Below are 114,445 nucleotides of genomic sequence, written 5' to 3' on the forward strand. Positions count from 1 at the left end.
CCTAACCCTAACCCTAACCCTAACCCTAACCCTAACCCTAATTTCGATATATATATTAGCGATACGTAGGCAATACGGTATATATATAACGTAGCGCTCTCGGTATCGCTAGTTATAGCTAATTAGCCCGTCGTAATTTAGAGCTTAGTACGTAGGAGGTACCCTATCTAAGAAATAACTTGACCGGTAGACGTAACGATACGACAAGCGGTTTAATCGAGAAGATACCGACAGGATAAAGTTAGTAGGTATATAGAGAGATTTATATACGTGTTTCGATATATATATCGGCGATACGTAGGCGATACGGTATATATACGACGTAGCGCTCTCGGTGTCGCTAGTTATAGCTAATTAGCCCGTCGCGATTAGGATCCTACCCGCGTACCGGGCGCCGTAACCCTAACCCTATCTCTACCTATAGTACTATTTGCTATCTATAGCGTATAGCCTATAGCGAGCTGTCGGAACTCCTTATATATAGAAGCTTCGAAGAGGTAACCCAGATTAGCCGATATCTCTAAATAGTAGTAACGAGCTAGTCGATCGGTAGGATAAGAGAGATAATATACAGAGGTTAACCCGAGTCTAGGCCTATATTAGAACACTAAACTAAGAACGTTAATAGCATTGTAGGTATCCTAAATAATGACAGTCTATAACACAAACCCGCCAACTCTCGTCTAGTATGCGCCCTTCAAACCAAGCGACCACGACTAAGTCTCCCTCCCGCTATCATCGCCGTCATTCTATATATCTAACAGAACCAGAAACACTATCTACGAATCCCACCCACCTCCTCATCACACCATCCCTCCAAATTCCCTAGTCTCGCTCATCCAAAACTCCCATCACATCAACCCCTTACGGCCCACCATGCAGCTCATTACTCCTAACACAAACCCCCAAGACCCTCACTACGAAATTCACCCCAATTATCCCCTCGTGCCTGTTGACCCACTCCGCGACCTGTTTCCCATGCGTCACCTCTTGAAACAGCTCCTCGCTCCCGTGTCTGCTATCGAACCAGCCCCGACACCTCTCCGCCATCGTGTCGCCTAACCACTCATCCTCTCCGTTCTCCATCCTCTCGATGACATGCGCCGGCATGCGTAGCTGGAAGAAAGACCAGACGACGTAGGCGAGTTGCTCGGTAAAGAAAAATTCGTAGCCGGTTGCGGAGAGGAGGGTCTTGTTGATGTAGAATGCGATAGAATCTGGGAGGCGTCCGCGGGTGGGGATGAGGGTGTCAGCGCGGCCGGAGGTGAGGGAGTTGAGCATGCGGTGGACGGTGCGCATGTGGTGCATTGTCCAGGGAAAGCGGTCGTGGACAATGCCGTAGCGTTCGCGGAGTTGGGCGCGGAGGGAGGGAGGGAAGTGGGCGTCGAGGCTTTCGGGCTTGGGGACAGGTTGCGGTGGAGCAGGATCGATGACTGGGGCAACGGGGTGGGTTATGGCGGACCAGAAGGTGGAGGTGAGGCGGGAGAAAATGCCGGTCTGGGTTGAGGTTGCGGTCGTCGTAGTGGGTCTCTTTGCGACGAGGATCCCCGTGTTTGGAGAGTCTTCCGGTTTGAGTTGTTGTGTCTGCTGTCGAGGTGGTGGAGGCTGATCGAAGAGAGGAGGGTAGTGCCGAGTCGGTGCGAGGAGAGAAGAAGTTCGAGAGTCGTTGAAGTTCACCATGACCTTGCCTGGCGACTCGAGATTGAGACGCTCTTCGTAGCTTCCGCTTGGTCCATGAACATCGGTTTCTTCCTCTCCCGATTCCTCCTCAAGAGCGTCCTCCTCTTGCTGTACATATGGCTGCTTGCCCTTGTTTCTTGGTTGGGAATCCTGCCCGGCATCTGACATCTCCATATTTTGACTGTTGCTGTGCTCTCGTGCATAGTCTTGGATATATTGCAGGTGGGTCCGATTACTAATAGCTCTCGCTTCTTGCAACAGTTGCTGCTGGTCGCTCGTCTTGCCCTCGAAGCTGTCTGCGGCGGCGTCTTCTTGGCGATCCTTCTTGAAGAAGCCAGAGCGAGGTCTGCCACGCCATGGTGGCATGTCATGCGAGACATCGGGCCTCGGTCCCTGCTTCTCAGCTGCAGATGGACTGCCGTGCATCTTACTGCTTCGCAACAGGCTTTTCCTAAGAGGACTGCTGAGCGATTTCGAAGAGCTTTCTGCGACGCTGCTGCTGTGGTTGACGGCGCTGTCCACACGGCGTGCTTGAGGTTGATTCGGCCTTTGAAGCGAATATGAGCTACCAGCTTGTTGTCTCGAGTCGCCAAGTGCTGGTCTTCTTAGTGGTGCCATTGCAGGCTTCACTGGACTGTTAGTGCCATCTAGATTGAGCAACTCAGTCAAGTTCATGCTTGGCTGACGAGGCGGCCTTCCTCGCCTCTTCGGTGGTTCCTGTACAGTGTAAACTTTGGGCAGATTCATTGCGAAGAAGTTGCCAGTGTCTTCACCATTGGGACTAACGCTGTCGTCGGACATGATCTCATCTTCCTGCTCTGCTTCGGCCTCCAGTGGTTGTGCCTCTTTGTCAACGACATCAGAGCCGTGCACCCTGGTCGCTTCAGCATCTGGCTCGAAGTCACTTGTTTCTTGGTCTTGTTGGTCGTGCTCCGCCGGTTGCGCAACATCGACCTGCTCTGCCTCGTCGTCCTCGCTGTCGGTGTCTGGTGGCGTGAGCACGCCGCTGCCGTCGGGAGAGTCCTTTCGATCTTCCGCCCGCTCAACATCGTCCACAACAGGCTGATGGGCGGGAGAGTCGATGTATTCGAAGTCCATCCCAGAAGAACGTCGCCAGGTCCGCGGTATCTTAGGCCGCGCTGGCTTCAACGGCTCATCGGCGAACAGATCTTCGAGTTGTGGCTCCCGATCTTGTGGCGGTGGGGCGACATGTGTTGGATCGTGCTGCGATCTTCGGCTATCTCGCATGCTCACTTTCACTTCACGAGATGCTTCAGTCTGCCACAGATCGTCCTCATCATCAGCATTGTCAGCTGGCTGGTCTCCTTCGTCCACCATGTCTTCGTCAACATCGTCATCATCATGTACATCATCGTCAACCACTACTACGTTCTCTTGAGGTGCGGACTGTATCTTGCGACTGACAGATTCCCGTTCTCGCTGCCACTGTTCTTCGTTGCTAGCTTTCCTCGTTTGCTGTTGTGACAAAGGAGACTGCTTCATCGCAGAAGAGAGCACACTTCTCGCAGGTCCAAGTGACTTCCCACTCATTGAATCATAAGGCGTCGTGGCAGATTGTCCGAGACGAGACCTAGCCATCTCGGATTTCTTCGACAAGTCCGGATACTGTGGTTTCGGCGGCGAAGAAGCCATATATGAGACCATTACCGCAGACTTTTCGCCGTCGGGCATACTCCTCATAGAATTCGACAGACCATGTTCCCTCGTAGCCTGCAAAGAGTCCACTGAGATCATGCTGAAGTCCTCGTTCATAGAAACAGTCTTGTCGCCTGGTGGATCGCATCTCGGCACAGCATCGGACATGCCCACTGCAGCCTGCAATGCCGCATCCAGCTCTTCTCGTGCATAGCTCAGCCGCTGATATCGAGCAGAGCCAGGAGTACCACTCAATTGCGCCAATCTTCCAGAGGCTCGTCCTGCAGGCGAATGCGATCTCTGCTGGACTGCCTCTGTTACCTCCGGTGTCGCCTTCACCTCTGGCGGCGGTCTCGCAGGTCTCGCATCCCGTATCGGCGTGCCTTTGCGTTTCCTGGCTGGCTTCTTCGTCTCGGCGGGTGTTCCCTTCCTCGGCGATGTGCGCTTCGTGGGACTACTCGATCTCTTGCTAGTCTCGTCCTTCGGCGGCACAGTTGTCGTTCGTGTCATGCGCTTGCCCGGACTGCCATCTCTTGGCTCGGCCTCCACCGTCACCTTGATGCGCCACGGACTCGCATCTCCAGCTCCCGGCGTGTCGAGGACGACGGACTTGGTGGGTGTCGCAGTAATTCGAGGTCGTCCAACTTTGCGCGGCGACAGCGATCGCTTCACGCTGCTCTGTCGCTTGATCGGCGAGTGTCTTACGAGTGGTGAAGTGGGCAGGTCGAGAGGATCCGGCGACGAGTCTCTGCTGGATGGCATTTGGGATGTTCTGATGTGGCTGAGTCGTGCCATGATCGTGTCCAGAGTGTGAGTTCCTTCGTCGCGTGTATCCAACGTCAACGGCGCAATATGTCCAACATCTCTTCCACCACGGTCATCAACGATTCATTCTTGACGCGTTGTGATGATAAAGATAGCGGCAGTTGAAGTACCGACGCGCTGGTTGGCGCCACGTGAATCCGTCCCGCCTCGCCCGCCGTTGCCACGGAAACGACACGCGAGGCTCCTCCACCTTCGATACCACTTCTTGACCACAATCCTCACATATGGAACGTCGACGATGGCTCCATAGCATACATAACTTGTACCTCTCTGGCTTCTCACTCTTGGGGTCGCCATGGGCATCCATGGGTAGGCACATCCTCATACCCCGACCGCCACCACTGCCACCACTGACACAGTCGCATAGCATCTTCAAAGAGATCGGGCCTGGGCAGCGAGTGTCACTGGTCAAACTCTCCTCCGACCACTTGATCGCCCACAATCGACCCTTCCGACTTGCGATCGATATCTCCATCTGGCTCTTCCAAATCCTCGCCTCGAAGGGTGGCTCCAATCCTGCCTTGCGAACATTCTACTACCGCCTACTGCGACTACTATCTCTCAACATCCACCCACTCTTCGTCTTCGATGGACCGTACAAGCCGACGTTCAAGCGAAACAAGAAGGTCGGCGGGCCTGGGGTACGAGTCGCATCGGTGCCAGAATTCTTGGCCAAGCAGCTGTTGAAACAGTTTGGCTTCCCGTGGCACATCGCACCAGGAGAGGCAGAGGCGGAATGCGCACTGCTGCAACGAGAGGGCATAGTGGATGCAGTGCTGAGTGAAGATGTTGACACCCTCATGTTTGGAAGTGGAGTGACGCTGAAGAATTGGAGCTCGGAGGGAACAAGCAAAGTGCCCACACATGTCAATGTCTACCGAGCAGAAGAGACGAAAGAGAAGAGTGGCATGGACAGGGAGGGCATGATCTTGGTCGCGCTCATGAGCGGCGGAGACTACATCACAGAAGGCATACCGGGATGCGGACCAAAGCTGGCATGCGATGCAGCAAGAGCAGGCTTTGGGAAGGACTTGTGTGAAGTGGCGAGGATGAAGGACAAAGAAGGCTTGAACGCTTGGAGAGAGCGACTACAACACCAGATCTTCACAAACGAGGCAAAGTACTTCTCCAGGAAGAACTCGAAACTGGTCATACCAGACGAGTTTCCCAACCAGGAAGTGCTCGGCTACTACACGCACCCGTGTATCTCAACACCGGAGAAGCTGGAGCGAGTACGGGACAGCCTGCAATGGGATCAGTCCATCGATTTTGCTGCATTGCGATCCTTCGCTGCAGATGCGTTCGACTGGAGATGCTTGGGGGGAGCGAAGAAATTCATCCGCAACCTAGCTCCAGCCATGCTTGTGCGCGAGATGCGACTGCAGAGCGATGGCGTCCAGGTCAGCCAGGAAGCTCAAGCAGTGCGGGAGAAAGACTTCATCATCGCGATCCATGGCAAGCGAATCCACAAAACGACGGACGCAGAAGTGGAGTATCGCATGTCATTCATCCCGATGAGTCTCGTGCCCATCGATCTCACTATCGAAGACAAGGACGACGACTTCATACCAGCTGGCGGCGTTGAAGACCCAAGCGATGTCGAGAGCGAATTCGCGCCGATACCTAACAGCACGGCGGACGAGGATGACGCTCCAACATCTCCTACGAAGAAGCGCGTTGCGAGACCTTACGAGCCTGATCAGCCCGAGAAGATCTGGATGATGCACAGCTTTCTGGAGCTGGGATGTCCATTGACTGTCGAAGACTACGAAGCAAGTCTGCGAGATCCGAAGGAACTCTTCAAGGCGCGGCGGAAAGCACGAGCCGCTACCGCTGGTGATACGAATATGCATGCCAAGAAGACGACCAGGAAGAAGAAGACTGTCGATTCTGCACAACTGCCAATGGCTGCTTTCACCACGGTGACGAAGTCCTCGCAGCAGGAAGTGGTGATCGTAAGCTCACAAGAAGATCGAGCGCCGTTGCAAGCGAGCAAGACTGGTGCTAACGCTCGCGCCAAGAAGACGAAGCTGGATCCACGAGACGATGAAGACGATACAGATGATGTGATCGACAAAGTTTCTGGCTTCAAAAGGCCTTCACAGTTGTCGCCTAGCTTGATGAAGCAGTTCGACCCTCTCGAGGATGACGACGAGACACCCAAAGCAAGTCGACTGGCAGACCCACCAATCGACAAAACTCGTATCTTCGCGCCATTTGCCAGTAAGGCGTTGGCGCAAGCCAAAGCCAAGACGACCACCAAAGCCAGATCCAAGCAGCAGGCAGATCCACAGAAGACTCCACGGCACCTTAAGAGGTCCTCGGACGAGGTGATCTCGCCAGCAATGAGCCAAAGGACCATCAACTCATACTTCTCACCAACGCCCAGAAAGCAATTAAACTTTATCGACCTCATCTCTCCAGCACCTGTCACAGCATCACCACCTCGCGCCACAACTCCAACCCCGCCGCGCACTACGGCTCAGCTAGGCACTGACCTGCTCGACCTTGCGGAGAATGCATCCTGGTCACCTGGAAAGCTGCCGGGCTCGGTGACGAAGCGGAGGAAGAAAGCGCCCCTGAAGCGGCATCTGACTGCGCCTGTGCAAGGGAGGGATGATGATCTGCTTTTGCCAACGGCTACTTCGAGGCCGGGTACGCCGGATCTGCTCGATGTCGGTATTGGGCAGGCGGGAACGCGGCATGACACGATAGAAGCTCTGGATCTGACGGAGTCCTCACCGGCCAGGACGACGAGACCGCCAAAGAATGCCGCTCGTGCAGACTCCCACTCGATGCCTCGGCCAAGCGAAGAACCCCCAGTACGCCTCTCTCCAGAGAGGTCTTCAGCACCACCCGCAACCATACCACCACTCAACCCACCAGCCTCCAAACCTACCAAGGCCAAGGCCAAAGCCACCTCATCGCGAGCATCCTCTTCGAGATCCTCAACGAACCCAGATCCCGTGATACGTCGCTCCCCTCGCCAACAAGAAGCGAAGAAGAAACGCATCCAACTCCGCGAAAGTCTCCAAGGTTCCTGGAAAGAAGTCGACGTCGAAGCTGTGGATCTGACGGAAGATGGTAGTGGGTGGAGTCAGAGTCAGGGGAGGACGAAGATAAAGGGGTGGAGGAAGAGTGGGGTTGAGGTTTTGGATTTGACGGGGGCTTGAAGGGAGGGTCGGTTGTGGGGGAGGGTTGTGACGGGTGTGGGGTTTGTGAGGGTTGTTTTTATGATTGATGACAGGACTTAGCGATGGCGTTGGTGTGGGATGGGACGAAATGATGATAGCACGTATTGGTTACAAAGTTTGACCATGTTCTCTTTGAACCATTTTAATGGTCACCTGGACCGACTCACAACTCTTGCTTGGCATGATTACTTACCAGCCAGGGATTCTTCCTTCTTAGCTACACTTATCTATGTGCTCCAAGCCAGCAGCCTGGTCCCTGAGGCGTCGTTTTGATGTGAGACTAACTCACTCGTGTGTCAACTTTCCCAGGCAAAAGTAAAGAGCTAGATGGTAGTAACCTGCATGGCAACCTTCGCTCGGCCGAGATCGCGGGGACCAGCGAGGTCTTCGAGGCGAGCTAGCCGAAGTGTGAGTTCGATCGTGTGTTGCCGATGTGTAGAGATGGTGTATACGGCGGAGATTGCATGCTGAGATCGATCCTAAGCTTGAGCTGAGACCTTCAGGTGTGCGAGAGGGATGAGGCTCTGATGTCCATGTTCGCTCCATGCTGAGTGATGATTTAGACGATAGATATGTATAACAGGCGGATCTCATCGTCTTAGATATTCTGCCGGTTCCGCCTTTCTATACTTTCGTGCGTGCGTCCCGCAATGCGGTATGTAGTGTGGTATGAGCCGCATAGGCGTTGCAAGGCTCGTGGGCCGGGAACATGGCATTCAAGTCATCGTTCTACCGAAAAGGGAAGAATCGAAGGAAGTTAGAACGTGCAAAAAAGATTGCAGGAAATCTAGCCTAGCACTGGCATGGTCTGATCTAGGAAAGGGATCGCATCCCCATCCACATCCACATCCTCTGTTTGCACGAGCTCTCTCGGTGGGAATATGGTTCCTGTGGTCCCGAAGCAGTACTGGTTCTACGGCATCGAATGCCGAGACGGGCTGGCTGGTGGTGGACATTCCTAAACGAGTAATTCTCGACCTCATCTTGCTGCTTGCGTTAACCTTGGCTCTTCAGCTTGGAGGTGTGGTGTCTAATTGTTGCCGATCTTGATTGTAGTGGTGTCGATGCCCTGTTGAAGGGGTTGGTTAGTCGAAGGATGGAATTTCGTGACTATGGTGGATGGATGGACTGGAACTTACCAGCGTGATATAACCCAGAACACCATTCTTAAAATCCACGCCAACAAGCGGCTCGACGTCTAGGTCCGTCGCTGCGCCAGCTGCCACGAAAAATCAGCAAAGGATCCCGTCCTCATCCCTACAAACAGTAATTGGTGTTGACTCACTCGCGCCAGCATCCTGCCAGATGTCATCAATATCGTTAGTAAACCGCTCAACCTCCACATGGGAGGCGTAAGGCTCAACCGCCATAATCTCCTTGGTAACATCCTCCGGGAAGAAGATCTGGCCCTTCTCAACGACGCGGCTGCCGGCGTTGAGGGTGCCGTTCTTGGTGATGTTCCAGTTTGTGTGGACTTGGGCGTGGATGTGGAGGGTTCGCTCGACCTTGATTATGTCAGTCTGAGCGATCAAGACGGAAGCTGCGGTCTTTGGGTATAGGACTGCTTACATAGAACCCTGGGAAGGTGGTGCTAAACGAGGCGACACCGTTGGAGTTGGTTGGCCACATGCCGCGAAGGAAGGTGGTGTTGGAGTTGGCGAGGAAGGCGAAGTTCTCGATGCTGTCGTAGGGGGGGTTCGGTGGTGTTTACGCCCTTTTGCTTGAGAAGGTCGCCGAAGGGGATGTTGGGGTTGTATTCGAAGCTGCTGTAGGAGCCGGTTGCGTTGCAGTGCTGTCTTGTGGTCAGTAACGATGAATGTCAAATGTGTTGATATACTGACCCAGATGCTGATCATAGCGTACTCGAGCGGCTCACAGGTGTTGACATCGATCAAGCCAATCTCAAGCTCGAGTGGGACACCAGCTTGGTCTTCGGCGACGTTCTGGCGTAGCAGCTCGAATGGTGGGTACCAGTATGGTCCTGGAGTGAAGATGTAAGTACCTAATCCCACGCGAGAACGGTCATCGGAGCTGATGTCAATCACATACCTTGGTCAACTTCGGGTCTAAGGATGCAAGTGTCGTCCTTGAGGAAGTTGTACTTTGGTGCGTCCGCGTGGATGGTGTAGTCTGTGATCTCCCTCTTGCGCTGGAGGTGACGCTTCCGCTTCATGGCACCGACTTGTGCGGCACATTTTGAGGCTTTCTCAGACCGTTCGGACAGCAGCTTCGCGTTTGGCACAGGGTGTGGACCTGGGTGAGCTGATAGAGACTGTCAGTCGTGGACAAGGCTGTGTTGTCGCGCTGTGTGTTTACCGTGAACGAGTGCGGCGCCGAGCACGCATGCCGCGGCGATGATGGATGTCTGAACCATTTTGATTGTTCAAGAACGACTGAAATGTGCTGAAGACTATAGTGACGGTCTGGTACTCAAAGGAACAAGAGGTACTGTCGTTCCAGGACATCTATATCAATCAAGCTTACAGTCTCCAACCACGCCATTGGCTAGATAGGGCCCTGTTGTACAGCCCTCCTGACGACCAACTAGGGAGATAGCATTAACGAAAAACTCCTCTAGCCGTGAAGAAAGTGGACCGTGTCCGGTGATCTCGACGTTCTCGTCCAACACAGCGGGCACTTTCCGTACACATTGACCACCATGACTGAGGCGATGTGACTTCGACGTGCCTTGGACGGAGTGCCGATCGAGGATTATGCTAGAGCTTGACGAGGCTTGGAAGTTCGCCCTAGTTCTAGCCGTACAAGAAGGGTCTTGGAGACTAGTCTCCGGGAGTAGAGGACATTACGTTGCCCCTGCTCCACATCGTGGTGTTTCTGCGTCTTTAGCGGGTAATGTAAGTGTAGTGGTGCTTGGGTGACGAACGCTCGTAACTCACCACTTTGCAGTACCCCAGTTGGCTAGAGGCCTCCGCCAGTCAGCGACGCTCTGATTGAGCTTTACCATCACCACTCTACGTTGCACCTTGAAGAGCCTACGGCATTATCTTGTTCAGGTACTGAAGCCGCAACGAGTAGAGAGAGAGAGATCTACCACGAGGCAGGGGTTGAGACCCCACTGATATGCGCTCTCTGAGAGGCAACGAGGAGGTGCAGAACAGCCATCCAGGTCGCTGAAATCGTTGACACTTGGTAGAGGATTGAACAGCCATTGCAAGTCAGGCAGCGACCTGAGCTTCGGGAAGTGGCGAGGACGCTCGTGTTGCCTGCCGAGAGCGCTCACCAAAGCGGCGCATGCAAAAGCGAAGCTACCACGGTAGCGTTATTTGCCAAGAATGCTTGGTGTTGCGAAACACGGCGTAGGATCCACCGTGGTTCACGAGCCGCATAGAGTCCTACCGCGCTTCGACGAGGCTGCATTCAGCCTGATAGTTTTGCTGCAGATTGACAGAGTTAACGCATGCTTGCACGGTCTCCGCTTACAAACCGTCTCTGTGATTGATGCCACTGTGTGTAGGCCCTCATGGAGCAGACGATCATGCTTTCGGACCTGACCGAGGGAAACTGTCATGGCCAGCAAACTGAGACACTGTAGGGAACAAGGCGTCATCTTGCCCAGCTTTCGCATCGTTCGCATTCATGTCCTGACCTTCTAGAAGGAGAGTCGTACCGAAGGTGAAATGAGACAGCACTGGTCAAAGATTGAGTCCTTGCTTCTGTAGTTAGGGTTGCAACACTATTGGAGGTCCGCTTGCCGATGCCCCGATTGTGACAGGAGCACAACAACAGGTGGCCGTTGGGCCAATGACTTCGCTTCAGAGGGTCATGACACGAGTCCGACTACTCCAGATAGACATGGTGGCAAGAGTCCGGCTTCCTTCAGATGGACACGATGACAAGAGCCCGGCTGCCTCGAGCGTCAGGTGTATAGCACCGACCTTCGTAAAGCCTCGCGTTCCAGGCAGAGGTTGATGCCAAGAGCGGCCGCTTCAATCCGAGGGTCAGCCATAGTGGTGGAGCGAGTAGTAGTGCGTTGATGGCGTTGGTGATGTTTCTGATGAAGGTGGAGTCGTCCACGAGAAATGTAGGCGATGGTTCGGCACTTCTCGGGTGCGCGGGCCGAGACGGCGGACACCGGCTGAGTCAGTCAATTGAAAAGCAATGACTTGTCCTTCTGTTGAGATGACACTAGAGACACCGACGCCAAGAGCGCGTTTCATCGTATGACATCTCTCTCTTTTGGGGCATTCAGCCATGAGCTCGAGAGTCACATCTCCATTGGGAGCGGGTCGATTCAGTGTGCAGAGCACATCGCTCGCTGCTCAACATCGTCCAAAGCATCTGTCCTTGCCACACCTTCGAATGCGCCATGATTGACCGCCAGAGAGTCAAGTCTCGTCACACCAGCTTCCTTCGCCAGAATCGTTTTTGAGGCGGACTTCATCAACCAGATCGTGGCGTTGAGATGAGCCTGGCCAACGATGTCTTCGAAACTCATTGGGTGTACCGCCGTGCGAAGCTGCTCGGGTTCGTTCTTCTGGGTGCGCATGAGCATCTGCGTGCAAGGGATCAGCACGGAGCTCAGATGCTTGAGGACGTCTTCCAGCCACCGATATGAAGTGGCAACTGCCATACAAGCTTACAACTAAGGTTGTCTGTGCTGCTCAGATGCGGGGAATGTCGGATCGAATCCTTCGAAAGTCGCAAATGCGCTGGAGGATCCATGTGACTCAAGTCTTCGATGTCCATCAATAACTCCATTCAGCATCTGATGTGAGCGATCGTGTGTGCGATATTGACACATTTGTTTGCTCCATGGGCACGTCGATTCGACAGCGATCGTCTCCCTGCTACTGCCCATCATGGCCCTCTCGGACTACCCAAGGGCAGTTCTTACTGCGTGCCTCGCCCTGCTGCCACTCCTGGGATACAAGATATATCAAGACTACATCAAAGATGACAAGAACGCAATCAAAGCGAAGCAGCTCGGCGACACACTCCGAGCACAGCTTGGACGAGAATGCCGCTTTCGTCTCGACAACGACACTTCTGCGACAATAACACTGCCCGACTATCGCAAACTCGGCTGCGCTGAATATGGTCAACCAGATGGCAAGCCCATCATCATGCTTCACGGCCTACCAGGTTCTCGTCTTGAGATGGCATGGCAAGACGAGTATGCGAAGAAGATTGGAGCCAGAATCATCGGCGTAGACCGACCTGGAGTTGGCTGGAGCTCACCACATCCCGGCCGTACGCATCTGAGCTTTGCGCAAGATATCAAATGTCTCACCGATGCCCTGCAGCTGGACCAGTACGCGGTCATCGGAACATCAGGCGGTGGACCTTATGTTATGGCTTGTGCAGCATATCTTCCAGCCAACAGGCTCAAGGCCATAGCCAATGTCACGGGCATGGGCGACATACAGAGATACAAATCCACGGGTATGGGCTGGCCGAACTGGCTTGGCTACAGATACATCATTCACTGGGCGCCTTGGTTCTTCCGTTGGCACTCTTCCCGATACCTTTGGCCAAAAGACCGTTTGCATCTCAGCGAGGAAGAAAAGCTCAGAAAATGGATTGATGAGATCGCGACCCCCAGCGCCAACCCGAAAGACTTGGATGCCTGGGCAGCTTCAGCTGGTGTTGACCTTTTGCGCCTTGCCATGACTGCTGGTCAGGAGTATTTCCAAGATGGCTTTGATACGCTGATACAAGATGCCACCCTGCTTGGGTCGAAGTGGGACTTTCGAGTTGAGGACATCCGACCAGATCTGCCGATGCATCTGTGGTTTGGCAAGCAGGATAAAAATGTCTCCGTGTACCATGGCGTCGAGATCGCAAAGCGTTTTCGCGGAAAAGCGAGGCTGCATTATCTGGATGAGACGCATCTAAGCCTGCAGGTGAGATACTTCAATCAGATCTTGGATGACCTGGTTGCGGAGTTTTGAAGTATGATAGCATGATTTAAACCAGTAAATCTTCACTCCTTCTGAGGGCGGCACGTCGGGCCCGGACTTGAATACCTCTTCGCCTGACGCACAACACTAGCGGTCAGCCACGAGCTAGCTGGATCTGATCTTGTGCTCTCATGCAGTGCAGATCGCTACTCAATGCAGCGTATTGCACTAGCCTTTCCCGGGCAATGCAGTATTACCTGTTCGCAATGCAGCTGCATGAATGAAGCTTGGGCTCTGCAACATTCCCGCATCAAGCGGTGTCTTGACACTTCTGTCCGTTGTTGTTGGGTCAACTGTGGAGATCTACCCACTAGAGCTCTCCGCATGCATACGACGGCACCATGCACGGCGTTCTTGTGCATGCGAACACAGCATCGACAAACTTTCCTGCTTCACAGTTTTGGTATTGAATGATTTGACTGGCTGAAGCGACTTCGAGCGACAATTCCTGGCGGCCCGCAGCATGGTGTCCCCGCCGATGGTGGAGAACAAGATGTACGGGGCGATGCAGTATGTCTATAGTGCCAAACTCAGTTGGAGCTGCACATGTCAAAGCTCAAGCTATCAGCAATGGCTGCGTTCCTGATGCTGTATATAACTCTTCTCTGGTGCTCCCGCGTCTGTATATCCAAGGTCAATCAGCACAATGAGACTCATCTCCACCCTCTGCGTCCTCGCCGTGTGCGCCCTTTCGACACAAGCACAAAGCAATACCACAGTCGGAAATGCGACTGATGTAAGCAGCTACGATGAATCGAATTAGGATTGAGAAAGGACTCCTACTGACGAACACCCACTGCAGCCAGACCTGAACACAGCCCGCTGCACCGATTTCTGCGCCGGCACAAACGCAACCGACGACCTCAACACCTACATCTGCGGCGACCCACGCCTAGGTCCCGTCCGCCTCCCCTCCGCCCTCCCCCTCGACGGCATCGTAGGCGGCGAAAGCACATACCACCGCTTCGGCGGCGCCTGTCCCGGCGAATTCCTCGCACAATGGACCAACGCCACAACCGGCAGCTTCGTCTACCCGCCCTTCGACGGCTACACCCTCACCACAACCGGGGAACCCGGGATCCTGAACATCTCCCTCGCCGTCGGCACGCTGGTTGATCGGTTCGGGAGTGAGTTTGGCGCGTACACGTCTCCAGCGGGACTGCCGTATGCGCAGCGGTCGCTGCCGCCGTGGAATTTGAATGCCGCGCCGGGGGCGATGTATCCGTATAATTATCAGGTGTATGTGGTTACGAGGCGGTTCAATGTGCAGAGTGGGCCGATTGCTGGGTGGTTTGGACAGCAGGGGCTTGGGTTGCAGTTTTTGATGCCGAAGGCCGTTGGGGAGTTGGTCGATTCGGGGTATCTTACGAGGTTGAATCAGACTGCGGATCCGCTGTGGTGATCGGAAGAGGTTGTAGCCGGGACGGAATGTGGTCCCGATGGGACAGAGAAGAAAAGAATGCAGCGTGGACTGTTCGCCGCGAGCGCCTCGCGTAACCTACGATGGTCCTCACATCCCACTGGTACGCCGGCTGGTTCAAGTAGCGATGTTCGTAGCGAAGATGACGATGCGCTTGTAGGCAAATGCTGGAGCTACAGTCTTTGGAAGCAATGCTACTTACAACTTCTCTCAAGCATCGCACAAGAGCTCACTCATGATTACCGTACAGGACCTTGAAAATTCACATACACTGACAACCTGTGACTGCATCTACACCCCTCTCCCCGGTCTCCAGCTTGCAGCACTATTACTCGCCCCAGGGTCCGCACTTCGCTCCCTTCGCCGTCCCCGATTCCTCGCCGCCTTCTTCGGCATCGCGGGCATCTTCTGCTCCATCTCCAGCCCCTCCATTAGATCTTCATTAGTAGCCTTCCTCTTCGCTCCAGAAGCTGGTGGTCGGCCAAAGTCATTAGGGGTCAGTGGTGACCAAGCCGGCGGCATAAGCGAAGAGCTCTTGCCCTGTTGCTGTGCCTCTTGCCTCCTTTGCTGGTCAAGTTTGTGCCTGGCCTGGATGTGTGTCACTTGCTCTGCAGCTCTTGCTCTCTTCCGCTTCTGCTCCGCCAACTTCCATGCGGCTCTGGCTGCACGTTTTCGCTCGGCTTTCTCTTCTTCTGAGGGGTCGTCTTGGGGAGGGAACAGCATTGGTAAGCTTTCTAGCCCTCCATCTAGTTCATCAACGCTGTCTGCTTGCTCTGCGGTCGTGGGTGCTAAGACAGGTGGCGAGGGAGGTGGCGCGATCTGGTTGTAGAAGTTGGGGTCATTGCGAGCTTCGTCGTAGAGCATACTTCGTAGCGGATACCCTTCTCTTTTGTAGAAGAGTCGGAAGCCGAGATCTTCTGGTGGGCTTTCTCGCAGTCGATTAACTTCTGCTTTGCGAGGACTGAGAGTGTCCATGAGGATTTCATTGTAGATATCTTCGAAGCTGGGACGTTCGTGGGGCAGGTATCGGAGACAGTCCATGACCAGACCTCTCAGTTGAGTGCTATACTTGTTGACTGCGCCCACGCGGAAGGGAGTTGGATCTTGCGTTTCCTGCCAGTCTCGCTTGCCCTCGTCCATCGAATGATCTCCGTTCTCCATTTGCATCAAACTCCAGATCTGTAAGCCGACCGCCCAGACATTCGTCCGAGACGTCAGCCTGGCTGGGTACCGATGCGGTGGTCCAAGGCCCTCAAGATAACCCATTGCAGGCTGTCGTACCTCTGGCGGCGAGAAGCGGTAATCGCTCAAAAGTCCTTGCCCACGGCCACTACACTCTCCGTTCGCGTATAGTACCGACAAGCCCCAGTCTCCTAGCTTCGTTGTCGGGTAGCCTCTCCACTGGAAACCTTGGTTCCCGCTAAGAAAGATGTTGTCAGGCTTGATGTCACGATGTACTATCAGGGGCCAGGTTCCTTGGGGGACGTCTCGCTTGTGTACGGCTCCCCGTTCCATCAGTAGGCCTACTTGGGTCAGGCACCAAAGCGCGTGCCAGCAGAAAGCTTCCGGGACTTCAGCATCATTGATTTGCTGCACCGTCGTAGCTACTCCGTACCGTAGTTGATAGTCCTTGATCAAACTGCTCAGAGTGCCCTGTGGACAGTACTCTGTGTATATTCTGACCTTTCGAATCCTTTCGTCCTGACGCCAGCTTCGTACCATCACCACATTGTTTCCGCCCGGCAGATGTTGTAATTTGAGAGGTGCAAAAACCTCATTAGGTATTTTATAGCTCCTGCCCACGTCCTGGTAGTGCGGCGACTCTGTGTCCTTCATCGCAACACGGTCAATGATCCGTCCGCTCTCGTCCTGTTTCAGCCAGATTTGTGGCGCTCCATAGGCTCCAGCACCAAGAACTGGACCGGGGACCCAGCTCTTATTCAGCAGTCCATGAGCCTTGCGGTACTCGTCATCGTTGTTGTAGCTGTTGCTTGCCATGTTGGATGCTTGGGGGTCGAAAGTGCATCATCCTCGGGGCCAGAAAATCTCGAGGATTCGCGTTCGTGAAGTTGTGCATTGTCATTTGGTGAACAAAGGGAAGTTGACAAAAGTGACCGGATCGGGATGAAAGTACTGCTTCTTTGTTCCCACCATGGCTACCACATGGAGGAAAGTCTTCATTGACCCAATTATCGCTCGCCATCGGACGCCTTTCGAGCTGTTCGAGGTCCGTCACTCTCGTCAAGCTCATCGCCTGCCTTCCTCTTTCCACCAGATCCAGAAGACGGCTGTGAGTTACCCACAGAGCCGCGAGCAACTTGTCCACCCGACGGCTTGTCTACTGTTGGCGTCTTCGGTGGGAGATTCGCGACCGCGCCCTGGGGACCACCAAGATCATCACTGCTATCGGAATCGCTTGAATCACTCTCTCCATCGTTCCGCTTTGGCTTTGGCTCCGGCTTCGGCGGCAGAGGGAAAGTGTCGTCCTTCGGCCACTTCTCATCATTCTCAGCCTCTGTCGCCAAGCTGAGACCCAAGGCATACCTCTCCCTCTCCAGCAGCAAGCTATGCTTGCCCCACAACGCATTCCCAGCCCGTGCATGCCGCAACTCGTCCGCAGTAGTCTTCCTCTCATCACTCCGTCGCTTCCGAATCTGCTTCAACAGATCTCTGAACGAGATGCGCTCCTCTGGTAAATACTCCACACACTGCCTTACCAGCTTCAGCAAATGCGGACTATAGTACTGCACCTGCTGTGGCGTGAATGCTCTCGGCCCGCGTGGTCGACTCCACTCGTCATCTTCAAGAAAGTCATCATCGCCGCGACACTTCTTTATCAAGCCCCAGATCTGCATGCCCACGCCCCAGACGTTCGTCGCAGATGAGAAGGCAGGGGGAGTCTTTGCGCCTTCCAGTTTTGGGTTTCGCTCTTCTGGTGCTGAGTGTTGGGAAGGGTTTGTGTATCGTTTTCGCATCTCTTCGAGCGCGGAGCGCTTGTCGTAGCTACCGACATCGACCGTCATGGTACCCAGTGGAGCAGGCTGCTCGGAAAACGTCAAGGCCGCACCGAAATCGCCAACTTTAGCTTGTGGATAACCACGGAAAGCATCCTGTGAGGCGTTGCCGAGCATAATATTGATGGCCTTGAAGTCGCGATGAACTATAAGCTCCCAGTTCCTGGATAGCGGGTTGTCAGACTCCAGATCTCCTGTCTCCATGAGCATGCCAGCTTGCGCGAGACTCTCGAATACCGCCCACACGAAAGCTTCGGGCAGATATGCTGTTGGCTCATCTCGCGGTTTGACCCTATTGTGTTGACAATAGCGCTTGATCAACGACCATAGAGTACCATAGGGACAATACTCCATGAAGATGCGAACACGCTTGCCATCATTGTCGGGGCGATAGTTGCGAATTGCGACCACAGATGAGCTGCCTTTCAGCGCTCGCAGTCGGTACATGGCCACCACTTCCACGTCCATATTCTCAGTCTGGTGGGTGCTTGCAGTGTCGGTATCTTTGATAGCTACGCGATCCACAATGCTGCCGTTGGAGTCTTGCCTGAAGGAAGCTGTTACCTTGCCGAATTTGCCTTCGCCGAGGACTGGGCCACCGATCCAGCCTTTCGATAGATCCAATTCTGCGCGCAAGAGTCTTGCCCTCTTAAGTTGCTCTTCATCGTCTTCGACCGCTTGCTCGTTTCTCGCGTTGCGATCTTGCTCTTCCCAGTCCACTCGCGCGGCATCGTCGTCTTCATCGTCAGCATCTGGCAAGTCTTGCTGGGCTTGTTCAACTCCATCCAGTAAGATTTGACGAGTATCCCTGTCCGCTTGCCGCTCTGCCCGAAGTCTTGTCAAGTAGGCGACAGTGTGTTCAGGTTCGGCGTGGCCACCTCGGGCCGTTATCAAAGCTCCAACATTGGTAAGGACTGCGTCCAGGAGAGATATCTTCTCCTGTTGGCCAGAAATGTAACCATCAACAGCCGTCACATCGTCAGCAGCAGGAGGGCCGACAGGTTCTAGAGCTGCTTCAAAGGCTGCGACGCTGGCTCGCCAATTCTGTATAGCAGTGAACATCGCAGGCCGATCATCTTCTGATATGTTCAGCCATGCTTTTGGTGTCTTCGCCGTCGCTAATATTGAGCGTTAGTGCACAAGTTCCCAAACGTAGCCTCGCACTTGGAACTTACGCGGTCCGCCCTTGCGGCCTTTACGTGCCCGATAGGTCTCCATTTCGAGGTCCCACCATGCTTGTTTCGCATCGGCTTCGTCGTACGGCACCGCTGCTGGCACTGCAGGCACTGAGGCTGTATTGATGGTCAGCATGTGTTTTTTTCTACATCCCAGCCTGGCAAGATCGAGTTGTATCACGCAACAATTCAAGAGTAAGACTCACCAGCATAATTATCGTCATTGCCAGCTGGCTCTTCAGAGGTAGCACGGTCCACCCCATCTTGCGGCTCGCCATTGCCTTCACCGCCAGTATCGTCCAGCTGCTCGGGATGAGCTTTGCCGTCATCTTCGTCTTCATCTGCATCTGGATCCCGCAAGTTTGGCTGTCCAGGAGGAGCATCAGGTCCGGCCCCGTCGTCATTGTTGTCCTCATCCTCTTCGTCATCCTCACTGCTTGATTCTTCTCGAGGCTTTCCGCGTTCCTCACTGTCCGAATCTTTTTCCGCATCGTCACCCCCATCTTCCCGATTCAATTTTCTTGATGTATCTTCATTCTGATCCTCATCGTCCTTCGTCGGCTTCTGGGAACCTTGATCCTCGTCCTCTCCGTCTGTCGTCTGTTCTTGAGAATCTGCAAGTCCATCGTCCTCATTCGTCTGCTTCTGAGAGTCTTCATCTTCGCCCTGCCCATCGTCGGTTTGCTCTGGAAGATCTTCGCTCTCATCTTCCCCCTCACTCGCCCGCTGCTGAGAGCTTCGCTCATTATCGCCCTCGTCAGCAGACTCTTGCCCATTCTTAACACCGGTAAGACTCGAGACGTCGATCTCCTCATCACCACCAGGCACAACATCAGATTCCTCCTCATCATTTGGCAGAGTTTTCAACTTCTTCCTCGGCGTCTCCCTTTCCTGCTTCTCTTCCTCCTCGTCCTCCTCGTTCTCACCATCCTCCCTTCCCCTCTTCCCAGCCTTCCCATAATCCTCCCCCCTCCCAAGCATCCAATGTTCCTCCGATCCCTCACTCTCCTCCTCCTCCTCACTCTCGCTCTCCTCCTCGCGCGCCCTGTCGCTCGAAGTGGGTGTATAAGTTTCCGAACCTTGTGGCTTCCCCTCCTTCCTCAGCGGCGAAGGAGGCGTACCTGGAAAATCCACATCACCAGCCGCCTCCGTCTTAAGCATACTCCGCAACGCATACCGCTCTTTCCCATCGACATTAAGTCCATACCTCTTCCACAGGAACTGGTCCTTTCCAGCGTTACGAAGGTCATGGAAAACATTAGCTTTAGGCTCGTCGTCGTCGTCGCTGGCTCGGATGTGTTCGAGGATTTGGGTGAAAGTGGGTCTGTTCTCGGGGAGGTACTCCAGACATTGATAGACCAAGTCGAGGAGCGTCTCGCTATACTCTCCCGCAATCTCCTCGTCGAAATCCCTCGGCTTCTGCGCCTCATCCTCTGTGTAATCGCAATCATGCTGATCCTCCCCCGATATCAGAGCCCACATCAAATGCCCCACCGCCCAAACATTCACTTGCCCGGAGTACCTCTGGAATCTATCCGGGTCCTGCTGCCCCTCGAGCTTATCCTTATGCTCCTCCGGCGCATCGGTATTGACATACTTCTCGTCGCTGCCCTCCTGCTGGGGGTTGCGGCTCGTCGTGATATGATCATCACCATGGCGTAGGACTAGCGCTTTGCCGAAATCCGCCAGTTTGGGGACGCCTGGATAGCCTCGGAACGTATTGGAGCTCTTGCAGCCGAGGAGGACGTTGTGGGATGTGATGTCTTTGTGGACGATGAGGTCCCACTCCGAATCCGACTCAGCGTCAAGGGAGCCTTGTTGCATTAGGAGCCCTGCGGTGGCGAGGGACTCCAAGAGGGTCCAGAGCCATGGCTCGGGGATGTATGTATCCCTATCGCGTGCAAGGCCATGGTTCTCACGCCATTGCTTATGCGCTTTCGCAACGCTCTGTACCGTACCAAAGGGGCAGAACTCGAGATATAGATGCATTCGATGTTTGTTTCGTCGAAGCTTAGGTCGCACGATCTCGACTATCCGCCAATTCCTCAGCCTCACAACGGTCTCTTTGGCGCCCTCTAGATCGTTGAGACGGCGCATAGCGAGAATTTCGTTAGGAACAGTCTTGGTGGCTCCAGATTTTTGCTCCCAATATGGCCACATGCTCTCCTCGACGTCGGAGTTCTTGAAAACGAAGCGATCGATGATGCGGCCTTTGCGATTTTGCTTCAGGTAGAGGCAGCAGTCCTGGGCGAAAGCACCAGAGCCAATATTGGGGCCTGAGACCCAGGAGGTCCCGAGATCCTCTTGGAGTCGTTCTCTTGCATCGTCGGTCTCACTTTTGTTTCTTGTTCGAGTGGGGAGGCCCTCTCGCGAGAGTCTTTTTGGTGCCATGGCTGCGAGAATGCCTCACGGCTCTACTAGCTGGAGGTTTAGCTGTTGACATTATGGAGGTGTTCCGCGGCTGCAGTGGCTTTGTGTTGAACTCGAGATTTCCGAACAAAGACACCATGTCGTGCTGACCGCTTGTGGAAGTCTTCATGGTTTTCTTTGTTCCAGTGACGCTGTCGAGGAAATGAGCAGTGATATTGCCTTCAAGTCATCGTGATACATGAGCTTCAGAACATCAGGTACTCCACGAAGATCGCGTCCCCAATTGAAGCAGTAAACGCACTGCCTGGGCGACAATTCACCAGGAAAATATCCCATGGAGTGCACGGGCCACTTTGATCTGCCTGTCGACGCCACAAGAGCTTCGCTATCCGGATGGCGGGCTTCATCTCGTGTGCGCACTGGTACGGGTCGTTCACGTCTTCACCGGAAAGAATGCAGAGCTTCTGCTCGGAAACGCTCTTCGCAACTGTCATCCTCGTCGCTTATTCCGTGCACCTTCCTTGTCTTGGGCAGAATTTGAGCTCTGCCAACCATGTGTCACTGCAAACCCATACCTAGACCCTCTCGCATCAGCCAACAGTCGATCACGTACTTGTCATGCTCATCACCGTCAGGGTATCATTCACATCTACCAACCACAACCTCAAACTACCACCTACCACCCTACTCCGGCCGTATCCTCCCCCTCCTCTTCTTCATCTCCTCGACCCTCCTCTGGTCCTCCTCAAACCCTCTCACCAAATCCTTCGCATGCGCCTTCCTCTTCTCCCGCACCTGGAATCTATAAAAGTCGTCCTTAATCCTACTCTTTTCCCGCCTCTTGAACTCCGCTTCCTTCGCCTTGACCTCTTCTTCACGGGCAGGACCAGATCTGCCGCCTCTTGTGACAGTGATGAAACCGTCTGCGTCGGGCTCTGAGCGTTGTTTGGCGAGGGCTCGGGCGCGCGCTTCTTCTTGGGCGGAGAAGGCGGTCATGAAGGAGTCGACGCTTTGTTGGAGGAGGGCGTGGTCTGGGTATCGGAGGTGGTGGTGGGAGAGGTAGCGGGCGTGGCCCAGTGGTGCGGATTTGCTGGAGATGCCGGCGCCCCATGTGATGTCTCTCTTGCTCTTGGTTGCGCGCTTGGCTTCCTTGAGGGCGAGTTGTGCGCTGGCTTGGTCCACGAATGTGACTATCGCTGTCGCACCACTTCGATGTATATCCCGTTCCCATGTCTCTGGTAGCAGTCCGACCTCTGCCTCTGTCGTGGCCTCATTCTCGTCGATGCCTCGCTTGCGCTTCTTGCTTTGTGTTGGCGCGACTGGTGCGCTGATTCCCCTCCCGACTCGTGCGCCCTCGAACGCGACATTCTCGATGCGTGCTCCACCCAGCTGATCCGCGAACAGACTCCGGATATGAGTCTCTGTCGCATCGCTCGGGACGTTTACAAGGAAGACCTCTCGAGGCGTATCATCTGTCGATACTTTCGGTGCATTTGCGCGGAGGTAGAGGTAGTGTGTCGCTTCCTTGGGGTACGAGGGTTGGGGGGGGAGGCGGAGCGGGAGGATCACAAAGTCGTGGACCGTCGGGGGAATCTTCTGGCCTGCCATGGGGACCATCATGTGCTAGCGACTGCGATCAAGGTCGAGATGTTGGACTTGGACAAATTCAAAGTGAAGCTCCGCCCGGACGAGGGCCGAACCCGAGACCGAGGTCCGCACCAACACGCGGTGGTGGTCTCTTGCACCGACGTGATCCATTGATAAGACAATCAGCTGATTCCCGTCTTCTCTACGCAACGAGGACATCAGGGACACATACGGCACCATCTTCATGGCACAAAGAGCGTGCTGTTGACAAGGCAGGCCCCGGGTTCATTGCCAGTGACACATGAGTCTACAGGCGGGCATTCCAAACGACACCGACCAACGATCCGAAAGACGTACTGAAATGGTGAGCTTCGCCGCAATGCCTCGTGAGCGTGAGATGCGGCACGGTAATGCACAGTCCTACATTGCAACTGCTCGAAAGCGACCTCCACTGATCTACAATTCTACTCTCCCAAGATGCGTGTCGCACTGATTCTGGCGCACGCGGTGCTCGTAATCTGCAGCTCGCAAGACCGTGACCGCCGTGGCGCACCGGAGCAGCCAAAGGACGTCAAGTACGTCAAATCACCCAATGGAGCCGGCATCGGATACAAAGCAACCACCGGTGTATGCGAGACCACGCCTGGTGTCAAGTCGTACAGTGGCTATATCGACGTCAAGCCCGACGTCCACATGTTCTTCTGGCTCTTCGAAAGCCGCAGCGATCCAGCCAATGCTCCCGTCACACTGTGGCAGAATGGCGGACCTGTCTGTTCGAGGAACTAGGACCTTGTTCGGTCACCAATGACACGAAGACGCACCTTCGAGAGTATTCCTGGAACAAGAACTCGAACCTTCTGTTCCTCTCTCAGCCAGTCGGCACGGGATTCTCCTACGGATCCACCAAGGAAGGATACCAGACAGCTTTCTCCAACGTCGTTGACAAGCCAACCGATGATACCGGGGAATATGGCCGCTTCCACCAAGTCGACGCCTACCAAAACGACACCTCCACCCTCGCAGCCGGCATTGCCTGGGAATGCCTTCAAGCCCTCTGCAGCGCTCTCCCAACCCTGACCCCCAACACCGTCAATTCCACCGACTTCATCTTCTGGGCCGAATCCTACGGCGGTCACCTTGGCCCCGCCTTCGCCAAAGAATTCTACACACAAAACTCAAAAGATCTCCGAACCAAAACTCACCGGCCGGCACCTCAACTTCAAACCCTTCGGCCTAGTCAACGCCTGAATCGACTACCAAATCCAAGAAACGTACCTCCTCGAGGCCACCCATCCCCAAATCAACCCCTACGGCCTCAAACTCATCAACGACACAATCTACTCCCACGGCAAATCCAACATGTACCGCGAAAACGGCTGCCAAGAGAGCCTCGACTGGTGCGTCTCCTACCCAGGCTACCACGCCCCCGACTCCTGGGTCCGCTACCAATGCACCCTCGCCCGATTCATCTGCCAATCCGGCGTCGAAAGTCTCTACTACTCCTTCGGCTCCGACTACGGCGTCTACGATATCCGCACCTGTAATGGCCGCGATAGTCCGCCAGCTATTGGATAGAGGAATCTCCTGAACACCAGCGTCATCCAGAATGCACTGGGTGTAGATGTGAATTACACCGATAAGTATAACGATGATATTTACCATGCTTTCACGATGAGTGGGGATTTTGCGCTGAGCTATCTTCGGCAGATTGAGGAACTCTTAAAGTATGATGTGCAGATTGCGTTTATATCTGCTGCTGGACTGGTGGCGAAGCCGTCAGCTTAAACGCGAGCTGGACCGGCTCTGATGAATTCAAGAAAGCTGGCTACGCCAAACTCGTGGTCGACGGGAAAGGATTACGGCGAGGTACGACAAACCGGCAAATTCAGGTATGCCTCATCCATCTTTACCTCTTCGCAAGGTACCTCACTAACGTGAAACCAGTTTCACCCGCATCTGGGAAAGCGGCCATGAAATTTCCTACTTCCAGCCCGAGGCGGCGTTCGCAGTGTACATTCGCAGCGCGCATGGGGTTGATATCGCTACGGGGATGGTTGACACGAGGGGAAATAGTACGTATGGCACCAAAGGTCCCGAGAAGACGACGTATAGGAGGGAGATTTCGAAGGAGGAGTGGCCTAAATGTCCGGAGGGCGGGTATGCGGATTGGTAGAGGTGCGTGTGTGGGGGGAATGTGGTTTCGTGGTTGTGGATGTGGTGGATGTGGTGGTGGTAATGTAGCGTTGGAATGGACATCTTGTCATCTCAGCCGCCTTCGGGTGTCGTTTCACACATGCAGTCGATGACTGGGGCGGCGGGGCAGTGTAGTAAGGGTTGCCCAAAGCACCTCCTTGCGCCATCATTCTTTGTTTGTCGAGGGGTTGTGCGACTTCATCGGCGCATCAATGACTCCATTCACTTCGCCCTTCATGGGGCATACTGGCCTACCCCAAAGCGTTGAAAGGTCTCGCAAGCCATGGATGACAGACACGAGAGCTCAGATATGGACCACGACGCAACAGATCTAGGGTATTAACACGGCCCCCATCCTGTCTATTCTGCGATGCACCGATGACGGCAAGATCGTCGCTCGCCTCGACGGGACTGCCTTGAGTGATGCGGGAGATTACATCGCTCTGTCTTATAGCTGGGGCATGGATAAGACGGGTGATGCGTCTTTGAAACACAAGCTTTTGATCGAGGGGAGGTGTTTGAATTGCACACAAAACCTGTTCGAGGCAATGTAGCGGATCTGGACACCGGAGACGACTGTCAGAATGTGGATCGATGCAGTATGCATAAACCAACGTGATATCAGCGAGCGCAACGCCCAAGTGGCGAATATGACGAGCATCTTTGCCTGCGCCGAGAACGTCATCGTGTGGCTAGGGGAAGGAGACGAAAACGACGCAGCACACGGGTTTCTCACATGCCTGTATTATCACTGGAAAGGGGATAACGTCCACGATCCATCCGTAATAGGAAGCACTCCGACAAGCTGCACACTTATACCTCGCAACTATCCTGGAACATGGTTCTATAAGCCTTCTCTCGAGGAGATTATAACAACGCGTCCGCGAATCGCCAAAGCTGTGGAAGTCATAGTGGGGAAGCGGTTCTTCAGTCGTCGCTGGATAGTTCAGGAAATTCATTGGGCCCAGTCTGCAGAGATCAGGTGGGGTCGCCATCACATATCCCTGCCAAGGCTCGTGGCGATATTGGAACGCCTGTTCAGGATGTTCGGCGGTTTGAAGGACAAGCCTTGGAAAGACGACCGGGAACAAGCCCGTATCACGCTACTGCACTTCCATGAAATGGTTGGCAATGCTTTGCGAGTATGCCTCTTGAGACGCATGGTCAGACACAGCACCAGCGTTCGAAGGCTCTCGCTAGTTGAAGTCTTGGGCCAGTGTCGGGGACTTCGATGCTCAGATCCTCGAGATGTTGTTTATGCTGTACTCAGCCTTGTGAAGGGCCCTCGTCTTGTTGTCGACTATGGTCTGAGCACGTTCGAGGTCTACCTGGCATTGAGCCGTCTTCTGCTCGAACAAGACTGCCTAGGCATGATGTTTACAGAGACGATCATTCGTATCTGTGGGTCAGAATCACATCGGACGCTCCTATCATGGATGCCGGACTGGAACAACTTGAGCACACTTTGCGCGGCTAAAGTCGCAATGGCAGATGCTCAAATTCACGAAAAAGTACACTTATCTGCCGTATACGCAGCATAGCTTGCCTTGAAGCTTTTCATAGCCCAGACCTTGAGTCTGGCGACGTCTTCTGCTCACTGACTCAGCCTGGCGTGGGCTATGTTTGGCAAGATAGCGAGACTGTGCTTCGGCCGATCGATAGGGGGAGTGATACCTACCGCATGCTTCCACATCTTTCAGCTGACAGTTGGGCCTTCCTGAGAACCACGTTTCGTCAAGCAGGAGAGGACGGATCTGTGATTGCAGATGAACCGAAGTGGGTATGGATCGATTGAACCATTTCGGGAAAGTAAACTTGAACCGTTTGTCGCATGATGGCGGCTTGATGTTCATACCACACACTGCAAGAATGCTCGACAGCCAATGGCCGCTCGACCCACACCAGCGATGTACATCGCCCGTCTGCTAGCACCCATGACTGGCGAACAGTCGTGGGCCTTTCCAGCAGGGTGCGCTAATGCAGACACGACCTTTGTGAGCCCGCATCGCTAGTCCGGTCAACACGAAGCCACTGTATTGCGGCACAGCAGCACGCGCACACACGCAAGTGTGAGGATGTGATCTCGCTGGACGAAGCAGGAGACTACATTGCGCTACCAAACAGCTGCGCCATCCACGGGCCTTCTTTGAGCTTTCCTCTCGGTCTGTCTGCACGTTTGCCATGAGCGATCGGCAGCAGACGTCTCCTCGGATCCTCGGGTGCGATGAGGCTTTTACAGAAGGTTTCAAGGAAGCTAGTTAGCGCTCGACAGCTCACAGTTCGGGGAGACAGGTCAAGTCTCGCTCAGACGTCCTGAGAACGATTTCTCTTGGAATACCGGAAGGATTCTCCTCGTCTGGCGGACTCGACCACATTGTTAGGATATCTTCTGGCACCAGAATCGCAGCTATACCAAATCCCACGGCGCAGAAATGCCAGAAGTGGCCCCAGAACCAGACACCATTTACAGCAACATCAAGCTGATTGCTTCATGGAGGAACCTCAACATATTCATCACCGCCCCTCCCCTGTCTAACGCATGGATGATGTATCCCGCACTCCATCTCAGCGAAGAAGGGTTCCTGCCTGCCAAGCCCAGGCTGATACTTGCCATAGCAAGTATGGTCACGAGTGGGATTATGATGGAGGCAACAGTCGAGTCCATCGCTGAACGGCTCAGAGAACAAGGCTACGAGCAGAAAAGGACTGGTGAGCGCCAGGCAGACTTTCTTCTGAACCTACTGGTTGGCGGTGCGTGTTGGTATATGCTGAGGGACTTTTGTGAGGACGAAGAAAACAGGGACGCGGGACCTGTCTTGATTTACGGCGTGATGGTGCTTATAGCATTTCTGCTATGGTCGATGATGGTTTTGTTGTCGATTGGACCTGTGCTGTGGTACACAGTGCGCGCAGGATGAGCGTCATGACATTTGCGGTGAGAGATACCATATTCGTGGACTGCTTCGGGTCGCCTGATCATGGATTAGTGGGCGACCTTTGCGCCCTTTCTCATGATTCTGAGCAAGGTTGCAGGACGCAGAACGCAACATTCAATTGCGAAAGGAAATGTCGCCCTCTTGGTGTTCGCTTTGACCGGGCGGCTTGCTCAGCCACATGTTGCAGGACGTTATGTACGACTTCGCAGCACGGCCGTTGGCACCGCTTCTCAAGCTGAGCTGTTCTTTCATGGCTCCATCTGCATTCTCTATCGCAATGTGCCAGTATCGCTCACCAGCACAACAGCAGCCTCTTGATCCCAGGATTGAGCAGATCGTAACACGAAAGTCGAAACGGGAAGAACATTGAGGGCCGTCCTGCCTCCGCCTAAGGGCTTAGCATTCCGATGTCGAACCTTGATGCAAGGTCTGGACCTGAAGCCATACACCACTACGAGCCACTCGATCCCCCACTGTCGAACCTCAACGCAAACCCTGACCTTGAAGACATATACCACTACGAGCCACTACCCACAACAACACATATCAGAGTCCTTACGCTGCTACCCTCGAGCGAACGTGGCCGAGTCTGCGGGACTCTCCCCGCCGTGTCTCTCGATCAAGCAGTCGACTACACCGCCCTTTCTTACAGCTGGGGTATGAACGAGACAGGTAATGCGTCGTTCAGCCATGAAGTCGACATTGAAGGGCGGCGCTTACCGATCACGAGGAACTTGTTCGAGTGTCTTCTTCGTCTCCAAACACGCAACGGGCCGTCCAGGATGTGGATTGACGCAGTGTGCATCAATCAGAAAGATGTTCAGGAGCGCAGTCGGCAGGTGCAAATGATGGCTGAGATCTTCTCGACGGCTAGCGAGGTTCTTGTGTGGCTAGGCGAGGGCTCAGACGAGGCAGAAGACACAAGGGCTTATGACGCGATACCATGCTTGGCCTGTCACCGACATTGGGAAGATGACCACGATCCCATCACTTTGAAAAGTGGCTTGCCATCATGCTCAGTCATGGCCCCACTTGCAGTAAGACTGCCAGCAGTCATGCCCTGGAACTCCAATCTCATTGACCTCTTCATCACAATGACTGAGTCGATCATACCTATCGTGGAGAGAAGATTCTTCACCCGCCGCTGGATCGTCCAAGAAATCTACCACGGAAAGCGGATAAATCTGATGTGGGCGGACCATCTAATCACCTCGGAGACATACTCGACGTCTCTAAGCTGGCTCTTTCGCTTTGCTACTCATGTTCTGGATTGGCCAGATGAATGGGATGCAGCGGCGCACGTGCATCTCTGTATTCTGCTAGGGAGATCTGAAGGTCCATTCCACCTCCGGGCTTCGGCGTGCGACACAATTGGATCAGAGCCTCGTGTGACTCTCCTATATGGCATGGAGTACCGTCGAGGCTTACAATGCTCGGACGCTCGAGACCTCTTATACTCAATTCTCAGCTTAGACCCACGGCACAACATCATCGCTGATTACAGCCTGCCCATTAGAGACTTGTTCGTTTCGCTTAGTCGGTACTGCCTGGACACAGGTGAATTCAATATACTTTTGAGGAGTAGCTGCACCATTTCCGGGCTCGGTGAAGTTCCTCTCTGCAATTTAGATCTTCCTTCATGGACGCCCGAGTGGTCACACTTTCAGAAGCAAGGCCATCCGCTCGCATTTATGCCTGGTGCCAAGATCGAGGATGACGGTACACTTATATTCCAGGTCAATATCGTGCGTACACTTGAGGATTACATGGCGTACATGGGCCGCACGATGGGACTCGGCGACATTTTGTGCGCATTTACTAAGGAACCTCCATCTTGCGGATCCTGGGACTCTCTGAGGATCATTCTTCCGATTAATGGACGATTCAACACATATCGGATGATTCCGATACAGTCTGTCGAACATACCAAATGGCATGATATAAAGATCAGTCTGCTGCAAAAAGATGGTAAAGTCGTTTTCGGTGGCAGTCAGTGGGTTCGCATTGTGTGAGGCGGAGCAGTCAGTCGGGTTGGGCACCGATCGGAACAAATCACGAAATCACGGGAGCAAAAGCTTCTGTCTGAGCACAGGATATGCAGTCTCGATGCTTGCCACAACGTGCCCTATAGGCTCGCTTCGGCCGTCTCATACACCTTGCATGATGCTCTGAGGGTTAACGACAAGCCCATGAGCGGATCATCTCAGCGACAGCCAATGCGGCACGAATGACAGATACACGACTTTAGCCAAGTCACACGTCGTTGGACTCATTGTTGCGCTTTCTCGACGCAGGCTACAGTGTGCGAAAGGTTGGTTCTGCATGATAGTTGCTGCTGGTGCTCGTGCTGTGGGTGACGCGAACGCGGTGTACTACCGGCTTTCGAGTAGCCCAATATTACCGTCGGCGAGGATGCGTAGTGGCACCGAACTCTCTGTCTCTATATGCAGCACCCACTACCGCTCTGACATGTTCCACGTTCTGGTGCATGTTTGCACGAGCTGGGCTAATGAGAGCTGGTTCAACAAGAGCTGAATATCTGCAGATCCCTACTTTCTAGTGGTCGTTGCACGATTTCCTGGTCTATCGAGCACGCACATTTGGGTCTAACCCATATGGTAGATACGCAGGGAGTCATTCTAGGGCACAGCTGACAAACGCCATCGAGCGCAGCGTACAACCACTTGTGGACTAGTGTCCTTGGCATACATGAGCCAAAAGTGTTTGTCATACTGTGCAACGGGACATCTGGAGCCCGATCGCTTGGGCCAAGGCCTCTTACTCAGCTCATTGAACATACAACCTGCAATTGCCAAGCTGGTACCCTCTGTAGCAGGAGGACAGACATACCAACACCGGGAAGGATTGCGTTTAGCCTTTGCACAGCTTTTTTGGCGGACTAGTGAAGGATTCGCCAAGCGTACGCGAGATACAGAGACGTGCTTCATGGCGAAGCCTTGGCATCAATATCGCTGCAACGCATGACTTCGACCAATTATGGCATTTCGAATTACGGACGTTGTCTGGAGGTAATGTTGAAGGGCATCGCGGGATCCAAGCATTGGCGAAGGCACAAACGGTGACACCAACAAGCGAGCCAGCGCCATCAAGTGCTTGAGGCACATCAAGATGGGATATAAGGAGCATGGGCAGCCTGTGCTCTGTTGTGTACTCGCCCTTCAACCCTTCGGGTTCCGCAAGAATCCCAGTGACTATGCCTTTCTACTACGACTTCTCCAAGCCGCACGACAATGCCTACCTCAGAGCAGTTCGACGCATGTACAAGCCCTTACTTTCATCGAGGTTACAACTTTCCTCTATGGGTACGCGTATTTCCATCCTATCAGTCTCCAGCACGAGCACTGACACACTCCATCAGATCATCTTCGGGATCGGCATCTTTGGCTTCGGTCTGGCTCGAGCCATGTACCTCGACGTCGATGGAACTTTTGCCAAGGACAAAATCATCAATGGTGACTGGGAGTCGTGGTCGTCTGGACACGAACATGTCGGTATCGTGATGCATCTTGCCACTGTCATACCGGCCTACTTCCTTGTGCCATGGCAATTCTTGCCTATCATCAGATACAAATTCATGCTGTTCCATCGTGTCAATGGGTACATCTTGATCATTCTGTTGTTACTGGCTGATGTCAGTGCTGTAAGTATATATCCTGCTGCATACCTGCTTCGATCATGTTGACAGATGATCGATAGTACATGATCCTCCGCACCTCAATGGGTGGTGATCTCGCAACACAAACCACTCTCGGTTTGCTCGGAGTCTATACCATCACATCAGTCACACTGGCTTTCGTGGACATCAAACGCCTGCAGATCGACCAGCATCGCGCTTGGATAGTCCGCATCTGGATCCTCATGGGCGCCCCCATCACGCAACGCATCATCCAGATCCCAACCTACCAAATCTTGACACGCATCGGCACATACTACTACCCTATGGCATGCCATACCATCGCCTACGTTACACTCAACACTGCCGGTCCAGAGGCCTCGAAAGCCCTTCTGTCCAGATACGGAGCCTGCCGCGAAGATCCCATCAACGGTGTGGCAGCCGTGAACGTCAACATGGGAGGCACGCCAGAGGAGATTGGCGTAGCCATCAGTGCTTCTTTCGTCCCGTCCCTAATCGTGGCATTCTTCTTGCATGCTGCTGGGGTGGAACTTAACCTCGCATTGACGACTGCTGAGCGAGATCGTCTGAAGCAGGTCAGCTATGAGAAGCAGATGGCGAGAGGATGGAAGAGGGCTGGTGATGCTGGTTTGACACCCGACAAGTTTGGGGATCTGCCGCAGTGGTATCCGGCTGGATCTATGGTCAGGCGAGACTCGCCGAGCGGGAGCGACACATTACTCTGAAGGAGCCGAAAGCTGGAACGGTGGTCTGGATACGGTTTGCGAGGACAAAATTTGCGCCAAGAAATTCAAGCTACAGATGCCAGATGTAGACAATGACGAGGCACCTTTACGAGCCTCGTCATCGGTCTTTGATCAGTACCAGGGTCTCGGTCACACAGAGACCCTGATCAGATAGTTATTGGGATGGATCATCTTCACGTGGTGGTGCCGGCGAGCATACTGTTTCATCGCGAAGCTGTGCTACCGGCTACGGGAGTCTGAACACCACTGCACGCCCTCTTCTCTGTCTGCTCTTGACCATTCAATGTGTGCAAGTTGTCACGCGGAATTGACCTCGACCGAATTCTTTCGGCAACATGGCAGAAGTCGATGATGGGTACGAGACAATGATCGAAGGCGAGACCTGGACAATGAAGACTGCCACAAGATCAGCGACAGTCGTAGACTCCCTGTTGTTTACCTCTATTTCCGAGCCCATCATGTCAAGCACGTTTGGCATATCGACTTGGCATTGGCATCAGCTCTGGCGTCGCAGCGATTGTCACTGTAGTCGCTCTGGCTTGGGTCTACACTCATCACCGCAGAGGCAGGAGTCCGGGCAGAGTTGGGGCGACTGAAGAAATGCCCGCTCCACCACAGGATGAGGACAAATATTCACGGTCTTCAGACGACCGCCAGGTCCACGAGCTCGAAGCCCCTGATGATATCCTGGAGCTAGACTGGGAACACAGGGACGAGTTGCCGTCCACGTACGTCGGCACAGAACTGCGTGATTAAGACCCATTGGAGGCCCTAATGCGGTCACATTCAGGATACAAGGCGTGACCCTAACGAGATGGACGACTTGTGCGTGCCAAAAGGTCGAGATCTGAACATACAACGAAATACGGTAGCAGCAATTGACCTCATACTGCCTCGATTCGGATCTTTGGTGCTGCAAGTTCACCGAATACTCCTACTGGGCCAGTGTCCTCCTTCAAATACACCATGCGGCATCTCTGGCCCACTATAAACGCCCTCTTAAATCTGCTTGGGCTCCACGATACGCCACTGAGTCTCTCTATGATAATAAACCCCGCCATGGACACCATCTCCCAAAGGATCGGCACATCCTTCGTAGATAGCGGCAAATCCTCCCTTACAGAATGGGAACCAAACACGATCTTTCTCTCTGCCACTGTAATCGTACATGATCCAGGTGTTGCTTTGCGTGAATACTTTGAGATCAGCGGCTGTCAGGGGTCGGTTGTCTAGCCTGCCGCAAAATGCTTTGGTTGCTTCTACGGCAGCTGACAGTTTCATGGTCTCGGTGGTGGCACAGCAGACGGACCAAAACGCTATGTCACGACAGTCTGGAGGATTAGTGATAGCGGCCAGAAGGTCTATCTCTGAGTCAAGCATGGGCACGGGTGCTGTTGTCTCAACTTGTTCGCTGTCTGGACTGCGAGCTTCATGCTCTTGTGCTGATGTTGGCTGACAGAGTAGAATCGCGCCGAGAAAAATTGTCGGCGGAGTGCTGAGGCTGACCATGGTTCTTGATGCTTGCAATCTAGGTGAAGCTGTATGTTGATACGAAGCACTGAGCATATAACTTGATATGGCATGGTTAAATGGTCAGAAAAGCCGTATTCTTTGTGGCTGGTGTTTGTGTATGCATGCAAAGAATGTTCTGCAATCGTCAAAAACTGTTCCATGTTACACTTTGAGCATTGTGAGTTTTATAAGGGCAGTTTGAGGCTCCATTGTCGCTTGGAATTAGCACATGCGTCGTGCATCGTGCCTTGAGATCGACCAGTGGCTGTATGTGGCCGTCGAAAGTGGTATCTGCCATGACATGAGGATAAGGATCGCCAATAGTACCTTGACTGGAAGAATTGACGTGCGTGCGCGAAGTGATGAGGATCTGGTAGAAAGTGGTCGCCTTCTACGGTGACTGTCTAGCAGCAGACCCACTCCCAGGAACACATACGCAGCAACATGGTGACTTAGTACTTCACTTCCATCCATCAAAAGCCAGAAATGAATGCGTGCTTCCTGCCTCCAAATCCAGACTGCGTGTATGTGGCTGCCCTTGTGACTCGTACTTAAGCCTCCCTTCTTTGATCATCTCCTTATCACCAACCTACACCTCCCACACCCACCTCATCCCAGCCCTCACCACCCTCACCACCAAAAGAGCACCTAGACCACAACCAACATCGACAGCTCGGTCTACACTTTTCATCTCGAACCCCTTTCAGACGTCCCACCCACAAGTACCACCCTCACCACCAAAAAGCACCTAGCCCACAACCACCACCACCACCAACACCAACACCAACACCAACACCAACAGCTCAGTCAGTCAGTCAGTCAGTCTCCAAAACCCACCGCAAACACAATCTCAACCCCTACATACTCATCATGACACCATCGCCGCTCTCAACACCACAGCGCGTCGCGCCACTCACGACATCGATTTCGACCTTGACAAGTGTCAACGGTCCGTATGTACGTATGCGAATGGCACTACTGCGATGAGCCGCGCGACGGCTGGGTCGTCTGCGAGTGTGTCTTACACGACTTCCAGCACTTCTACTCCAGTGTCGCGCGGCGCTTGTCGTGCCGGTGGCTTGAGTGTGGGTGCGAGCTTTGGTGTCGTCGGCATGATGGTCGTATCCTTGTTGATCGTATGAGGTGCTCATGGTGGGAGGTACATTTGGTGCTCCGGCCTTTTACGATCGGGAAGAGTCGAAGACACACACAGGTCAGTTTGGCGAAGGATGATCAAGAGCACAAGCAGCAGAGAGAAAAGTTCTTGGGTATACATTATGCTTACACACCATACATCAGTCATTGAGCCATCAACATCAGCTTCGTACATTGTCCTCTTATCATACATGCGCCCACACACCTCGCTCAATAGCGCAGATCAAAGCAAATCGTGTCGACATGGCGACGGTACAGTAGCAAATCAGTTCGTGAATCGGAAATGTTGTGAGGCAAATCATGCCTTCTCAGGGTCGTTGATGCCGCCGGTGGTGATGACATAGGTAGCTTCACCCTCCGGGCAGTCTGCAGAAACAAGTCAGTGATGGCCATCATCGCTTGCCCAGGGCGTCGACATACCAGGAGAGTCCATCACCTTTGCAACACGCTCCTCGCCGCGGCCTTTGCGGAGCAGTACACGGGTGGTGGATGCGTGAGCAAGAATGTGACCACCAACTGGCTTGCGACCATCGGCACCAGCAAAGAGTGCGCTTGCACCAGGGTCTGACTGGACCTGGTTGGTCATGAATACGGCGATGTTGAACTCTTCTGCGCACTCTGCAAGCTTGCGGAGGTGCTGTGCGAGTTTCTGCTGACGCTCGCTGAGCTCTCCACGGCCAGTGTAGTCGCTGCGGAAGAGATTGAGGATGCTGTCGACGATGAGCAGGCGGTAGTCACCAGTCGAGAATTGCTCAGCCATGCTGCAAAGGATCTCGTGCTGGTGCTCGCTGTTCTTGGCCCGGTGGATGATGATGTTCTCGATGGCTTGCTCTGGGTCGACTGTAAAGGGTCAGTAGGTGCAATTCGAGTTGGTGTACAGCGACTTACCATTGAAGCGCTCAGCAATCTGCATGATACGCTCAGGGCGAAATGTGCCTTCGGTGTCTGTGACAGGTCAGCGGCTGTACGACTCAATGTGAGGAGATGTGCGTACCAATGATTGCCACCTTGCCCTCGGCGCCACTATCGCACTTGGGAAGTTGTGCAGTCACACACATGGTATGGCTGAGCTGAGTCTTGCCACATCGGAACTCGCCATACACCTCGCTGACGCTGCTGGACTCAAAACCGCCACCAAGGATCTTGTTCCAATTGTCGCTGCCAGTGCTGAGGCGGAAGCATCTCTTGCGTTGGTGAAGTAGCTCGGTGCCGGTGATGACGCGGGAACCATTCGGCTTGATGAGTGTCAGTGAAGGCGACAAACAGTCAAGGTGTTGTACGTACCTCGCACTTCTTGGCTGCCTCCTTCACCTTCTCAACCTTGACATCGGAGAAGCCTTTGATCTTGAGTAGCTGTTTCGTCATGCATGACAGTACGGACTGAGTGCGGGTTAGTGACACTGCTGGCAGCCTCCATGATCAACAGAACTAACGCCAATGGTATGGTAGCCATTGGTCTTGAGCTTCGCGATGTCGGAGTTGTTGATGCCTGTGAGATGTCAGTGAAACGATTGTGTGTAGGTGATGGAGATTTTTACCATGATTGAGCAGCTGGTCGACGTCAACGATGAAGTTCTGTGGCTCGTACTCTTCCTCCTCGCCGCTGGCAACGGAAGCAGGCATGTTGGAGGCGGTGGGTGCGGTGGGTGCGGTCGAGACTGTTGCGAGGTTGGAACGTATAGTAAGATCGATAAACAACAAAAAAGCGCTGCAGATCGTAGGGTGTCAATTGAGGAAAAGGATGTTGCCGCTGTTCGTCGAAGTTGTGGTGTGAGGTGAAAGAAGAGAAGAGGCCGAAGATTCGAAAACTTCATCTGGCGACCGCATCTTCGCAAAAGTGGCAGGTGCGCTTCTGCCTGCCGTCTCCTTCCCATATTGTTGCCCGCGGTGGTGTCGTTGAGGAAGTCGCGATGCTGGTCCACGTGGCTCGGCGCAAGCCGAACATGTGAAAGTCAAAGCCAACTTCACATCCCAAGGGCCGTGTACAAAGCTCGTTGGCGCCGATCGCGTCATCTATCCTCGTTAGCCACATCGTTGCTTGAACCATCCAGCGTGCCAAAGTGATGCACAGACTGGAGCGACCTATGCGAAGCGCTCGTAGATTGCCTTGTCTCTGTGATCCGAAGAACCCGACTGCAAAGGTCAGTTGCTGCAAAGATCCGACCGACGTTGGTCTTTGTCAACAGCCCTCGCCCCATCTTGCGCTGCAGATAAGCAGCAGCAAAGTGAACAATGATATGCTCAAATGACATCGATGCCAGAGCTCCCTTGGCGTGATCGCAAGGTTTTCTTTACCTGCGAATGAGTGAGACCGCTCAACGCGTAGCGCAAGGTGCGGAAACGCCTCAGCAGCATCTTTGACCTCCGCAAAACCACATTGCCCCACGTAGTCTGCAGTCTTTTGGGAAATGTTGATCAGAGCGTAGTAGATTTCACACGTCAGTACTTGCTTATAGGTCTGAGCTCTTACACACCGACACAGCTCGCTCTCCACATCCTCCTCCCACATCCGCATCTTGACTACCTTCCACTGCTCGGCACCGCCTGCACATCAACAAAAGGCTGGTGTACCGTCACCGGCTTCATCTTCCGTCTTGTCTCTGCTCCGCCTGGGTATAAGGTATATGCTGGGTCGTGATGGTCGTAAGGAAACTTTTGTGTCGTTGGGTCGTGAGATCGTTCGAACGCTCAATGAAGAGGGTCATGCTGGGTAAATGCTGTCCGAAAAGGAGTTGGCCAGAAGGTATATCTAGGGTCTCAACGTTCAGTGGCCTTCTGGCGTCGAGTATATCCTAGGTGTCTGTGTTTAAGCCACCACCTGTGCTGGAGCAACAGGTGCCAGGGCAGCTGCATCGGGTTGCAGGCCAGTGGTTGGAGTCGGGTTGGCATCGCCATTGATCGCTGGAGCGTCGCCATTGGTGGTGCCGTCGGCCGACTGTGGGCAGTCTCGTGAGATGTGTCCGGCCTCGCCGCAGCGGTAGCAGGTCTTGCCTGCGCTGTTCAGTGGGCCGCCATTGGGAGCAGTGCAGTCGCGTGAGATGTGTCCAAGCTTGCCGCAGGCATAGCACTTCATAGCCTGAGCCTGACAGTCGCGCGCAAAGTGGTTCGGTCCGCCACACTTGTAGCAGGTCGCTGCTCGGTTACCGCCAGCAAATCCACCTCGGAAGTTGCCTCCGCCATAACCGCCGCGAGCTGGGCCGCCAGCGCCGCGACCGACTGGCGCGGAGTTGGGAGTCGGGCAGTTGCGCTGTGCATTATCAGCATGTGTAGCATCCTCACGCAGACGATCTACCTACCGCAAGATGGCCGGGCTGTCCACAAGAGTAGCATCGTCCTCCGCCGGCAGCACCGCCGCTCAGACGTAGCGTAGGGCAGTCAGCCTGAACGTGACCAAGTCCTTGGCAGTGGTAGCATTGTTTCGCTGGATCCATAGTGAGCGCAATGTTCTGTATTGTCTGCGCAAGACGTGCAACTTACTCTCGGTCGTTCTGGGGCTTGGGCAGTTGTTGCTCTCATGGCCTTCATGCAGCGGTCAGTCCACGCTCTTGTCCGCGTCTCAACCCCTTCCTTACCCGGCTGCTTGCAGTTGTAGCACAGTCGCTCGGTGCTCGAGCACACCTCGGCGTAGTGTCCAACATTGCCACACTTGTAGCACGCGCGACGCGAAAGTGAAGACATCCTGCTCTCTCCTTCGAACGACTGCAACTGTCCCTCGTCAGATATGTGTATGGTGTACGTGCGATGCGCAGCGGTCCAGGTGTGTGTCTGTGTCATGTTGCGCCGTAGTGGTGTCGCACAGAGGCGCAACGGCCACGATGCTCATAGGTTGATAAGGAAGGTGGGAGGCTTCGGCGGTGAATGCTCGCGTTGGAGGAATGGCGCATACCTGGTAATACCAACTGGGTCTTCCTGCGCATCTGTTAGCAAGCACCACAAAGAACGCGCAGAGTGCAATGCCGCAAAGCGTGATTGAATGCGCATCTTGCCGAGACCTCAAACAACACTCGGCTCTTCTCGGCGTCTTCGGCGATGGGCCAGGGTGTGAATGTGGATGGGTGGTGGGTGGTGGCATACCTTCTCTGCTCTCGGCTTCCTGCTCTCTCTCCGTCCTCGCACCTCTGTCCACGGACAAACTGGTGAATAGCAAAGAACGAATGGTGGTGATTGACGAGACAGCAAAGACGGAAGTCGTGTGGGAAAGATGTGATGGGCGCAGAGGGCAAAATGCTCCCCACCTTCCTTCCTCCACATGGTCTCTCGGCTGGAAGCTGTCCAATCACATGCGGGCAATGTCACGATGCGAACTCTGATCTGTCGCCAACAACAACGAGCACACGCGACTTCCACCTGTCATGATCGTGTCGTGGCCACTTTCTCGATCAACGCGTCCTCCCCAGCAGTCACTTCTTTATGGCCACACTCCTCTTGACCTGACCGATGCTCTCTCTCCACCCTCCAACCGAGTGGGCTCAACGAAGCAGCCCTGCTCAAGCCGGTACCACAGAACCCACCGGGATAGCTGCATGAAATGCGGATCGTTGCCCCGTCGGCAAGGTCATCTTGAGCCGACACCATACCATTGACCCTTGTTCGACTTGACTTGACAAAGGCCACCAAGGCGAGGGGCGTTCTGGCACAGCTGTCGAATGCCGAAGTCGTTTGCGACCTCTTGATGGCCTTGAATGCATGTCCTGGCCTGGTTCATGCTGTGCGTGGTACAGCAGCGAGGATCGTCGTACATCGCGCTCGCTCTCCAGTGCCGGGGAAAGTCGACCGCAGTCAGTGAAGGAACTGTCTGTCGTCCTGGCGGAGAACCAGTGGAATATATACTCGATACATCATGCAGTGATATTTGTCTGGTCGACGGCTGTCCATCGCGGTCTTGGACCGGATCAAGTGGAAGAACGAGATGCGACCGCGCTGCGTCGTGAGCGAGAAGCATTCCACCAAGGTCACTTTTTGCTGCAGCCGACCTCGCAATGCTTCATCAACAAAAGACATACGACAACGCGCTGTAGCTCGACTGCGTCTATCGGACCCTGCTACTTAGCGACATGCCAGCTTACCAAAGGGATCGCTTGCGCTTCAATAACGAGTCGAAGCGCTCGGCGGCGATCAACTTTGTCATGAACCCTCGCATGTTTTGGGCACCATCGTTACTGACACCATCATGCCGTCGCGTCAGAGCAGTGAGTACCGGATCTGTACCGCACGGTGGGAGTCACAGCTTGATGTTCTCACTAGCGGTTGCTGAAGCACATTTGCTTCTGAGCCAACGTTATTTACGATCGTTTCCTCACTACTGACGACACATGAGATAGGGACGTCAGTAACATTACTGGCTGAAATAGCTTCAACGTACAGTGTGATCATGGTGATCAAGCGCCGACCGCGTTATAACGACCTTGCCGGGCGGCTACGTGCAAGCGCCCACAATGTCAAACTCAGCCAGGCTCGCGAGCAGGCGGCACAGCATTGATTTCGATGTATATCCTCCCAGAAACACGCTACTTCCGCACAGTCTGCAAGTCGAAGTCGTGCCCGGCTATATCTACACCTGAGATGAAGTCTGGACTGGACCAAGAAAGGCGTGAAAAGCTGCCACGTGCAACAAGCATACACTACACCACTCCGACAATCTTGGTCCTGTCCCTTCTTGGCGGGATCTGCTTCGCTCTGGGACATCACATCTTCTACCAAAGTCTGAATGGAAGGCCTGCTCTCAACGAAGCAGTGGTTCTCAAGGTATCTCATCAAAGGTTTAACCTCGCCGTGGGTAACGCGCTCGCATTTGCTGTCAAAGTGTCCCTCGGCATCGCTGCATCTACGGCATACTATCAGGCGTTTTGGCGGACAGCTCGGAACTCCAAGAGTGGACAAAAGTTGGCGACGCTAGATGCGACGTTCTCGGTCTTGGAGGATGCGACCAGCCTGATCAATGTGACTGTGTGGTATCGTTATCCTCTGATGTTCACGATTGCAGTTTTGGCATGGTACAAGGCCCTCCCAGAGATCGATCATCATTGGTTCGAGTCTGACATGCAGCAGGTGCATCGCACTGGCATCAATCATCACACCCTCAACACTAACCGTTCAGAACGTCCTGCGAGTCCCTGCTTTGACCGAAAATCTTGAAGCACCAAACCTCGACTTCGCCAGCTTCGACTTCCTTGCTCCAATGATCTACAACGGCTCAGAGCAGTCCTGGCAGTATTTTGGCATCAACGACGCTGTCAAACGCATCGCATCCACGACCATGGTAGGAGGGGAGATACTCCCCATCAGCGCGCCCTCCGGCTATGCGAATGCCAGCTGGACCATCGACTTCTTCGGTCCATCTCTGACCTGCGGCAACGCAACGCAGGAGGACGAGCGCGCGATCTGGTACAATGTGCTGGATAGTATCAAGCCAACACAGACCGCCCCTCCATACTGGCCATGCTATGAGCTCAATGCTTATGCGTCGTGGTCGAACAACCCGACTACTTGGCTTCCGTACGATGACAAACAAGGGTGAGTTGATACTGCAAGCGACCAGCTACGGCACAGCTCAGCGTATGTTCGTTGCCTCAACACCGTGGTCAGCAGAGCAGTTCCAGCGGATATGCGGCTTTGGCGAAGAAACCAATATCGTTCGAGAGATATACGGCAAGCCGGACAGTGCCGAGGACCCATACCTCTCCGAGCTGTTCGATACAGCGTCCCTTGTTGAGTGCAAGGCCGTCAATGCTTCTTACACCGTGCACTTCGACTACATCAACGGCCAACAGAACTTAACAATCAACATCGACAAGTCCTACAACCCCTTAATCCCCATCTACAACGTAACAGGCCCCGCTCCAACAGCCTCAAACCCCTCAACCCATCAAAGCAGCGAAGCGGCAGACCCAACCTGCAGTACCTGGAACGCCCACAAATCAAGATGCACCTTCTCCGCCACAACCCTCCGCACCCTCTCCTACCAATCCATCACCGACGCCTTCTCCACCATCCTCCATGGAACCCTAACAACCTCCAACCCCTCCGTCCAACACCTCCTCTTCCCCCACAGCGACGTGCCCAAAACCCGCCTCACCTCCACCAACGACCTCGCCTGGATCCCAGCCTACTTCCACTACCTCACGCCCCACACCATCAACCTCACCGCCCAACTGGAGCTCCAAGCCGGGACCCAATACGTCGGCCTCTCCAACACGAAATCCACCTCCACCCCCCTCCAAGGCTCCCTCGCCACCGCCATCGAGGACCTCTTCGCGAATTATACCATCAGCCTGATGAGTGATCCCTACCTCCTGCCGAATTACACCTCCCCCCGCGCCCCGCAACGCTTCCACGCCGTCACGCTGGAAGCTGACCATAACGTCTACGAGTACGACTCTGCGACGTTGTGGATTGCGTATGGTGTCGCGATTGGCGTCGCCACTCTGATAACGGTGGTAGGACTGGTGGTGATGTGGCTCAATGGGGTGGCGTATGATGGGAGATTTTCGACTGTGTTGAGGGTGAGTCGCGAGGCGAGTTTGGAGGTGAAGGATGGGGGAGGGGCTGTGGGGCTGGGTGAGGATGAAGTTGATGATGGACGACAAGCGTTGTCGCGGGAGCTGGGGGAGGGGGTGGTGAGGATGCGGTGTGGGAGGGGGCGAGGGCGAAGGCTAGGGTGATGTTTGTAGAGGTGGTGTTTGCTGTAGGGATGGCTTTAGCGTATGGTTGTCTTTACTGTATGATGGTCCTTACGTATGATTATTGGTACCGTATGACAGTCCGCACCGTACGTTTACCCTTACCGTATGACTGAAAATGGTCAAAGTCATTCTGGACTGTTCATAGCGCCTCGCGCTTCTTTCATTCTTTCATATCGTATCTATCATATCTTAAGTCCTGTCTCATCACCAGTCTCGAGTTTTGCCTGTCTCGAAGTTTTCGCTGATACGCCCATATCGCCGAATGTCTTCGCGAAGCTATGTGTAGCTCAATCTTGCTCCTTCTCAATGACGGCAGGCGCCTTGATCTCACGGCCCTTCAAGAACTCGAGACCTTCGCCGGCGTAGGAGATGAGAGGTGAGACTTCGACACCTGTCTCCTCGCTCTCGCTGACCACGATCGCGCCTGCGCCTTCGAGGAAACGTTGGCCTTGCTTGAGGATGTCCTTGCGTGAGGTGTCTGGGTCGTCTTCGCCAGTGCCCTGTGATCTATGTGAGTATGTCTTTGGGTCATGAGCACATTCTACGCTCACCTTTGCATTCTTGAGCGGCGAGAACTCGTCCTCGCGCTTGACCTCCATACAGGCGAACTTATCCATGGACAAGAATGGGAAGCAGTCAAACACGAACTGCTCTAACTTGATACCGTTCGGCTTCTCCGGCTTGACGGGGTTGCCCTTGTCGTCGACAGTCGGGATCTTCTTCTTGGCGACGTGATGTGGCAGCCGGTGCGACCACTCTGGGATGGAGTTGAGAAAGTCGAAGCTGTAGTAGTGGTTGACGATGTTGGCGGCGCGGAACTTGAGAAGGCTGGAGTCTTTGGAGTCCTTGGCCTGCGACGCTATATCAGCACGAGTTCCCAGCATAGGTGAAACAAACGTTGTAACATACCTCTGCAGTCTCTTGGTCGATCTCAGAGTACTCCAGCACGTCTGGCTTGCCGTTCTTCTGCAGGATCAAGCCGACGCTCTCCTTGGCATTACGCTTTCGCACCACCTTGGTTGCGATCGAGACATCCTTCTCTGCGCTGAAGCCAATAAATGTGGGATCCGCGACACGCACCAAGCAGTTGTCCACGCAGTACGCGTGAATATGCTTGACACCACGCTTCTCCATATCTCCAACAACACCCGAGCCAATGAGGGCAGCATACAGACCGCCATTGCCATCTGGAGCAAGTGCAACCTTGCCCTTACTCTCAAGCAGGATCTTGCCCTCCATGGTGACGCATGGCAGCACTCCCTGCTCGAAGAAGATGACGTTGTTGCGGTTCAGGCCAAAGTACTGCTTCTCCTCGAAGAAGTCTTGTGTTGGCGTTCTTGTAGGACCAGATGTCATGATGTACCATGGGATCGTCACCTCTTTCTTGTCGTGGATCTTGCTGGCCAATTGTTGCAGCTTGCCAATGCGCTCTGCCTGTAGCTGGAACAGACTCTTGTGACTTGGGAGCTCAATGTCGTAGCAACCCTTTGGCGCCGAGCTTCCCAATCGTGTACCTTGACCTCCTGCCATCAATACCACACCCACCTTGTTCTCCGAGATCAGCTTGAGGCCTGACTCGTGCCAGCTGTGCAGCAAAGCCTCCTCGCTGTCAATCGTGGATGTGGTAGCATTGTCGGGGAGGGTCTCGAGGTTCGGTGTCTGGTCTTCGGATGCGGGCTTCGGTGGGGGTAACGCCTTGTTGGTGATGTTGTTGATGTATCCTGGGTCGATGGGTTCGAGCTGGTGGTACAGGCTGCCCTTCTCGTGGTCGCTGAGCGCGTGCCAGAAGCTGAAGACTTGTCCTTGACCAGCCTTCTCGTACTTTTGCTTGAGAGTGTTGTACGCCTCCTCGGAAGGTGCCGTCAACTGCGTCTCTGTGGGATGGCGTCAAAGGGCTGTTTGTGTATAGCTGCAACACACCGCAACGTACCTGCATCGTGGCTGCCGCCTAGGTTGAGGGCAGCGGCGGCGTGGTGGGCGAGAAGCTTGATGGCGTCCATGCTGTGTCTGTTGTTCCTGTGCGATGGTTATGCAGAACAAGATCGGTACGGGAAGAAGAGAAGCAGCTCTTTGTTTGTGCTCCAACAAAGCTGGGCTATGCAGGCACGGCAGGGCACGAGCTCGTGTTCCATCATCGTGGCGGGGCTTTGCTGGTGTCTGACATCCCATCAGCATGCTGATGTGTGCACCACCACAAAATGCTCAAAGCGGTACCAGTCATGGCTCCTGCTGGCCTGCTGGGCCTGTGGCATTGACGCCATTCCCAATCAGCCCTCGCAGCAGACGATGATGCTCATGTACCGGCTGCCGCTCATGCCAAGGACACCACGGCGAGTCTATGACCATTGATAGTGAAGTCTCGAGAAGGAGCTGTAAGACCATGGTTCTGGAGGCTGCGGGGGCAGCAGGTCTGATCGGATTCTCTGGCGACTACTTGGCCGTGCAGACCATCCACAGCGTTGCCCAGGAGTCGCGATGATATGGCCACTCGTGGCGAAAAGCCGGGTCATTTCTCAAGAAGCCGACAGTGGCAGATTTATGCCGACATGATGTAGACAAGCTCCGGGCATATCTGGCAACACAATCTTCTGCCCATGTGCGTGGACTCTATCTTTCACCTTGCCAAGGACACGAAATCTGCAATTCTCACGTGGCACGCTGATGCACTTCAAGTATCACGTCGAGAGCCAACATGTGCCGCATTCTACTTATTCGCAACTTCGTGCGACGACTGAAAGATTGCATGCTGCCCAAAGCCTCAAAGGCCACCACATCAGATGAGCCCGTCCACTCTGCTGTGCCCGCCCACGCTGCAGATCCGGATCAAGACCTCGACGTCGTTTCGTTATTCGGCACTGCAACTCAAGGACACCTACCCATCTCACCGTCCTGCTGGCAACATCGCAGAAAGAGTTTGACTCACAATTCTGCCACAATTCTGCCTCGTCAGCGTCGTAACATCAGGCACTCCACTGCTGCAATCGGACCTCGCTACTCAGCCACATGCCAACGTGTTGAAGCGACGGCCAGCGCTTCGATGGGCAGACGAGGCGCTTGGCAGCAGCTCACAATTGTGCCATAACTCTTTGCCGCGGGAGACGTGCGTGGGGCTGGTAGACAGTGCCTGTATATGGTTGCGAAAGCATGCCTCCGGTAGGTCTCCAGAGGCTGCGAAGATGGCTGTGCTTGACATGGCCCATGAGCTGTTCGACTGGAAGTCGATAGAAAAGTCTACGTCGACTGGGCGCACAAAGGGTCGTACACAAAGAGCTCCACGGCGATCCAAGCTCGTGCGTAAGACTGCTGCTGCTGGGGTGCTTACGATACAGGCACTGGAGGAGCGAGGTAAGAGCGCGGCTTCGGCACGTGTGAGAGCTGATCCGAAGAGGACTGCTGGAATTTGCCTGTCGCATCCACCATGAGACCTGACCCTCTCTGGCAAGATTACGGTTCGAAGAGCACGTCATGCCGTCCTTTCTGTTGCGCTGTGGAAGTTTCTGGGTCGTCTGAGAAGGTGCTGCAAACAACGAGGCACGCCATGTCTTCTGGCGCAGACGGTTGAAAGCGAGCGAGCAAACAGACAACTTGCTGCATATACGCTGGGGGGGGGGGTTCCTCACCGGGCTCTTACACTCACCCAACACCACTTCCAAGATGAGCACCACTCAGCAATTGGAAAACTTGCTATCTGTAAACGAGGCTATTGTTGTGCAGCTCCAGGCCAACAATGACAGTCTTAGAGGTCATATTGACGCTCTGCGCGCTGCAGCTGGCCGACCACCGCTACGCACAATCCGCTTCATGGAGTTGCCCACCGAGCTACGGACACGCATCTACGACCTCAACATGGGCTCGGGTAAGGTGTTCTTTCCTCCAACGCTAGAGGAGGACACGAGATACCAAGATCGCGATGGATACGATGAGCCTAACTGGTCGCTTCTCCAGACCGGTCAGGAAGTTCGAGATGAGGCCGCTGACACTCTATTCGCCAACAATACAATCATCGTGAGTACGGACTACTACGACGACAGGATTCTGAACTCATGGAATGCCATTGCTGGCGGCGTGCCGGATCACCAACTGGACCGCTTGCTGCTTGCCCACCTAAGACGCATCAGCATCACCTTCGACTTTCGCGACAAACGGTTCGGGGACATATATTTCCTCAATGCACTGCGACCCAGTGTACCCGCCAGCAGAAGAAGGAAACGTTACCCTACTGACGAGAGCAAGATCTCTGCGTCCCACGAAGCTGGTCTTGGCGTGTATTCCTGCCACTGGTCTAGTCTCCTCAACCTCATGACGGAGTACTCCCCTAAGTTGAGGTGGCTGCAGATCGATCTCACATACTGCAACTGCGAGCAAGGCTGCCATCGTCTAGTGGATAGATGTGTTGGACCGGCTATAGACTATGCCTCATTCGGGTCGCCAAACCTCGAGACGATCGAGGTTCTTGGCACTCAACACCGTTCGGAGCGAGACCTGATCACCTCGAGACTTGCGAGGAGACTGTACGAGCACAACTTTTTCGATCGGCAGGATGGAGATTTCGAAGGCGCTCACAGAGCGATGAAGCTGCGATACAAGCGGTTTGATTACGAGCAGCACCGGAGCTCTACCATCCACGGCTACACGGTCGACACTGTGGACGACATGGCAGATGAGGAGGTGGATCTCGAGACTGAGGTTGAAAAGTGTCGGGAGATGGTGTGGCAGGAATCCGTAAATTGGGCTGTCCTTCGAGTCATTGAGCATGACGATCGGTGGAAGAAGCCATGGTGGTAGTTTGGACAATACGACACATATAGCGCTCCTCCTGACACGGCCACTGGAAGTAGATTCTGAGGAGCAAAGTTGCGTTGAAGAGAAAAGCTCAGACCATCACGTCAAACCTACAGTGCAGACATAAGGTAATGTGTGAGATGGCCTAAGGCATCTTTACATCGAACCCGGTACATGCCAACAGCGGCTAGTCTGTATAGAAGGGTATGCGTGAATGTGTGCAACAGTCTCACACATCAACAAGCTGGAGCACAATGGCGCTTGAACAGAATTTGATCACCGTGCAGCTGAACAGTGAGCCGCTTCACACCTCACTACTCGGTGTCACTGCACGTTCGGGAGCAGTTGTCGCCGATGGAACGGACGACTCATTATTGCAGCCAAATCAGCGAGTCCTCGTGGCTTCTTGGCGTAGATGACAAGCTGGCGGACAACACGGACAACACACATCCCATACACAGAGAGCACACCTTGCCGATCCCCTCCTCAATGACACCCCCCCCCCAAGCATCCTCGCATATCACCGCCCCCCCCCCTCACAGCTCGCACCATCCTCCACCACCACCTCAATACTCCCTCAGCAGCCCGACCAAGCTGTAATATCCTCAACATGGGCTGCGAAACAACCCTCGGCGCTGCAGCCATCCAACTGTTCCACCACGCTCCGCCTAATGCGAAGATCTTCGCAACATCGACAATGTCTCGACAGCGTGATCTCTTCCAGCGAGTCTCGCAGACGTTTGGACTAGGATGTGTTTACGCTATCGATAGGGGTATTGAAGACTTGGTAGACAGTCTGAAGGGGGATGCGGATGCTTACGGCGCTTCTGCGGAGACGGAGGGTAATAGATTTGATGTTGTCGTCGATGCTGTGGCTGGTGGGTTGCCGAGGCGGGATGTGTTGACACTGTTGAAAGAGGGCGGGGATGCGGTGGATCTTGAGGGACAGGAGGTCGACAAGGAGATGTTGGACGACTTGGACACAGCGGGAAAGAAGGAGCTGGAGGACATGCTGGTCGAGGCGGCGAGGGTGTTTGATGTGTACGTAGAGCCGCCGACAATGTGTGGATTCTCGGATGAGCAGTAGGATATCTGGACTGGAGTGCAGAGCCCGTGTGCCCCAAGATGATGCTGTCGCGGTTGCGAAGTCGCAGCTACAAGTCAACTGCTACGGTTGGGGTATCATGCTCTGGCCGTATATACTGCATGCTCATGCATGCTATAGCCGAAGCTCAGAAGCTGTCGTGTAACGTATACGCACCTCCAAGCTGAACCGACCAGCAATGTCAGCAAATATGCACAAATGATCAGTCGAACAACTCCTGTCGAAGACCAACCCCCAAACCCAAATGCAAAATGCCATACACCATCCATCTGACCAACATACTCCAAAACACCCCAACCTTGCCCATCAACGGCCTCGCTTACGAGGGCACCTACACCGACACCCCACCCATCTCAGCTCCCTACAACCGCAAGCTCATTCTCCTCAGCAGCAAAGACCGCGAAGATGACCCTCCCCTCAGCAATATCTACACCTACCCCTACGGCAGCCAGCACGTGTGGTCCATTCCCGAGATCATGACAGCTCAAGACGCATGGTCTCATCTCCAAGCTCTCTTCGTAGCCCGAGATGCGATTTACAAGGGGATCAACGTGATGACCGCACGAGGGACGCATGAGATGCCTGAAGAGAGAAACATCCTTGTACTGGGTGGAGAGACACGGTCCGTTGCTGCTGCTGTGCAAATTTTGAAATTCTTGCGTGGCGAGGCTAGGATTGTGGTTGTTGACATGTCCCACGGTGAGGGAGACCTTGTCCAGCGTAGTGCATCGACACCGACGCCTTTGAGGGAGAGGCTTTCATCTTCGACTTTGTTGAGGAGGTACTGGATCCATTCGGCGCCGATGCCGCTGATGGCTGCGACGTCGTAGGAGCCGGGGGCAGTGTTGTAAGTACCTGCGGCGTTGGGGGCGGCGTCTGTGCCGGGTTGGAAGCCGACGTAGAGGTGTCTGTTGTTACTGTCGTAGGGACCGTTTTGGACTGCGAGGAAGACTGCGACGTCGTGGGCGGTGACTGTGCCGTTGGCGGCTGGGCTTGAGCCTGAGACTGCGCCGGTGATCAGATTGATGGACGTGGAGGCGGCGCAGGAGTATGCTTTGCCGATGGCAGCTGTGGCGTTGTAATGGAGATGGCAGAGGTCCGATCGTGCGACTACACCATCGGTCTTGCCATCGAGCGCATCGCAGGCAGCGATCGTCTCATTGACGATCTTGGCGAGAGCGCAGCTGTTTGGAGCGTATCCGTTGAGGTCAGCAGTCTCGAAAATTTGTGGCCAGTCATGGTGCGGCTGTTAGAAAGCCTGGCGGAAAGCAGGAGCACCGATAGCAGCTCCATCGAACTGATCAGCGTAGCGCTGAACCTGTGACCATCCATCGCATCCGCCTTCGCTGCATCCTTGGTAGTATGCATAGAGCTTGGAGGAGTTGTAGAAGTTCTTCGAAAGACCTTTGCCGATCTCTGTCATTTCGTGGACTGAGAGGTAGCCGAGGTTGTTAGGCATGTCGTAGTTGATGCTACCATTCACAGTCAACATCACCTCTTCCAGCTCGCGGCCCCAGCCCATGCCGCCATCTGTGCAGCCTGCTGCGGCGCCGTAGACGAGGCCTCCATCGAGTCCAGATGCACCAGAGTTGATTGCGAAGCCACCACCGCCGGTCGCGAGGAAGCGTCCTTCGTACTGAGATGGCTCGGGGAGGTAGTAACAGACGTTGACCTGCAAGTGAATCAGCGCAAATTCCATCAGTGACCTTTGTATAGGGTTGACTTACACTGTCCGACTTCCCACCATGGGAGTAGTTGACAGTCACATTGCAGTAATTGCGTCCACTGGTTGCTGGGTAGTCGTCGCCGGCCTCAACAGAAGCATTGTAAACTCCAGCAGCTGTGACATCGCCATAGTTGATGCCGGTGATGCAGGGAAGAGCGCTTTTGACATTCGAGCTGCTGCAAATGCTTGACAGACTGGGCGCCGATGCCGCGGTAGCACCTGCTACTGAAACGAAAGTACGCTTCATGTCGACCTTGATAGGAAGTGAATGTAACGAATGGAGAGGAGCGAAGGGTGCAGAAACGAATACATGGAACGGACGTGTCTCAGATGTTATGCTTACCTCGAACCACGCCTTCGGATAGGCAGGGCAGCATAGGGTAACAGAAGACGTGCGTCGCCGCCGTGACGCGGCCTATAGTGGCCTTTGATACACAGTAGACTGCTTCAAGCCAGATCTACGCAAGGCTGCACTTGTTGCATAGGGAACACTCGGAGGATCGCACTCGTTCCTCATCACGGAGCAATGCACTGGGCACGACTTCCCTCGGATCTAGACATAGAACCATCCCACTCGGCAGGTATCCATCAATGCGAGGTGGCACCGATGGCTTCTCTTGTGCAGTCTGATTCATCTTGCTCCTCGGCCGACAAAACTCTTGATTCGGAGAAACAGGCAAGGACGTAGATCGGCGAGGCCTGGGAGAGGACGATGTCGGAGGTGACGTTTGACGGCATGTGTGCGCCGTTCGAGATGTCATGAGGCGTGCAGACGCAATAGTGCTGTGTTCGAGGAGTGATGAGGTCGAAAGAGGAGGTGATGTCGAAGGACGTGAAAGCATTTCTTGGCACAGCGTCAGCAACGACTTCCCACGCTCTCCTCTCTTCCTTCCCGACCACAACACCAGTCAACTTGCTCATCGTTGTACTGGACATGGCGAGATCTCAATAGAATAAACTCCATTACATTCTCACATAACTACACACTGTCCAAATATCCAAGCTTATATCAAACCGACGCATATACAGCAGACTCACAAGCAGCCCACTGCCCAAGCACATTCAGATCCAAGAACGGCATCTGCTGACTGGCAATCATGCCCGCGACTCCCTTCTCCCTATCACACCACCAATACAAATTCGCCAGCCCAGCCCACCAAGCAGTGTTGCTGCCTCTTCCCGTCGCTCCAGGCTCTTGCGTTAACATGAAGCTGAGACCCCATCCCTGGGGCGGGTTGCCTTCCTGTGGGTACAGCTCGGGAGTAGAATTGGTCTGGTCTCGCTTCGCATCTGGAATGCCTTGACGGGCGAAGTTGGGCATGTCAGGGACCTGGTTCGTCCACATTGCTTTGACGGTCTCTTCCTTCAGGATGCGGTTGCCTGTGATGGGTGATCTACCATCATTGAGAAGCGCAGCAAGAACTTGGACGTATTCCGCTGGCTTGGCAAAACAGCCGGCACCACCGCTGTGGAAGAGACGTGCTTGTTCCTCTTTGGTGTCGGCGAGGAGTGGTTCGCGGAGGATGTGGTCGCTGTCAATGAATCAGCAAGTCAAATTCGGGAGAGGTGCTGTCACCGGACTTACCGCTCTTCACTCTTTCCCGAAGGATCGCCTGGCCACTTTTGGTGCATATATGCGAGATTCTTCTTCATGTCTTCCGCCGGGAACATGTTGATAGCTTTGAGACCAAGAGGCTGCATGATGTTGTTCTGGATCCAATCGTTCAGACGCACACCAGTGGCACGCTCGAGGACAATGCCGGCCCAGTCGATGTTTGTGCCGTACTCCCACTTTTCACCTGGCTGGTGGACAAGTGGCATGCGAAGGATATCTCGGATCTGGAACAAAGGTAAGCGCCGGTACGTTCAATGCTGGTGATACTTCCTACATCAGCTTTGAAGCAATCATAGCCTATGGGACGACCGTGCTCGCGCAGTGTTGGGTGGAAGCTGATGAAGATCAGCGGTTCTCCCAACTGTTGAACTCCCATCGTAGTAACACTCACAACTCATAAGCAAAGCCAGCAGTATGTGAAAGCAACATCCGCAACGTTATATCGTTCTTGCGCGGTACAAGGGTACCATCCGGCTGCAACACTTTCTGGACAACATCAGCAACCATGGTCATATTGGGATTCTCTACTCACCTTATCATTCAACTCTGGACACAGCTGATGCACCTGCTTCGCATCATCCACCCTCAATTGGCCCCTCTCCACAGCCTGCATACACGAGATCGTCGCAAGCAGCTTGGTACAGCTCGCAATCCAGAAGACGGTATCCATGTCCATCGGCTTGCTGCTACCGGATCCGATCCCCTTCTTTCCGGACGGGCATGCCGCAATCTGTTCTCCATTCTTGTCGATCGCCACAAAGACAAGACCAGCGATACCAGTAGACGGGTCGCCAGTCACACTGTCGAGGGACTCTTGGCAAGCCTTTTGAGCTTTTGCGTTGACCATGGCTGCCGGTGTGGATATCTATGATCCAATCGAGACGGCTGCACAGGTCTGAAAGCACAGTATCTATACATCTCGACGAAGCGGAGTCGTCAGAGGAGTCGTTGCCCAAGCCCGTCGCCCGGCGGCTCGAGACGTCTGAAAAGGGAAAGAAGCTACAGGGTTGCAGCCATTGGGAAGGCGAGCTACCCTGCTTTGAGAAGCGGAGGTTCTGGAAGCGGAGCCGCATGGACAGAATGTCTTCGGTATTACTGATCCGAGACGAGATTGATAATAGCGAAGGTGGTTTGACTGACTACTGTCCGTAGGGTATGGTCTGCAAAGGGACAATCGGCGTGTTCGGAGTGAACATCATAGCATTTCCTCCTTCGCACCAAGATCGTACAATGCCGCCGCCCTCCAAGCCTCATACCGACGATGCAGCTCTGCTCCACTCGGATTAACGTGAGAAGTACTTGTAACCTGCTCGAGCAAGTCCCTTATATGCCGAACATAATGCTCAAGACGCCATCGTCCAGGCTCCTTCGCATAGAAAAGTATTCGTTCCAAGGTCTCTGGACGGTGGTTCACTTCACGGACTAGATCCCACAGGGTCGGGCTCAGGCTCTCATCGAGTGGCGGGATGTTGTGGAAGGTGAGCAGCAGACTTATGAAAGAATACTCGACGAGCCGCAGCCAGGCTACCAAGGAGCGGAAGTCCATGTTGCGGACCTCGATCTCGAAGCGATGATTTCCTGGCGAGATCGGTTGGGTGAATAGTGCTTCGTCGTTGTGGTGTGCGGCGGCGCGGGCGGCTGATTCGGTTGCCTTGTAGCTGAAAGCAGTGTCGGTGGCTTGGACTTGTAGAAGAGCGTGGGTCAAGTTGGGTCTGGATGGCCGAGTGAGGTCATTATCGGCAGAGGGTTGACTGCACCGCCTATCAATAGGTGCCTCTTCTCGACTTGAAGGAGCAGCCATGGTGCATTGAGCTAAATTCCGGTGCACATATGCTTCGTACGCCATCCTCGAGCTTTTTGTGACACACTGATCTCACATGCGGTACAGTGAAGACGTAGCAGATGTTCGATCTCGCCTGCCAAGTCTTGTGTCTCTTCATGTTCAGCGTGAGGAAATCTGTGTCAACATCTTGCTGTGGTGAAGACTGCGAGCATTAGACCGATCTTCATCTTACCACCAAGACATCATTGCCTCATATTGGCTCCTACCCACGGTATGTCATAAACCCATGTGATCAGTCTTGGTTTGTACTCGTCCATATTCACTTACACGGATTACACAGTCTTTTCGGTGATCTAGCTCAGTGGTCAGAGCGCATACTATCCAAGCACCACTGTACAGGGTTCGTGCCACGCCTGACCCGTGCACAGCAGCTGAAATGTTGTGAGAGGTAGATGCAGCCAGCAGCAGGTGTTCAGTTCCAGTCTAGAGTTGATTGTATCTTTTGCTTCTGCGACGTCGTTCGGTTGTGCACTGTCTGGAGATTAGAACGACCACGGCTGCTCCAGAAGACATGTGAGCATGTAGCAGCGTCCTGTGACGAGCGGTTCAGGTAGAACACGTTCGGTTAGCTCACGCGACGTCTCCCCAGCATTGAACAGACGCAATCACCTGCTCCTTAGCTGGAACTTCACGGTTTCCAAATTCCTGATCCTCCTCCCCCATACCCTGCTAATTCCAGCCGGCCGTGCCATCGATCGATCCACCTTCACGCATAGATCCAATGCGTCGATATACCTCCCTGTCACATGATATGCGCTCGAGGAGAATATGGAGCAACACATACATGCCCGAGGAATAAAAGGTGTCAGAGTCGCCCGCGGCTGGCATCAAGCAGTGGCTGTGCTCTGTGCTATCCTGGAGTATGTTATCTCGGTTACTGTCTGACGATCGTCGTGAGCTGATTCGACGCCTGGAAAACCTGTAGGAAAGAGCTCCGGACCATCTAATCGACAGCGCTCCCAGAACACTTCCCGGCGGATAAAGTGCACGTCGCAGCGCGCAAGCAACCTCTCTTGAAACACTCAGGCCCGGCGGTGCAATGGCGCTCTGGCTATGTTGCGATACCAATATACAGTGTCGATTAGCTCTCATCGCTGTAAATGCGTGTCTTGGTCACCGCCTGGGGAGTCGACATAGACACATTTTAGGTCGATACCTTTGTGGTCCGAGAAGAGACCTTGTCCACTGGGCTTGGATTCTGCTGTGAAGATGTTGCAACAACCGTTTGAATGCCTGGTTCATTTAGTCAGCCTCGAGAGTCCAGTCGTCTCTGTTGATAATCTTGTCGATACAACGGCTGTCGATCCGGATGCATCATTTGTCTGTCAAACTGGTTGCACCGCGTTGCGTCACACTCTGCTCAATGTCATGTCCGAAGCAATGTATCGCCAGCCCTACACTTCATGCTACACTAGCTGGTGGGGGGGTGACGAAGCGCTTCGCAGGACGCAGAAGTGAGTGTCAACATGTGAAGAAAGCTGCTTCCCAGCAAAGCCGAACAGCAGAAGCCGGCTCCAGCCGACCGCTGCCGACGTCACCACGCATCACAACAATGCAGCCGCGTGACTGCTATCTCGTGCACCACTAGAATCCTTCCAGGCTCCCACGCTCCACCCACACCTCGCAACCACCACCACCACAGCTCAGCCCATCTTTCCCACCTCGCTTCACTTCTCCTCCTCATCACCCAGCACACCAACCCAACCAACTACCAAACCCGACCACGAAACACTCACCAACCATGCTCTCCCTCCTCCTCCAACTCTGCCTCGCGGCCCTGGCCTTCGCCGCCCCAACCGCCAACGAGATCCACGCCACAAGCTCCAACGCATGGCAATACGGCACAGGCGGCGGAGTTCTAGGCTTCATCGTGCTGATCATCGATGTCCTCGTATGGAGTACGTCCCTCCCCTCCACCCCTCCCCCACCATCACAACACCCACCCACTAACCCCCACCTCCCTCAACAGTGGAAGTCCTCAAATCCAACCGCCCACCCCTCCCCAAGATCGGCTGGTCGCTCCTCGTCTTCCTCTTCCCGATCGGCGGTGCAATCATCTACTGGCTCTTCGCGAACCGCGCCGCCCACAACCAAGGTGCCGGGTACGAGCCTATTGGTGGTGCTTAGGAGGAGTCTACTATTGCGGAGGGGACTGTTAGGTGGCATAAGCCTGGCACGTGGAAGGTGAAGTGGGAGTGGGTGATTCCGGAGAGGGATGTGTTTCATTCCACCAGGCAGGTGTGCTGAGTGTTTGTTGTTGGTAATGGCTGGGTCGACAGCAGACCTGCGGAGTATGATTCGGCGTGCTGAGGATGCGGGATAGCTTGCTTATTGGTCATGCTTTGTGACTAAAATGAGATGATGAGAGTGTTAGGCTCATGGGGAGCTTTTTGGAAGCGATGAATTGGACTGTCTCGAAGCGAGTAGGCCATGGCTTACGAGGCAATGAATAGACGACAGACTATCGATTACAGTAATGAACAGTGTCTTTTATGATCAGCAACCCCCACTACCATCATTCACGTCTGTGCCAGACCTCTTCGACATATTGCCTGTGCTCGTGTCACCGCATGATGTGGTCACGTCTCATGACTTCAAGCTGATCGACCTTGCTATTCACGCATGTCCCTTCCATGAGTCTCGTGTTGTGTCCACTAAGCGTGATCCTGGGCATCTTGAGAGCGTAGGAGGCCGTTGGCACCTCATTCCTGCTACCCTGCATGCGTATCACGCAGTCAGTGCTGTATACCAACGATGTATTAGTGGCGTATGTGTATGTATACCTTGGTGAAGTAGCCTGGGCAAGATATGCGTTTGGAGGCCCAGCAGGTCTGTTCAAGCAGAGTTCCGTCTTTCCAGCTCTTTACCAGAAGCAATCGAGAACGGGCCATCGGACTTTGCCGGGCGCTTGCTTGTGTTTCCAGCTTCGTCATCGCTCTCACGTTTGCGCTTCAAGTCGGGTGAATCTTTTGTCTCCGTCGCTGCCTCGTCCGCAGTCTCGGGTTGTATGTAGTTAGCGCTGACAGCAAGATGATTGGCGAATGGCGGAGATAGACTAATCTGACGACGCAGTCTCATGTGCTCACGATTAACGTCTCGCAAGAACTCGGAATTGATTGCGTGCGGTAGCTTGTCTTCGTCGAACCAGGTCTCGCTGCCGAGCCAGGCGTAGATGTCTCGAAGCAGTTTGCGGAGCTTGGAGTCGGTCGGGGTGTTGTCGTAGATGAGGTTCGTGAGTGTGAGATCGAAGAGACTGGTAGTTCGCAAGACTCGAGTGATGTCGCGAATTACGGCATTCTTGAATCGGACGTCCAACATCCTCTCACCAAAGATGTAGGCGTTGATCAGGAGCTTGTAGTCAGTAGAGCCTGCTTGGGTGTACACCTTTCGGTCGTAGAGCCAATCCTGGTAGAGTTGGAACACTGCTGGTTCGTCATTGGGCAGTGCGATGATGCGGTCTTTCGCTTCTTTGAAGTCTTTGCTCCATGCAGTGCGCACGAAAGTCGAGTTCTCCGCTACGAGGCTTTCGTGAATTGCGAAGTCCCGTGGTGCATCAGCTCCAACTTTGAAGAGGACAATACTGCTGCCCAATGCCGACCGTTCGCGAGCAGCGTCGCCTTGATCCTCTGAGGCTGCTGGTCTCGGAAGTGGAATACCGTTTAGTTGCGCGACAGCCAGGTGACCCGCGTGACGGGTGCCCTGTTGGGTGTCGATAAGGCGCAACTCTTCGAAAGAGAACTTCGAGTAAGCGTCTTGGGCGGTAATGCTCTGGTGGTGTTGGACTTCTGCGCAGTGACTCTGGCGCTCAATGAGCGCCAAAAAGGCGCCATCGGTCGGCGGCGGCTGAGCTGCCATTGTCAGTGAAGCTCCGCGCTCTGGCGGCGGCTCTCTTCCAAGTGAGCACTAAGATACGTTAAGGTGGTCTTCAGTGGTTGCGAAAGTGCTGAGCTGACAGAGCGTGATGGAAAATCAGGACTTGTATACTTGCGCCGCTCAAGGGTGATGTCGCATGTCAGACGGGATGTCGGTGTCTGCAATGTCTGTGTGAAGTTCGATGATGTTTGTTCTCGAGGAAGAACATGGATTGTGTTGACGACGAAATCGCGCTTCAAGATCCCTGTCAACACGCCTGGGCCGGCCTGGCCCAAGTTCCTTACACGAGCCAGCACCTCAACTTCAACATCCTGCTTCATCCATTCACTTCCCATCCCACGACATGACGAACCACGTAACAAGCGGTGCCGGTAAGTGTTGGTACGAACACTTAACAATCGACATCCTCGCCAGCGTCCTCTCGAACAGCATCTTCCACCCCTTTGTCGCCTGGATCATCCCGCTCTGCCTCCGCTCTCTCCAAGCGCCGTACGATAGCAACGAGTTCATCGCATCATGCATATATGCCTCCTTCATCACATTCGTGTGGATGCTGAGCATCATCAACAAACGCGTAGCATATGGCTTGCCGCGCGAGATGGACTGGAATGAAGAGGTCGTGGCCATAACAGGCGGAGCCGGTGGACTGGGCAAGATTCTGGCTGAGATGTATGGCATGAGAGGTGCTAGTGTTGCGATACTGGATGTTGCCGTTCCAGAGAAAGAGAGTGAAGGAATGGCAGGAGTACAGTACTACCCATGTGACGTGGGAGATCATGCAGCGGTGGAGAAAGCCATGGAGCAGATAGAGAAAGATGTAGGCACATACTGCAAACAATACCCGTATATCACCTCGCTGATACCTGTTCTCAGCTGGGCCCACCCACCATCCTCATCAACAACGCCGGCATGGTAAGCGGCAAACCTCTCCTGGAACTAACAGCCCAAGAACTCCAACGCAACTTCAACGTGAACCTCATCTCCCACTTCCACACAATCCGCGCCTTCCTCCCCGGCATGCTCACCTCCGAAACAGGCGGCACGATCGTCACAGTCGCATCCGTCCTCGGCAAAATAGCAGCGAGCCACCTCGCCGACTACTGCGCAGCGAAAGCAGGCCTCATCGCCATGCACGCCTCGCTTCGAGCAGAACTTGCTTCCCCGACCGCACCAGAGGGAGCCGAGTATATACGAACTATCCTTGTGACGCCAGGCCAGCTAGCGACGCCATTATTCGGACAGCTCGAGACACCTTCGACGTTCTTCGGACCGGTTGTGGAACCGGTGGAGTTGGCGAGGGCGATTGTTAAGATGGTTGATGCTGGGGAGAGTGGAGAGATCAGTATGCCATTGTATGCGAGGTGGATCGAGTGGACGAAGGTGCTGCCTGTGGGGATGGATAAGGTGGTGCGGTGGATGAGTGGGATGGATCGGGCGATGGAGGGGGTTCATGTGAGGAGGAAGGGGGCAGAGAAATGAGCAGTCGAGGACGGCAGAAACTCGTTGTGATCAAGGAGCAAATAGGGTTTCTCGTCCACGGTCCCTATATCCAAGCGCTTTCATCCTCCTAAGATGCTGGAAAAGTCATCCAGTACCAGCAAGCCCCACAGTACCGCGGAACATCATCAGCACCAGTATCAACAACACCAACACGCCTTCCAACACCACCACCCCATCCCACCTACTCTCCCTCCCCACCGGGCTCCGCAACCAAACCTACGGGTACACCCTCCACATCCCTCCCCGCCACAACAAACCCAGCATACCACTCTCCACCCACTACAAATGATACTGAATCGAAGCCGCCCACCACCTCAAGAAATCCACAACGAGGCATGCGCCATCTTCTTCAAAGTCAAAACCTTCCACTTCGACACGGCAAGCGTTCGCAGCAGCTGGTCGGGAGACGTATTGAGCAAACACACGAAGTATCGTCGTCAATGCCGATGACACGACACGATGTGGGCTCTGATTGGCCGGGGGGGGATGTTGAGAAGGGTAACGAGCTCCTTCTGGCGTTGTCTAGGCTGGGGTCGCTGGTGGGGTTCAGTGATCTTGATATCGTTAGCTCTGGTTTCCAGGTCGAGGATCTCGACTTGCTTCGCGCTTTGGGAGGGCTGAGGGGGTTGAAATATTTTGAGATCTGGGTGATTTGGACTTTCCATGCGGACTGGTCAGATGGTATCGGCATAGGTGGTGAAAGTCTGCGGCGGAAGGTGGAAGAGCTGGAGGTGAAGTTGTATGGAGTCGTGGTGAAGACGTAGGGATGGTAGGGTCATTGGGGCGACTTGCTAGAGAGTTAGTAGTAGCATGCTGTCATGTTTTGGGAATTTGATAAGTTGATCGGTGTGGCTGCGTCTGTGGAAGGCTCGAAGACCTGAACAGCATGGAACGCCAGCCAGTGCCACCTCGGGCTTTTGTGTCGAGCGCGGCGGGAACACTCGGTACTTCCAATATCAGGAGATCGTTGTTGGCGTTGTGCGCTTCACGCGATGTCTATGCTCCACGCATCGAGCTAGCAAGCTAGCGGGTTCAAGCGATGGCGTCTGTAGCGAAGACAGCCACGCGCTCGGCGGCGATGAGGCAGTGGAGGAGTTGGTGACGAGGATCCGCATTGAATTGGTATGTCGAGCGCCATGATCAGAGACGGTACGATGGGTAGATGAAGAGGACGAAGTAGGGAACCTGAGCAACTCAGTGACCGATCTCATAACTTCTTGGAGAGCAGATCCCCAAGAAATGATACTCAATCGAAGCTTATCGTTTACTCGGGACACATCGACAACTCCGTTGCAAGGCGCGCGCCATCTTCTTCTTCTCCTTCTACTCTCAGACTGTTGCTAGGAGGTAGGTGACAAGCATTCGCAGCAGCCGGTTGAAGATCCCATTGACAGGGCGTCCGGCGAAGCACCATTGACAAACCTCCGCATTGCATGCCAACTGCACTCGAAGGAGCCATAAGACCCGCCATGCAATGCGCTGTGTGACCTGACACGGCCCGCTAGGCGGCTGTAACGTCAGCTGGACCACGGAGAAGTAGATAGTTGCAACGGCGCTACACCACAGCTCCAATAAAAGAACAACAGCAACATCATAATAATGTGTTATTGCCGACATCTTATACTCCACATTGCCCCTCACAAGCACATCAGAAGACAAAATACCCCTGACTCAACGGCAACGTCTCCGCCGGCTCCGCCGTACAAATCTTTCCATCAGCCTCGACAGTCTGCAACACACACTAGTCAGCCTCCCATCTACGCGACCTCAAAGCTATCGTGACACTCACATATCTCTCCGCATCAACCTTCATCCTCGGCATCAAGTCATTGAACTTCATATCCCCCTTCCCAATCGTTCTACACCCCTTGACCGCCTCAACCCTACTCTTCAATCCATACTCCTTCCTAACTTTGCCCAAGCTCGCCTGGCTGACCCACGTTACGGTCGTGCAGGGGTTGAGGGCGCCGAACATTGGTCTGGTATGTCAGTGTCAGCAATCATCAGCGGCAGGAGTAGAAGGGAGGAAGTGGACATACCTCATAAACACCGGCTCCACCGTCGGAATACTAGCATTCGGATCCCCCATCTGCGACCAAGAAATCATCCCCCCCTTGACGACTTGGGCCGGTTTCGCGCCGAAGTTGGCAGGATCCCACAGCACGAGATCTGCGAGTTTGCCCACTTCGACAGAGCCGATGAGGTGGCCCATACCCTGCGCGATGGCAGGGTTGATGGTGTACTTACTAACATACCTCTTGACGCGAAAATTATCAGCATCCGTGCCTTCATCTTCAGGGAGGAAACCTCGTTGAACCTGGACGCACACACACAGTCAGCAACAGAACCCGCTTTCAACAAGAACAACCACAACACCATTGCCCTCGTCTGCATCTGCATCTGCATCTGAACCCAGCAACAGCAACAGCAAACATACCTTATTCTTATGCGCCGTATTCCACGTCCTCCCCACAACCTCCCCACACCTCCCCATAGCCTGAGAATCACTACTCATCATCGAAATCGCGCCCAAATCATGCAACACATCCTCAGCCGCAATCGTCTCCGCCCGAATCCTGCTCTCCGCAAACGCCACATCCTCTGGAATATTCCGACTCAAATGGTGACACACCATTAACATATCCAAATGCTCATCGAGCGTGTTGGCCGTATACGGCCTCGTCGGGTTGGTAGACGACGGTAAGACGTTGGGGTGTTCCACCACGCTGATGATGTCCGGGGCGTGGCCGCCGCCGGCGCCTTCGGTGTGGTAGGTGTGGATTGTGCGGTGCTTGAAGGCTGCGACGGTGGTTTCGACGAAGCCGGATTCGTTGAGCGTGTCGGTGTGGATGAGGCATTGGATGTCGAAGTCGTCGCAGACGCTTAGACAGGAATCGATGGCTTTGGGCGTGGAGCCCCAGTCTTCGTGGAGTTTGAGGCCGCAGACTCCTGCTTCGACTTGGTCGCGGAGGGGGATGGGGGAGGCGTCGTTGCCTTTGCCGGTTATGCCGATGTTGATGGGGAGGGAGTCGCAGGCTTGGAGCATTTGTTTGATCATGGTGGTGCTGGGGGTGCAGGTTGTTGCATTACTACTCGTGCTGGGACCTGTGCCGCCGCCGAGGAAGGTGGTGATGCCGGAGGCGATGGCTTCGTAGGCTTGCTGTGGGCAGATGAGGTGGATGTGACTATCAAACCCACCAGCTGTGATGATCTTATGCTCACCGGCAATAACATCCGTCGCTGCACCAATTACGAGAGCAGGGTCTACGCCTTGCATCACATCTGGGTTGCCTGCTTTGCCGATTCCAACGATAAGACCATTCTTGATGCCAATGTCTGCTTTGTAGATCCCCGTCCAGTCGACAATAAGGGCGTTGGTTATGACAGTGTCTAGACATTCCGCGTCGCGGCGACCACTGGCTTGACCCATACCATCACGGATAGTCTTGCCTCCGCCGAAGGAGCATTCGTCGCCGTAGACAGTCATGTCGCGCTCGACCTTGATCCAGAGGTCTGTCGGTCCAAGACGGATGCGATCACCAGTTGTGGGTCCAAACATGGCAATGTAGTCTTCTCGCGGCATCGAGTACGGGTCCAGAATCTGATCAGCGTCTGGCTGCTCAACATTCAAAAACCCACCCTCTCGCAACCTATGCATGATACCCGCATCCTCTTCGCCAGACACACCTTCCAAATCCTTAACATCCCCCGGAGCAACATCATTCCCACCCGCAATAATCCGATTCCCCGAAATCTCCACCAGCGTCACAGTCTTCATATCCCCCGGCTCAAACCGAATCGACGTACCCGCAGGAATATCCAACCGCATGCCCTTGGCCCTCAACCGATCAAACTCCAGCTTCGGATTCGTCTCAATGAAATGGTAATGACTTCCCACCTGAATCGGGCGATCTCCTTTACTCGTTACCTTCATCCTGATCCTTCTCCTCCCAACATTAAGATGAATCCTACTCGCAGTCCCCTTCACCGCAACCACCGCCCCGGGCATCTTTCCCCCCTTCCACGCCTCCAACCCCTCAACCGGCGGCCACGGAAACTTCCCCAGCCCAGGGATCGGCAGGAAACTCCCATACAACGCCCTCTCCAAATTCCCATCATCCGTCGCGATAGGGTTATGAATTGTCACTAGATATGTCCCATTCCTGAACGTGCCCTCCACCATCATCTCCATCAAGGTATGTGGAACGCTGGGCAGGACATGCCTGCGCCCCAACAGCGTTGTACCGATGGACATGAGGTCTGCCACGGTGTATTCGCCATCTCTTATCAACTCGTGTAGGACGCTCGCGATGAGGCCCAGTGCTTCGGTATGGTTGAGTCGTACGCCGCGAGCCAGGCGTCGTTGTGCGAGGGTGCCGATTTGGGATATGAGGAGCTTATCTATCTGTGTTGCGATCTCTTATCAGCAGCGCAACATCGCTGTCAGTCCCCGCCAGACTCGGTCGAAGACAGTCGCAAGCAGTGTAGACGCATATTAACGTTACAACATACCTCCTTCGGTGCCAACTGCATGTTTACGGATCTGTTACCTAGGAATGCCTGGCATAGAAACTGTGACTAAGAGTAAACAGTACTAGAAAGCTGAATGGCATGTAGGACCGAGTCAAGCTTTCGAGCTGACTGAAATTGGTGCGAGATCGGCTTGGGGAGCTTTGGTGGGGAACCTGGCAGCTGGAAGAGCCATCGCGTGGGCCTAGATTGTGTCGGATCTGGCCGATTGGGAGTGTGGTTGGATATTGTGATTGCGATTGCAGATGTTCGCAGATACTCGAAGCATGAAGGCAGCCTTTCGTTGCTCCCGTTGAGGTTGGTTTGCTGGGGAGTGCGAACTCTGCGAGGTCAGCGTTGATGTGAATCAGTGTTGAGGTACAACTGTATAGCATTAATCGACTATTACCGCACACAGCTCGCTCGCACCAGTGGTTATCATTAGAACAGCAGGACGCCGCGTCGACAGCAGGGCATCAAACACACAACTCCAAGTGGTAGAAACCAGATCAGGCCGCTGCCTCGGGCTTGCGCTTCTTCTTCTCCTAACGCGACATCGTTAGCAACGTGCATTACAGGCAGCGCGAAGTCCAGTTCGGTGCTCAGCGCTTCGTGATAATTTCGAAGCATGGCGCGCGACGTACCTTCTTTTCCTTCTTCAGCTTCTCGCTCGACTCTGGCACGAGCTGTGAAGACGGTGTTGCAGCCGCTTCAGCAGCCTTGTCGGCGTTCGACTTTCTTCCCTTCTTCTTCTTCTCGCCGTCGCCTGGCGTAGGATCCGCCTTACGTTTGCGAGTCGGCGATGAGGAAAGCGCAGCCATCTCAGCAGCAGGTGGTGCGAAGCCATTCACCTGCAGACTGCTGAGTTGCTGTGGGGTAGGTGCGACCGGGTCTGCTCCTGCCTGATGTTGATGGTTTAGTATGTGATCGGCAATAGCGTTGCTCGGAAGGACGGCATGGCAAACGATGCATTGCATCACTTGGTTGTACGCGCCTTTCCTCTGCTTGGGCACACTCACTTTGGCCGTCTTCCTTGCCTTGGGTGTCTTCTTCACGGCTTCCGCCTTCACCGGCGGCGGCGCGGGTTGCGCTGGCTCGTCTTCCGACTCCTCCTCACTCGAGTCGTCGCTATCGTCGCTGGAGTCATCGTCATCTTCCTCTTCCTCGTCCGCGCCTGCCTTGACAGTGACAGGGCCTGAAGGGGAAGGTACCTCGTCGTCATCTTCGGCAGCTGCGTCCTCTTCGCCTTCGCCAACCTCACCGCCTTGTGCTTTGTATTGCTTGACTGCTTCGTCGTAGTTGACCATCTCTTTCTTGTACGCAGCGCGGTACGGGGCTTGCTCTCCGGCGGGAAGGCTGTTCCAGCGCTCGGTAGCGATCTTCGAGATGTCACCAGCTTTGTTACCGTCTGCAGGCGGTCCCCTAGCCTGGACTTCTGCGGCGATCTTGGGGCGCATCTCTTGCAGGTAGCGGAAGTAGGCGGTCAGAGGACGCTTCGGGGCGTTTGGGTCGCGTGGCTTGTACTGGCGTTTCTTCTTGCTGCCGTCGGCATTGAAGCCTTGTGGGATGTTGCCGTTCGGCCACACGTTGCCGGGGATGGGCATTGCGCCATTGCCATTTTGAAGAACTTGGTGGGCGAGCTGGGCGACGTTGTTGATGTTGTTGAACGGTTGCATCAAGTAGCTGACGTCGAGCGTGCTTCCTTCGTCGAGGACGGCATTGGTGTGGGCGACATAGGCCTTGACGGCTGTGTCGATGGCGCCAGAGAGCCCGACGAAGGCGTTGGTGAGCTACATGAAGGCATGTCAGTGGGTGACGCGTGTGCGAGGGCGCGTCGCTGTGCGTGGTGGTTATGACCGCGGCGCAGGCATATGGTAGCTGCGACACTGTCTGACAGCTCGAAGCGGCGGGAGTTTGATGGCGCGTCGCGTGGCATTGATGGATGTTGTGATGAAGCTTGACTTACAGCATTGCGCGTGTGCACAAACTTGTCCTTGTCGACGATGACGCTGATCTTCTCACCAGTGGGGTACGGCGAAGGCTGCGCCATGTCGAGCGGCGGATATTGATCCATCTCGCGTGTTCTGCGGCGTCCTATGTGGAAGAAGTGGTCGAGTGGATGATGATCAGCTACTGGTTTAATTGATTTGATGGAGGAAGGTGTCGTCGGGTAGGCGACACGCTGGAAGTTGGGCGAATTTCAAGCCCTTGCAAAATTTGATTGTTGTTCGCGTCCCGGCCTCCTTATTCGTCCTACCCCGCCGTGCCTGCCCAGTACTTTGTACTTCACTTTCAGCATACTTTAGTGAATTGCAAGCATCCTTTCAACTATCCACACACCTAGTCATTCACTCATCCCCTCCATCGGGCTTCTTGACTGTCTAAATCAATACAGACGTGGTTTTCTTGCTGCCAGCGCATCATATTGCCTGCCGACGGTTGGCCTTCACTGTCTCGGTTGACTTTACTCGGAAGGGACGATCATGCAGAATCGAGGGCCTGCGCTTGCGCAGCAGGAATATCTGAAGCAGCTGCTACAACAATGGCCCAAGGTGAAGCATAGATACGTATTGCTTCATTCCCTTGCTTAGCTTCCAACCGGCAACCGCACCTCTCGAAGCCAAGATGAAGTTCTCCCTAGCCTCTATCGCGCTGCTTATAGCAGTAGCTGTCACTACATGCGTCCACCAATACTGATCTCATTCAGGCAGCGAGCTAACTTGAAACCAGACCCGACTACATCGAAGACCACCCAACCATGATGAGCACGCGCCAGGGTTGTGGAGGTGGCGGTGGTGGCAGTGGCTACTCGGGCTACAGCGGCTACAGCGGTACAGCTCTATCATCCAACACTCTGCTAGCGTAGAAGGGCTGACCAAACAATAGGCGGTGGCTACAGTGGAGGTGGCGGACACAGCGGTAAGCATCCCTCAATACGTCCTCCCTCGATCCTCAGAGAGCTAACAGAATGCACAAGGCCACAAGCGCGATATCGCCTCGACCAACATCGCCTCTTCCCTCGTCAAACGTGTCTTCGGCCTGACTACTCGACAGCAGGGCTGTAATCAGGGCGGTAAGATCAAGCCTGCTCATGCGGTTCTATCTGATTTACTAACAACGCCACAGCGATGTGCACAAGCAATGCAGACTGCGTCTCGGGCTTGTGCAACAACCCCAGCCCACAGTGTCAGGTTTATGGTACTTGTGATCCGTGTACTGGAAGTTAGATCAGATGGCAGGCTGTGTACGAAGCTAAAATGTCATGCATGGCTCCACGTTTCCGGAAGATATTCTTTCCATGGCTTTCGAGTTTGAGGTCGAGGTGGCGAGGTCGAGGCGGCGAGCACATGTCAATGCTTCGTTCACCGAAGAAAGACTCCAGCGGGCCGTGCCGTGAAGCACTGCCACTCTTATCGCTCTCGCACACCGTGGCTCTTCTCTCTATTCAAAGATCGCACATTCTGTTCTGCACCAACCTTCATCACACGCGGACTGCTCTGTTCGTGACGATGGCGAAGCGAGAACTCACGCACGACAGCCCAGACACACAAGAGCTCGAGCCTCAAGACGGCTCAGCACAGTACTATGAGTACTACTACCAGGATCCAGACTACGACGGGGATGATAGACATCTACCAAACATCAGCTCCGCTGCTGAAGGCATCGACACCTCATCTGACTTCGTGCTGTGCAACTATTCGTGGCCGGAAGTACAGCGACTTGGTATGCGCGCCTCGGTGGTTGCGGATGGTGACGTTCACATCTCACTATCGCCTGAAGAAGAAGACACGATCGTCTTGTCGAGCACATTGCTGAAAGCGTCGCATCCTTTCTGGAAAGCTAGCTTGCGCGACCGATGGCTACCACAGAAGACGGTGACGGGCACCAACATCAAGAGACTCGAGCTCGAGTTCTTGTCTCGTCGAGAGAGTATCCTCGTTGGCAAGGTACGTATCCCGCCGTAGTTAAAAGTAGAGAACGCCGTAGTAACAGCCTCCATCAGACCGCAATAACCGCTCCCCATCGTCGACATGCCATGTTCCTGGACACCCAAAACGAATACTATCGCGACTGCCTGCGCTATTCGTGCGGTGATTTCGACGAAGGTGCGTTAAGCCAACATGTCGATTGGACCGCATTCATCAAGGCCACGATCAACGCCCACAAAATTGGATTCGCAATCTTATGTGGTCACCCCCTCAAAGCATGGACAGGTCACCCGTTCGGACTCTCAGACGACTGGATTATGTTTCCAGACACTCCCACTCTGGTAATACTGCGGCTGCTGGACTAAATCCATGAGTATGGCTCCCTGCACAAGATGCGCAGCCGTGTCACGGACTTCGTCCTCGAGCATGGCAGACCATCAGCGGCGCCCTTCACCTATCTACGTATTGCATGCCACCTCAGGTCGGAAGCGCTGTACAAAAACTCGATTGCTGCTGCAATGGTGAACTACGAGCGCCTTGTTGTCGACTATAACGCCCCCGGTATCTACGGCGTTCAGAAGCCATACCCACAGCAGAGACTGATACAAGAGCTCGGAGGAAACGAGGAGCTGGCAATGCGAGTCATGGCCGCACACAGGACGTACAAAGATATGCTGCAGACTCTAGACAGCGAGCTCGAGAACCTCAATCCGGCCGTCCGACTGCCAAGAGGGCTCACTATCACCAAGACACGACTCTACACTCTCAGCGCCAACATATTCCACGCCTGGTACGATCAGAGACGCCACGCTTGGTACAACACAAAACGACGTGACCAAGTGCTCCGCAACCGTTTCCGCCAAAACGTCTACAGCACCCTCGTCCGCGGCAAGGTCGACGTGCGCAGCATCGTCGGGCATTGGAAAGCCCAGAACAAGCAGTGGCGTACGAGACTCCCTCGCGGCACGACTATCCAAGGCCTCGTTCACGCAGTTCAAGAGTGCTTCGAGCACGCGGGCTCACTGGCCATGCAGCTCTTCGATGAGGACATGGTCTATCGTGGACCTGACCAGAGGGGCCAATGGCAGGAAGTTCCATTGTGTGAGATTAGTAACGACTATGTGTACCCGTGGCAAGAGGACGGGGAGCGTCAGCAGGAGTGCATCTCTCGCTACCCTCGTCACATATCGCGTAGCAATTTGAGCGTTGTGATGGAGGAGCCTTCTATGGGGGACGACAGGCTGTGATTTGCTTCAGTGTCACGAGAAGCGTGGGATGTGTTGCTAGGATGGAGGTGCGTTCAATGTGGCGGGATATGGGACTAGGGACGACTCTCAGCTATGTAGAAGCCACGAGATTGGTAAGGCGCGCCGAGGCTCATTGACTAATGGTAGAGATAAGCTGCACTGCTGTGTTGACATGTCACGAAGCATAGCTAGCATGAAGTTGGACTCGCTTGTGATGTACCTTGTGCCGCCTAAGTAACCCTTCTTCCTAGTCTCTAGGGGCACTGTACTCGGACACCATACTCGGCAAATTCATTAAGTGCCCATTGATCTTAATTAACACACGGGGGCCCGACTTTTTGGTGGATCCTGCCTGACCCTCCCTGACCTCCCTAACCTCCCTAACCCCAACCCTTACCCCCTACTCGTACGAGTCTTGTGTACAGCCTAGATTTGAAGGATGTGTTAAGCTCAAGTTGAAGCTCAATCAAAGTCGAAGTGCGGCCAAATCCCAGGTACGCTTTGGACATTGGAAGATCTGGCGCAGCGGATGGTGACCGAGTATAGTGTCCCAGTATGATGTCCCTAGAGACTGGGACCTTTCTTTGTTTGCATGACAAAGCTTCCAGCTCGAGCTAAGTCGTTAGCACATGTTAATGCTTCTGTTCACCAACAACTTGATTAGCGGGCCGTGCCGCAGTCATCTAGCTTGCGCATGATGCCGCCCTTCAACTACGAAGTTTTATACTTTGCTTCTACACCGTCCTCTCTCTGCTGTGATATGACGTATCTGTCTCAATGGCGACGCGCACGCTGAATTATAGCTCCGTCCTCGACATCTATAGCTACCCCCGTGCGACTCCGATCAAACCAGAAGATGGCTCGCCTACATACTACGAATACTATGCCGACGATCCAGAGCACGACGAAGATGACAAGTACTTATCAGGCAGTCTCGCAAAAGGACATATAGACCCGATCGACTACACGAAGCATCTCTACTTGTGCAAACCATGTTCCCACACAGATAACGAAAGTTGGCCAGCGGGCTACTGTCGTTGCTAGTGGGGACATGCAGATTTCACTATCGCCAGAAGAGGAGGACACTATCATCATACCGAGTGACCTCCTCAAGACACATTCATTCTGGAAGGCCAGTCTGGGCGATCAGTGGATCAAGGGTAAGACGTTGGAGGGCACGAGCATCAAGCGCTACGAGCTCGAATTCAAGACACTACATGAAAGTCTACTTGTCGGCAAGGTACGTGCACATGCAAGATCAATGGAGCATTAGAGTCCTAACCCAGCCACGAAGACTTCCGTCACCGCTCCAGCCGAGCGAGAAGCCCAATTTCAAGCCGTGAGCAAAACGTGCTCTTTCGGAGAGTACTATTCGAGTTACGACGAGCATGCCCTCAGATCTTCCGACTTCTACGGCCACGTCCGGGCGACTATCACTGCACACAAGATCGGCTTCGCGCTACTTTGCGGCCATCCGCTGAAGGCTTGGCGAGCATTCGAGAGAAGAATTGTACTGGCTGGACACTGGTGATTCTCAGACTGTTGGACTGGACTCATGAGTATAGCTCGCTCGCGTCAATCATCGGTCGCCTCATAGGCTTTGTCATCCTCCGTGGTACGCCCGCTGAGACACCGCTAACATATCTCCGCATTGCATGCCACCTGCATTCAAAGGAGCTGTACAAGTCCGCCATGAAAGCTGCTGTACTATCCTACCAGGACTTTGTTGACGACTCTATCTCTGGAAGCTCCCCAGAGGGCGGCCTGGCGGCTCAGCTAAGACTAGTTCGCGAACTCGGCGGCGACGAGGAATTAGCCAGGCGTATTGTCACCACTCACGCAAAGCACCAGATTCGACTCAATGACATCCATTCTGCTCTTGAAAATCTGTCAATGGTCTACTATTTTGGCGAGGAAGCCTTCACCGACAGGGACACTCGACTGCATCGAGTAGCCGAGAAGATCTTCAAGCACTGGTAGGATGTCAATAGCAGGATTTTTCACGCTCGTTCCAACGTTTACAAGACTCTCACACGCGGCAAGCTCGATGTACCCAGCATCGTTGGCCACTGGAGAGCTCGCAACAAGCACTGGCAGGCGCAGCTACCACGGAAGGCTACCTACGCTCAGATCCTTTTCACGGTCCAGCAACTCTTTGACCATGCAGCCAGTATCGCCAGTAGACTGTACGATGAGGACGGAAAGTATTGTGGACCAGGTTATCACGGTAGATGGGAGGATTTGCCGAGGGATCTTGTGGACGACCGTCGCCTCTATACATGGGAGGTTGACAACAGATGGCTCCAATGCGATACTCCTCGAACCACCTTGTCTATTGTCACCGAAGAGCCTTCTATTGGCGATGATGAGCTGCCAGATGACTCGCCTGAGGAGGCTACGGGTGAGTCGGATACCGAATCATGAGACGGGGGGAAAAGAGCTGTCTCGCCCGCGGCCAATACCCTCTGAGATATTAGGTACAGCTTCTCGGCAGTCCACCGTGGTAGCACAGTAGATGGAACGCGGTAGTATCATGTTCAGACCTCTGCTTCTTTCACAAACTCAGCTACAATACTCAAGGCCCCAAACTTTCTCCCGACAGCGGGCGGCTTTAAGCAGTACAAGGCGTATCTCCAGGCGAGGAGTCTAGTTCCGCTACGATCAATCCAATGTTAGTCATGTATGCCACGAGCCTCGTCAGAGCGAGACGAATCCAGAGCCAGAGCTAGAGCTGAGGGACGTCTTCGTTGTTACTCACATCTGCAATCGTGCCATGTACTGCATGGATCAAGTCTATGTCTCTTAGGCGGCGTGCTGAAGCCAGAAGAGCAGCCTGTCATTGGGCGCCTCCGCCGTACTGCACACCACCCAGCTACGGCACATTCTGCTTAGGATGTCGCTCCCCCATTGCCTTCTCAGTCATCGCTAGAGTCTTCTGCATGTTGTTGTGAAAGGTCTGGCGCATAACGTTCCAGCTCTGCAATGTCGCGCTCCAGATTCTCAGCCTCGATCTTCATATCCACATCCTGGTCTTCCATCTCCTCCAGGCCATACTCCATCACCGCTCGCACCTCAGAATCCTCAGAAAGTACAAACTTTCTGAACCGCAGTGTCAACTTTTTATAAGGCCCACCCGCCGGGGCCTGCTTCCACAAGCCACGAGCAAGGGCTTCTGCGATGGAACGACGCTCCGCCTGGGTCTTGGTGCCAGTGACCTCGATCACTTCCAGCGTGTCTGGATACACAAGGTCCGCGCCAAAAGCAGACTTTGTGTGATCCACAGTATTGCTCATCTGCTCGATCATTCGGCAGCAGCCGAGAATGCAATAGCAGTCGGTAACGTCGAGTTGAATGTACCGCACATTGGACGTCAGTGTCATTGCGAACTCTCGACGCCAGCCCCCGGTGTATGTCTTGCTGTCGTTATGGGTTGCAAGAATGCGCTCGTCCGCCGAGTGGGTGGGAACGCGGTCGTGCCACAAATACCGACTCATTGGAACTGACTTGTCGAGGTAGTTCTCCATGGCCCAGGCGACACTGATACTCGCGAGGTAGTGCTTAGCCAGATCGCGAATCTTGATGCTGTGCTCCTCGGGAGGGCCTCCGCCGTTGTCGAGGAGGAGTTGGTTGGTGTCGGGCGCAAGAACAATCTGATTGTGGGCGAAGAGCGTTTTGGCAGCCTCTTGGCGCATCTGTCGATTGACTGAGAGCAGCTGCCACTCTGGCTTCGGGGTGTCTTGATAGTCGAGATGTCGCATATCGGAAGGGTTGTAGCGGTTTAGAGGAAGGAACACCTTCCCGCGCGAAAGGCAGAGCTCGTACACCATGTCGCGAAGCTCACGGGGGAGATCTAAGATACGGAAGCTCGTCGCTATTACGAGTTAGTCGAGGTTTTGGACATCAATCCCTCACATGCGACTTACGTATGCTGTGCTCCAGTCGAAGATTAGCCATCGTTGTCACGAGGTCGTCCATCTTGTCCCAGCAGTCGTGGTGTGCGATATCAAATGTCTCTGACTTGTGGTGAAGGGTGATTGTAATTTTGTACTTTGGAGTCGGAGGGTTGAAGCGTGGAGTGTTGGTCTCCGCTAGCGCCGTTTTCGACTTCATGTGCGTGTGACAAGATTCACTGTCACCTTCATTCACCAACGAGATATTTGGCAGCTGCTAAGATGACGACACGCGATCGCCAGGGCAGTACGACGCCCTATAGCTTCGTGTACATTGCTACATTCTACACTATACAGTGGCGCGCTGACAGGTTCAAGCAAGAATCAACCTGTCGGAATCTGGCCAAGCGCTCGGCGGCATGTGAATTTCCCACCAGTCTTTCGTGCGGTCTTGTGGTCAAGGCTCGCCAACAAGGACTCCTAGACGCCAATGAATTGTCGCATAGCAAGCGCTGCTCACACTGACTTGAGCAGATAAGATACGAACCAGGAACTTCGAGTACACAGTGGCGCTCCGTATGGCCGGTTCGCTGCGCGACATGTGTTACCATAAGCGTATAGCAGTCCTTCCATCTACAAAGTCTCGATCAGAGCCGTAGCCATCGAGCGCAAAGATGAAGCAGCGCTAGAAGTTGCTCTCTTGCAACGGTACTTGCGTACCGTTCTAGGATTTTCCTTCAACTTGCACAGTCTCGCTGTACGCGCAAACTCATCCTGCAACAGCATACAGTACTACTTCTAATCAGCAACATCGTACGCCACAATCATGCCCCAGCCTCTTACCCTTGCCCTGACCCCTTTATTCAGCGACTGCAGAGTACTGTTCTATGCAACATATGCGACTCCAAGAACTCTTTGACGTGGCCATCCTTTGGAACGGGCGCATTGGTAAAGCGAAGAGTGAGTGGTGTTTCGGAGTTCAACTTTTCGGACACAATCAGTGCGTGCAGTCCATGTGCAAGCGCACGCCTGATCTTTTGACGTTCTGTCCTCGTCTTGGTACCAAGGAGCTCAGTGACGCGGAGAGCATCCTCCGGGAAGACGTGGTTGTCATAGCCGTCGTCAGGTCCCTCTATGTGCCGGAACGAACGAGCAAATCTCTTTGCCAGACGGCAGCAGCCTTGGTGACAGTAGCAGTTGCTGACGTCAATCTGTACATGTTTCATGGGCCTGACGAAAATGGCATCCAGCCAGTCCTTCCAGATAATAGCATACATGTATTCGCTCCATGCGAAGTGGTCGTCGAGTATCCGAGCTTTTTTGTCGCCCGTCTGCTGAGCAAATCTGCGCATTGTCACTTTTCTTCGTTCAATCCCATCTCGAAAATTGGACTGGTTCAGTGCTATGCTGACGTTGGTGAGATAGCGATGCGCAAGATCCGCCAGCGAGAGTTGACTAACATTTGCTAGTGAAAGTTGACTGTCTCTCTCGTATGCTTCTCCATACGATAGCAGGTGCTGGTGATCGTTCGCAGTGAGTATGACTTGATTCTGCGATAGCAGCAACTTGCCGGCTGACAGTCAGGAGCTGCAATTCTGGTTTTTCGTACGAGTCTCGATCAAGGTAACGAACATCGTACTCGTCGTGACTCTGCTGCGGCAAGAACACCTTGCCCTTCGCCAGGCAAAACTCATAAACGATGTCACGGAGCTCCCGAGGTAGGTCTAGGAAGCGAAACCCGCTATCTGTATCTTGTCAGCTCCGATGTCATTCACAGGTTATGGCGCACGACCTACTGATACCGAGTTGCTGCTGCACTTCAGCGATGTCTGCCTCAATCTCAGCACACTCGGCCTGAAGTTGAGCCATGAGTACTTGCCTCGCAGCCAGACGCTGCTGCAGCTGTTTGATGCGCTCCATTGCGGAGTGGCGGGCCTGTGTTGTTGTTTCCGTGCGAAGCAGGGCTCCGCCGCCGATGTTGATGAGATCGGTGACTTTCGAAGGAGCAGAGATGAAGTAACCGCAGTCGGTGGCGCTAGTGTCGTTTGTCTAAGCTCTCAAACGCTGCGTTGTGTAACCTGCGCGTCGCGTGTCGCGTGCCGAGAGACATGGTGCGTGCGCCGCCTGCGCCATTCACCTCGCTTGAGTGGCTTGTGAACTTGTTCACACGCTTTCCAAGGAGGCACAAAGTGTTCATACGTAGGGCGACTCTCGCATCATGTGACAGGAAATACACTAGACTTTGTGGTCTTTCTCTCTCTCATTGAGGCAGATACCAGAGCATGTGTCAATGCGCACTTTCGTTGCCGCAGAGCGTTCCGCCAACATACTGATACATGGGCTCGCCCTCGAACACGCTAAGGCACAGCTGCACAGCAAGGTACGATACGACTCAGATGAAGAAGATGGCGTCCTTCCATCAATCGGGGAATGCAGCGTCTTGTCGCCAGCCGCAGATGTAAGGCATCATCTCGGCGTGAGACCAGGGTCCTGGTCTTAGTATCGATGGCCTGGTAAGGTTCCAAGAGAATATCGGGAACGGCAGAACCATGAAAGCACAGAATCGCAGTGAGTCAGTGATTATGGGGGCCATTTGCTGTCATCATGAATGCAAGAACCCGAGGGTTCTTCCGGTTATGGTTCTGTGCAATGGTCTTGTGACGCTGGGACTGTCTCCACTCACTATGCCAATGCACAACAGTAATTCCAGCTCGTATGATGTATTGAGGGCGACAAGGCCATGGTCATGAGATGCAGCAACGTATCGCCTACCCACTTCCAGCCAGTGCCGGACCATATCTGCGAGTAAGAAAAAAGCATCTGAGGAATGCGGTGGATCAAGGTCGAGCATCTTGGCAACACCAGCGATATATCTGCAAATGAGGAGACTGGCCGCTTGGACATCTGAATGTGCTATTAGTATGCAAGCATGAAGTGATATTCTGCAACTCGTTGCCAGTTTGATCAATGAGGAGAATCCCTGGAAGTCTTCCGATGTCGGCCTCCAGGCGTGGTGTGGCGGGGAAGCTCGTGGACTGGCATCACGGATAACGACAACAGAGAGCCGATGGCAATCGAGTTCCTATAAGAATGCCTAGACAGTTCCTGTCCAGGTAGGAAAGGGTCATACAACAGAATTTAGAGCTCAGTGAGAAGAAATCGCCACCTAAAGTCAACCCATACGATTGCACGTCCGAACATGGCAACAGCAGGACCCAACAGCGCTTCGGCCAATGGCCCGACAGCGAACGTGGCGCCTGCCAAAGGGGGCAAGATTCTTGTGTTACCTGGTGATCACATAGGTCCAGAAGTTGTGACCGAAGCACTGAAAGTCCTGGACATTGTCGAGCAAGCAACAGGCGCCAAGTTCGAACGAGACTTTGACCTTTGTGGTGGATGCTCGTTAGACAAGCATAAGGACTCCGTGACAGAAGAAGTTCTGCAGAAATGTGAGAAGGTCGACGCTGTCTTCTTTGGGAGTGCGGGCGGTCCGGAATGGGGCACTGTCCAGCCAAATCCGGAGAGTGGGTTGCTTAGGATCAGGAAGAGGATGCAGGTATGTTGACGTCGGAGTGGTGTTTGCAGCACGTTGGTTGACTTTTTCATAGATCTTCGCCAACCTGAGGCCGTGCAAGTTTGCGAGTAAGACGATGGTCGACTGGTCACCCATCAAACGCGAGATCATCAAGGACGTCGACTTCATGCTCATCCGCGAGAACTGCGGCGGAGCATACTACGGCGACAAAGTCGAGACCGAAGACTACGGCCGGGATCCATGGGAGTACTCACGACCTGAGATCGAACGAGTTGCCCGTGTCGCCGGAGCTCTGGCTCTACAACACGATCCACCCCTGCCCGTCTTCAGCGCTGATAAAGCAAACGTGCTGGCCAACTCACGAGTCTGGAGACGGGTAGTCACCGACGTCTTCGCCAAAGAATTCCCTCAAGTCAAGCTACGGCATCAGCTTGCAGACTCCCTGGCTATGCTCTTCATCACCAAGCCAACCGCATTCAATGGCATAATCGTCACCGACAACACCTTCGGAGACATCCTCTCGGATGAAAGCGGAGGCCTCACAGGATCGCTGGGGTTGTTACCAAGCGCAAGCTTGGCTGGAGCGCCAGGCACCGACTTGGGTCGCAACAGTGTTGGGGGAGTTATTGGGCTGTATGAGCCAGTCCACGGATCTGCTCCAGATATCAGTGGGAAAGGCCTCGCCAATCCGGTCGCACAGGTTCTCAGTCTGGCGATGATGTTGCGGTATTCGTTCAATATGCATCATGAAGCTGATGCGATCGAGGAGGCGATTGCCAAGGTCCTGGATTCGAAGGCGGATGGTGGGTTGGAAGTGCGCACGGGTGATCTAGGTGGGGAGGCTACGACGAAGGACATGAGTGAGGCTATTCAGGCGGAAGTCAAGCGGTTGCTGAGGGTATAGCTGTAGCCTATAGTCGGAGAACAGATGGCCACAGCGGCCGCGTGCATGCCACGAGGATTTGAGCCATGTGTGGTATCGGGAGGATTCATGTGGCTGCGGGGATAGGCGGAATGGTACCGACCGACCTGCTGTTATTTCGTCGACACGTCATGTGGTGTGCCGAATGGTCTTGTGGGCCATTGTTAATACTACCTTATTGCTTCATGCACATCGTTATGCAGCGTGCACATCATGCACAAACAGCCGGCGCCGGCTCGGCTAAAGCGGCAACGTCACATCCAACCACAGGATCGAGCATCTTCACTCTTGTTCTCTTGCGGCCGAGAGCAACATGTGAAGAGTAATGTTGACACAACATTACCTCGCACATTGTCATGAGCACAGGCGTGGTACAGCAGACAAACTGACCAAGCGTCATTGGTCACCTCGGCGGAGACATGGACGCCACGGACATGCCGACATCCATGAGAGCGGAGCACCTGCTCCGTTTCAGCTGTCTACCCGAGCACACGGCTTGACGGACCTCAGCCCTATAGGCATCTTGGTCTGGCCATCTATGAGTGAGTTCTATTCCTTCTCTCTCACTGTGCTCTGCTGTGAAGCTCTATCACGATGGACTTTCTCTCGAATTTGCCACATGCCGCTAAAGCCGCCATCGGCTTGGCGGCAGTCTATGCTGTCTACCAGCTCCTCACAACCATCACACTATGGGCCGGGCGGCGAGATTTCAAGCGAGAAAGGGGCGTATTGGATGCACCATGGCTCCCACAGCGAGACAGGTTCTACGGCATCGATCTCTTCCTGGACAACATCAAAGCGCTCAAGGAACACAGATTCCTCGAACTGGGCTACAAACGCTTCACCGAGACAGGCCTCAACACCATGCAGCTTGTTGCCCTGGGACGCCACATGCATATGACCACCGAGCCCGAGAATTTGAAGACTATACAAGCCATCGACCACAAGAAGTGGGGACTTGGCAAGCGGCGGAAGATTGGGTTTGCTCCTTTGCTGGGGGCTGGTATCTTCACGACAGATGGTGCCGAGTGGCAGCATTCTAGGGAAATGCTTCGACCGAATTTTGTTCGCTCGCAAGTCGGTGATTTGGCAACATTTGAGAAGCATGTCAGCAACTTGATTGCAGCGGTTCCTGCTGATGGTGCTACTGTCGACTTGTCGGATTTGTTCTTCCGTCTGACGATTGATTCTGCGACCGAGTTCCTCTTCGGCGAGTCTACGGAATCGCTTACCAAGAACAGCTCCGAAGGTTTCGCAGAGGCGTTCACATATTCACAAGACTTCATCGCCCACCGATCGAGATGGGGAATGTGGGCCAAGCTTCTCAAGGCCAACGATCGCTTCGAGAAGGACAGGAAATTCGTCCACGACTTCGTCGATTACTTCGTCCAGAAAGGTCTCGCAAAGCGAGACACCCTCCTCGCCGAGAAAGGCAAAGCCGAAACAAGCGGCCGATACGTCTTCATGGACGAGCTTGTCCGGCAAACAACAGACCCCATCCGGATCCGAAGCGAGCTCCTCAACATCCTCCTCGCCGGCCGCGACACCACCGCATCCCTCCTCACTAACACCTGGTTCATGCTCTCCAAGCGCCCGGACATCTGGACAAAGCTCCAAGCCGACATCGCCACCTTAAACGGCGCCAAACCAACCTTCGAACAACTGAAAAACCTCAAATACCTCAAAGCCCTCCTCAACGAATCCCTCCGCCTCCACCCCGTCGTCCCCCAAAACAGCCGCGAAGCCCTCGAAGACACCACCCTCCCCCTCGGCGGCGGGCCCGACGGCCGCGCCCCCATTTTCATCAAGAAGGGTGAAATCATGGCATGGAATGTCTACGCGATGCATCGCCGTAAAGACTACTACGGTCAAGACGCCGAAGAATTCCGACCGGAGCGCTGGCTCGATGACCCAGATACAGGCAAGAAGGGGCTGCGGCCGGGATGGGAGTATTTACCGTTTAATGGGGGTGCGAGAATTTGTCTGGGGCAGCAGTTCGCGTTGACGGAGGCGAGTTATGCTACTGTGAGGTTGTGCCAGGCGTTTGCGGGGATTGAGAGTCGGGATGAGGAGGAGGTGTGGGTGGAGCATCTTACGCTTACTTGTGTTAGTCTTAATGGGGCTAGGGTGGGGTTGACGTCGAGGGGTGGGGGGTAGGGAGGGGAGAGGTGGTGTTTGGGAGGAGGTGGGTTGGTGTTGGGGATGAGCGGTTGGAATGGAGTAGGGGGACTGATGATGAGTTACTATCATTGTGGATGGATGTGTCGCTTTGCGCTGTTCGTTTTGTCGGGCTGGACACTTTGTTGACGCTGTCTCCTCCAGGTGTTGTACCCCAGAGCATCGGCTTTCTGGAAGTTTTCAGCACGGAAGCCTCAATCTCGTCTCTCCTAGAGGATGTGTAGATTCCTCCGCTCTCATACTAATGTTCTCCGTGTGAGTACAATGCACCAATCCTCAATGTTGAATGTTTCCTCACTGATTATGCATAGGTCATGCATGCCGCTCCATTCCTGAGATCGCTGCTAGGTTTCACCACTTGAAGCCTTCACATGTTGCCAAGACATGTCCATCGAGACCCGGAACCCTCCTCACGAGACCGGTCAGGTGCTGTGCAACGACAGTAAGGCCCGGGTATGGACTCTGGCCGTGACCACTCCATCGCTCTTCACGCTCGACCAACAAGCATTAATCGGTCCCACATGACACGCCCAGCACCCCCTTTACACAAGTGAAGCATCCACTCCGCCCAAACCACCATGTTTGCTCCAACCTCGAGGCCCTCAAATCCAGTAATGACCTCCAATACCTCCGGCTCCCGACGGCCGTAGACAACACAAACCGTCCATACCCACTAGCACAAGGAAACCAGCACTGCAATATGACTCGATAATGGTCAGCTATTAGTACCGCGACTCGGCGACATGGCCACGAGGACGGAAAGCCTCGAGACTATTTGCTAGAGGAGGAGCAACGGGCATAAAACTACCTCTCTTATTCTCACTATCGATTCTTTCTCATCAGAACAACAAATCAGTAGACACGGCTTCGAGGACTCAAAGCGATCACTACAGCCTTTGGATACAGTGATACAACAATCGAACTCACACTTCTATCATCTTACCCTTTGGATCTAACTCTTCCGAATCATGGCGCAATGGAACAATCCTGCTTTTAATGATCCTGATTACTGGCTACGCATGCTTGTACAAGCGTACAATGGCCACGGTGGGGCTCGGGATCAGGTAGTCGTAGCGATAGTTGAAGGCAACGGAGCCCTTCAAGTTGCAACCGCTCATGCACGATCGATGCAGTACCGGATCTTGGACCCTACACAGGTAGTAAACGCACGATACAACGTTAATCAACCGGGCATCACCAATCACGTTAGGGGCCAGCGTACGGGGTGGCTGAGAGAACTGAAGGCCGGGGTACCAGCTCCCTTAGGGGCCTATAACCCCGTCTGGCCTACAGGTCAGTGCGCTGGCCGGAGCAGGGAGGGTATCTTTTTTAACGCACGCAACGGTGATGCTGCTGCTCACAGGTTGATCATTGCCAACGCCGCTACTGATCGACATGCACACTTTTACATGCAGCAACTTCAGCAAGCACGCGGACCGCCAGCGCCAGAGCAGCCGCTACCGCCCCCATGGCTGAAGCTGGCGGCCCTGCACCTATGCCTGGCATGGCACTTATGCCCCCAATTGCCAGCGCTTCGACACACGCCGCCGGTGGGCCTATGAATCAAGGTGGCGGTCAGTACCCAGCACCCCCTCAGCAGCAGAGCTACAACCCAACAACTGGATATTTTCTGCCGACACAGCCTGTCAATGCAGCTCCTCAGGCTGCTGGAAGTTCACAACAGCCCCTCCAGCAGCGGACCGACGACTCACTGGCTGGAATGGGTGGTCTGTCGAATTCATCTCTGCTGACGCAGCCGGTCAATCCAGCCCCTCAGGCTACTATCAGGCGGGAACGAGGGCAGCCGCAACAAGTGGAGCAGCCCTATCACAGAGTTCTGGGGAATCTGAGAGGCCAACATGAAGACCGTATGGCGAGGGTGGCGCAGGAGGAGGAGCAGAGGGGACTCACCCAGCAGGCACCGCGTACGCAGACGTTCCCCGGCTATGGAGCGCCAGACACACGCGGCGCCCCTGTATCGCAAGATTGGGGAGGTGCGGCGCCAATGCAGCAAGGGCAACAGGACTCGAGGTCAACACGGGGTTTCAACCCCGCGTATGCACCATCAATGGAGGGACCACGCCGACAACAAGCACGTCCCCCTCCGCTCGTTATTCCCTCGGACCCGAACAGCGATCTCGATCTCTATGATGTATCTCCACAGCGTGTGCGGCCAATAGGTGAGTTTACGCCTGCGCCGGACGACCATATTGGAATAGCAATGGGATGGCCAGCACCTCGCGAAATGACCGACACTCAAGGTAGTAACCGCCCACGGGAAAGTGCGTCGCCCGGGTCTCCAGCAGACCCACGGCAAGGACCTGGCTCTCCAATGAGTGTCCAGACCAGTCCTGCACCACCAAGAGCCCCACGGCAAGGATCTGGCTCTCCAATGAGTATCTCGACCAGTCCTGCGCCACGAGGCTCGCAGCCAGCATCACCAGCTTGCGCTTCATTTCCTGCACAAGGTTCGACACCCCCTGCTTCAAGAAGCGGCCAAAGCAAGCCATCAGGCAGTGGGCAGACGAAGAGCCCAGCTGCTGACCCGAAGAAAGAACTTGCTGAACAGAAGAAGGCACAGAAGAAGTTAGATAAGGAAGCTGCTGACAAGCAGAAGGCGGACGCCAAAAAAGCCAGGGATGCTCTGGCTAAACAAGCCAAAGAAGCTGAAGCCGCCAGGAAGGCTGCAGAGAAGCTGAACAAGAAGAAAGATGACCGGGGTGGAAATGGAGGACCTTCCGGAAAGGGTAAGGGTAGGGCCAAGTGAAGACATGCTAGGTGCTTGCGAGAGTGGATATGGCCTATGCTGGTTCTGCATCTCTTTGGGCGTTCTCCTTGGGAGGGCAAAGTATGGGGACATCAGTTCGGCTGGAGAACTGATTCCTCCCCGAATGGCGGGTGCTTTTCGGTTGCTGCTTTCATGGGTGCCCGAGGCCCTGACTTCCCGAGTCAAGTACTTTGATTTCTTTGCTGCTTTGTTCCGATGCTGGACACTACATTTTCCCGCGTCGAGTACTTTGATTTCTTTGCTGTTTTCCTTCGGCCTGGGACCTTGAGATCCCCGAGTTGAGTGTCTTGACTGCTTTGCTGCTTTCCTTCGGCCTGGGGCGTTGAACTTTTTGAGTTGAGTACTTTGGGCTTCTTGCGGGTAGATAAACTCTCTTAATGTCAATTTCCTTTGTAAAAGACTTTCCACTTGACTCACAGTGATGATGACAGACAGCTTTGGCGACTGGATATTGCTTTGCTTGATCACAATGTGTAATTTGTATGCCAGACCTCAGTTCCGAGAATAGCATCAATCAAAGCGGCATACTACACATAAATCAGAGACAACCCCAGTCCCGCTTCCATCAGCATTAATCCTCTCAACCTCAACCTACTTCTTCTCATAACCCCACGGCACACCCTCACTCTCATCCAACCCCGCCCCATCTCTCGGCGACAAGAAACTCAGCGATCCAAACATTTCATCCCCCTCACCCCCCTCACCACCTCCGCTTGGAACGATATTCCCATACCCAGTACTATCAATTATAAACCTCCAACCTTTGAGCCGTGCCTAAGCGAAGCGTCAGCGGAGCGAGCGCAGCGAGCTTACCCAACATCGCGAATCCAGCGAATATAGCGAATCCAGCCAACATAACCCCACCATGTCTGCCATATCTGCCCCATCTCCTCCAGGTACAAAACTACCAACAAGCCCACAAAACACACAAACCATCCAGACACCCCCCCCCCTCCTAAAAATGTGCTGTTGGCGGTTGTGAACCTCCAAGAGTAAGCGCAGCGGTGTGGAGCTCCATCTGCCAGCCTGTCGCGACGGCGTGCGATGCACGCCACACGTTGGAATACCCGTAGGCTGCTCCAGCTACGATCAATATCAATATACAGTAGTATTAACGGCGAGATCGCCAACAGGCACAGCGCGGCAAGCACGTGACACTAAACTTGAAAGTTGACCAATCACAGAGAGCGCCAAGGCTAGTTGAGGGCAGGTGATAAAGCTCCACTCCCTCGCTGACGCCTCACCTACGTGCTCGCAAGCTCGCACTTCGGTGTGGCTAGCGCTCGGTCGCTACGCTTAATCACCTCCGGCGAAAGATTCGAAGCATAGCCAAAGCCAAAGTACAGCTCTTAGAAACGTTGGGATGTATCCGTAATAGCGGAGGCGGCTTTTGCTGCGGGCCAAGCATCGAGGGAGGGTTCATTGCCATGTTGACTAAGACGGTCTTACAGGCTGAGAGGACGACAACAGGCTGTGAGTTGCCAGTGGGACCTGGAGTGCTCGGCTGGTACGGGCAGAGGTGAAGTCGAGGAAGTGGGGTATGGAGTGGTCGAGCCAGCGGGCGGCTGTGAGTGGTGGTGTCCTTTACTCCGTGTCTCCGCCCCACCACGCTGGGAGTGGGCAAGCGGGAGTAGACTGTAGGAAGTGCTCTGATGAGCCTCGATCAAACGCATCGTACAGAGAATGCTATCTAATACACACTACACAACAACCACAACCCCTCAACACAGCACAAGACCCCCCTCAACACCATCGCTCAAACCCCTCAACCCACCCCCCCTCAAAACCCAAAATTATCCAACAACGAATTCGAGTCCGGCTCCTTGAATTGCGTCGGCTCCCTCTTTGGCTTCTCTTCCTTCACCTCCACCTCCGGCTTAGGCGCAGCCTTCTTCGCCTTCAATTTCGCGAGCAGTTCCGCAGCTTTGGCTTCTCGTGCGGCTTTCCCGTCCATCACCGGTGGAGGAGCAGGATCCGCGAAGTCGTCAAGCATCGAAGGTATCTTTCCTTCCTGCTTCGCCGGCGAGGGCTTGGATATATTGAGGTCTGCAAAGTCGTCGAGGACCGATTTGGGTCCAGCGTCGATGCCGTTGGTGATCGTGTTGGATTGGAAGGATGCGTTGTTCGTGGTTGGAGTGTGCTTGAACTCCCATTGACTGACGAGCTCCAGAGCAAGCAACCACAATCCCATCCTTCTCAAGAGCCTGGCAGAGCGAAGCACGGCGTCATATTCATGCTCACTTGGCGTATTACCTCGCAGTGGTGAGTACAATGAGACGGTGACTGGATCGTCTTGCTTCCAAGTCTTGACAAGGCCATCCAGCGGCCTTACAAGCGAGTCGGCCGCTTCCAACTTATTCTTCATCACGCTATGGCACCAGCTCATCAGCCATCTGTTGCCTTCCTGTTGAGCCTGCGGCATGATTCGGTCGTCAAGTAGCTTCTTTAGCTCGGACGAGCCGTCGCCGCAGTAGAGTCTCGCTACGGCGATAGCGAGCTGTGGATCTTCACATTGTCCCGCGAGGATGGCGATTGCCGAAGATGGATCGTCTGCGAGGAGAAAGAAGGCGGCACTGTAGTGGAAGCGACGCTTTCCCATGAGGGCGTAAGCATTCTTCTTTGCTGCAGTCTTTGCATCGGGTTGGGCGAAGTCTTTCTTGAGGAAGTTCATAGTCGTCCTTTGCTCCTTGTGCCATGTTGCAATGCGCCACAGCGCCAGAAGTGTGGCTTTCTTGTGCAATGCTAGGTAGTACATGCTTGCGTTTACAGGATTTGGCGGTGACTCAGATCGATACGCAGTCTGACCGAGCTGCTCGAACACAGCCTCGAGTGCTTCTCGATCTGAGAGCCATGCCATGATGCCGTATCTGCTGGCTGCGGACCATGTGAGCTTGTTGTCATGATGCAGCACGAGGATGTCGAGAAGAGCTTGCTGCGTGGTGCTATGCGATGCAAAACAGATCGCACGCCAGTCCATACTTGGCGTAAATCGTTCGATATGGACCTCTCCATTCGGCTGCTGTTGGCCGTTCTTGAGAAGCTCTTCATCATCGTGGAGCAGGATCTGCAGCTTCCAGCTGAACAGATAGCGTAGTGCATTGCGATCGAGGGCGTTTACATGCTCGCGCAAACACACCATTGCTTCGACGATGTGCTTCAGGCGCTGCTGCTCAAGATCTGATATTCGTGGCAGATTCTTTTCTTCGAGCTGTTCTCGTAGATCAGCGATACTGTCATCGTCAAGCCATGAATCTTGGCTAGTCGTCTGTGCTATCAGTGAAGTGGCTGACTCCTCCAGCAAAGGATCAAGATAATCGCCGTCACTGTAGAACTTGAGTTTCTGTGCCAGGCATTTCAGCAGACTTGCCGCAAGACCAGGCTGTCCGTGGTGCAAGAGCTGGGATAGCATACTTGGATGCCACACCGGTAGTGAATCTTTGATCTTCTCTGCGAAGCTCGAAAGACGCATGGCCTTGTCATCGCTCTGCTCGGCATCGATAGCGTCTCTGGCTTCGTGTGAGAGCGCCGACAGGTCCACATTGGGGAAGGAAATAAAGATGCTGTTGGCCGCAGATATCGCCAAGCTACCGTCCGACAGCCATGCCATCCCGCTGACCTGGAAACCCAAGCCGGAGAGAGAAATAGTCCTGACGCTTATCCACGTCGGCACTTTTGAAGAATGATGCTCATAGCGACCTTGGGCCAGCATCTCGACAGAATCAGTATGTGCAACGGCGAGAAAATTGTGCCTGGGCTTTGGTGTGAAGCATGCCAAACGTGAAACAGGCCAGCCCAGAGTCTGCCGGTGCTCGATGTAGCCATCAGTCAGGTCCGCGACCACAAGCTCCCTGCGGTCCTGCGAAACCAAGGCTGCAAACTCCCCAGTGGCTGCAAAGAGAGCTGGCTCCAACAGACCTGTCTCGAAGGTGATGAATGGTTCGAGGTCAGCAGATTCTGTCACGTCATCTGATAGCAGCGTGCATGCAACGCGGCCTTCTTTGGTTGCGCTGATTAGGCAGACCCGTTCGCTGTCGAATGGCATTGCAACTAGTACTGTAAAGGCGTAATCCTCTTCCAGTGCAAGTCGCTGCACCTGGAGCGCGGCACTGTCATGTGAAGACAGGCGGGAAGTCCACACAAGAATCACTTTCGCATCATCTTGTACGAAAACACCTTGCACTTTCTGCCCATCGCTTGTCGCAACGTGAAACGTACCACCTTGAGCCATTGTATAGGGAGACTTCGCGATGCGGTCGCCGTTCTTGTCCCACAATGAGGCTTCGGTAGCGGAGATTGTCAGCAGGACCGTGCCGTCTTGCAAGGTCGTCGCAGCCAACACGTCGGAGCTGATGCCATAAGATCTGCGTGCTCGCAACGACTTCGATCGTCCAACCTCCCACTGCGTAAGCTCATTGTGAGACCTCGATACAATGCCTTCACCAGATGGCTGAAGCTCGAGAACGTCAGAGTCGTGCCCACACCACGCTGGCGCTGCCCTCAGTCTATCCTCTCCAGGTGCGGAAAGCGAGAAGAACGATTCGACCTGCCCCTGCCACCACGTGATCTCGCCACCATCTGCAATGGAGTGCGACAGCATGTGGAACTTGTCATCCTGGAACCAAGCTCCGCAGACTGCAGGACTGCCTCGCATCTTGAATGAGACACCTTCTGCGTGGGTGATGTGCACAGGTTGTGTGGGCGTCTGGTCTTCTGTCCGTCGCTTGTGGCCGATGCTCTGCAGTCCCCATGCGGACATTCTACCTTGGCCATCGAACGCTACGACCACGTCTGGTTCATTCGAGATCATCTCCTTAAGCAGCTCCTTCGTATGGTCGACCTTGCCATCTTTTGGCAAGCCAATGGCGGCATTGACTGCAGCGCAGAAATGCTCAGACGACAGTACAACAGCATAGCGCGGCGCTTTCGTAGGCTGCGTCTGCCCCTTGATGGTCAAGCTCGGCGACGGCGGTATCGCTGCTATCAGATCGACCGTCATGTGCAGAACCAAGATGTCGACTTCATGTGAGCCCGTAGCGCGCCATACTCGTAGTACACCGTCGTTGGCGATCGTATACAGGACTTCAAGATCTTCATCGTGCCTGCCACTGAGCCCACTGGCTCGCCTCGCTTCCGTGTTCTCGTCATGTGGTCTCCATTGGAGATGTGTCACAGCTCCAGGATGCGGTAGGTAGGTGTGGTCGAACAGACACTCCTCGAAGCTCAGTCTTCGCCAAATCTTGACGAGCCGGTCGTACCTTCCTCGACTTGCGATCAGAGTCGCACTAGGACTAAAGGCTGCCTGGTGTATCGGGGATGCCAGGTTCTTGCTCCATGTCGCTCTCCTGTGTTCTATGTCTTCTCCATCAACTGCAGCGATATTTGGACTGACATTCTTGCTGGCAGGTCGCGTGCTGAACAGTGTGATCAGCTGGCTCCCTCCGATCAAAGCTTCACCGTCATCTCCCCAGCTTAAGCAATGTGCCACATCATCCGCATCTTCCCTGGCTAGGAGCAATGCCTTCTCCCACCAGACCTTCGTCCAACCGTCAGTCTGAGGTTCCAACACCCATACATCTTTTTCTTCCGTGACAATGAGCTTCCCCGTCTTATCCTCTGCCGCTACTGCGACCAGATTGTGCTTGAAGCGAATCGCTTGAACGAGGTTCGTGGGCGAGGAGAGGATATTCAGCTGCTGGCCGGAGATGTAGGCAATGTATCGTTTGAAGCGGAAGACGAATGCCGCGAATGATTGAAAGCCTTCGACCGGGGCTCCGGGGAGAAGCTGGGCGAATTGTGTGGTCGAGGCGTTGCTGCCGGGGGAGGTGGATGGCATTGTGGTACGTGTTATCTCTTGTCGAGTTTCATGATGTTTGTCCGGTGTATGATGGGGTGAGGTGTCGTTGGGCCCGATCTGGAGCGGCGATGGCTGCGATGCACAGGGTTCCTGGCTGTATGTACAGTACACAAGAAGCAAGACAGAAGGTCACGCAGCAGACATGCACGCACATGCACCTTGTGAATCCTGGTACATCTCGCGCAGCGCGTCGTCTCGCATCGAGCCGAGAGCCACGTGTGGTCTTTTGTGGAGGACCACGTGTACACGGATGCTTAAAGCTTTACTTTGCCTTGTCGAGGCTTGCGACTTCTTTGACAGCTTCCTTAACACTACATTCACACGTCATGTACCTCAGACATGGGAACCAACACCCAAAGCAGCTCAAGATGACTAGCCAGGCTCGCCCATGCTTGCTGCTGACAGACAGCATATGGAACGAGCCCGCAACTACGTCAAACAAACAACATCAAGTGTCTGTATGCATCCGAGCGCTACCTTGTCTGCTACATAGCAAAGCCTTGGACCAGCACGCAGACTGCATACCGCCCATGGATAGGTATTTGACAAGACCTTCCAGCCGTCACAACGAGCAAGGTTGAGCCGCCATCTTGGTCGATTGGAAGTCCGCAACCGACACGGCCCATGGAATGCTGTCCTGTCGCGAGCGCTCTACCATGGTCGCTTCCAACGCCTCGAGAACATGTTACAACTCCGGGCAACTTCATGATGGCTATGTGTTATTGTCTCGGCAGAGAGTGGGGTCAATCCTCACACCTTGTTCCGCGATGCAAGTGTACATTCATCCATCACCCGCATCGATGCGCCTGTCAGACTCTGTGGATGTTCGCGACAGTGACGAACACCGCAAAGCCAGAATCTATGCCGAGAACGCCCAGGCGCTGTGGCCTTATCGCATGAACATGGAGTTGGGAGCATAGCAGCATTTCTTGGTCGAGGCTCTCAAGTCACTGACCGGCGTCCACTCTGTCACCATGACTATCGAGGAGAGCTGGTCCACGGATGATATCGTGTTCCCACCAGACGACCAGGCATACACATTAGCGGTGGAGTGCTTACAGCGAGCAGGAACCCGTATCGCAAATTTGTACGTCGAGCTCGACTCGGGGGCGACCATTGATAGCCAAGTGCTTTGCACGAGCCACTGCTGGCAAGCATGGGACTTGGGAGCACTACACTCGCTACGTATCGAAAGTTTCCGCCCACCTGAGCCGAACGCGGGAGGTGAACCAGGGCTGCGTCCTATTCTGTCGAAATGCTCGCGCTTGCTTACCGAGCTGAGGTTGGAGTACTGCGATGATCTATTTGGGCAGCCCCTTGACTTGAGTGAGACTGGAACATGTTCGTGTGAACGTAAAGGAATTTCGCCAACTGGGTTTCTGGCCTACATCAGCTTCAGAACCTTAAAATTGCGGAGAGCGTCGGTCGAGCCTCGTGCGATATTGGGTTTCGGTCATTGAAACCGCTTTTGATGCCATCAGGAACCACATATCGAAGATGCAGGTGAAACTCGATCCGTTGTACGTCTGGCTGGACGAATACGCTAGCCCGACAGCATTCTACCTGAGCTACCACACGGGACGCTCAAAGGATGAGGCCATGTTCAAGCCCACCAGCGATGATGAGATGAATGCAAAATGCCGAGCAGTCATCGACTACCTCAGTCACTCGGCTGAGTGGGTGCTGGGCGACGAGGATTAGTGGGCGGACACGAGGCACGCACACTCGATCTCCTGCTGCGGATGGTCTCAACAAGACATCTCTACCACTCCAGAGGTCGAAGACTCGAGCCGCATCGAATTCGACTTTCGGCTGGCTCACTGGATTCAATGCCTGGATGTACACATTGCTCTGACGCGGCGGCAACGGTGCACAGCAAGAAGCAATCGGAACCACGATGGTAGGTCAGGAATTGACCGCACGCATCCTACGTGATCGATCGTCCGAAGAGTGGCCTGGATCTGTTGCATGACGAAGGCCAGGACGACATTCCACATACTCGCAACGACAAGTGAACAGCCGGACTTAAGCAGTACTGTCTGAATGCCGTGCGCACGATGCATGCGTATATCCTTCACGCTTATCCGCTTCAGTAATTGTTGCATCCTTCAGCAGAGGTATACGAATGGAGGTTAGCGCTGGCTGGGACTTCATGCTTGACGAGCTGACACATCCATTGCGTTGTCCAATCCATTGGCCGATGGATCGTAAACACACGTAACACTGTCGGGATGGTGCACCACCGACTACCGTTGCTGAAGCTCAACCACGATGTTACATAACATGAGTTCCATTGCGTGGGACTACCATTAACGTCAAGCGTGACGCAATCAGCACACTCATACAACACAGCAGCCTCACACAACAGCATTACGACCCTCACTACATCAATATGCGTGTCTTCATCACCGGCGTCTCTGGCTTCATCGGCACGGCAGTAACCAAAGATCTCATCACCCACGGCCACGAAGTCATCGGCCTCGCCCGCAACGATGCCTCCGCCGACAAAATCACAAAGCTTGGCGGCACACCTCACAAAGGCGACCTCTTCGACCTCGAAAGCTTGAAAGCAGGAGCAGCATCCACCGACGCAGTGATCCACCCCGCTTTCGTCCACGGCTTCAGCTCCCCCGACATCGTAACCAAAAACTGTGCCACAGACCGCGCCGCCATCTCAGCCATGGGCGAGGCCATCGCCGGTACTGGCAAGGCTCTGATCATCGCAAGCGGTACTCTGGGACTCGCTGAACCAGATGGGAAGCCTGCGACAGAAGACACACCTGGAGCGAGAGGATCAGGTTTCTCTGAGAGGACTTTGTCCGCGGATCTCGTTCAGACTCTTAGTAAAGATCAAAACATCCGTGGCATGGTAATCCGCCTCGCCCCCATCGTGCACGAGGTGGTCGCGGTGGCTTCTTGCATATCCTCCCGCCAATCTTCCGCCAAGCTGGCTTTGCGGGATACATTGGCGATGGCAACAATGTGTGGCCGGCGGTTCATAATCAGGATATTGCGGTCTTGTTCCGGCTTGCGTTGGAAACGGGGAAGGTGGGGGCTATATATCATGGCACGGTTGAGGAGGCTGTGAAGACGGGGGATTTTGTGGAAGCTATTGGGAAGAAGATGCAGCTGCCTGTTGAGAGCAAGAATGGTGAGGAACCGAGTGTGCTGGGGTTTGCGGCGATGGTACTGGCTATGGATGATCCGACTTCGAGTGTGAAGACGCAGAGAGAGCTGGGGTGGAAGCTGGTGCATAGGGGGTTGTTGGCGGAGATTGAGGCGGGGGAGATTGAGGAAGTAGATCCACAGACACAGTAGGAGGTGTTTGTGATTGAAAAGATAGCCAAGACATCAGAAGAGCTGCTACATAGCATCGGCCTTGCCTGTACGACTACGTTCTCTACGAGGCAATGGCGCGCTGTGAGCTTCGAGCAGAACTCAATCATGACCAGTGTCACCATGAAGCCCTCAGCTGCAATGAAAAATTGTCATCGGCCCCGGACCCCTCTTGCTCGCATTACACATGCTTGCCTAGCTTGCCTGATGGTGCCCCGAGCTTTAAGCTAAGCCCAATCGAGCCAGTTCCGAACGACCTCTAAATCCCGAAGTGAATCCCAATTCCCTCTGCCACACTACAACCACCAAAATGGTCAAACCCCTCGCCTTCAAAGGCGACAAGAAACCCGCCAAGAAACGCAAACGCGATCCCGATGCCGCCGACTCCGCACCCTCCAAATCCCTCGCAACCTCCGGACCCGCAGACGACGACGAAAACTGGGTTTCAGCAGACACAGTTGACGACATATCAGGGCCCGTCATGCTAGTCCTGCCAAGTGAGAAGGTCAGCTGCGTGGCCGTGGATCAGTTCGGGAAGGTATTTACGAGTGAGGTGGAGAATATGGTGGAGGGACAGCCGAGTACGAGTGAGCCGCACGATGTGAGGCAGGTCTGGGTTAGTCAGAGGATTGTGGGGACGGGGGAGGGGTTTACGTTGAAGGGGCATCATGGGAGGTGAGTGAAGGCATCAAAAGAGAATGGTGAATGTGGATAGGGACGGGTGGTGCTGACAAGTTGGAACAGGTATCTTGGCTGCGACCAATACGGCTTCCTCTCCGCGCAGCGCGAAGCAGTCTCCCCCGAGGAAACCTTCAAAATCACCCCATCACCCACCGAAACCGGCCTCTTCAACATCTCCAACACCCGCACCGACAAGACCCGCTTCATCGCCGTATCCTCCTCCGACAAAACACCCACCGAGATCCGAGGCGACGCGGACGAACCGGATGAGAGCACAGCGATCCGCATCAGAATGCAGGCGCGCTTCAAGCCGAAACACAAAGTCGAGAAGGCAGAGAAGGTCCGGGCGAAGATTAGTAGGAAGGAGCTGGAGGATGAAGTGGGTAGGAGGTTGGAGGATGAGGAGGTGAGGAAGTTGAAGAAGGCGCGCAGGGAGGGGGATTATCATGAGGTTGTGTTGGATGTTAAGGTTAAGGGGAAGCATGATAAGTTTGCTTGAAGTGGTTCACATATGGGGATGTGAGGATATGAGAATATGAAGCACTGATTCGAGCAGTCAGGAGCTGCAGCTGGTACCGTACTGTGGAGACAGGCCTGCAGCGCATTCACGGCGGTCGGTCAACTCAGTCGGGTCTTCAGAGATCAAGCAAACGATGGAAGCGGCGCGCAAAAGGTCTGCGTGAGATATGGAGAGCGACGATGATATGGGTACCAAGCTGCCAGCAGCCATCGCTGCTATAATCCACTGGCTTAATACCCGGAGAGCTTCTCACTACGGCCACAGTGTTCCTTCTCGGCCCCCATTCTCGGCTCTCTTTGGCTCAGCGCCCAGCTCGCCACAGATCCCAACTTCGATCGCAATCAACGAGCATGATACCACTCCTTCCCCTGATCACCATGCATCGTAACTTTCACCGACGGCAACGTCCTCAGATCGCCTCCCGGCTTCCGTCCATCCTCTACCCTCTCCGCACCTAGTCCCGCCGACTCCTCCGACGCCGTCGTCAACCACGACGATGGACTTTTCGGCATGTCCTTATCCCGCGACGCCGACCCATCTCCCTCCAGTTCCGAAGTTGGCGATGCAGACACGACTCGAACAGTCGGATTCGTGAACAGACCTGCCGGGATCTGCGGTGCTTGCGATGCGATCCGCGTTGCTCGAGAACTTTCTGGTGTGTCGTGTGAAGTCGAAGGCGAGGGTGTGGTGTTTGTAGGGAAGCGGGAGGGAGTCTTGGCGGGTGCGAGGATGGGTTTGGGAGGTGGGAGGGTGTTGTGGTAGGGGTGTGCGATCTCGCTTGGGTGCTGCTTGTGGAAGCAGGAGAGTTTGCGGAGGAAGTTCATGATTTGCTCTTGAGGAGGTGGTGGGTGTGTGGTGGGTTGAGGAGGGTGTTTGCTTGGAGGGGTTGGTGGGATATATGGGAGAGCGTGCGGAAGTGAGACGTGGTGAGATGGTGAATGAGGTCGATTGGATCTGGTGAGCGAGACATGCACGTAAAAGACATGGTGAGATGGTTGAGACAGTGAATGCGAAAAGGCGCTCCTCCTTGCAGCGTTTGCGAAAAGTGGGCCCGCATGTGATCGCCCCCACCGAATGTCTCAGCTTCGTCTCACTTCTCAGCATCCACCTCGTTTTGCACCTCGCCAAAAATACCGCGCAAACACAAGGTCAAGATGCCACCAGCGCCGAGCACCCAGGACAAAGCGTTCGTGGCCCTGGAGCCTGTACCGGAGTTCACAGCATTTGAAGCTCGGAAAGGCAGACTGCCGACCTTCAGAGAGCTGCAAGAAAATCCGCAGCTGCACAAAGCTACCGTACGAGTTTTCGACTCCCTCACGGGGGCCGATCCTGACCTGGTCCATGGCTACTCTTATGCGGACTATCCACATGCTTCTGCTGCGTCAACTCCTGGCTGTGTCGACAAATGTGACATCTGCAGATCTCATTGGCTTGTGGGCCTAGCGGCGAAGACTGTCGGATACAGTACTTGCCATACCGACGAGGACGCTCAGGATCAGCTCGATCTCACACGAAGTAACATCGAACAGGACTATCTCCACATCCGCGATCGACTGGAGAAGCACGGAGATACACTTGTAAAGAGATGGCACAAGCGCAACCCAACAAAGCGAGCTGCCTTACTCAGGCAGGTCTTGCCAAAGATGTATCCAAAGAGAGGTTTTCCACTGCTCGAGTTCCTTAACGCTGGGCCGGCACAGTTGGCAGAGTCGCCAGATGAGCGCATGGCCCGACTCCGTGTCGCGTGGCTTCTGCCGTACCTAAGCTTAGAGTCCCTGAGCGAATCGCCACTCGAGCTGGTCGCCTTGCTGTACCATCGTATCGAGCATCAGCCCACCGACTGGACGCTCTTCGACTTCCACCAACATGAGTACGCCTTCAAGCCCGCCTTCGTACAGTCAGCCTACAATCCACATTGTGTCGACATCTGTGGTGCGCGATACGGCAAGCTGATCCCATTCCAGAAGCAAGGCTTGCACGCTGCGCTCATGATCAGCTTTCCGCGAGCGAACCTCCTCTTTGATGCCCAGAATATCTTGTACAAGTTTCTCTCCACCCTCGTTGATCTTATACTTGGCCCTGCGGACAACGATACCAAGCCAACGGGCAGGAATGAGCTCAATCGCCTTGCCACCGGTCATGAGGGTGCCCCTTCCGGTTTGAGGGGTGACTGGAGCGCTCAGAACCTGCCATTCGCCGGTCCACCTCGTTTCGACATCCACGACATACGAGAGAAGTTCAGTCTTCGACTTCGAGCTGCCGAAGACGAACTCGAGATGCTGCAGACGGATCCACTCTACTTTCGAGAACAGCTCATTCGCGCTGATCTCTCCGGGAAGATACCTGACAAGCGATACTGCGAGCTCGTAAACTTGACCATGATGAATTTTCGCAAGCATGACAATTGGAAGTTCCTGCTGGCTGAGACCGAGGTCACAGCAAAAGCCCTTGGGGACAGAATGTTCGCACTTCCGGACAACGAGCTACTTCCCAAGGACTATGACGAAGCCTTGAGCCTCTTCCAAAACGTATTAACGAGGTATTTCAAAATCCATCAGAAGCATCTCATGATCCTCTTGCTAGCATCAAAAGGCTTTCATCGCTTCGTGACGAAGCGGGAGGACAACACTGTGGAGGTCGATGCCGACTTACGGAAGATGTCGCGGGGTGATCCACTGCTCTATAATCTCATGGAGCTGTCTCGATACGATGAGGTGACAAGCGGCTTACATGCTTCGAGCATGTTTCAGTACCTGGATGATATCCTGGCACACTCGACTCATCAGAATGCAAGTCGAGTAAGCCGTGCCATGTACATGGTCATTTCCGATATGGCAGTCATCGACCAGGCGCTCACGGCGGTCAAGTTCCATCGCCCTCCCTGTGCGCCTGTCCGCCAGATCATGGCTGAGCATGGTATCGTGGACATGGACTCGATGAAGACATCAGTGCTCTCTCTTAACGAGACATCAGCCATTAAAGCTGCGGTACTGCGGATCCTCGAGGAGAGCAGGTCCGAGTTGAGTTACGAGGGTGCCGCAGAGTCTGGTTACAAGGAATTGTACGCGCCATTGGCTGCCTTTCTTGCCACGCCGGCGCCAACAGGACGAACAAACAGATCGGCACTCGACGCGCTCACTCGATCGCACGAAGCGCTCAAGGCTTTTTGGCACGAGGTCCAACAGTGGCGCAGAGCTTCCTTGAAACAGCGAGGTTGTGGTGAGCGCATGACGAATGCCCGGGTGCAATGCCTGACGGTATCTGGGAGCTTGAGGCACGAGATGCTGTTCGGGGTGGAGCGGAAGTCTTTGTTGACAGCGGTTGAGGCACGAGGTGAGTCGATAATGTTCCCACTGAGAATTGATCAGATGCTGACTTCATCACAGAGAAGGTAGCCAGTGCCCGTCAAGGCCAAGCGTCGGTGAAATCAATTTCACCAATCGTGCCACAAACTGTCTGGGGTACCTTAGAACTTGATAGCAGACCAATGCCGGTATCGAAGATGAAGGAGAAGACCAGGCCGGCCATGAATCCGAGCGAGACTAGCGATCAGGACGCTGGCATCGAAGAGCTGCACGGCGACATCGACCATCGCTTCAAGGACTCTCGCTTCAGCCCACTCAAAGTTGAAGCCAGCAAAGACAACATTCGGCTTCTTACTCGCCTGTACGCCGCCCCAGAAGACACGAAGGCCAACAAGGGAAGTGTAAAGTGGGACGACTTTGTTGCCGCGCTGATTGACGCCGGCTTCCAAGTCATTCCCAACAGTGGCTCTGCTGTCACCTTCAGAAGCACCGATGGACAAGGATCTATTGTGTTTCATCGTCCACATCCGGATCCAACCCTGGACTCGATCATGCTCCATTCCATGGGCAAGCGTCTGGCGAAGTGGTTCGGCTGGGAGAAGGATACCTTTGTCGAGCGCGGCAAGGCTTAGAGCATGAGCAGTAGCACTTGATTGAGCGGTACAAGTTAAGAAGCGCCGGATCGTAGGTTGGGTACGACTGAAGATGCGCATGGATCAACCGTAACGCAGTTATGAAAGAGAAGGCCAAAATCTGGTGCTGCAAACAAAGGTGAACAACATCGCGCGAGCGCTTCTGCAGGCACTTTGCTGCTTGGACATGCCAGGTTTTGGAATACAGAGTAGTTCTCATGTTGGGTACAGAGTCATAGCTACCTGTGATTGAGCTCTTCCACCTCGCCATGAATATACCACTTCGTATATCCTCGATCGCGTAGCCTCTATGAAAATGGCGTGAATGATCCCGTTGCCTTGATGTCGCGACTCGAGAATCCAGCCATAACCTGCACAGCACCACTCCCAATGGTCCACTGCTGAGTAACAACGTCCCAATGACTGATGTCTCTCCTCGCAAGATCGAAAGTCACAGTTTTGCTCTCACCACAGTCGAGCATAATCTTGTCAAAGCCCCGCAGTGCCTTGACAGGCGTGACATCGTCACCGGCTGGACTCGGTATACCCAGGTACAGCTGTGGCACAGCCGCGCCTGCCACAGAACCAGTGTTCGTAATCGTCGCCGTGACTTTGTAGACCGACTCCCACAGAGCAGGATTACCACCCGGTACAATCTTCTGCTCTGGCGGGGCGGGTGACAAGGTGCCTTGTGCGGTTTTGGAGATGCTGAGATCCGCCATCGAGAAAGTGGTGTAGCTGAGACCATAGCCGAACTCGTACTGGACGCTTGTGTTGAAGTAGTCAAACCAGCCTGTGTGCTGCATGTCAGCGACCTGACGTTCACGGATGAGGTTGGAGTACTTACGATAATCGATCAGCAATTTCTCCTTGAAGTCAGACTTCCACGCCAACGGATCTGAGGTATTCAGAAGAGCTGTGGAATTCGTAATGTCGGCAAAGTCGTAGTCACTCTCCTCGTGAGCGATGGTGTAGGGAAGGCGACCACTTGGGTTAATGTCGCCCCACAGGACCTGCATGAGTGTCAGTGTATTATTTCTTGCATACAATGCCAGTGATGTGGACTTACGTCGGCGATACTGTTTCCCGCCTCCTGTCCACCAAAGTGAGCTGCGAGAATGGCCGTGACGTTGGGGTGATCCGCGAATGGCAGGACGTTCAAACCACCAGAGTTCGTGACGACGATCGTGTTCGAGCATCGCGATGCTACTGTCTCGACTACGCCGGTGCCGTTCCAGTCGACTCGTAGGGAGGTGCGGTCATCGCCTTCTGTTGCCCACGTCTTGAGGAAGACAAGGCAGACCTCTGGTGGTCGTGGGTACAGGATGTTGCTGCGAAGTGTCAGTACAGAACCGCGGAGAGATTGTTATGGAACTTACAAGCCACCACCATTCGTGATCAGCGTGTTGTTCAGCAGATACTGCACCAGCGCATTATTCTTCTTCTGCTGCGCCGCTCTCGCCTTGATCGCCTCAAGTGGCGAGATGACATACGTCAACCTTCCAGTTCCAGATCCACCACCGACAGCCAGCACACCAGACTCGTAGCCGAACTCGCCAAGATCTCTGTTACCGAGGGAGTACAGGCCTTCAGTGATATCGCCAGCAGCATTACCAAATACACCGATATTCTTCGGCTTCTTGAGCGGCAAAGTATTGTTCGTATTCTTCAACAGCACAATACCAGCCGCACCCAGCTCGCGAATGAGATCAGCATGATCATCCCTTACGTCCACGTCTGAAGGACCGAGGTTGAAGGTATAGTTGTACTGCGATGGGTTATTGTTGTTGAGAGCTGGCGAGCTGCCGTCGATGGGTGGGAAGTCTTCATCCTGCTTGAGGAAGAAGTAGGGCGTCATGATACGGCGAATCATATCGTCTACGCGGTCGATCGAGAGACTGCCATTGTTGACGTTGTTCGTGATGTTTCCGCCGAAGAAGGAGGAGATGGAAGAGGAGCCGCGTCCGAGACTGCCTGGCATGTCCATGTCTTCGCCGGCGTTGATGGCTTGGTAGCCTGAGTGTGTGGCGCCCCAATCACTGACGACCTGACATTGTTAGTCCCTCTCTGGACAAGTGAGTTCGGATACTTACATATCCTTGGAAGCCCAGCTCGTCTTTGAGCAGGTCGTTCTGGGTCTTGCTGTTTTGACAACCATACGATCCGTTGATGCGTTGGTAGCTGCACATCATCGAAGCTGCACCGCTTCGGACTGCATTGGCGAAAGGCCAGAGGTAGAGCTCGTGCATTGTACGGTCGTCGATGTTGGAGGACACTGCTTCGATGGTCACGCCGTCGTCGTTCGTGCTTGGGTTGCGTTGGACTTCCTGTTCATTCCCGATACTGCCATGATATTAGCTGTCTGGCTAGAGGAAGAACAGATCATCCTGATCGTGCATACAAGTGTTTCGCGCATGCTTGAACGCCCTTCTCCTGAACACCTTCGATGGTCTGCAACGTCTTAGCACACGCCAATTCAGACCAACTCCGAGTCTTACCTCTTCCATCATCACTCCAGTAAGCCATGGATCAGGCGAGAAGCCCTCCTACAACAGTGTCAGTACATACATTCAGAGCGCTCCCTCAGCACATACCCAGTTCCTCCCACCATACGCCGATCTACCCAGCGGACCAGCAACAGGTCCCAGGAGAACATGAGCTCCTTTGTTCCTAAACTCATCTCCAAGCTGTTGTCCACGAACACGAGCCAAGTTACGGTCCCATGAGGCGGCTACAGTCAAGCCTGCTGGGAAGACGGAAGCGTAGTCCGCCTCGCGGATCGCGAGCGGACCGTCTTGTAAGCACAAGCCGTTGAAGCCAAGTCGTGGAATCGAGCCGATGTTGCCAACACATGGACCTGTGGTGCCGGTGACGAGGAAGGCTTTCTCTTGCAGGGTAAGTTGAGATACGAAGTCTTGTGCTTGAGAGAAAGCAGCTTCCCATCCGCTGCCTGTGGCGTTGGCTGTGTCTGTGGTCAGCGACTACAGTGTTCGTCTTTGGATGTCCAACTTACGAGAAGGATACACAGCTGGACTGCTATCATACTCAGCGTCTACCCATGCTGGTCCGGGGTAGTTGATGCTAAAGTTCTGGGCTAGCGTAACAGAAGACACGCTTAGCAAGACAGAACCAAGCTGCCATGGCGTAATAAGAGTCATGATCGAAGCTCAGCGAAATGCTTATTCGAATTGTGGCGTCTGCGTAGCAGGACTAGCGGGTATATATATATCGCCGTGGCCAAGCACTCAATTGCCAACCCATCTGCCGTGCCGTGGTAACCACCTTCCTGCAACATTTTCAAGCAGATGAGGGGGTTGTTGCATCGCACTTTGCATACCCATTGCATACAATGGAGCAAGTCGAAGCGGGGAAGGTCGGACTATGTTGGCCCGAATTGTGTTCCTGCTGCAGATCATACCGCTCCTGCAGGAACAACCGCGGGAAACGTCATTGGAGAGCTCTTGTTCATGTCCACAGGACCACATTCGAGTCGTTGTGACGTTGTCAGCTGGGTAGCGATGCATCAACGCCGTGATAAAGAGGTCCGAGACAAGGCGCAATTCCAAGAGATTTCATTCCGGGTCAGTTTGCCGCGATCATCCCGAACAGTATCTCAGGTCATATCATACGCCCGCAGGCTCTCGTCGTAGCCCTCAAAAGTGGAAACTTTCCTCACTGGGCCATACGACAGACCCAACGACCGCTTCGTTTCGGCCATGCTGTAAGTGTGGCCCGCGCGCAGCTCCGATCCAAGCCTTCGTAGACGTGGCGTATGCTCCTTTCGATACACTTGCGCTCGGGAGGGAGGATACTCGTATGCGGAAGCACTAGCTTCTGCACCCAGGACATCCATGCTAGAGTCCAGGTCTTTCGGCGGCATGTCATCCACTTTTCCTCCGAGTTCAGCTCTGATCTCGTTGGCATAGTCCAGGATATCTCGATGAAGGGAGAAGGTCTGCTTCATGCGGTTGACTTGACTGTTGAGCCAGATGTCGATGTTTATGGCCATCAACACACTGAGGAATACGATGGTCGACATGCAGAACGTGAAGAGAAGCAGGGATGAGAAGCCCCATTGGTAGGTCTCCGTCGTTTGGCAGGATGATACTTCGCTGGTGTGCAGCCATCGTTGATCGAGAATCTTTCCATTCTCGTCGAGGTAGAGTTGACCTTGTGGCCGAGAGTCGAGTGGAGGCGCTGGTAGCGAGTACGTCTGATTGCCAAGTGTGATGTTGCTCGTCGTGCAGTCGATGTACCTCACTGGGGACTCCGTTTTGCGGCCTTTGTAGCTAGAGCCTAATCGAGCTTCCGTCGCGGTCTCGTTCACAACCCAGTCGATCGAGAACAAGTCCGATGGTTCCTCAAAATCAGCGGGGTAGTTCGCAACATAGAAGACGCCATACGAGGTATCGTTCGAATACAATGTACCATTGGAACGATTTTCTGCCCGTCTGTAGAAGCTATAAGTGTGACAGTATGTGCTCGCGAGGGCGGTGTCTGGCACAGCGTTAGTATAAATTTTGCACATGGAGCATGATACGTACAATTCCAGAGAGGGTAGTTGGGGTCTCTTTGAGAGGAATATACAGTAACCGTTGGCTCCAATCCTACGCGGTCGGCGTCCAGAATGACAGAAGCTTCCACAACTTGCACTTTCGAGTAGTCCATAAGATTGCCATCGGCGCGATAAAATGGAGCCATATTGGCCTGATAACCAGTCATTGCCGAGACCAAAGTACCGAACGCCAGGAGGTAGATGACAACGTAGAGATAGCCAAAAAGTCTCCAGCTCCAAGAGTGGACGAGATTCTTGGTAAGCGCCCACCACGACCGCATGGAAAAGTGCTCAAAGGTGAGACTGGTGACCAAGGGCATGCGTAGCGGCCGCTTCTCCAGGAGAGTGATCAAAGACTTTCTGATGACTGGGTAAGTTAAGACGGACAACAGCATCTGACCACCCCGACCGACAACCAGATCCCAGCATATGTCAACAGCCTTTGCCTGTGGGAACGTGAGCTTGCCAGATGCCAGTGTAATACTGAGAAACAGCTTCGGGTTCCAGCATTGGTTCCTGCAGCCTCCCAGGGGATATATGACAGTGCCATCGGCTGCGCATGAGAAGTCGTAGCTGCCAGAGCTTTGTATGCTGTACTGCGGGCAGTATCGATCAAAGAATAGCCCAGTGGACAGCGCCACGCCGAAGAGACATAGTAATGGTATGCCGATATGCTCCAAGAAGCTGGCAAGGCCAGTCTTTTGTTGACCTGTCGACACAATCCTCATGATGAGTGACGTGCGAGATTACGAATAACCTCAGGCCCTGCGGAAGGGATGCTACTTCCATGAAGGATCGTTGCGCGCTTTTGACTTGGGAGGAGCTGAAATGTTGTCTTTGGTGAGGGCCGGGATCTGCATCCTTCGCGTCATCCGCAATGCCGCTATTGTGCTGGGATGGCGGGTGATCGCCGGTGGTATATTGGTAGCAACATTGTGCACATAGAGCAGTCGCCTGGTGATCATCTACAATTCTTTGACATGCCAGTCTAGTAGTAGACGATGTCTGGACTCATCACAAGGCGGTGAATTGGTGGATTTTGGTTGATGTTGTTGTGTCGAAGAACTTTGAAGCGAGCTGAAGTTTGGGGGCCGAGTCAGGATCGTCGTCTTGGCGTCGGGGCCGGATCGAAGCACATGCACTTCAGTCGCACTGCCCTCGGCGCACGTCGTGTTGTGCTCCATCTTACAAGACACTCTGCGCCCTCTTCATCACATTATGGTACACACATGATACTCCACGAGCCACGACGGCCATTTCGGCTCTCGTGGCGGGCTGAGGAGATGGGCAAAGGCCCAGTGACAAAGTATCTTGCCGCTGCCATATTCGTCGACTTCCCGTTTGGAGAGCCACTAGAGTAACGTGTCTTCGTCGACTTGGTTCATGTCGACACGCTGTACCCTGTACGTTGGCACATCGGCCTCTCGGTCCTTACCCACTCTCTGCATAATAGAAGCAAAAGCTCGAAGTAGTGAGGCAGTCCTGCCCAGCATGCCACATTCTCGCAGCACAAACCTCGAAAGCACAGCATCCCTCATGCGCCCAGGTCCCGTTCGCCAACTGGCCTCGCCATAGAAGATGGCTGGTGGTGACTCTGCTGTATCCACCAGCGCGACCAGTATTCTCCCTCTCTGGATACGAAGCTATCGGACATGTCGCTGGTGTACATCCCATCCCCACAAGCCCGGTCTGGACCGCAGGACTATACATGCCGAGCTTGAGAATGACGGTGGGATACTCCATCGTTGAGTTCAACTCTGGCACGGGAGCGGTAGGATGCGGCAGTGTGAAGGTCCTGTTGGCGTCGATGGCCTGTGGGCCGTAGTTGCCGCCTTCTTCGACCTGTTGGAAGGTTGCTGCGCTGAGAAATGTATCCTTTGACCCTGGAGGGAGGGATGCTATATCAGCCATTCGGCAAGCGATACCGCCGTATGGGATCGTCAAGGTTTCGCTACGGTTGCTGGTCACCTCGACGAAACCACTATAGAGCGGACACCTGGCTTCCAGATCTTTGAGCTTGTCAAGTGTTGCCGCAACTTCGATCACAGAGGTCTCACCAGCGGCCAAGATCAGGTTTGTTGGAGACAACAAGATGTCTGCGTACTGTCCTTGTGGAAGCAGGGAGTCTAGGAATTCCTGGTCTGCGATTGAAGAAGTATTCTTGTTCGTCCAGCTTGTGATGGTCTTGTGGCTGGAGTTTGCGAAGATTGCGAGCGTCACGGCAGATTGTGGCCTGAGGCTGTATGAAGCTGGACCATCGCCACAATTTGTCAGCTCGAACGTCAAGATGCCTGGCAAGCAATGTGTATCGTTGAACGAAAGACTGGCCAGGGACACATCGGTCTGGACATTCGTCGCAGCGGGCAAATTCACAAGTCCGCCCCCTTGCTGCCAAGCAGGTGCCAGGAAGTCGTACGTCTTGTTGGTGCCATCATTAAACCTCATCGGCTTGGCTGTGCTGCTCAGGCGCCTGGCCAGCACCTCAGCACCAACGTCTGGGAACACCTGTCGCAACAGCGCAATGCATCCGGCAGCATATGGTGCTGCCATCGATGTGCCTGAGAATGTGTCGTAACCGCCCCAGCTTCGTGGCACGGTTGACCATATGTCCCATCCTGGCGCTACAAGCGAAGGCTCGAGAGAAAGATCACCGCTTGGACCCCAGGAGCCATGACTGGAGACGTATCCGGCAGTATCGTCAGCCTCGTCCAGCTCGAGGTAGGGCTCGAGGGTGAAATTTGAGTCCATGGCCATCTCGATATGGCTCCCGGCTGCTCGCAGTGAGATGAGCTGCTTGCCCGTCTTGGCCGTGACACTTCCTGCGCCCTTGATACCCGGGAAGTTGTTGTCGTATCTGAACGGCAAAGTCTCATCGGCCTCGTTATCGTAGAGTAAGACATACTCTGCGCCTCGGGCGGCGAGGTGCATCATCTTCTTGTCAAAGTTACAGGTTCCTCGTCGGACTAGCACAAGCCGTCCGGAAAGATCGAGGTCCCCCTTGAGCTCATTGCAAGCATCATCCTCCACGTTTGTGTTGAGGGTCAGAGCATGCAACTCCAACGATGCCGGAAATCTGCTAGGTGTAGCTGTCGACCAGGCAAAGTCATGCCATTGCTTCCCGCCAAGCACTCGATACCTTGCTCGAGGTGTGCTATACACTACTTGCTTCGCATTCACCGCGCCCACGGAGATCACACCCTTTGCCGAAGCTGGCGATGTCGCAGAGAAAGGCCCTTGCCAGCCTTCGTTACCAGCAGAGACCACAACCACAATCTTGTCTTCCTTTGCGATCCGCTCGAGCACAGCAGACACCACGTCGTCGTCAAAGGGTCCGGTCCTCTGGTCAAGAGATATGGACATCACATCGACCTCTCGTCTATGTGCCGCCAGGATTGCATCGACAATTACATCAGCCCGGAGCGGAGCGCTATCGTCACAGCCCGTGATACGGTAATGCTCGACTTTGGCTTCTGGAGCGACACCAACATAGCCAATATCCTCCTGTGCCCCTGTTGCAATGCCAGTAACGTGGGTGCCGTGAAAGCTGCACTCCGCGTATGGATCAGGGTCAGGAACTGGATCAATTCCAGCAGCATAAGCATCTCCCGCCAAATCAAGACCGTACTGGACAGTGAAGTTCTCGCCGAGGCCTCTGCCGAAGGCTGGGTGAAGGTAGTCCACGCCCTCGTCGATGATGCCGATGACGACGCCTTGACCTTTGATGCCTTGTTCGTGGAGTTTGTCAACTCCCGTGAGCTCATGGAAGATGCCTGGGTTGAGCTTCTGCGGCGATGTCGACCGTGGGGCATGTCTCGATGAAGAGAGCTTGTAGGTGTGAGACTGCCAGACATTGACAACTTGAGGCAGAGCGCTGATGCACTCCTTGAGCGTATCTACCGTTTGGTGATGTCCGCTAGAAACGTCGATCGCTAGCCCTGGAAAGATGGTGTTTGTGTATCGACGATGGACTGCTACCTCCATCGAAGAGTCCAGGCATGGTATCTGTCTTTGCTGCAAATAACTGGCTGCTTTGGACACGTCCTGAAACACGGCAATCAGCACTTTCAGCATCACGAGCCGTGTCATCCCAGAACTTACATTAAGGCTATACACTTCTACGATGAGCTTTGTGCTGTGAACCAACACCAAGAAATAGCAAGTGAAGACTACGAAGCAGTAGGACATGATGGCATATTTCCGACAAGTCTCGCAGAGCAATGGGATGGCAGCTCTGAGTGGTGTAGTGCAGGCCATTTGCAGCACTGAAACGTCGCCCGCTCCCCATCATGACACCACTTTCCATAGGTCGACTTTTTGTGAGGTTTCCATCATCGACATCGATGAGCACCGAGCCTTGCCGCGGAGGTTCGTGAAGCCTTCCAGGGTCGTGCTTATTCGCGAAAGTTTGGACCCTTGTACGGCCGCTCGCACAAGGCTACGGATCAAGGTTATCTAGGTACATAAAACCTTCGGCCGAGTACACACTTCACCCTCGAGGATGCTCCGTCACGTACATATGGCGTGGACGGAGCTTGATGGACAACAGAGCGAACGCGCAGACGGCACGACTGATTGCACAGTTTCGGTCGCCGACTCGACGCAAGCCGTGATCGATGCAGTCTGATGACAAGATCTCCGAAGATCTGCAAGCTGGCTCTGGCGTGTGTAGGCTCTACAGTTGTCTCCCTACTGAGTCGCGAGATTCCACCTATTCCAGCACCATGGCGAAGCATCAATACCAACCTCTCATACCTGAACGCAAGAGGGTATCGCAAAAATCGCAACTCAAGGACTGGTGGTTGGGTGCCGTAGCATTGCTAGGATGGTCGTTACTCCTAGCGGCCGTTTACATACAACACAACCCATGGACCAACCCAGCAATAGTCGCATACACCTACGATGACTTTGACAACAGAAGCTACGAATGCGGCCACACCCCAGAGGAAGCCATCTCCAAAGGCTGCCACTGGGATCCTGTCAGCTTCGCATGGCTACCAGAGCGGTGCCTCGACAGAGAACTGGCCGACGAACTCGTGAACCATACTCATTGGACGATACATGCCGACGAAAATGGCACTATTCCCAAGGCGCAGGAAGCCTTCGCCTCAAATCAGTCTGACACCTATTTGACTAATGGTAACCATGCTCTGCACTGCATCTACTCTTGGCTTCGACTCCATCGACTTCTTCTGGCCGGCAAGCATTACCATTCGGGATTGTCGCTGGATCACACGAGACATTGTTCGAGGGTGCTCCAGGAAGCTATGCATCAAGATCTGAACGAGGTTTCGACTACTGCGCTGGTAATATTGCCCGCCTGTTGAGACGGACGTCCTATGGTCTGTGTCGAGCGCATATCCTCTGAAGTGGAACAGCCGTAGCGATCTGGCACGGCCTCCGTAGTTTGCAGGTATTTCTCTAGCAACGACAATGAGTGAGAGGGAATAATGTGCATATGGTGTCATCTCTGTTGCTCATCTCGTCATTGGCGTGTGCTCTATCAGTGCAATACTGAATTTCTGGTCGCGCGACCTTGGCCACTGGCCGTCTAATGGCGAGCGCCCTTAGATCTGCCGTAACAAATAGAAACTGAAATTGCACCAACGCTAACGTGCCATAGTGTAAGCTTGCATGAACATTCCACTTGCGCCTGAGCAGAGATCTCATGGATGTTGGCATATTGTCAAACCCACGGACCGATGTTGCGTGCCCACATAGCATGTAGAGATGAGCGGGGTCATGTTTCGATCATTGCACCGTACGCCATCTAGAAATATCGAGAGCAGTAGCGAGCGACTATCTACATACTACGGAGGAAACCCATCGCCTATCATCACCACGACTAGCAGTCACGCTTCCAGATCGTAGAGGCCTGCGGCATATCTTACTCGTGGACATGCTTGTGCTTCTTCTTATCCTCAGCAGTCTCATCGTAGCCAGCCCAGCCGCTACCACCGCAGCAAGTGGATTCCTCACCGCCATCTGGGCTTCGCGCCTCGATCGCAGCCTCGCGCTTCTCAGCGGCCTCCTCCTGGACTGGCTGCACAGGCTTATGATTCTTACCCGCCTCGTGCTTGCCATCCACTTTGGCATGCTTCTTGTCCTCGGCAGTCTCATCATAACCAAACTGGAGAGACGTCAACATGGTGTCTCTTGCTATCAGCAGCTGCTTAACTTACCCACCCACCGCCACCACAGCAAGTAGACTCTTCGCCACCGTCACGAGCTTCGAGCTCGGCTTCACGTTTTGGGGCGGAATCCACCCAACGGAGAGCAAGAACATTCGGAGTGACTAGCTCGACTTCCGCCTCGGCCTCGCGCTCATTGATCTTCTTGTGTTGCTTTCCGCTCTTCTTACCGTTCTCGGCTGTCTCATCGTAACCAGCCCAGCCGCTTCCGCCGCAGCAGGTTGATTCCTCGCCACCGTCACGGGCTACGAGAGCGTTGGCGGCATCGTACTCGTCATTGGCAGGTGCTGCCAGGCCGAAGGCTGCGCAGAGCGAAAAGATAGTAATGAATGCGGTCTTCATTGTGAGATCTGCATAAAGGTCGGATTGAAGTTTGATCAAGGTAGTTCAAATTACGATGTTGCTGGTGTCGATGTCGATCAGGCTACTCCAATGAGTGTCGAAGCACTTTTATACGTACGGATTGCTTTGTTCTGAGTTACTCTCCGTCTTGCCACTAATCATCGCCGTACGAGAACCGGGATCGTTCGATCTCGGTCTCGCTGGAGTCATGGTTTTGAGGCATGACCTTGATCCATCCTGGTCTTCGGCCTCCGTCGTCTTACTCGACACCTTGCGACCATTCCATTGATCGTGGTCCTAGTGCTTCAAAGCCGCCGACAAAATAACCAATGGGACGAAGTGGGGAAGACATGGTGAACATGTATCCCTACAGCGTCTGTGATCCCTTCGCACACTCTGTCGGTACAAGTCTGTGCGGAGGCCCTGTATAAGTTTTGAACGTTGGTTAAGAACGACAGAGTCTAACTAGTCCGGTCTGTCGCTGCATAGCTTGTATAGGCAATTCTGTGAACGCAACCCAGCTTAAAGCCTGGTACCCAGGGTAGAGACTTTTGTGTGCGAGTTTGCAAAGGGATCAGAGGAGACACAACTCTGTTCTCGCTGCCGCTGGCTTTTAGCCGGCCGACTCGTTCAATTCCTGGTCTTGGCTAGGATTCGGGATCAATGCGGAAGCAGTCTTGTTCCTCCGCTGTTCACAAAGGCTGGCTGTAAAGCGCAGGTGGTAGCGCGAAGTGCCGCTAATTGTCGCCGGGGTTTTCGCAAAGCGTCCTTCTACTGGACCGGTCATCCCTTTACGGTCCCAAGGGTGGCTAAGTCATCGGCAGTGACCTGCCCTGGTATTCCCCAAGTCGACACTTGCAAGGCTATGTAGCCAATCGAGTGGCCGACAGGGGGGGTTGCACGGACTCGAAAACTAGGTCCGCTATCGCTTTGAAAGGTCAAGAGCGTATTTTGGCCGCGGAAGCTACTTGAGCACGAGTTTTCAAAGGAATTGCGTACCACCACCGTCATCTGACAACGCGGTCCGAAGGCTACTCTTCGTGGTCGGGGATCGTGGACACCATCTGGTCGGCAGAGCGATGAAAGCCGATACATCGCCATCAACTCCGACGATAACTTGGCTAGTGGAGGTATTCTAAGATGATGGTCCATTCCGTTTGATGGCGAGCCCTCATTAATGGAGCAGGTCATTCGCCGTGTGTCCAGTGACGACGGCGAGTGATGAGTATGCGAGTCGTTGAGGACGAGTCAGAGCCGGAGTACCATGGGCCCTTTGACACTTGCTTGTCTGCATGTGATAGAAAGCAAGATCTACCTCCTAAACCAGACTGCTGCTGCGCTCGGTAGTGTTGAAGTAAAGCCACTTCCGAGCTTGCGAGGGTCTAAGACCTATAGGCGTAGAATAGTCGCTAAGCTAGCTAGATTTGCCCTCCCTCCTTAAAGTAGCTTGACTATAACGTAAATATACAAGTTTCTTAATTGGGATTAGCTTAGAATCTATTTAGCTCGAAGCTCTAGCTTTTAGATTTTAGTTAGTAGTTGTAGTTAAAAGTTAGCTTTATGGAATTAAAGCTAAATAACTGTTGAGAATATGCAGGTCATAGGGTCAGCATTAGGTGCTTAGGGGGATTAGTAATCAGGGCTTGCTAGTCAAGTCCTGAGTGCAGCTGTCCCTCCTGAAACACCTACACCATCAACTGGCGATACTGTACATAGATACACGCTATCCCATTGGGTCCTTCTTCATTCACATAATCTGCAATTAAGCGTAGCGACCGAGCGCTCGCCACACCGGAGTACGAGCTTGCGAGTACGTAGGTGAGGCGTCAGCGAGGGAGTGAAGCTCTATACCAGCCCTCAACTAGCCTTGGCGCCCGCTCTGATTGGTCAATTTCCAAGTTTTGGGGTCACGTGACCTATCGCACTGTGCCTATTGGCGAACTCGCAAACATATTTTTTGACAAAGGTCAAAGCTGCTTAGTTGTCACCCATAAGCTTCACTGGTCCCAGCTCATCAACAGTACTTTTGCTTGCCTTGATCCTAGGTTGGAATGAACACTCTCCAACCAGGTCTAGACACCTCATCTCTCTGAGGACTGTAGCAAGAAACTGTGACTGCTTGGCTTCTGCATTCATGGCCATGAACTCAGCCTCCATTGTTGATGTGGCAACAGACTTCTGCTTTCTACTTATCCAGGACATAGGTGATCCACAAAGGAACCACACATGTCCAAGGATTGAGACTTTATCTGCCTTGTCTATAGCATAATCAGAATCTGAGTATCCCTGGAGAATACCTCCTCCTCTTCTGTACATCAAGCCCAGGTCTGGGTATGATCTCAGATATCTGGAGAGTTTCTTCAAAGCTCTAAGATGTTGCTTTGAAGGGTCAGCAACATATGAGCTGATTCTTCTAAGGGGGAAAGCAAGGTCTGGCCTTGTCATTGTCATTGGCCACATCCAGGTACCATTGCAACTCTGGGACTCCTGTTTGTTGCACCTCTCATCCATAGCAGCTGAAGGTCTCAGATCCTCATAGCTGTCCATAGGTAAGAGTGTGGGTGTGGCCTTCTCTGGGGAGATGCCCATCTTGGCAAGGTTAGTTTGGATGTAGTGTCCTTGATCAAGCTTTACAGTACCTTGGGACCTGTTTCTTGTAATCCTCATTCTAAGGATCTTCTCAGGTTCCCCAAGATCTTTGATCTTGAACACTCTTCCAAATTCAGCCTTAAACCACTGAACATCTGACAGCTTTGGAGCTGTAATGGGGATGTCATCCACATAGGTGAGGACCATGATGTCTCTTCTTCTGTGGATGAGTAGGCATAGATCCACCTAGGACTGGGTGAATCCAATCTGTTCTAGCTTGGCAACACAGAGCTTGTTCCAATCTCTAGCTGCTTGCTTCAGTCTATACAGGCTTCTAAGGACCTTGAAGACCATATTTGGTGGAATTTCAACACCTGGGGGTGGGATCATGTAGATGTCTTCAAGAAGGCTGCTTTCGGTGAAAGCATTGTTCACATCCACCTAGTGCATCTCAAGATCTCTCTCACATACTACAGCTATGAAGACCCTAAGGGTATCATGCCTAACAGTAGGTGCAAAGGTCTCTTCAAAGTCAACACCATATTTCTGTGAAAACCCTCTTACAACCAGTCTTGCCTTGAACTTTTCAATGGCTCCACTGGTCATTCTTTTCACATCAAAAACCTACTTAGATGTAACCAGGTTTGCACCCCTTGGTGGTACAACTGGATCCAAGGTGTTGTTGCTTCCTAAGGCAATAAGTTCTTTCTGGATTGCCTCTTTCCACATATGTCCCCAATTGGGGTCTCCCACTGCCTCCTGATAGGACTTTGGGATTGGCACTTCCTGCTAGTAGGCTATGGCCTGCCCAACAGTAGCAAATGCATGTCCCTCCACATCATTCAGGATTTCCTCAACCTAGCTCATAGTTAGATCAAGATGAAACATCTGAGCAATCAATGCCCTATGATGCTTGGCTTCATGGTCAGCAGAGCCATCATCTTCATCCCCCCTTGACCTCTTGTTGCCTACAAGCTGAGGTGGCTGTTGAGGTTGATCCTCCTGAACAAGTTTCTCTTCCTTTTCTTTTCTTGGAGTCCCCTCTACTCCAATCTTCTGGTACTCTCCAATGTCTTTTAGAGGTTGGGGAAGTTGCACAAACAGAGGCTTTGCCTGGAGCTGCTGTGGCTGCACTGATGAACTGGAGACCTGAGCAGGAGGTCTTCCAACAGGGTTTCTCTTTGGGGCTCTGCTTGACTGGTTTGTGAAGGTGATGCCAAGATCTATATCACCCCCCTTCTTATTCTCAAACCAGTCAACTTGCCCGTGTGTTGTGATGGCTTTCATGTCAGGCTCCCAGAAGAGCCATTGCTTTGTGGTGTTCTCTATATAGCCAACAAAGACAACTTCTTTACCCCTATTCATGGGCTTGTCACTTCTCAAGCCTTGAGGTTGGGATCTCGGGTCTACATAGACCACTGCTTTACATCCCTAGACTCTCAAATGGTCAACTGATGGTACCTGGCCAGTGAAGGCTTCTTCTGGTGAAAGAGTAGTACCATCTATCATTGGTCCATTTGGAAGTCTGTTTCTGACCACAGTTTGAGCAATGAGGGCCTCTAGCCAGAATTCAACTGGCATATTTGAGTCCTCAAGCATAGCTCTCACTGTATTCTCAGAGGCTTGGATTGACCTTTCCACAGGTCCATTCTGAAGTGAGTTGTAGGCATCAGTTGTGTCCATCTGAATGCCAAACTCCTTCTCCCACTGCTTTAGCAAGGAAAGAATTTCCCTTGCACCATCACTACGGATTGCAGATAGAAAACACCTTGAGCTGTTCTCTACCTGAACCTTCCATTCCTTTAGAGCTGTAGGAGCATCACTCCTAGCCTTCAAAGGGACTACCCACTTCTTCCTTAAGAAGTTGTCTACAATCTCAAGCCAGTACTTGAAGCCAAGTCTTGAGACTGCACCTTGAAAAGGCCCACAGATGTCAATAGAGATGAGGGCCAGCCTCTCTCCTTTCCTCTCTGTGGCAGGTCCTTTGAACTTCCTCATGTTTGCAAGGGAGCAGACCTTGCAGTTCTGGTGTTCAGAAGGAACAGGAATGGGATCTTTCTTGTCAGTGACTCTATGCAGGTTTCTTAGCAGTCCCTTGCTAAGGTGTGCACATCTTCTATGCTATAGCTCCCACTGGTCCTGGGACTCAGTGGCAGTCATAGCCTGTTCCAATTCACACTCAAAATGTGTACCTAACTTGGACAGATCCAAGTCATGCTCCTATAGAGAGGCATATGCTTGAGGCATAGCTTCAAGCTGCTCTGAAACACTTTGAATAAATAGAACACCCCCTCTCAGCTTTGTCTGGACAACAGGTTTTCCAGAAAGGGATTTGAGGGTGAAACTGGGCGGTTGGACAGCAAACTGTTGGCTGAACTGATTCCAAGAAACAAGGCTAACTCCAAGGCCAGGAACAAACAAAACATTCTTCAAGACAATCTGCTTCCTAGAAGGACCACCCATCACTGCACTCCCCTCATGTGTGGCATGTAGGTAGCCACCCCCAACCTTGATCCACTTCCTCTTCTGAAGAGGTTTCAGGGTCCTGAAAAGTGAATCCTGGTCAGTCATATGGGATGAAGCACAAGAGTCAAGCAACCACTCTGAGGAGGGGTACTTGCCTTTGGCTTCCACAGTTGAATGGGCAACCTCATCAACTTCATCATCCTCTGATGGTGTCTCAGGGTCTGATAAGTCTTCCTGGGTTGCATAGGCTCTTCCTTGTAAGGTCCTTTATCACCACTAGGATGTCCCTCAGGCTTGGGGATGGGGACCTCGTTCTCGGTGGTGATGATTGTCTCTTTGCAACAGAGGTGTTTCCTCTGTTGAGCTTGTCCTTCCTGACAGCATGCTTGGCTCCAGAGAGGTGTGGGCAATCCTTGATCACATGATCACCATCACAGAGATGGCAGGTGATCTTGCCCTGGAAACCTCTTCCTGCAAACATTGCTGTTTCCTTGGATGCAACTTCCAGCCTGGATTCATGTGACTCAAGCAGTTGTAGACAATCTTCATATGACAGTCCTGGCTGGGCCAGGATAGTATTCTTGGTCTCAAGATACACCTCAGGCAGGGCTTGAAGCAGATGCTTCAGCTTCCTTGTAGGCTCTCTGTAGTGAGCCTCTGCTGGGTCAACTTCAGCAATCCTTCTTACAAGATTGCCAAGGTGGACCCAGGCCTGTCTGATGGTCATGCCATCTATCATTCTGAAGTTGATCAATTCTTGAACAACTGTCATTGCATATGCAGCATGAACCTTGCTGTACTTTGCCCTCATCTTGAGCCAGATCTCTCCAGCTTGTCTCATCTATTTGCTTTCCTCCCAACTGGACTGTATCTTGACTCTTCAAGTCCAGGTAAGGGATCTGATGACTCAGATGGTGTTGAGGAGCTGGGGGTGCTTGATAATAGATGGCCTCTATCTACAACCCAAAGCACATCTTGAGCTTCAAGATGGTCTTGTATCAATAAGAACCATGTCCTCTAGTTGTCCTTGGTTAGGATAGGTGCTGCTCTCCTCCTACCAAGGGTGCTGTGTCCGGTTTCCTCCATGCTTTTATATATAGGACAGGATGGCTGCCTACAGAAGAAAGGTATTCGTTCGTACGCGATCGGATCGATAGGAGGTGAACCGAACGCGAGGTTGATACTGGAGAGAATGGCTGTCCACTAGAAAGCGAGGAAAGTCGGTCGTAAGGATCGTGTTTCTGAGACACTGTCTGTAGCTCTCTTAGGGGAGGGTGTTCTAAGACACTACGGCTCCCTCAGACGGAACAGTTAGTTGGTGAGGACAACGCGATGTCCTGAGAGCAACTCTTCCTAGTAGGCTCGCCCACCTTTCTAAGGTATTGGCACAGGCTTCTCTTCCAACCCTCTAAGTTGGTCAAAGTCTGACAGTGCCTCACTAGGCTCTTTCACGACTAACATACACCTACAGCGAGCTGTAGCTTCCTGTGTAATGCGGAGGCGGCCTCTAGTCTGCCCTTCCTTTTGGTATTATAGAGGAATAACTACTACGACTTCAATCTATAAGACCTAAAGGCTAACTCGGGCTCATAACCTGTTAAACAGGTACGGATTGCGCAGCCGTAGAAGATAGGAATTACAGATTATATGAATGAAGAAGGACCTAATGGGATAGCGTGTATCTATGTACAGTATCGCCAGTTAATAGTATAGGTGTTTCAGGAGGGACAGCTGTACTCAGGACTTGACTAGCAAGCCCTAATTACTAATCTCCCTAAGCACCTAATGTTGACGCATATTCTCAACAGACCTTA

The 114,445-nt window shown here is 53.8% G+C and overlaps 47 protein-coding genes across 47 annotated transcripts; 25 read left to right on the forward strand and 22 right to left on the reverse strand.

Annotated features, from left to right (window-relative positions):
* Window positions 1-864: 864 nt before the first annotated feature.
* Window positions 865-4,131, reverse strand: CLAFUR5_11671 (uncharacterized protein; the record flags this gene model as incomplete). The annotated part of the gene is made up of 1 exon (XM_047910819.1): window positions 865-4,131. The coding sequence occupies one exon, from the start codon at window positions 4,129-4,131 to the stop codon at window positions 865-867; it is 3,267 nt and encodes a 1,088-aa protein (XP_047767380.1).
* Window positions 4,132-4,456: 325 nt separating this feature from the next.
* Window positions 4,457-7,334, forward strand: CLAFUR5_11672 (Flap endonuclease GEN 1; the record flags this gene model as incomplete). The annotated part of the gene is made up of 2 exons (XM_047910820.1): window positions 4,457-4,470; window positions 4,529-7,334. The coding sequence occupies 2 exons, from the start codon at window positions 4,457-4,459 to the stop codon at window positions 7,332-7,334; spliced, it is 2,820 nt and encodes a 939-aa protein (XP_047767379.1).
* Window positions 7,335-8,385: 1,051 nt separating this feature from the next.
* Window positions 8,386-9,729, reverse strand: CLAFUR5_11673 (uncharacterized protein; the record flags this gene model as incomplete). The annotated part of the gene is made up of 8 exons (XM_047910821.1): window positions 8,386-8,424; window positions 8,495-8,574; window positions 8,641-8,860; window positions 8,925-9,029; window positions 9,067-9,147; window positions 9,197-9,336; window positions 9,405-9,617; window positions 9,672-9,729. The coding sequence occupies 8 exons, from the start codon at window positions 9,727-9,729 to the stop codon at window positions 8,386-8,388; spliced, it is 936 nt and encodes a 311-aa protein (XP_047767378.1).
* Window positions 9,730-12,175: 2,446 nt separating this feature from the next.
* Window positions 12,176-13,267, forward strand: CLAFUR5_11674 (uncharacterized protein; the record flags this gene model as incomplete). The annotated part of the gene is made up of 1 exon (XM_047910822.1): window positions 12,176-13,267. One exon carries the CDS (start codon window positions 12,176-12,178, stop codon window positions 13,265-13,267), a length of 1,092 nt encoding a protein of 363 aa, XP_047767384.1.
* Window positions 13,268-13,922: 655 nt separating this feature from the next.
* Window positions 13,923-14,678, forward strand: CLAFUR5_11675 (uncharacterized protein; the record flags this gene model as incomplete). Its single annotated transcript, XM_047910823.1, has 2 exons — window positions 13,923-14,012; window positions 14,079-14,678. 2 exons carry the CDS (start codon window positions 13,923-13,925, stop codon window positions 14,676-14,678), a joined length of 690 nt encoding a protein of 229 aa, XP_047767383.1.
* Window positions 14,679-14,987: 309 nt separating this feature from the next.
* CLAFUR5_20196 (uncharacterized protein) lies at window positions 14,988-16,694 on the reverse strand (the record flags this gene model as incomplete). The annotated part of the gene is made up of 1 exon (XM_059463033.1): window positions 14,988-16,694. One exon carries the CDS (start codon window positions 16,692-16,694, stop codon window positions 14,988-14,990), a length of 1,707 nt encoding a protein of 568 aa, XP_059319122.1.
* A 191-nt stretch (window positions 16,695-16,885) lies between these two features.
* On the reverse strand, window positions 16,886-21,276 carry CLAFUR5_11676 (uncharacterized protein; the record flags this gene model as incomplete). The annotated part of the gene is made up of 3 exons (XM_047910824.1): window positions 16,886-18,828; window positions 18,886-19,002; window positions 19,092-21,276. The coding sequence occupies 3 exons, from the start codon at window positions 21,274-21,276 to the stop codon at window positions 16,886-16,888; spliced, it is 4,245 nt and encodes a 1,414-aa protein (XP_047767382.1).
* A 663-nt stretch (window positions 21,277-21,939) lies between these two features.
* On the reverse strand, window positions 21,940-22,875 carry CLAFUR5_11677 (Ribosomal RNA-processing protein 7; the record flags this gene model as incomplete). The annotated part of the gene is made up of 1 exon (XM_047910825.1): window positions 21,940-22,875. The coding sequence occupies one exon, from the start codon at window positions 22,873-22,875 to the stop codon at window positions 21,940-21,942; it is 936 nt and encodes a 311-aa protein (XP_047767381.1).
* A 444-nt stretch (window positions 22,876-23,319) lies between these two features.
* On the forward strand, window positions 23,320-25,015 carry CLAFUR5_11678 (Carboxypeptidase S1 B; the record flags this gene model as incomplete). The annotated part of the gene is made up of 6 exons (XM_047910826.1): window positions 23,320-23,610; window positions 23,658-24,078; window positions 24,110-24,363; window positions 24,418-24,482; window positions 24,519-24,617; window positions 24,787-25,015. 6 exons carry the CDS (start codon window positions 23,320-23,322, stop codon window positions 25,013-25,015), a joined length of 1,359 nt encoding a protein of 452 aa, XP_047767386.1.
* A 2,452-nt stretch (window positions 25,016-27,467) lies between these two features.
* Window positions 27,468-27,953, forward strand: CLAFUR5_11679 (uncharacterized protein; the record flags this gene model as incomplete). The annotated part of the gene is made up of 1 exon (XM_047910827.1): window positions 27,468-27,953. One exon carries the CDS (start codon window positions 27,468-27,470, stop codon window positions 27,951-27,953), a length of 486 nt encoding a protein of 161 aa, XP_047767385.1.
* A 425-nt stretch (window positions 27,954-28,378) lies between these two features.
* CLAFUR5_11680 (Heterokaryon incompatibility protein 6, OR allele) lies at window positions 28,379-29,983 on the forward strand (the record flags this gene model as incomplete). The annotated part of the gene is made up of 1 exon (XM_047910828.1): window positions 28,379-29,983. The coding sequence occupies one exon, from the start codon at window positions 28,379-28,381 to the stop codon at window positions 29,981-29,983; it is 1,605 nt and encodes a 534-aa protein (XP_047766877.1).
* Window positions 29,984-31,222: 1,239 nt separating this feature from the next.
* CLAFUR5_11681 (uncharacterized protein) lies at window positions 31,223-32,351 on the forward strand (the record flags this gene model as incomplete). The annotated part of the gene is made up of 3 exons (XM_047910829.1): window positions 31,223-31,294; window positions 31,351-31,632; window positions 31,689-32,351. 3 exons carry the CDS (start codon window positions 31,223-31,225, stop codon window positions 32,349-32,351), a joined length of 1,017 nt encoding a protein of 338 aa, XP_047766878.1.
* Window positions 32,352-35,337: 2,986 nt separating this feature from the next.
* Window positions 35,338-36,662, reverse strand: CLAFUR5_11682 (Meiotic recombination protein DMC1; the record flags this gene model as incomplete). The annotated part of the gene is made up of 7 exons (XM_047910830.1): window positions 35,338-35,405; window positions 35,460-35,879; window positions 35,928-35,984; window positions 36,034-36,274; window positions 36,324-36,419; window positions 36,473-36,528; window positions 36,578-36,662. The coding sequence occupies 7 exons, from the start codon at window positions 36,660-36,662 to the stop codon at window positions 35,338-35,340; spliced, it is 1,023 nt and encodes a 340-aa protein (XP_047766875.1).
* A 1,183-nt stretch (window positions 36,663-37,845) lies between these two features.
* On the reverse strand, window positions 37,846-38,717 carry CLAFUR5_11683 (Zinc finger protein GIS2; the record flags this gene model as incomplete). Its single annotated transcript, XM_047910831.1, has 4 exons — window positions 37,846-38,286; window positions 38,336-38,460; window positions 38,517-38,558; window positions 38,612-38,717. The coding sequence occupies 4 exons, from the start codon at window positions 38,715-38,717 to the stop codon at window positions 37,846-37,848; spliced, it is 714 nt and encodes a 237-aa protein (XP_047766876.1).
* A 1,806-nt stretch (window positions 38,718-40,523) lies between these two features.
* CLAFUR5_11684 (uncharacterized protein) lies at window positions 40,524-42,700 on the forward strand (the record flags this gene model as incomplete). Its single annotated transcript, XM_047910832.1, has 3 exons — window positions 40,524-41,032; window positions 41,088-41,534; window positions 41,578-42,700. The coding sequence occupies 3 exons, from the start codon at window positions 40,524-40,526 to the stop codon at window positions 42,698-42,700; spliced, it is 2,079 nt and encodes a 692-aa protein (XP_047766881.1).
* Window positions 42,701-43,008: 308 nt separating this feature from the next.
* CLAFUR5_11685 (UDP-N-acetylglucosamine pyrophosphorylase) lies at window positions 43,009-44,721 on the reverse strand (the record flags this gene model as incomplete). Its single annotated transcript, XM_047910833.1, has 4 exons — window positions 43,009-43,221; window positions 43,273-43,572; window positions 43,631-44,595; window positions 44,652-44,721. The coding sequence occupies 4 exons, from the start codon at window positions 44,719-44,721 to the stop codon at window positions 43,009-43,011; spliced, it is 1,548 nt and encodes a 515-aa protein (XP_047766882.1).
* Window positions 44,722-46,375: 1,654 nt separating this feature from the next.
* On the forward strand, window positions 46,376-47,506 carry CLAFUR5_11686 (uncharacterized protein; the record flags this gene model as incomplete). The annotated part of the gene is made up of 1 exon (XM_047910834.1): window positions 46,376-47,506. One exon carries the CDS (start codon window positions 46,376-46,378, stop codon window positions 47,504-47,506), a length of 1,131 nt encoding a protein of 376 aa, XP_047766879.1.
* A 607-nt stretch (window positions 47,507-48,113) lies between these two features.
* On the forward strand, window positions 48,114-48,590 carry CLAFUR5_11687 (uncharacterized protein; the record flags this gene model as incomplete). Its single annotated transcript, XM_047910835.1, has 1 exon — window positions 48,114-48,590. The coding sequence occupies one exon, from the start codon at window positions 48,114-48,116 to the stop codon at window positions 48,588-48,590; it is 477 nt and encodes a 158-aa protein (XP_047766880.1).
* Window positions 48,591-49,143: 553 nt separating this feature from the next.
* Window positions 49,144-50,581, reverse strand: CLAFUR5_11688 (Tannase; the record flags this gene model as incomplete). Its single annotated transcript, XM_047910836.1, has 3 exons — window positions 49,144-49,854; window positions 49,927-50,280; window positions 50,336-50,581. The coding sequence occupies 3 exons, from the start codon at window positions 50,579-50,581 to the stop codon at window positions 49,144-49,146; spliced, it is 1,311 nt and encodes a 436-aa protein (XP_047766883.1).
* Window positions 50,582-51,343: 762 nt separating this feature from the next.
* On the reverse strand, window positions 51,344-52,796 carry CLAFUR5_11689 (Acyltransferase calJ; the record flags this gene model as incomplete). Its single annotated transcript, XM_047910837.1, has 5 exons — window positions 51,344-51,866; window positions 51,920-52,173; window positions 52,224-52,284; window positions 52,341-52,435; window positions 52,482-52,796. 5 exons carry the CDS (start codon window positions 52,794-52,796, stop codon window positions 51,344-51,346), a joined length of 1,248 nt encoding a protein of 415 aa, XP_047766884.1.
* A 348-nt stretch (window positions 52,797-53,144) lies between these two features.
* CLAFUR5_11690 (uncharacterized protein) lies at window positions 53,145-53,750 on the reverse strand (the record flags this gene model as incomplete). Its single annotated transcript, XM_047910838.1, has 1 exon — window positions 53,145-53,750. The coding sequence occupies one exon, from the start codon at window positions 53,748-53,750 to the stop codon at window positions 53,145-53,147; it is 606 nt and encodes a 201-aa protein (XP_047767586.1).
* A 1,783-nt stretch (window positions 53,751-55,533) lies between these two features.
* Window positions 55,534-55,919, forward strand: CLAFUR5_11691 (uncharacterized protein; the record flags this gene model as incomplete). The annotated part of the gene is made up of 2 exons (XM_047910839.1): window positions 55,534-55,690; window positions 55,762-55,919. The coding sequence occupies 2 exons, from the start codon at window positions 55,534-55,536 to the stop codon at window positions 55,917-55,919; spliced, it is 315 nt and encodes a 104-aa protein (XP_047767585.1).
* Window positions 55,920-56,627: 708 nt separating this feature from the next.
* Window positions 56,628-57,647, reverse strand: CLAFUR5_11692 (uncharacterized protein; the record flags this gene model as incomplete). The annotated part of the gene is made up of 1 exon (XM_047910840.1): window positions 56,628-57,647. One exon carries the CDS (start codon window positions 57,645-57,647, stop codon window positions 56,628-56,630), a length of 1,020 nt encoding a protein of 339 aa, XP_047767588.1.
* Window positions 57,648-58,008: 361 nt separating this feature from the next.
* On the forward strand, window positions 58,009-59,144 carry CLAFUR5_11693 (uncharacterized protein; the record flags this gene model as incomplete). Its single annotated transcript, XM_047910841.1, has 2 exons — window positions 58,009-58,482; window positions 58,539-59,144. 2 exons carry the CDS (start codon window positions 58,009-58,011, stop codon window positions 59,142-59,144), a joined length of 1,080 nt encoding a protein of 359 aa, XP_047767587.1.
* A 1,669-nt stretch (window positions 59,145-60,813) lies between these two features.
* On the reverse strand, window positions 60,814-63,698 carry CLAFUR5_11694 (Urease; the record flags this gene model as incomplete). The annotated part of the gene is made up of 5 exons (XM_047910842.1): window positions 60,814-60,894; window positions 60,955-61,144; window positions 61,205-61,482; window positions 61,603-63,582; window positions 63,678-63,698. The coding sequence occupies 5 exons, from the start codon at window positions 63,696-63,698 to the stop codon at window positions 60,814-60,816; spliced, it is 2,550 nt and encodes an 849-aa protein (XP_047767590.1).
* A 485-nt stretch (window positions 63,699-64,183) lies between these two features.
* Window positions 64,184-65,748, reverse strand: CLAFUR5_11695 (Transcriptional regulator HMO1; the record flags this gene model as incomplete). The annotated part of the gene is made up of 3 exons (XM_047910843.1): window positions 64,184-64,219; window positions 64,319-65,464; window positions 65,641-65,748. 3 exons carry the CDS (start codon window positions 65,746-65,748, stop codon window positions 64,184-64,186), a joined length of 1,290 nt encoding a protein of 429 aa, XP_047767589.1.
* A 684-nt stretch (window positions 65,749-66,432) lies between these two features.
* On the forward strand, window positions 66,433-66,901 carry CLAFUR5_11696 (uncharacterized protein; the record flags this gene model as incomplete). Its single annotated transcript, XM_047910844.1, has 4 exons — window positions 66,433-66,505; window positions 66,561-66,593; window positions 66,652-66,747; window positions 66,801-66,901. The coding sequence occupies 4 exons, from the start codon at window positions 66,433-66,435 to the stop codon at window positions 66,899-66,901; spliced, it is 303 nt and encodes a 100-aa protein (XP_047767591.1).
* Window positions 66,902-66,931: 30 nt separating this feature from the next.
* On the forward strand, window positions 66,932-67,968 carry CLAFUR5_11697 (uncharacterized protein; the record flags this gene model as incomplete). Its single annotated transcript, XM_047910845.1, has 2 exons — window positions 66,932-67,621; window positions 67,678-67,968. The coding sequence occupies 2 exons, from the start codon at window positions 66,932-66,934 to the stop codon at window positions 67,966-67,968; spliced, it is 981 nt and encodes a 326-aa protein (XP_047767282.1).
* Window positions 67,969-67,995: 27 nt separating this feature from the next.
* Window positions 67,996-68,850, forward strand: CLAFUR5_11698 (uncharacterized protein; the record flags this gene model as incomplete). Its single annotated transcript, XM_047910846.1, has 1 exon — window positions 67,996-68,850. The coding sequence occupies one exon, from the start codon at window positions 67,996-67,998 to the stop codon at window positions 68,848-68,850; it is 855 nt and encodes a 284-aa protein (XP_047767284.1).
* A 1,051-nt stretch (window positions 68,851-69,901) lies between these two features.
* CLAFUR5_11699 (uncharacterized protein) lies at window positions 69,902-70,193 on the forward strand (the record flags this gene model as incomplete). The annotated part of the gene is made up of 2 exons (XM_047910847.1): window positions 69,902-70,090; window positions 70,164-70,193. The coding sequence occupies 2 exons, from the start codon at window positions 69,902-69,904 to the stop codon at window positions 70,191-70,193; spliced, it is 219 nt and encodes a 72-aa protein (XP_047767283.1).
* Window positions 70,194-70,542: 349 nt separating this feature from the next.
* On the forward strand, window positions 70,543-71,274 carry CLAFUR5_11700 (uncharacterized protein; the record flags this gene model as incomplete). The annotated part of the gene is given in 2 exon segments (XM_047910848.1): window positions 70,543-70,826; window positions 70,845-71,274. The coding sequence occupies 2 exon segments, from the start codon at window positions 70,543-70,545 to the stop codon at window positions 71,272-71,274; spliced, it is 714 nt and encodes a 237-aa protein (XP_047767637.1).
* A 491-nt stretch (window positions 71,275-71,765) lies between these two features.
* On the reverse strand, window positions 71,766-72,960 carry CLAFUR5_11701 (uncharacterized protein; the record flags this gene model as incomplete). The annotated part of the gene is made up of 2 exons (XM_047910849.1): window positions 71,766-72,721; window positions 72,774-72,960. The coding sequence occupies 2 exons, from the start codon at window positions 72,958-72,960 to the stop codon at window positions 71,766-71,768; spliced, it is 1,143 nt and encodes a 380-aa protein (XP_047767636.1).
* Window positions 72,961-73,603: 643 nt separating this feature from the next.
* CLAFUR5_11702 (uncharacterized protein) lies at window positions 73,604-74,660 on the reverse strand (the record flags this gene model as incomplete). The annotated part of the gene is made up of 3 exons (XM_047910850.1): window positions 73,604-74,290; window positions 74,319-74,485; window positions 74,537-74,660. 3 exons carry the CDS (start codon window positions 74,658-74,660, stop codon window positions 73,604-73,606), a joined length of 978 nt encoding a protein of 325 aa, XP_047767635.1.
* A 1,279-nt stretch (window positions 74,661-75,939) lies between these two features.
* CLAFUR5_11703 (3-isopropylmalate dehydrogenase) lies at window positions 75,940-77,179 on the forward strand (the record flags this gene model as incomplete). The annotated part of the gene is made up of 2 exons (XM_047910851.1): window positions 75,940-76,296; window positions 76,349-77,179. 2 exons carry the CDS (start codon window positions 75,940-75,942, stop codon window positions 77,177-77,179), a joined length of 1,188 nt encoding a protein of 395 aa, XP_047767634.1.
* A 612-nt stretch (window positions 77,180-77,791) lies between these two features.
* Window positions 77,792-79,354, forward strand: CLAFUR5_11704 (Cytochrome P450 monooxygenase himC; the record flags this gene model as incomplete). Its single annotated transcript, XM_047910852.1, has 1 exon — window positions 77,792-79,354. One exon carries the CDS (start codon window positions 77,792-77,794, stop codon window positions 79,352-79,354), a length of 1,563 nt encoding a protein of 520 aa, XP_047767641.1.
* A 1,489-nt stretch (window positions 79,355-80,843) lies between these two features.
* CLAFUR5_11705 (uncharacterized protein) lies at window positions 80,844-82,142 on the forward strand (the record flags this gene model as incomplete). The annotated part of the gene is made up of 1 exon (XM_047910853.1): window positions 80,844-82,142. The coding sequence occupies one exon, from the start codon at window positions 80,844-80,846 to the stop codon at window positions 82,140-82,142; it is 1,299 nt and encodes a 432-aa protein (XP_047767640.1).
* A 1,801-nt stretch (window positions 82,143-83,943) lies between these two features.
* On the reverse strand, window positions 83,944-87,996 carry CLAFUR5_11706 (Regulator of V-ATPase in vacuolar membrane protein 1; the record flags this gene model as incomplete). Its single annotated transcript, XM_047910854.1, has 1 exon — window positions 83,944-87,996. One exon carries the CDS (start codon window positions 87,994-87,996, stop codon window positions 83,944-83,946), a length of 4,053 nt encoding a protein of 1,350 aa, XP_047767639.1.
* Window positions 87,997-89,514: 1,518 nt separating this feature from the next.
* Window positions 89,515-89,718, forward strand: CLAFUR5_11707 (uncharacterized protein; the record flags this gene model as incomplete). The annotated part of the gene is made up of 1 exon (XM_047910855.1): window positions 89,515-89,718. One exon carries the CDS (start codon window positions 89,515-89,517, stop codon window positions 89,716-89,718), a length of 204 nt encoding a protein of 67 aa, XP_047767638.1.
* A 691-nt stretch (window positions 89,719-90,409) lies between these two features.
* Window positions 90,410-91,335, forward strand: CLAFUR5_11708 (uncharacterized protein; the record flags this gene model as incomplete). Its single annotated transcript, XM_047910856.1, has 2 exons — window positions 90,410-90,878; window positions 90,917-91,335. The coding sequence occupies 2 exons, from the start codon at window positions 90,410-90,412 to the stop codon at window positions 91,333-91,335; spliced, it is 888 nt and encodes a 295-aa protein (XP_047767643.1).
* A 328-nt stretch (window positions 91,336-91,663) lies between these two features.
* On the forward strand, window positions 91,664-92,533 carry CLAFUR5_11709 (uncharacterized protein; the record flags this gene model as incomplete). The annotated part of the gene is made up of 2 exons (XM_047910857.1): window positions 91,664-92,028; window positions 92,098-92,533. 2 exons carry the CDS (start codon window positions 91,664-91,666, stop codon window positions 92,531-92,533), a joined length of 801 nt encoding a protein of 266 aa, XP_047767642.1.
* Window positions 92,534-92,895: 362 nt separating this feature from the next.
* CLAFUR5_11710 (uncharacterized protein) lies at window positions 92,896-93,378 on the reverse strand (the record flags this gene model as incomplete). Its single annotated transcript, XM_047910858.1, has 1 exon — window positions 92,896-93,378. The coding sequence occupies one exon, from the start codon at window positions 93,376-93,378 to the stop codon at window positions 92,896-92,898; it is 483 nt and encodes a 160-aa protein (XP_047767217.1).
* Window positions 93,379-93,708: 330 nt separating this feature from the next.
* Window positions 93,709-96,491, forward strand: CLAFUR5_11711 (uncharacterized protein; the record flags this gene model as incomplete). The annotated part of the gene is made up of 2 exons (XM_047910859.1): window positions 93,709-95,887; window positions 95,941-96,491. The coding sequence occupies 2 exons, from the start codon at window positions 93,709-93,711 to the stop codon at window positions 96,489-96,491; spliced, it is 2,730 nt and encodes a 909-aa protein (XP_047767218.1).
* A 308-nt stretch (window positions 96,492-96,799) lies between these two features.
* On the reverse strand, window positions 96,800-99,649 carry CLAFUR5_11712 (putative beta-glucosidase G; the record flags this gene model as incomplete). The annotated part of the gene is made up of 9 exons (XM_047910860.1): window positions 96,800-97,284; window positions 97,339-97,504; window positions 97,561-97,822; window positions 97,871-98,538; window positions 98,585-98,834; window positions 98,893-98,942; window positions 98,990-99,037; window positions 99,086-99,459; window positions 99,505-99,649. The coding sequence occupies 9 exons, from the start codon at window positions 99,647-99,649 to the stop codon at window positions 96,800-96,802; spliced, it is 2,448 nt and encodes an 815-aa protein (XP_047767219.1).
* A 455-nt stretch (window positions 99,650-100,104) lies between these two features.
* Window positions 100,105-101,774, reverse strand: CLAFUR5_11713 (uncharacterized protein; the record flags this gene model as incomplete). The annotated part of the gene is made up of 2 exons (XM_047910861.1): window positions 100,105-100,988; window positions 101,036-101,774. 2 exons carry the CDS (start codon window positions 101,772-101,774, stop codon window positions 100,105-100,107), a joined length of 1,623 nt encoding a protein of 540 aa, XP_047767220.1.
* A 703-nt stretch (window positions 101,775-102,477) lies between these two features.
* Window positions 102,478-105,300, reverse strand: CLAFUR5_11714 (Minor extracellular protease vpr; the record flags this gene model as incomplete). The annotated part of the gene is made up of 2 exons (XM_047910862.1): window positions 102,478-105,087; window positions 105,145-105,300. The coding sequence occupies 2 exons, from the start codon at window positions 105,298-105,300 to the stop codon at window positions 102,478-102,480; spliced, it is 2,766 nt and encodes a 921-aa protein (XP_047767213.1).
* A 467-nt stretch (window positions 105,301-105,767) lies between these two features.
* Window positions 105,768-106,370, forward strand: CLAFUR5_11715 (uncharacterized protein; the record flags this gene model as incomplete). The annotated part of the gene is made up of 1 exon (XM_047910863.1): window positions 105,768-106,370. One exon carries the CDS (start codon window positions 105,768-105,770, stop codon window positions 106,368-106,370), a length of 603 nt encoding a protein of 200 aa, XP_047767214.1.
* A 560-nt stretch (window positions 106,371-106,930) lies between these two features.
* On the reverse strand, window positions 106,931-107,576 carry CLAFUR5_11716 (uncharacterized protein; the record flags this gene model as incomplete). The annotated part of the gene is made up of 2 exons (XM_047910864.1): window positions 106,931-107,173; window positions 107,226-107,576. 2 exons carry the CDS (start codon window positions 107,574-107,576, stop codon window positions 106,931-106,933), a joined length of 594 nt encoding a protein of 197 aa, XP_047767215.1.
* Between the last annotated feature and the right edge of the window lie 6,869 nt (window positions 107,577-114,445).

This window comes from Fulvia fulva, chromosome 10, assembly GCF_020509005.1.
Source record: "Fulvia fulva chromosome 10, complete sequence".
In the NCBI taxonomy this organism is placed as follows: Eukaryota; Fungi; Ascomycota; class Dothideomycetes; order Mycosphaerellales; family Mycosphaerellaceae; genus Fulvia; species Fulvia fulva.